Source organism: Bos indicus x Bos taurus, chromosome 8 (genome assembly GCF_003369695.1).
Source record: "Bos indicus x Bos taurus breed Angus x Brahman F1 hybrid chromosome 8, Bos_hybrid_MaternalHap_v2.0, whole genome shotgun sequence".
NCBI classification, from domain to species: Eukaryota; Metazoa; Chordata; class Mammalia; order Artiodactyla; family Bovidae; genus Bos; species Bos indicus x Bos taurus.
The window spans coordinates 67,086,492-67,230,670 of NC_040083.1; the positions used below are offsets into that span (position 1 = coordinate 67,086,492).

General features: G+C 46.7%; 1 protein-coding gene across 1 annotated transcript; it reads right to left on the reverse strand.

The window, feature by feature from the left end:
* Positions 1-4,362: 4,362 nt before the first annotated feature.
* LZTS1 (leucine zipper tumor suppressor 1) lies at positions 4,363-71,489 on the reverse strand. Its single transcript, XM_027549787.1, has 4 exons — positions 71,235-71,489; positions 13,697-14,174; positions 11,542-12,330; positions 4,363-8,141 (listed from the first exon to the last, which is right to left on the reverse strand). The coding sequence occupies exons 2-4, from the start codon at positions 14,039-14,041 to the stop codon at positions 7,488-7,490; spliced, it is 1,788 nt and encodes a 595-aa protein (XP_027405588.1). The 5' UTR covers positions 14,042-14,174; positions 71,235-71,489; the 3' UTR covers positions 4,363-7,487.
* Between the last annotated feature and the right edge of the window lie 72,690 nt (positions 71,490-144,179).

Genomic DNA, 144,179 nt, shown 5'->3' on the forward strand with positions numbered 1-144,179 from the left:
CCTGACCAGGAATCGAACCCATGTCCCCTGCGTTGGCAGGCAGATTTTCAGCCACTGGACCACCAGGGAAGTCCGAATGGGTTTTTTACTTTTCGTAAATATTGTGTCTGACAAGAAATGTCTTCATGTTTATTGAGCTTATGATGGTAGTTGTGATGTTTTAGGGCTCTGCACTTTGACCTGTGGTTAGTCAGGTTTGCTGAGATAGATGTTGGAACCATAAAAGGCAGAGACTTAAAGCCAGCTAAGGGGGCTCAGCCTTATCCTGAGGTTTGAGGGGAGCCCCTGAAGGTTCTGAGCAAGTGGGGAACCTAGTGGGAGCAGCACTGGGAGTATAAACCCGAGTGTTGTGTGTCCCTGGACTTAATGGACCAGAGTTGGGAGGGAGAAACCAGTGGGCATCTGAGAGTCATCAAGGTGACTACGCTCTGTCATTCACTAGCTGTGTGACCTTGAGAAAGCCCTCTCCCCTGTCTGGCTAGCCTCTCTTTTGCACATTTGTAAAAGTGAGGTGGTTGGAACTAGAAGACGTCTAAGATGTCTTGGGCATTCTGTGATTCTTTGGATGACCTCTGCTGGGTCAGTAGATGTTGGAAGAAAAGAGGACAGGAGGAGGGCTTTAAAGAGGGGACTCTAGAGGATGTGGGATCTAACTGGATAGACAGGATGATGGAAAAGCGGTGGTGGGGATCAGTGATGGCTCCAACCTGCAAGGATATATTGAGAGAATAGGGACATTGTGGGAAAGCAGTTTGGATTATACAATAGGCTGATAAACTTCTGCTTTCACACCCAGTAAGGCAGACCTCTCCCACCAAAACAAACAGACCAAAAAATACATAAATACATAGAGAAAGAGATGGCTAAGTTAATTGGCTAAGTTAGTTAAAATTGAACATTTCTCTATCAAGTTACATGGAAAGATGCTCTTTTAGCACTTATGTAAGGATTGTGCTATTTCACAAAATTTGGTTTTTAACTTTTACATGTGGAAGAACAGCTTTTAATGCTTCAGACTTCTCAAGGGTCTTCATGGGACGTGCTGGGCGGAGTTGTTTTTGAGTGAAAGGAAAGGGAGGTTCAAGGTTCCTCAGGACTGGGGATGTTTGGGGCCAGTTAACAAGTGGATGCTAAGGTTATGGGAGCATGGTGAGCCACCTACCAGGAAAAGGTCTGCTGAGACCCTGCGAGAAGGTGAAGTTCCCAAGGGAGAGAAATTGGGGTGAAGAGGAGTCCTTGTTAGGAAAGGACAGTGGTTGGCACAGTCTCCCCAAATGTTGAAATGAGGGGATAATTTGGTTTTCTGATCTTCTTTTCCTGAACCAATTCCCCCCACCCTTCCAGACACAGTACCACCTGGGTCCCACTGGCTCAATCACCCTATTTACTTCCTTCATCTCATTTCTCAGAAAAATCACTTGATTTTATTAGTTTAGTTTTTTATTATTAGTTTAGTTCCAGAGTGTGAACTCCATCAGGAGAAAGAACCTTGACTATATTTGTTTGCGGCTGTATAATTCTTGGCCTTTAGAACAGGGCTGGGCATAGAGTTGGAGTTTGGTCAACATGTGTTGAATAGATACATGCATGCAGGCTTTCCAGGTTGCGCTGGTGGTAAAGAACCCACCTGTCAATGTAGGAGACATAAGGTTGCGGGTTCAATCCCTGGGTCTGGAAGATCCCCTGGAGGAGGGCATGGCAACCCACTCTAGTATTCTTGCCCGGGGAATCCTGAGGACATAGGAACCTTGCGGGCTACGGTCCATGGGATCACAAAGAGCTGGACACAACTGAAGCAACTGAGCACAGCACAGCACAGCAGATACACGCACGCACACGTGAATAAACGCAATGGTGATATTTCAGGCCTTGAGAAGCCTGGGCTGGGAAGAAATTTAGGGCAGCATGACCTTCCTCATATAACTCAGAAGGCACCTGCTGCGGGGGCTGCTGGGGACTTTCGCTGGTCTGCCTCCCTCCTGATGGGCACAGCACACACAGTCTGTCTATGGCTCTGTGAGAAACTCTGAGAAGCTATATATATAGTTCCCCTTTTGTTCTATTTTTTCCTAAAATAATAAGGAGATGAGGTGTGTGTGTGGGTGCTCAAGGAAGGCTTACAGCCTTGACAGCACTCCAGAGGAAGTGGGGTGGGGAAAGTCTTCCCCCCCCCCCTCACTTGGCTGCCCCAGCTGTAGCTGAAGCGGTTTCCCATGGCCCTGTCCCTTTCCAGACACCTGGCTTTTCTGTTAGCCCTTTGGGGCTTCCCAGATGGCTCAGTGGTAAAGAATCCACCTGCAATATATATAGGAGATGCAGGAGATACAGGTTCAATCCCTGGGTTGGGAAGATCTCCTATAGGAGGGTATGGCAACTCACTCCAGTATTCTTGCCTGGAAAATCCCATGGACAGAGGAGTCTGGCAGGCTACAGTCCAAAGGGTGGCAGAGTCAGACACGACTGAGCACGCGCACAAGCCCTGTGAACGGAGAGGGGGTTGCCACGAGATGTTTCTGTGAAGTGAAAGTGTAATTTTCTCAGTTGGGTCCGACTCTTTGCGACCTCATGGACTGTAGCCCACCAGGCTCCTCTGTCCATGGGATTTCCCAGGCAAGAATACTGGAGTGGGTAGCCATGCCCTCCTCCAGGGGATCTTCCCAACCCAAGGATCGAACCTACATCTCCTGTATTGCAGGTGAATTCTTTACCATCTGAACCACTAGGGAAGCCCACCCTTTTCTGTGCCACATGGTAAATCACCCCCGGTTTACTAAGAGGCTTAAAAACAGTGCCATTCCATGTGCTGTGGTAAAGACTCTAGAAGGGCTGAATGGGGGAAGTGAACCTCTGCTTCATGAGGGTTAGCTGGGTCCTGGTCACTCGCAGGACAATAGGGCCTCTCTTGCTCCAGGGGGTCTCCCAGCAGACTTGAAGTTTTCTCACATGGCAGCTTGGGGGCCCCGAGTATATGTAAAAGTGGAAGCTGCCAAGCTAGGCCGAAACTGGTGGAGCGTCACTTCTGCTGACTTGGATTAATTTAAGTGAGTCCCAGGGTTTGCCTGGACTAGAGGGGAGAGGGCTACACAGGGTCATCAGTGCGGGCATATTCCCATGGGTGTCACCAATGCAGCGGCCTGCCAGCCTTGGGCCAGGTCCAGGAGAAGGGGAGGGGTCACCCAGGCCTGACATGACATGCCCCAATACTGGGGTTCTGGATTTAGATGTGGGCTCCTGTCCAGGCTTGGCCAGCTGCCTGACCTTCTTTGCACTTTGATAGCTCACCCCCTACAACCCCCCCCCACACACCGACCCCCTGCCCACTGGTGGGACAGGACATCACCTTTCTTACTTCAAATGCAGGAGCTCCAGGGAGCTTCCAGGACACAGCCAGGGGAAGGAGGGTAGCTTGCTTGGGAGGGTGTGACTGCCTCCCCCGCGCCGACCCCCTGCACATCCCCATCGGCCTCGTTGGCCTCATGTGCTCCTTGCTGGCCTGTCACCTATGCAGACAGGCAGGGAGACCACAGCTATGGGAAGGCCGCCCTGGGGTGCATTTCTTGTCTTCCCTCTCCTCTCCACTTCTCTAATGTTCCACTCATGCTACCAAAGCCCCCTCCACCCATCACCTTCCCGGAGACCCTGATCTTTCCCACCCAGAGGCACTTACATCTACCCAACACATGTTCCACAGGCTGCCTCGTATTTTTAATTCCCTCTTTACAAGTCCCTTCTGTCTCCTGCCACCTGAGTAGAAAAGCCCTTTGAGTTTCAAATCTGGGCCCAGAGCGGTAGGGATTGCTTGTCAGTGAACAAGGCAGGCTGGCACGGAGAAGGCTGGACAGATGGCCATTGTGGTGACTGCACCTTCCTAGCTGGGAGGCCCGGGGGTGGTGACAATAGCCACCCTGGTCTCCAGCCAATGAGGCCATATGTAATAGGCCAAGGAGCTGGCTGGCGAGGTGAGAGGCTGGAGGGAAGAGGGAGGGAGGTCTGAAGTTGGGGCTGGGGGAAGGGGGCTCTCTTTCGGAGAACCCTCTGCCTTTGCAGGGGACCACAGCCCTTGGTTTCCTTTCCACCTCCTCAGGTTCTCCCCAAGACCTGGTCACACAGATAAGGTCACAGGGTTGGTGAGGGGCAGGGACCAGCTGAAGGTCTATCTGATGCCAAGGCCCCTGCTTTCCTACCAGCCAATACAGCCACTATCAAAGCTGTCCCTACCCCTCCACCCCACCCCCAAACCCCTCCCCCAACCCGCTGCAAACCATCCCCACCACTGGTGGGAAGGGACATCACCTTTCTTACTCCAAATGCAGGAGCTCCAGGGAGCTGCCATGCCACAGCCAGGGGAAGGAGGGTAGCTTGGGAGGGCATGAGAAATGGCATTCTTTATTCATAAATAAAAACATAAAATTACCAGAAATAGTTTACATGGCCAAAAGGGGGCATCAAAAATAAATCAAAGCTGTCAAAAGCAGAGCAAACCAAACAAGACACAACCAAGAGAAAAATAACTCTGTACATAGTCTTCCAAATGCTAGTCCATCCATAGCCAGCCTGGGCCGGAGTTCCCGCTTAGCCTGCAGAGGAAGCGCAAGGGGGAGCACAGATAAATGAGGAAGGCGGAGCATGAAAGCACACAGGTGCATACACAGGTGCGTGTCCTCCTGGCAGGGACAGCTGCAGCTCTGACCACCCAGCCTGCCTGACCCCTAGGATCTCTCTCCCAAGAAGTGGCCCAGGCTAGGCCGGGAGTCGAGCAGGGGCAGAGGCTCGGTGGGTGCTTCTCAGGGGAGAGGTACCCCCCAACGCAGTCCCCATGGAACTCGGTATTCATGGGGACCGACTGTGCCCAGCAGGGGTTAATCCAAATGCAGAGACCAGAGGATAAATCCAGGGTGGGCGCCACATGAGAGTCTGGTCACTCTAAAGCCCAGAGGCAGAGCCCCCCTCGGTGTGGCTGCCTCCTTGCTCACAGCAGAGAGCTTCACCATCCTTTGGCTAGCAGAGCCGCAGCTCTGATCCAGCGAGCATGCGTCTTAGCAGCCACTCTCGGGGGAAGAGGCGGCGAGCTCCCGCTGGCCCTGGGCCAGGCCGCCTGTTCCGAGGCCTGCGTGGCCGACTTCTCCAGTCCTGCTCAGCCTCTGCTGCTCAGAGGCTCCTTCCGGAGAGAGGCTGGGTCTGGCAAGGTCCAGGAATAGCATGGAGGTTTTAGCACAGCGAAGGGAAGGGAAACCACACCGCGGCGAGGTCGCTATGTTATAGGACACTCTCATTCTGGTGCAACTGGGCCACCCTGGAGCCTTGGGCTGGTGGCAACCCAGGGAGGGCTCCATGGGTTGGCCTGGGGCAGAGATGGGGACAGGGGTGCAGGGCACTATCACACTGAGGTGGAGCTGCTGTGCCCCTGAGCGCCCTCCCCTGGGGCTTAGCACCCACCTCTTTGCAGCGAGGTCTTGAGGGCAGAGCAATGGGCTTTTGGCTGCCCTTTGGGGGGGTGGTCTCCAGCCCGAGGAGGGGGCAGCAGCCTCTTTCTATCCATCAGGACAGCCTCTGGGAGGAAAGGACTCAGACAAGGCACAGGCTGGTAGAGATGAAGCAACCAGGAGACAAGGGGTGGGAAGTCTTTGACTTGGGGAGTGGGGGTGATCTGCCTGTGTCCTGTGGAGGGGACTGGCCTCCAGGCAGAGAGGGAGCTCTGGGCCTGTGGATTCCGGGTTTAAGTCTAGCCTATGACTAAGAGTAATGGCTTGAAATTCCAGAGAGGCTCCTCTGTCACGTGAAGGCAGGACAGGCACAGCCTAGCTTGGGGAATGGAAGGCAGAGCCAGCATCCGGGAAGGCGGCCCTGCTCTCAGTCCAGGCTCAAGGAGGGACTGTGGGGGGACCCTGGCAGGATGGGAGGCTGGAGGAGAAGCAGCTCCCCACTACCACCTGGGGCCTGGAGGGGTCCACAGTCGGGGACAGAACTGGGGAGCAATGGCCTGGGGCTGCTGCATACTCAGACATTCAGTTAACCCCCCTCAGCATGCGGGCGTGAGCCCAGGAATCCAGCCGGGGCTGGCTGTCCCAGGAACAGCAGCTGCAGCTCGAGGCAAAAATAGAACATGGAACAGCCTGGCTGCCTGCGAGATCTGGCTTGTGTCTGAAAAGACAAGAAAGGAAAAAGAAGAAGAAAATTCCCTGAACCAAGCAACTGAGAAACAATCTTTTCTCCGCACATCTTTGAAAAGGAAAACCAGCCTTCTGCAGGCCAGGAGTCCTTGATTATGGGGCTCAGGTGGGGCTAATGCAAGCAGAGGGGGGTGCAGCCGGGGGCCCCAGGGCTGTTCAGAGGCTGTGTTTGAGCCTCTTACTGTCTTTGGACACTGGCACTTTGGGGCCCCTCCCTGACCTGTAAAGGCTCTGTCTGTACTTAGCCCTGGAGGTGACAAGGGACATGACCGGCAGCAGGATGGAGCTGAAGGTGAAGGGGGAAGGCCTAGCCCAGATGACCCTGTGCCATCTCAGTGGACAAAGGTTATTCTGAGTTCAAGCAAAGACTTGGTTCTTAGGAATCAAAACCAATGCTGAGCAACTTGAACAGGAGGGGAAATCCCTATCTCTGGTCTCATGATGAAAAGATCTGGGGGCTCCCCTGGGGACAGCTTGGAGTCACACACTCCCTGCATCATCTTTCTTCCTCAGCACCCATCCCAGGGCCTTGGGGCTATGGCTTTAAGAAGAGATCAAAGGCCACCAGTCATCCCGAGGCTGCTCACGTCCAGTCAGCAGGGCTAGAGGGTCTGGCTGTCACCACCTAGCTTCTCCTTCAGACACCCTCTGGTCTGGCTGAGTCTCGACATCCGCCGGGTAGCCCCAGCTCTCCCCTCCTTTCTGAGACCTACAGTGTTGGGAAGCTCTGATTGCTGTTCAGCCAAGTTCTCCACATCCCACTCCAACCCCTGTCTCTCCATGGCTGGTGGGAATAGATGAGGTATGACCAGGTCAGATTCCAAAGCTTCTGGTCATAAATGCTTGTGTTCTGTTCCCAAGGGGCAAACCCAGTGTGTTGGGAGCGGGGGTGGGAGTCAAGAAAAGTTGTAGGAAAAGAGGTGGAAGGGAGCTTCCATCAGTCACCACCCTCTCTGGGAGAGCATTTAGGGAACCCTCTAAATGCTTAGAGGGTTCAAAATCTCTAAGCATTTTGAACAAAGACCAAGTTTTAGGAAGCCAGTAACCAAATCTTGATGATCCCAGGACTCCTCTCTTGGCAAAGCTGGAGGTCTGGCCGGCTGCAGGGTTGCTAAGCGCTGGATCTTGGGAAAGGCCAGGAGAGGCCCTGTAGCAGCAACCGTTCCCCACCCCCACCCCGCAACCAATCTCCTCGCCTTGAAGTCTGTACTTCTCTCTGAGGCCTGAGCAGGGAAGCAGGGCAAGGGAGCCCCCATTGACAGACTCAGCACCCCTGCCTCCCAATGCCAGGTCCCCGGCCCTCTCCCAGGAGGCCCCTCAGATCTCGGTGGCGATGATGTCCTCGTAGGGGATGTCAGCCCCTTCAAGGTCGATCTCAAAAGGCTCCCCTGCGCCGTCCCCCCGGGCCAGCTGCTGCAGTGCCTTCTCCAGGCGCTGGTTCCGTTGGTACATGGCCAGGTAGCTCTGCTGCAGCTGCTTCTGGTACTGGATCACTTTCTCCTTCTCCTCCTTCCACACCAGCCGCTCGTGCTGGAAGCCAGAGGACATCTGGTCATGCCCCTGCCGCTCCTCCTTGAGCTCTGCGCGCAGCCTCTCCAGCTCGCGCTGAAGGGCGGGCACGTCGTCCGCGGAGGCGGGACCCAGGGCAGCCGCGTCCCTGCTCCGCTGCAGGGCGGCCTGGGCCCGCAGCTCCAGCAGCTCCTGCTCCAGCAGGTTCACCTTCTCCCGCAGGAGCTCCGCCTCGTTCTTCTTGCGCTGCAGCTCGTTTTCGCACACCTCCAGCTCCAGGCCCTTGGTGCGCAGCGCGTTCTCCAAGTCCTGCGTCTTCAGCTCCAAACTCTCCAGCCGGCCCCGCGTGTCCTTCAGCTGAGCCTTCAGGTTGAGGATCTCGCTGGCCTTGGCGTTGATCTCTGTTTGGGACTCCTTCAGCTGCTGCTTCAGGAGGGAGATCTCTCCGGACTTCTGGCACACCTGCCACGAGGCAGGGCAGGGCAGGGACAAGAGAGAGCCAAAGGGTGAGAGTCCGCACGTACGGGGCACCTGATTGCTTAAAAGCACTTAATCCTATGTGATCCAGTGATTGGGACTCGTGGTTTTCACTGCCGAGGACGCGGGTTCCATCCCTGATCGGGAAACTAAGCTCCTGAAAGCCACCCAGCCCCGCCAAAAATAAAAAGAACTAAACTAGTCCTCACACAGTGCCTGGAAAGAGCCCCCAGCATGGTGGTCTGGGCGACCCACGAAGGCCAAGCCCTGCTGTGAGGCTCCTTTCATTCTGAATCTGGCTGGGTCTGTCCACAAGCCTGCCTCACCCCCCATTCAGTCTAAATCTCAGTCCATACCCAAACTCGTGTCCCTGTTGTTTGGTCGCTAACTCCTGGTTTTGAGACCTCATGGACTGTAGCCCGCCAGGCTCCTCTGTCCATGGGATTCTCCAGGCAAGAATACTGGAGTGCCATTTCCTTTTCCAGGGGATCTTCCTGACCCAGGGATTGAATCTGTGTCTCTTATGTCTACTACTTTGGCAGGTAGATTTTTTTTTTTTTTTTTACCACTGGGGAAGTCCACCCAAACTTATAGCTATGTATATATTAAGGGCCAGTGGTTTAATCTGCTCACAGCCGGTAGCTCCACTATCTACATTAACATCGATGATGTCAATTTTGGGTCTAACTTCTATCATCTGTGTATATGCTCACACCCTCTGGCCTCACCCCTGCACATATTCTCTTCTCTTTCCTCTTGGGATAAAGACAATATTCACACAATCATGGCTGCACCCCAGCAACCTATTGGGCTCAGAGACAGTGCCCAGCTGGCATCTGCCAAATGATGAGCCGCTGTTCTCCCCAGTGCCCTCCACCATTTCTGCTTCAGTCTCCATCAAAAGTTGGCTAAGAGCAGCAAACAAAACTAATGACACTAATGAGACTGACTCAGACCCGTGTGTCTATGGAGTCCTGGCCACTGGGGGTCACGTGTCCAGGGCCAGTCTGGCTGGCTGTGTCACAAGAGCATTTTCTGCCAGCCTGCAGGAAAGATGGCCAGAATGAAGGCCAGGGTCTGGGCCTCCACAGAATAGATTCTTTGAGCAAGACTGGAAGTATTAATATTTCCTCTTTTCTTCTTGAGGCAGAACCACCCCTTTTTCTCATGCACCACCTCTGAAGTGTGCACAGCCCTACCACCATGCTTGGCTGGGACTGAAACAGCCTTCCGAGGGTGAGCCTGGATTTGCGTCATGCAGGGGGCAGCAGAGCCGTGGCTGAGGATGGGGCCTCGCTTTGAATCCTGGCTCTACCAGAGTGACCCGGCCAATTCTGCATCCATTAGCACAGTAGCATTATGAACATAAAACTCTGAACTCTGGGACCTAATTCAGGATCAGATCCTGCCTCTGATATCTGTTATGTGGTGACTTTGGCAAGTCATCTAACAAGCTCTTTGCTATTATAATTGTTCTCCATGCTTCAGTGTCTTTAACTCTAAATTGAGTTTCACAGGGCTGTTGTAAAGGTTAAATGAAAGAACCTGAGGCCTGGCATTAATAAACACTCTATGAATTATTGTTGTTATGTTTGTAATATATTTCTATGTTTTTGTGAAAATTTACTTCATTTATTGTTTTACTAATAGTCTGACTGGACAACCTGGGAATGAGGTCACAGCCATGTCCAGGTTAGTTCTGGATTAGACAAGCAAGAATGGATGCATAATGCTAGCGTTGGCTTATGTTCTGAGATGGGCCAAAGTGTTCCCAAGTCCTGGCTGAGAAACCATGGCTGGGAAAGGGTCTCCTGAACCAACACTGATGAGAAGAAAGGCACTGGTCCCATGGATGAGGTCCTTTCCTCTTTGGGAAACCTGGCAAACAGAAAGTGACACTCCCTGCCCACCTGTCTAGCGCCTCTATCCATCACTTCCTCAGAAAGGATCTTTTTTCTCTACCCTTGATAACACCTGTCACTCTAATTTCCAGAATAAGTACAGGAGATCAGTTCAGACAGATGGCTGCATGGCTGATGGTGTGTCACCCCTACCTAGGGATGATGCTGGTCTAACCAGACCCAGTGAGTCCTCAGCCCCTTCCCAGGGCAGCCCCTTCCCAGTCTTTGAGGTGACTGCCATGTACACGCCTCTTCTGGTCCTTGCACCATCTTTAGAGGCCCATCAGGTGAGAAAAGTGAGCAGGATATGGGGGTTAGGCTGTTCTCCAGTGAGACCAGGTGCAGCCACCTAATTTCCAGGTGTGCCTGAGGATGTGCATGTGTACATGAGTCCTCTTTCTTCCTGTTCTATGCTTCCATCTCAGTCCACCAAACAGAAGCTCCACTTGCTCTTCTATGAGGACTGGCCAACTCTGTCCCTGAGACCTGCACAGACGTGACCACTCCCACCAGTGGGTGAAGTCCCCTTCCTCAAATGTCACAGATGAGGGACTTCCCTGGTGGTCCACTGGTTGAGACTCCATGCTCCCAATGCAGGAAGCTTGGGTTCGATCCTTGGTCAGGGAACTAAGACCCCACATGCCGTGTTGTAGCCAAAAAGTTTAAAAAAATAAAAAATCCCACAGCTTTGGAACTGTGATGTTTTCAGAGTGCACACAGAACCTTCCATAAAGAAAACAACAACAAAAAGATGAAGAAAAAACATCGCAAATAGTGCTATGGTCTCTTGTGGCTTTGGGACCATCAGGAACCAGGGATGGTTTGCGGTCCTGCAGAGCCTCTGCGATGCACAGAGGTGGCCCTCAGACAGCCTGGCTGGGACTTGGTTCTCTTGTTCTAGTTTCTCAGCCAATGACTCAATTAGTAAATTCAATTCTGGCCATGAGGCATGGGGTTGGGGAGATGAAGAAGCCCAGGCTAAGAAAATCTTCAACATGGTTTACTGGGAAGCCCTTTCTTTGGGTCAGGGAGCCATCAGTCCAGCCCAGTTTTCCGGGGCAATTGTGTTCCCACCCCTGTTGCTCCGGTAGCTCAGCTGGTGAAGAATCTGCCTATAATGCAGGAGACCCCGGTTTGATTCTTGGGTTGGGAAGATTCCCTGGAGAAAGGATAGGCTACCCACTCCAGTATTCTTGGGTTTCCCTGATGGCTCAGATGGTAAAGAATCTGCCTGCAGTGCAGGAGACCTGGGTTCGATCCCTGGGTTGGAAGATCCCCTGGAGGAGAGCATGGCAGTCTGCTCCAGTATTCTTGCCTGGAGAAGCCTGGTGGGCTACAGTCCATGGGACTGCAAAGAGTCGGACATGACTGAGTGACTTCACACTTCTCCCTGTTGCTTAGAGCCTGGAGGAGACCTGGAGAAAGTGGTGGGGAATGCAGGCACTGAACCCCTGCCCGTCCCCTGCCCACGCCCTCATCCTCACCTCCCACTGCGTCTCCTCCAGTGCAGGGGCAAAGCTGGTCTTCTCTTTCTCGTAAGACCTGAGTTTGGTCTCCAGCAGGTCCTGCTCCTTCATGAGGCTCTCGAGTTCCTGCCGGAGCTGCCGTTTCTCCTGCTGAAGCTGGAGCACCTGGAGATGCAGGACCTGCTGAGCGCGCTGGCTCTTCTGTGCGGCCACCTTCATCTTGCCCTTGGCCTCCAGCCCCTCCAGCTCGTCCTTGCAGCGCCGCGGCCGCTCCTCGTAAGGTTGGCTGGCGGCCAGCTCCTTCTCCTCGAAGCTGCGGTGCAGCCTCTGCAGCTCGCCCTCCCTCTCCAGCAGCTGCTTCTCCAGCTCCTGGATGGTGCACTGGTCCGTGGAGATGGGGGAGCGCACAGAGCCCTTGTCTTTGCTTGCGTGGGCCAGCTTGCTGCCCCCGTCAGAGAAAGACAGGGCCTTTAGGCTCATCATGTTGCTGTCTTGGAGGACAATGCCCTGTGTGATGTTGTGGGCTGAGCCCCCAAACCGGCTGGCGGGCCCCACAGGAGTGACCAGCGGGTCCAGCTGGTAGCTGCTGCTGGTACTGTGGGTGGGCAGGCTGGACATGGAGTTCCGGCCGGAGTCGGACAGTGCCCCGGAGCACAGGCTGGGCTTCAGCTCCTGCTCCTTGGGCTTGTCCAGAGGCGCAGGATGCAGCTGGTGGCCGGCGCTCTCAGGGGATGAGTGGAGGATGGCGCCTGACCGTGGCAGCACCGGCTTGAAGGCCGTGGGTCTCACAGCACCCTTCTCAGAACCCTGGGGAGGAAAACAGCCATACTGACCCTGTGTCTCCCTGCGATGAGCCCTGAGTCAGGTATGCAGGCCAGCTACATGGCACCTTCCTGGTCAGGGGCTGCAGGTGACCTCACCTGTTACTCTGAAGGGACCAGAAGTGGTGAATCTCCCTCAAGGAGGAGGAATTCCTCCATGCCTGTCCTTAAATATCATTAGGCCCTTTGTTCTGCAAACTGCCAACCAGTTTGTCACCAGTTTCTCCGAGATGACAGCCCTTTTAGGTTCACTGGCTGAGACCCCTGTGCCAGGGTTCTGGGGCTCGGTGTGCTGCAGGTAAGGATGCTGGACACACTTTCCTCGGGGAAGTTCATCCCTGCTTCTTCCCCATTACTTCCAGTTGGCCAGCAGCTGGAACTCTGGCTGTGGCCTCCCCCAATGGTTGGGAGAACCACTTGAAATAACAGTCTTTTCCCTAAAGCCATCATTTTCTTTATTAGAGGACTTCAAAGTTTACAAGCTCTTTACTTTGAAAAGTTGAAACTCTATCCAACATGTGGGCTGTTTCCTAGCATATCAATGCATAGATTCATCCTCCCAGGTGAGGCCAGGGTGCTGAATAGGAACAATACTTCTAGCACCGACTGGCAGGACCCATGAGAACTTAAACTGGGACGTGGGCTGGATTTCTGAGCACCTGGGACTCTCTGCCCTCATCCTTGCTAGATTGGTGATGATAACAAACCCGAGGGACTTCCCTGGTGGTCCAGTGTTTAAGACTCCATGCATCTACTTCAGGGGGTGCGAGTTCCATTCCTGGTCAGGGAACTAGGATCCCACAAGTCACGCAGCATGGCAAAAAACTAACTACCAAACTCACAGCTCTTATCCCAACAAAGATGCTTTAGGGCTGGTTTGAGTGAGAGCTGCTGTCCCACCAGAGAAGCAAAGGAGGAGAAAGCCCACCTCTGTGAGTCCTCTAACAAGAGAGCCTATCAGATCTCTTCAGGTGGGCTCTCCCCCTGCTTTTCCAGATGGTAAGGGAGCCCTTCCTGCTTCCCATGCACTTGAAAACATGGCTATGGGTCCTGCCTTGGCAATCCTGAGTTATAGCCCAGCAGAGTTCAGAAAGGCTTGCATTCTCTTATTGCTCTGTGCTAAAAAGCTCACCCAGGACTTTTGCATTATGAGACTGATCAATGTGTTCATTCCTTTGTCCAATCTTGCTCTCTGGTGTGGCTAAGTACTCCTGCCCTCTCTGCATCATTCAGTAATGTAAGCGTTCTCAGTGATGTAAGCACTTAAGACCTTCCCCACCACCGCTCTCAGCCCCAGGCCTCTTCCCTGCCTTTCCAATCCAGCCACCCACACCAGAGACCCCTCCACTTACCATCTCTAGCTGATTGGAGAAGGGCATGAGCTTCGGTGGGGTGGATGGGTCAAAGTCCACTCCTGCCTGGCCCCCTAGGTCCCCACTGGACAGTGCCGTGTAATCAGGGCGGTGGGAGCCCCGGGCCTTCTGGCTGACCTTGATGTAGAAGAAGTCTTCGCTCTTGCCCATTTTGGAGCTGGACTTGCCATGTCCCGAGTCTTGGGAGAAGCCGAACCTCAGCAGCCCGTCTGAATAGCGGTTGAGCTTCTTGAGGTGGGAAGACTTGCGCAGCTTGTACTGCGAGGCCCGGCAGTGCTTGCTGTGGAAGCCGTGGCCAGAGATGAGGCTGCTGACGCTGCCCATGGCGACACGGGGGCCGAGGACAGGTGGGGCAGAGTGGGGACCTGGCGTGGCAGGGGCGGCGAGGGGCAGTCCTGGCTCCGAGAAGAGACTGCAGTCATAGCAGAAGCCTCACAGAGCCTGGGAGAGCTGAGACCTGGAAGAAGACATAAGCAGAAGTCAGCCTGGATGGGGTAGTCATGGCACGTCCCCACTGGTGACCAACCTCGAGATCTGGGCAGCAGAAAAATGCATGTTTCCCTTAACAGAGGCTCAGCCCTGTCTCTGTCTCAATGAGCCCCCCTCTCATTCTTCCTTTGTTCTCTAATTCAGCAAACATCTGCTAGAAGCCTACTATGGGATGGCTCTCTTCTTTTTTTTTTTAATTTTTATTCTTTTTTTAACACCCAAAACATTTTGTATTGGGGTACAGCTGATTAACAATGTTGTGATAGTTTCAGGTGAATAAAAAGGGACTCAGCCATACATATGCATGTATCCCTTCTCCCCTCAAACTGCCTCCCATCCAGGCTGGCACATAACACTGAGTAGAGTTCCATGTGGTATACAAAGGTTTTTGTTGGTTATTCACTTTAAATATAGCAGTGTGTACATGACCTTCCAAAAGTCCGTAACTATCCCTTCCCCCCAGCAACTGTGAGTTTGTTTTCTAAATCTGTTAGCTTTTTTCTGTTTTGTAAGTCAGCTCGTTTGTATCGTTTCTTTTTGGATTCTACATAAAAGGGATGTCATGATATTTCTCCTTCTCTGTCTGATTTACTTCACTCAGTATGATACTCTCTAGGTTTATCCATGTTGCTGCAAATGGCCTTATTTCATTCTTTTTAATGGCTGAGTAATATTCCATTGTATCTATGTACCACATGTACAATCTTCTTTGAGATGGCTCACTTCTCAGCACTGGGATGCAGGGGTGAACAGTTACAGTCCCTGCACTCATGGGGCTTGTGTGTGGTGTAGTGTGGACTGGCCATAAACAGATCAACGTATGTGACCTCAAGCGATCTGTGTGCTACAGGGGAAATAAAGCCAAGTGAATGGGATGGAATTCTGTTGTTGTACTAGTTGCTCAGTCAGACTTCTTGTGACCCCACAGACTATAGCCCGTAAGGCTTCTCTGTCCATAGACTTTTCCAGGCAAGAATACTGGAATGGGTAGCCATTCTCTTCTCCAGGGGATCTTCCCAACCCAGGAATCGAACCCAGGTCTCCCACACTGCAGGCAGACTCTTTAGAGTCTGAGCCACCAGGAAGAGGAGGTGGTTGTTTTACGCAGGAAATACAAATGAAGCCTCTCTCTGTTTGGTGTTATTTGAAGAGAAATGACACCAAGAAAATGAAGAAGAAAGCATGTGGAGACCTGTGGGGAGAAATAGGAAGCTCAGGGGTAGACCCAAATGCAAAGCCCTGAGTCCCTGAGTGCAATGTGTTGGGCATTTGTGAGATCAGTAAGGAGGCCAGTCTGGCTGGAGGGTAGTTAGCAGTGGGGGTTTGGAGGATGCAGACGTCAGAGAGATAGTAGGTGCCAGGCAACAGAGAGCCTAACTGGCCATAAAGGTTTTGGCTTTAGTCTGAGATAAGAAACCCCCAGATGGCTTTAAGCAGCTGACAGCTTGATCTGACTTGGGTTGTGGAGGGTCGTTCTGGCTGCTGTATGGAAAAGAGCCACTGGAGAGCTTGGGTGGAAGTGCTGGGCCTGTTATAGCAGGTGAGTGACTAACATGGCTAGGCTAGTGTGGTAGCTGTGGATTCCATTTTTTTTTCAATTGTATTTATTTATTCTTGACTGTGCTGGGTCTTCACTACTTTTCTCTAGTTGTGGAGAGAGGAGGCTATTCTCTAGTTGTGGTGCACGGGCTTCTCAGTGCAGTGGCTTCTCTTGTTGTAGAGCATGGGCTCTGGGTTGCACAGGCTTCAGTAGCTGTAGCACATGGGCTCAGTAGTTGGGCTCCTGGGCTCTAGAGCACAGGCTCAATATTTGTGGCACGTGGACTTAGTTGCTCTGCCGCATGTGGGTTCTTTCCAGACCCACATGGGTCCAGGAATTGAACCCATGTCTCCTGCACCACTGAGCGAGCAGGGAAGAATTAAATTTTAGATGTAATTTTAAGGTTGAGCTGATGGTACTAGTTAAAAGACTGAATGTAGGGAGGGAAAGAGTGGAATCTAGGATGACTTCAATGTTTTTTATCCAAGTATCCAGAAGAAGTAAGTTGCCATTTATTGAGATGCAAAAGACCACAGAAGGAACCAGTTTAGGATGAAGAGGGGGTGGAAATAGGACTTTGGCTTAAGATATTAAGATTGCAAAGCCCATTAGAGATCCAAGCAGTGATGTGGAGTAGGATGGGTGTGGAGCAGGGCAAGCTGCAGATTTCCCTGTGTGAGCTGTTTGTGCATAGTCTCGGAGCTAGGTCTGAGACTAGATGAAAAAGCAAGGGCAAGAAGGCAAGAGAAATGTGAGGACTGGTTCACTGAGGCCGGGAAGATGAGTGGAAATGAGGAAGAGACACTAAGGGGTCTTTGACAGACATGCAGGAGATGCGTGAAAGGTAAGGATGAAGATGGTGTCAAGTGATGCTGAACTAAGATGGCGACTAAGAATTGGTCAATGGATGTGGCTATGTGGAGGCACCAGTGACCTTGACAAGAGTGGTTTTGGTGGAATGGTGCGAACAAAGGCCTGACTGGAGAGGGCTCACAGGAAGAAGAGAGAAACAACTGTACCCCTGAACAATAAATAGTAACTTGGCTGACTTGGTTTGGATTCCTAGTTATGCTCCCTGCCAGCTATGATGTGGGAGGTAAACTCTCTTACGTCTTTACCTTCTGTGTCACAAACCAATTCTAAGATACACTTAAAGTTTTTTTTTTTTTTTTTTTTTAAGTAATGGGACTGCATCTTATAATCAATGCTGAAAACAATAACAATGGCCTTGCCGGTCACCAGACAGAGGAATGCGATAGAAGGCAATGTGGGCACCCTCGTGGATGTAGGCAAATCGCTCAAGCCTGGGTCACCTGATTGTCAGAGCTTGGAAATGCTGTGTGATTGTCATGCATTGAGAAGGAGTATTTCTTAGTCAGTCAAAAGACAGATGATTCAATTAAGAAGCGGGGGGAGGGGAGGCACACGGCAAGTTTAATAAAATAGGAAATGCAGAAGGAACCCTGCATTCTTTATTCTGCTCTAAATTACCCTGTCAACTGAAAGGGGCAGAAGACATCCCAGGTGGGTGATAAGGGGGTATTATGACTGAGGGAGCCAGAAGACTCTTCAGACTCTGAAGATGAAGGCTCAGATTCAAACATGCATTGTCATCTTGAAGAATAAAGTAGCTATGACATGAATAAATACATCCTATATTCCAATCATAAGAGCAACCACACAACAAAACAGCGTTCCATAAGTGTAATATATGCTTTTCTATGAAAAGCTTTTATTATATTGATGGTCTCTTAGAATCAGGGAAACATGATGATACCTCATGGGGCCATTACAAGCAGTTTATTGGATCTTACTGGAAGCTAATAGGTCTGATACATTTATTTGAAGCCTAGTATATAGTAGGCACTCAGTGAATAGGAGGTATTTTCACTGGCATCTATGATTTATATTATCATTATTGTTCTCTCCAGGCACACATCAGCCCTGTGTTATCTTCAATGGCCACATCTCATTTTCCAGAACTAGTTCTCTCCTCTCCAAATGCAAGTTTCCTGCATCCCATTCCCTGACAGCACTACTTAGGTGCATGAAGTTCCTCTGCTAATTTAACAGCTGACAATGACAAAATGTGTTTCTCATGCCCCAGGTCATCCATCTCTTGCTTAGTTGAGGCCCCAGGGGCCTATGAGGCAATATTTTACTGCTGTCCATATATTGGGAAGCTATTTTTGGCCAAAAGACTCTTGCGCACTCTGCATGCTCTACCAGTTGGACAACTGGTGACTTACTTTTTGCTCATCCAGTTACACATTTATGAACATCTGCATGGACAGTGTTGTAGAGATAATACCATAGGCTATGGCATCAGAGAGACTTGGATTTGAAAATTAACCTCTCTGAGATTTCTTTGCCACAAAATGGAAATAATCAGAATTTCACAGGCTCAGTATGAGGATGAAGCAAACTCACAGAAGTCAAGTGCAATGCCTCACACATGGTAGGTACTGTCCAGGGAGTCCATGATCAACTGAAAGACAGGATTAGGGTGCCTTCTAGAAGTATAATAGCTGGAACAGAACTATAATACCAGGAAGACATGTGAAATGAATCTGTTTGCAGCTCATATAATTCAATAATAAAAAATGAACAAACTTAATTGAAGAATGGGCAGAAGATCTAAATAGACATTTTTCCAAAGAAGACATACAGATGACCAACAGGCACACAAAATGATGCTCATCATTGCTAATAATCAGAGAAATGCAAATCAAAACTATAATGAGGTACCACCTCACACTGCTCAAAAGGACCATTATTAAAAAGTCTACAAATAACAAATGCTGTAGTGGATATGGAGCAAAGGGAATCTTATACTGCTGATGGGAATGTAAACTGGTGCAGCCTCTATGGAAAACAGCATGGACGTTCCTCAAAAAATGAAAAATAGAGTTGCCATATGATCCAGCAATCCTGTTACAGGATGTCTATCTGAAGAAAACCATAATTTAAAAAGATACACACACCCTGGTGTTCACTGTGGCACTATTTACAATAGCCAGGGCATGGAAGCCACCTAGATGTCCATCAACAGATAGGAATGGTTAAAAAAGAGGTGGTACATATATACAATAGAATATTACTCAGCCATGAAAAGGAATGGAATAACGTCATTTGCAGTAACATGGATGAACCTAGAGATTATCATCCTAAATGAAGTAAGCCAGACAGAGAAAGACAAATGACATATGAATAACACTTATGTGTGGAATCTAAAACATGACACAAATGAACATATCTACAAACAGAAACAGACTCTCAGACATACAGAACAGACTTGTGGTTGCCAAGGGAGGTGAGGGAAGGATAGATTGGGAGTTTGGGATTAGCAGATTCAAACTTAGTATGTATAGGATGGATAAACAACAAGTTCCTACTGTATAGCACAGGGAACTATATTCAATATCCTATAAACCATAATAGAAAAGAAAATGAAAAGAAAATAAATACAGATAACTGAATCATTTTGCTCTACAGCAGAAATTAACATTGTAAATCAACTATACTTCAATAAAGTTAAAAAAAAAAAAAAAGAATCTGTTTGCAGCTCTCCTGATGCACTGCCATCTCCTTTCACTTGGACCCTGAGACAGCCTCCAAATTTATCTTTTCCCCATCTGCTCATCCTAAGCATCTGAAGTGTCAAAGTTCTTCCGCTCACAGGTGAAAACCTTTCAAGGCTTCCCATTACTCGTAGAGTGAAGCAGGCTCCTCATGAGGTCATTGGGTTTGGCTGATTTGCCCACCACTCCAGACTCCTCACCTCAGTGACGGCCACACTGTTGCTTTTCTGCTGGTGGAACACACCAAACCTCTTCTCATCAAGGAGCTTTCATGCCTGCTGTTGCCTCTGCTGACAACTCTCTTCCCTTAGCTCTTCCTCTTCACACAAATTTCCCTTTCTCACCCTTTAGTTTTGAATTTGAATATCACCTCCATGGCTTTCCTAGTTACTCATAGAAAAATCCATTTCTCCCCTTCCTCTCTGTTAGAACCAGTCTGTTTATTTCCTTCACAACACTTGATTTAATCAGTCGATTCTAAAGAAAAATCAGCCTTGAGTATTCATTGGAAGGACTGATGCTGAAGCTGAAGCTCCAGTATTTTTGCCACCTGATGCAAAGAACTGAATCATTGGAAAAGACCCTGATGCTTGGAAAGATTGATGGCAGGAAGAGAAGGAGGTGGCAGAGGATGAGATGGTTGGATGGCATCACTGAATCAATGGACATGGGTTTGAGTAAACTCTGGGAGATGGTGAAACACAGAGGAGCCTGGCATGCTGAAATCTGTGGGGTCTCAAAGAATTGGACACTGAGCAACAACAAAATCTTTTAAAACAAAACTTTTTATTATATATTGGAGTATAATTGATTAATAATGTTGTGTTAGTTTTCAGGTGTATAGCAAAGTGATTCAGTTATACATATACATGTATTTATTCTTTTTCAAATTCTTGGCCCAATTAGGTTGTTATATAATATTAAGTAGAGTTCCCCGTGTCATACAGTAAGTCATTGCTGCTAACCTATAATAATCTGCTGCTAACTTATAATAATAACCACCAGAATTTCAGCTCTGTGAGAGCAGAGACTTTGTCTCTAGACTCCTAGGGTGAAAATGAAGCAAAACACAGAGGGGTTAGATGACTTGGCCTTTGTCATTCAACTGGCCAGTGACCAAGGTGGGATTTGAACCCAGACCCAAATTCCATGATATCCACATGTGAGCAGATTGCTGAGGACTATAGGTAGAGGCTCAGAGATAGGGTGCCTAGTTACCCAGTCGCTGACTCTTTGTGATCCCATGGACTGTAAACTGCCTGGCTCCTCTGTCCATGGGATTTTCTAGGCAAGAATACTGGAGTGGGTTGCCATTTCCTGTTCCAGAGATCTTCCCAACCAAGGGATCGAACCTGCATCTCCAGCAGCTCCTGCATTGCAGGTGGATTCTTTACCACTGTGCCACCTGGGAAGCCCCCAGAGATGTTAGGGATCCTATCCTGGAAGGCAGGTCAGTTTCAAGGGTTGACAGAAAGAAAGTCAGGAGGGGAAATTAAGCTCATGGCCTCCAGCCATAGCTTCATTTCCCAACTGGGCAGGAAACAAGGTTCTAGGTATGGGTGAGCTCCTTCACTGACCTGAACGGCAGCCTGGAAGATGTGCGAAGGGCAAGCACTGTGCTGGGTCCCAGGGGACCGAGAGGGAGAAGACAAATGATGCCAGGGAGCAAAGGCATGGAGTGGGTGAAGGATGCTGGCTCTGATCCTGAGAGCATTTCTGTCCCTTAGCCCTGGAGCCTCTGCTCTCCATTCCCCAGGTCTTAACACACAGAAGAGCTTTGAAGTTTGAGATTCTCCCCCAGATATATTTGAAGCTAACCTAATTACCTTTAAATGTCTAGACTTGTTTGGTTTTCAACTTGGAGAGAGCATCACAGAAAACCTGGCCATGATCCACCCTAGTTCCCAAATCTTGGGTCTTCCCACCCACCCCCTACAAGACTCATTGTCTCTGCCCTCAGGCAGGCAAGGGGAAGGGCACATTTTTCTTCCTGGGAAAGAAATCCTCACTGGCCCAGAGTGTGGGATACGGGATGAAAGTGAGCAACCACACAGATCTTGGAGACTGCAGGAGGGGAAAGGAAGAGGCAAGAAGGACTGGAGAGGAAAAGGTAAAGAAGCTACAGCTCCTCAGGCTGGGCTCAATTACGTGAGCTCCATGATCTCCATGGATGTTACAAAAGAAATCCAGCAAACATTAGACTTTATGAGAGGAAAGAGAAGGACAGCCAAGAATAGGTGGTGGTAAAGGAGCCCCTAGGATACACGTCTCAGAATCTGGCCCCAGGGAACTGAGGGGACTTGCCTCTAGGAGTGCCAGCGCCTCCCCACCCTGCCACGTGACCTTCCCCACCGAGGATGGCTTCCCCACCAGGAATGCAAGGACCTGGAAGCCCTGGACTTTGAGCTGCTGCTACTCCCACGGCAGCTGCTCCCTCCCCATCCATCTTGTACTCTTTTAACCAGGGCTCACACCAGGGTGACACATTCCTCCCTTTCTGGAATATGGAGCTAGAGACACAAACATGAAAAGGGGTCTGTCAGGACTCAGGAAGGTGAGTATTACTGCATCCCCCCTCATCTCACACCAAAGGGAGAAGCAGATATGGCCTTTTGTTGTTCAGTTACCATGTCGTGTGGACTCCTTGCAATCCCATGGACAACAGCACACCAGACTTCCCTGTCTTTCACTGTGTCCCAGAGCCTGCTCAAACTCATGTCCACTGAGCCAGTGATGCCATCCAACCATCTCATTCTCTGTCACCCCTTCTCCTCCGGCCTTCAATCTTTCTCAGCATCAGGGTCTTTTCCAAAGAGTCTATTCCTCACATCAGGTGGCCAAATTATTGGAGCTTCAGTCCTTCCAATAAATATTCAGGATTGATTTCCTTTAGGATTGACTAGTTTGATCTCCTTGCTATCCAAGGAACTCTCAAGTCTTCTCCAGGACCATAGTTTAGAAGCATCGATTCTTCCGCTATCAACCTTCTTTATGCTCCAACTCTCACATCCATAAATGACTCAGGAAAAACCACAGCCTTGACTATACGGATCTTTGTCCACACCAAACCCAGACTTCCTGCCTGGGGAAAGTGAGGATACACAGCTGCCCTCTTGTTTGCCCTCTTTGTCTGGAGAGATCACCTACAAGATCAGGATGCTAGCCTCCAGCCACCCTGCTCCTTCTCATGCCTCTCTCTTTCTCAGTCCAGGTCATTCCCTGACTTCTTTCCTTCCTTTATCCTCTCCCCATCACCACCCAGGCCAAGCTATCGGGCATCTCTATGTTCTCAGCACTCTCCCACCAGGTGCATCCATCTGGGGCATCCACTGGGCTGTGCTGCTGCTGATGGAGCAGGGGAAGCCCTTGCTGAACCCTGAGGAATTCTGCTCCAGCACCCATGGAGAGGGGGAGGGCGCCCACACCAGAACACACTCCATGGGGTGTTTCCTCAGTGAGCACCAAGTAATCTCACCTGTGGCCTGAGCTGACGGGGTTGCTGTGTAGGGGTTCATTGGGTCACTAATTCAACAAATATTTCTTCCTCATCTGACAAGGGCCAAGTACTATGCAAAGTGCAGGTGGAAGAGGGTGAGGAAGGAAGGAGAGGAGAAAATGCATAGAAGGAAAAAAAGAAAAGCCAGGGATAAGTGTCAGTCGTGTGCGTCTGTGTTCATGTGTGTGTGTGCATGTGTGTGTGTGTGTTCTCCACTTTAGTTGCAGCATCCAGGGAAGATCTTGGAGAAGATGGTATTTAGGAAGAGCCAGGCTGATGAAGGTTTTGGTAGAATGGCCCCTCGGCTCTGATGCAGGAATGGGCATAGGGGTTTAGAGCAGAGGGGTCTCCAGGGTGGTGACCTGGCAATATGTGAAGAAAAGACTTCTTTGACTGTCATGACCAGGGGTGCCACGGGCATCTGGTGGCCAGAGCACAGAACAACTCTCAGGACAAAGAATTATCTCACCTGAACCCTCAATAGTACCAAGGTTGAGAAACCTGGATTTAGAGGAAAGGAAAGAAAATATGAGATTTAGAGCCTCAGGTCTGCCACTCTTGCGGTGTGACTTTGAGTAAGTGGTTTAAGCTCCGTGCCTCTGTTTTCTCACTTGTAAAATGGAAGTGGCCACATTTGCCCTGCCACAGGGCTTTATCATGAAAGGAAGTGAGAGCTTAGAATATACCAGAAAAATCACCAACGCTGGTTATTGTATGATTTCTCACTGTCATCCGGGACAGTTCTCTGAGATATTCTATTATACAATATGGTTTATTTGAGAAGCACCATGGAGCTGCACCCCCAGTACAGACCCTGGCCTGGACACAGAAGTCTCATCATGATGGCTCGTCTTGCACAGCACCCATGAACTGGGGTGTAGACAGAGACTGGGCTGCAAGATGTAACAATCCTCCCCTCAGTTGGTGCAAAGCTGGGCTCAGTTTCCAACCAGAACAGGAGGGGCTGGATTCAGTTCAGCTCTTCTCTGAGATCTGAGAATTTAATCTCCTAAAATCTCGTGAGAGCTATCCACACCCTCCTCACAAAAATGTCACCTCCCACCCCGACTCCCCCGCACTCCAACATTTTGACTATCATGTCTTAAAATTCCTTGACCCCAAACACCTCTCGATGGACCTAGTTTAGAAACAGATGAATACATCCTGCTCTGGGGGATCAAACATGAGCTTTGGAGTTCCAGGTAAAGGGGCAATTGCTAAGTCATGGCCAACTCTTTGTGACCCCGTGGACTATAGCTCTCCAGGCTCTCTGTCCATGGAATTCTCCAGGCAAAAATAGTGGAGTGGGTTGCCATGCCCTTCTCCAGGGGATCTTCCTGACCCAGGGATTGAACTCAGGTCTCCGGCATTGCAGGCAGATTCTTTACCATCTGAGCCACCAGGGAAGCCAGAATGAATACTTTGCCTTGGATCATTGACTTAACTAATGACTCCCTGCTTCTCTGTAGAAGCAGGGGAGGAAGTGAACTAAAAGGATTGTGTGTCACCTCAGGGCAGCCCCCCACCTCCTACACTCAGGACCCATGACTTGGACATATCTCAGACCTACTACAAAGGGAGTCATAAGGTAAAAGGCTAGTTGTAGTGGGCAGCTACCTACCTACCTACCAGGGGATGAACAATGCTCCCCCAGGTAAGATTTTCACCAAAGCTTACCCTAGTTCCTGATGGGCCATTATTAAAACTTTCTTCTATTCAATTCTAATTTTAATTGATTTTTACAGTACTGAAATCCTATAAAAATCACCTAAGTAACTCATGCAGAACTAACAACTTTGAAAATGTTGTCATATCTGTTTCAGAAATAAAATATCTGCAAGTGGAAATCCCCGTTCCCTGCTCTTTTTCCTGCCCCATCTCTCTCTCCCCAGGGGGAATCCTTATCGTGACTTCTGTGGGTACATTTGTTTATCATTAAATGCATTCTTCACATAAGAGAATATGTCTATGTACTGCTTTGATTTTTGCTTTATAGAAATGTTATCCTGGGACCTAGCCGGTGGTCCAGTGGTTAAGAATCTGCCTTCCAATGCAGGGAGTGAGAATTCAATCCCCGGTGGCAGAACTAAGATCCCACATGTCACGGAGCGATTAAACCCGTGCGCCACGACTACTGAAGCCCAAGTGCTTGCTGCTGTTGCTGCTAAGTCACTTCAGTTGTGTCCGACTCTGTGTGACCCCGTAGACGGCAGCCCACCAGGCTCCCCTGTCCCTGGGATTCTCCAGGCAAGAATACTGGAGTGGGTTGCCATTTCCTTAGTGAAGCCAAAAGAAATCATCTCCTGTTGTGTGTGTCACTCTGAAACCGTGGTTGCTTTATTCACTGCTTTATACTCGGGATCCATTTGTATCTTTCCTTTGGGTTTCTATGTGGCTCAGATGGTAAAGAATCTGCCTGCAGTGCAGAAGACCCGGGTTCGATCTCTGGGTCAGGAAGATCCCCTGGAGAAGGGCATGGCAACCTGCTCTAACCTTGCCTGTGGGGGCAGTGATCCTCACATGTCCTTCACCAGTCTCTGCTTAGATGTTCGCATTTCATTACAAGAACCCTGTTAGGTGATTACTTCTCCACATGTGTGGGAATTTTTCTAAGGTTCATTTTTCTCTGAGTCTTGGAAGCTATTTAGTTTTTAAAGCCACTCCCCACCCCCTTAAGTTGAAATCCTGGAGGAGAGGAAGCATCTGAGACCCTTATGGGCCAAAATATCAGAGGAGGGCGCCAAGAGTGGGAGGAGCGCCTCCAAATCACACTTGGAGTGTTACCCTGGGGTGGGGGAGGGGCACACCCGCTGTTATTAACAAGAGAGTGTCACCAGCGCAGCTGAGGCGGGGGAGAGGGACCTGGAGGAGCCTTGGCCAAACAGACAGGTCCTCCGCTGCAGGTGATGAAGCTGCTCTTCCTCGCTCAGAGGCAGCCTGGATGCCAAGGGTAGCATCTTCCCTGATCAAATCCCAGACTCTGGAGCCACATGGGACATTTACCCCAATTCCTTCACCGCCCAAAGGTGACATGGAAGTCCCAGAGCAGGGAAGGGTCACGTCACAACTTCCGGACCTGAAACTAATATCCTTTCCATTCTATCCAGAGCGCAGGACCAGTTGGAATCCATTTTCCAGATGAAGGGTGGGCAGTTCCTGCTTTATGTGGGCCACGTGTGTAAGGAGGAGGTATGGAGTGAGTGTGTGTGTGTGTGTGTGTGTGTAAGGCTGCCTGATACAAATGAGATTCTGTCCTGTGGGCGGGCGGCATGCTCCATTCAGAGATGCCCAGCCCGTGGGTTCAGTGCCGGAGAAGGCAGAGCCTCAGCCGTGGGTGGCAGGGCTGGCTGGCCTCCAGGAATAGCTGGAATAGCTGGTAGCTGCTGGGCTGGGACTGGAGCTCTGCCTGCATCACCAGCCCAGGACAATTGCTAATCTTGGGAACCACACCTTTGCGTTCTTATGTTCCGTTCCATCTGTGGGACTTAGCAAACTTCACACTCACTATTATTCATCCACATGGTCCTCAGGGTACACCACGTGCAAGCATTGAGTGCTGAGAAGGAGGGGACAAGTCCTCTCACAAAGAACTTGAATGTGGTTGTGAAACCTCAGCTTCCTTTTCTTTTTTCCTTTTTTTTTTTAAGGCTGCAACATGCAGCATGCGGGATCTTAGTTCCCTAACCAGGGATCGAACCCATGCACTCTGCATTAGGAGCATGGAGTCTTCACCACTGGGAAGTCCCAACCTCAGCTTCCTTTGAAAGGAAGACTTGGTTTCCAGACCTGGCTCTTTTCTCTCTACTGTGAGAAGCCCCACTGACCACCAGAAGCCCCCCACTCTGGGCCCAGAGCTGCTACTCAGCTCACTTGGCACTCAGCCTGTAGAGCCTGCAGACAGCTCTTGCATTACTGAGTTTTTCAGAATCTTAGGGTCTTTAAACTTCCTTAAAGGCTGGGATGGCACCCCAAAGCTTCCTTGTATCTCACATGGTATGGTGAACAGTGCTGAGAACACAATACATATTTTTAATGAAATCAGCTCCCAGAGGGCTCAGGCTTTACTGGCCAAGCTCAGTGGGGAGGATAGGTGACTTCAGCTGGGGTCCCATACCTGCAGACTGGAAGCCAAGTCTATAAAACTAGAATCCAAGTCTGTTTTCAACCCAAACTTCCATCTCTTGGACTTCATTGGAGCCAACTGGTCACCTTGGGAAGAAGGAAATTTACCCTCTCATTGACCTCCCAGTCCTGTTCAAACCTAGGGCCAAAACAAAGAAATACTGGGTTGCCCAAAAAGTTCATTCAGGCTCTTCTGCAATATGAACTTTTTGGCCAACCCAAGAAAAAGCAGAGTTATCTGGTTTCAATTGTTGAGTTGAAAGATAAGACAGAGACACTTAAAGAGAATTTAAAAGGTAGCACCAGTTTAACTAAAGATGCAAGACAAACCAGCAGGAGTTTGCTGGATTAAAGCCAGCTCTCTGACTCCAGCATATGATAAATTTTAAATGTTTTCTCTTATATAGGAGTGAGATAATTGTCTGCTGTGAATGCTTGTGTGCATGCGTGCTAAGTCGCTTCAGTCATGTCCAATTCTCTGTGACCCCATGGACTGCAGCCCACCAGGCTCCTCTGTCCATGGGATTTTCCAGGCAAGAATACAGGAGTGGGTTGCCATTTCCTTCTCCAGGGGATCTTCCTGACCCAGGGATCAAACCTGGGTCTCTTACATCTCTTGCATTGGCAGGTGGGTTCTTTACCACTAAAGCCACCTGGGAAGCCCTTATGAATGTCTGTGTCCCACTAAAATTCATGTTGAAGCCAAAAGTGATGGTGTTGGGAGGTAATTAGTTTTAGATGAACATGTGGGTGGGGTCTTTAAGATGGGATTAGTACCCTTATAAGAAAAGAGAGAGTACCTGTTTTTGTCTCTTTCCCATTCCCTTGTCCCCCACCACAACCAACGTGAGGATACAGTAAAAAGTCAGCCATCTAAAGAAAAAAAAAAAAAAAAGCCATCTATAAGCTAAGCAGAGAGGTCTCACCAGAGACAGAATCTGCCAATGCCTTGATCTGGGACTTTCCGGCCTCCAGAACTATGAGAAGTAAATGTCTATTGTTTAACTCCCCCAGGCTTTGGCTACTTCATTCTAGCAGTCTAAGCTAAGATGGGCTTCCCAGGTGGCACTAGTGGTAAACAACCCACTTGCCAATGCGGGAGACATAAGAGATGTGGGTTCAATCCCTTTGTGGCAAAGATCCCCTGGAAGAGGACAAGGCAGTCCACTCCAGTAGTTTTGCCTAGAAAATCCCATAGACAGAGGAGCCTGGAGGACTATAGTCTATAGTGTCACAAAGAGTCAGACATAACTGAAATGACTTAGCATCCATGCACAAGCTAAGCTACTGTCCCTCTCCCTACCCTCCAGACACCCTGGCAGAAGGTGCTGTCTGGGCTGTCAGGTCACCCCATTTCTGGCATTGTCCTTTCCTTATATTCTTCCCTCCTGCTTCGCGGTTCACATGGTGCTGGCAGCCTCACAGCCTGCAGACATGCCATGCTCTGTGGGGAGCTCCATAATGGACAGACACTTGCTGAGAAGTTCAGGTACTCTAATCCTGGTTCTGCACTCCACACCCCTCCACCCCATCCCCAGCTCTCGGACTCCAGCAACCAGGTTACTGTCTGGCCCCATCTGCTATGACTTGCCTGCCCCTTCAGGTTGTGGGTCCACAGGAGAGAACCTCATATATGATAATATATGATAAATACACATTTATCAGATCCCATCCATGGAGCCTGTTCTACTTGCATTATTGTGTTAGGCCCTCAACAGAGAATCACAGAGTGATGGGTCTGTTTTGTCATCTGGCAGAAGAGTGAACCTTTCAGCATCTCTACTTCCTTCTGTTAGATAAGCACAGCTGATTCCCACACCTCACAGAGCAACCGTCAGGATTAAATGAAACCACATTTATGAAAATGCTTGACCACAGTAAAAACAGTACACACAGGATGAATTTAAACCAAGTGCTTGTGGAAATATAAAGCAGTATGGAAAGGTGCTAGAACTAGATTCTCTGAATCTTTAAGTTAAAAGGGCGAATCTTTAGGGAAGGACTACAGCACCCCCACCTTCCACCTCCCACCCCCACCCCCACCTCCTGCTATCTCCCTGTGGCGACAGGCTGGTGTCCTGGGGACCTGGCAGCCGCCAGACCTGCCTCTCAGCCTCCAGAAGGGCAGCTGGGGCTTGCAAGGATGTGAGAGCAGTCTCGTGGCATCTGCCAGCTGGGGCTGGGAGGTGGCGGGGGGAGGGGGCAGCGGGGTGGGGGGCGCGGTTGCAGGCTGCACCAGGCTGGTGGGAGGGCTCCCAGCCAGCTCCCCAGCAGAGGTCTCTCGGGGCTAAATGGGGCACGTGCCCAGGATTAATTGACTCCCCTTTTAAGATGCCTCTCCCCCTGGCCCCTCTGCCCCTCCCCACAGCATGTTGCCTGATTCAGCTTTCCTTATCTGGAATTCCAGTGCTAGTATTCCTGTCCTTGACCTCTCCTCCCATTTGTCACTCCTAAAGGAAGGTTGGGCAGGGGCTGGGGCCAGCGCTGGGGCAGGGGTGAGCCAGGGTGCTGGTTAATCATCTCAGCCCAATCTGTAAACCTCCCAGCACTCACTTGGTTTCTTCTTGCCTGGAGGGCTCCATGTGCAAAGCACAGTACATCTTTTTTTTTTTTTTTTTTTTGAGTGAATGGATGAATGAAAGAGAGGTGAGGATGAAGGAGGGAGGGGGTGGCGAGTGTGGGCAGTGAGACGAGAGGTTGAGGGGGAGCAGGGGCCCACGCAGCTCTCAATTAAGTGTACTTGGGTTCCGTGGAAAGGCAGAGAGTGAAAGAAAAATCGCTGGCAGGCTGAGTCACACCATCGGGGTGAACAATCGGAAGCAATTCTCCTTCCCACTGCCGGGGAGGAATCAAAAGCCATTTTGCCCCGCCGCCTTTTGTGTGCAGGCTGGGGCACTGCAGCTGAGCCTTCCTCCGTCCTCGGTGGGCAGCTTGTGTCTTAGCAGTGCTGATTGACGGTTCTCCCCAGGAACCAGATTACCCACCAATCCCAACCTGCCCTTCTCCCTTCCAAAAATAAAGCCACAGTTACATGCAAAGCTCATGCAAATTTAACCCCACAGCTGCTAGAGCAGTGGCTGCTCCCACGTGAGGGAGCAGAAGGCGAGCCTCATGCACATTCATGACTCGGGTACCACCGAGCCCCAGGGCCCTGTGAGCTGGGCAGTGCAGGGGTGAGGGGAGCCGCTTTTCCTCTTGGTCAAGGGGGTGGCATGTAAAGAACCAGATCTTAAGTAGAGGAGACATGAGACATCCAGGAGGGCTGGGAATCTGGCTAGACTCCTTCCCGTCCTCTCTGGTCAGAGATTAAAAATCCAGGACCAGTTGGGCTTTGGAGGCCTGAACGAAAGGGACAGATGGGTCCCCCTGTCTGCCAAACCCTTGCCAGCCTAGAGTACAGACTAAGTGGGTACCTCCTAGAAGAGTAAATTTGAAGGTACTAGGTCTGTGTCAGAACCAACTGGGTCTTGGACAGGCATTCAAACTTAGGTTTGACCTATTTATCATCTCCGAAGTGTTAGTCAGTTGTGTCCGACTCTTTGGAACCCCATGGACTGTAGCCTGCCAGGCTCCTCTGTCCATGGGATTCTCCAGGCATGAATATTGGAGTGAGTTGCCATGCCCTCCTCCAGAGGATGTTCCCGACTCAGGGATCGAACCTGAGTCTCTTACGTCTCCTGCATTGCAGGTAGATTCTTTACCATCTGAGCCACCAGGGAAGCCCTACCTCCCATCTTGGTGGCTGTCTAAAGGATACTGAGTCAGATTCAGGTTCAGTATGGACAGATCTGTGTTAAATCAGCCACGTGGGTCACGGGCTTGGAAAAGGGCCGTGGGGACACGCTGTTAGCTACGTGACACCCCCGGTACATGTGCCAAAGTTGGTACCTGGTTGCTGCTGTTGTTCTTTACTTGCTGACTTCTGTTCAGTGCTTTTGCAACCCCATGGATTGTAGCTTGCCAGGCTCCTTTTTCCGTGGGGCTTCCCAGGCAAGAATACTGGAGTAGGTTGCCATTTCCCTCTCCTGGGAATCTTCCCAACTCAGGGATCAAAACTGAGTCTTCTTCATTGCAGGTAGTCTCCTGCATTACAGGTGGATTCTTTACCACTGAGCCACCTGGGAAGCCCTGGAACCTGGTTAGTCTTTGGCAAATCAGGTGACCCAGCATCTTGAGTGGGAGATGTCTCGAGTTCTCTCAGGATCTCTGACACTGTGGAATGCCTTTGTGGCTCCACCTCTCCAGAATCATGACCCTTCCTTCCCCTGGCCCGGCTCCACACTGTGGTCCTCCTTCACTCTCCAGACCAGGTTCCTGGGTTCTGAGGAAATCAGCAAGGGAGTGACCTCACATTCCATTTCATCCCAGGAGCCAGGGAGAGGGAAATGCAGGGAGCCTCTCACTAGAGGTGCCATTTGAGCAGGAAAAGGGCTTCCGGGGCATCATAGATATACCTACATAATCACTCCACCTGTGCATGAGGTCTATCCTAAGACAGTGGGAGCCCCCAGGGAAATTGGTAGGACAAGAAACAAGTTGGTACCAGACCACAGAATGAAGAAAAGCTTTTAGAGACTAGAGGTGCTGCTTCAATGCTCCCCAGTAAGAGGCCAGAGAGGTGGGGTGACTTGTCCAAGGAAACACAGCAAGGCAAGTACAGAGCTGGGGCTCAAAGCCTGGCCTCCTAACTCCCCAGATGGCTTACTTCCCACTTCCAGCTTTCTCTATCAAGAGAGAAGGAAGGGCAGGAGTGAAAATATCATTCTGTACTGAGAGGTACTGATTTAAAAATACTCAGATTAGGGACTTCCCTGGTGGTCCAGTGGTTAAGAAGCCACCTTCCAATGCAAGGGATGCAGGTTCAATCCCTGGTCAGGGAACTAGAATCCCACGTGCTGCAGGGCAACTAAGCCCACCTCCCACAACTAGAGAAAGCCTGTGGTGTCACAATGAAGACCCAGCACAAAACAAAAAACAACAAACTCAGATCAAAGGATCCAACTAAAGATGAGATGAAGTTCCCCACCCCACATCCCAGCAACCGGCGATGCGTCACCATCAGCCATAAACAGGGGCTGAGGGCAGGTAATAAGTGGTATTTCTCCATGAAAAATCAATGGCAAACTGGAACTTGTAAGTTTGGCTGGTGCAGGGCTGTGACAAGGACTTCCCTGGGGGGCTCAGTGGTAAAGAGTCTGCCCTGCCAATGCAGGAAACACAGGAGATGTGAGTTCAATCCCTGGGTTGGGGAGATCCCCTGGAGGAGGAAAAGGCCATCCACTCTAGTATTCCTGCTGGGAAAATCCATAGACAGAGGAGCCTGGTGGGCTACAGTCCATGGAACTGCAAAAAAGTCAGACACAACTGATCACACACATACAGAGTAGAAAGATCTTGACCACCTACAACACCCTAGGGAGAGCTCTGCCTCAGGAATAAAAGAGGGAGATCTTACAACAAAAGGCTCTGAGTCTTCTAGAAGGTTGGTAGGTGTGAGAGAAGGATGGAGGGTCAGTGCAGGAGGAGACTGCTTGATCTAAATAAGCTCCCCTTCCCTCCTCACCTCTCCCCTCATCCCCACCACTGACTGGCTTTTATACCCATTGAGTGAATTCAGTACATGGGCTTCCCCAGGTGCCCCTAGTGTTAAAGAACCCGCTTGCCAATGAAGGAGATGTAAGAGACGCAGGTTCAATCCCTGGGTTGGGAAAATCCCCTAGAGGAGGCATGGCCACCCACTCTAGCATTCTTGCCTGGAGAATCCCATGGACAGAGGAGCCTGGTGGGTTACAATCCATCGGGTTGCAAATAGTTGGACGTGACTGAAGTGACTTAGCATACACAGCACTGAGTGTATTCAGTATGTGTGAGTTTATGCATGGGGTGGGAGTTGGGGTGGGCATCTGATAAGTTTCAGAACTCAGGAAGGAATTGGAATTGAGGAAGCCCTTGTTCTGGATGCTGGAAATGACCTAGAGGAGCTTGAATAATTTAACCTGGTCCCTTAGGGAATGTGCCCCTCAGTATTTGGAGTTGTCTGTGGGCATCTGACTGTTCTTTGTGGGCTCAAAGGAATGGCCTGTCTGTTGAGATCTCTGTGCATAGCAGGGGAACCTCCCCAAACCCTGATCATTTCTGACGAGTCTCTACAGGTCCTGAGTTAATCCTTTCTTCAGAGCATCTGATGTGTCTGGCTGGGGAGTTTTGACTTCTGCGTCAGTTCTGCCCTGATCTCTCAACCTTCTGCTTCTTCCTCCTCCAGGGCACATTCCTGGCAGTGAACTAGGAGCCAGAATAGGAGCCTCTGGTGAGCATGAAGCGCCCCCATACCTTCTTGGAGCCCCTGGCCCACACTGGCCCTGACATTGAGATAGGTAATCTCTCTTCAAAGCCCAGGGATCCCACAGGGCTGGCCCATGGCCGCCCCCTAAGTCTTCATTACTGTCCCCCCCACCACTGTGACACTGTACCTGGTAGACGTTACCACCTGACAGCCACAGGTGTGCAGAGAGGCTCCAAAGTACCACGTGGCGATGCTGAGCCTTGGGGGTCTCTTCCACTGCGCTTACGACCCTCTTTGCCCTTTGTGCCCCAGAGATGTTGCAGAGCTCCTGGTTGTCCAACTTGCCCCTTAGGGCTTTCTAGCATGCTCCTCCCTCTGCCAGGAGGACCCCCCCCCCCCCACCCAACCTTGGCTGCTTTGAGGGGAAAGATGGACAAGCACCCTTCCTTCCCCACTGCCTTCCTCAAATTGTCTGAAGGAAGCAAGGCCAGTTCTGTACCCTGCTAGGAAATCACATTCAAGGACACAAATACCCACCCCCTGCACTCTGGGAAGGAGGAGGGCTGGGTACCTGATTGCTGCTGGGGATGTCCTAGCAGATGCTGAGATCTGGGCTGGGGAAGGGATTTAGATCAGGAGTTTAAGATTATTGCCCCTGCCCCAGGACTGTCATGAAGACTTCTCAGGCTGAGCTGTCCTCTCAAAATGCAAAACTGGGGCACAGGGTTCTGAGTCCCATTTCCGCAGCCCACAGATTCCTTCCAGGGTATCCCTGAGCAGCCTGTGTATTGTAACCCACTGCACTGTACCCAGGTGGAAGAAAGCAGAGGGTATCCGGACTTCCCAGTCCCCACTGGGGCTTTGGGGCTCCTTCCCTGGGGCCTGTGGGCAGTGTCACTGAGAGACCAGGGTGACTACACCCGAGGAGACTTGTATGCAGCAAACATGCCAACCAGACTTGGTTCTCTCTGTATCCAACTAAAGCCACTGACCTGCAAACATAAGCTTTCCCAGGGACACGCAAACTTTGAACAGAGCACAGGCTCTAGAGAGGGTAGCCATATAATCTGGACACTTTCATAGTTAGTGGTTGGGAGGGAGGCTCTAGAGGGAGGGGCTATATCTATACTTATAACTGATTCATTGTTGTACATCAGAAACCAACACAACATTCTAAAGCAATCATCCTTCAATTAAAAATAAAAAAATAAATAAACAAATAAAACAGATAACAATGACAAAAAAAGTTAACGGGATCACTAGAATTAAATAGACTACAACAATGTAACTAGGATGTGTTTACCTATCAACCATATTTCTCATGAGGGCCAGACCAGGGGTAAGGATGTCAAGCAGGAAGTCTGACATCTCTTGACCTCCTGTCCCCTTGCCTTAGTCACTTGAAATTTTGTTGACTACATAAGGGACAAGGAAAGGGAAGCAGCTAGGAAGCAGAGTCCCAGCTAAATGGACCACTTACCAGGTGCTTTGCATACAGTGGTCTGTAGGGAGCTATGGCCCCTGATACTTCAAGCTGCTTTGAATTGGGTCCTGATCTCATCTGTCCTTCACGGCCCTATACAATCTCCCTTCTCTCTTTACCTCCCGTTATAGCACTTCCCAACTGGTCAGGGCACAGGGTCGTTGACACTCAGGGGTGCATCTGACATTGAGAGTGACCTCCTCGCCAGCATCCCTGATGCCCTAGAAATTTTCCTGTCTCCATGCCTTTGCTCATGGGGCTTCTTCCTATCTGAGGTTCAGATACACACACACACACACTCTCTCTCTCTTGGGTCCAGTCCTCCCTGGTTTCTCCTGTTCAGTAGACTTTGTACTTTTGGGCAGTACTTTTGTCAACCAGATAGTAAATGCCTTTTGAGCCCAGATTCTCAGAGACACACCAAAGAATCAAGATCTCCTAGCAAGCCTGGACTGTGACTACTGCCTTTTGAGCTTCTCAAGTTACATCTATTAAAGCTTCTCTACTCCAAGCCCTGTACGCACTTCTGCATCTTACTACCTGCAGGCAGCTTCATCTCTACAAGCACTGGGAGGAAACTCCATCAAGTTCTTCAACTCCTAAACTTACATGCGATTGACATGATTCTTGCCTGTCTGTGTCTGTCACAGTGAACTTACATCAGGCTAATCTTTCCAGCCCTACTATGATTCCACCAACTCCAACCATCTCAGAGGTCCGCCTCTAAGAATCATGTCCTTTTCTTCTATTTCTTCACATTCTTGCTTTCTGTTATTCTTAACAAAGAGCACTCAAATATGCAGAAGTCTGCCAACTCCAAAGCAACATCTGAACTCCATTTTCCCTCCCCAAATCATCATCTTTCCTCCTGTGCACAGCCAGCTTCTGCTACTTCTTTTGTGAAAACATTTATTTCTTTGGTAGCACCAGGTCTTATTTGTAGCACAGAGCATCTTCCATCTTCGATGCAACATGTAAGATCTTTTAGCTGTGGCATGTGGATTCTTTAGCTGCAGCACGCGGGATCTAGTTCCCTGACCAGGGATTGAACCCAGGCCCCTTGCATTGGGAGTGCTGAGTCTTAGCCACTGGACCACCAAAGAGGTCCCCAGCCAAGCTTCTTGAGAAAGAAGGTTATTCTCTCTTTTTCCACTTGTTCCTTCCCACTTGGCTTTAGTCCACAAAAGCTTGGCTTCTGTCCCTCCCAATCCACTAGAATTTCTCTTCAGAGATGTTGCTCATCCAGCTGATACTTTTCAATAGTTATCAAACTTGACCTCCCAGTCACTCCATATTATTTTTTAACTCCATCCTTTTGGGAACACTCTTTCCTTTACTTGCTGTGCTCAGTCACTCACATGATATTGTATCCCTTGACTTGTCTCCTATCACCTTCGGCTACTCCCTCTGTCGGTCACTTTTATTTCTTTCATCCTGAAAAGCTGGTGGCTCTTAAGGGGTCCACAGTGGACCCTGTTCTCTGCTCCTGGTTGGCCTGTCTTTTACATGGTTTCAGCTGCCCCCACACCATGATTTCTGGATTCAGGTCTGCAGCCCAAACATCTCTCCCAAGCTTCTGACTTGGAACATCCAACTGCTCACCTTCACTGGGATGGGCCAATGCATCTGAAACTAACGTGTCCACAGTGGAACTCGCCACTCTCTCCTCCCTGCTGCTACCCACCTCCCCACAACAAATAGGTCGCTCCTTCTGAGTTGCTAGGCTTGAAGAATGGTACAACCCACCCAGACCTCTAATTCTGAGAAATCTGACCAAGACGGGAACCCTTGATCCCTTCTTCTCCTTTCATCTTGTATCTGAGCAGTCACTATGTCTTATTTAATTTTTTTAAAACTTAAAAAAATTCATTGCACATCCAGGTGGGATCTTTAGTTGTGGCATGTTGGATCTAGCTCCCTGACCAGGGATTGAACCTGGGCCCCCTGCATTGGGAGCTCAGGGTCTTAGCCATTGGACCACCAGGGAAGTCCCAATCCCATTTTTATTATTGATTTTCCTCAAAACCATCATTTCCCTCCAAATCCACAGCATTGTCTTAGTCTGTTTCCATTATATTTCCCTTGGGATATTGGTAGGCCTGTATTTTGCGCTTTTCCAAGCTTTCCCAAGGATTCCCTATTGCCCAAAGTTTAAATAAAGTCCAAAGTAGCAGAGAAGCCCTTTGTGATCAGAACTATCTATCTTGTATCTTCATATTATATAGCACCATGCCCTTCCTTCCCTCACCTCCATCCACTTTCTATGGATTTGTTTTGGAAACGTATAGTATTGTCCAATGACCTTCATCCAAGTTTTCCCACACTGATCCCTCTACCCAAGTACCCAGGACTTTGCTGAGCTAGGACTTCCAGTCTGAGGCCTTCCTGCATATCCTCAATGTGTCCATATTCCTATCACGGCTTCAATCACCCCACAATGCAGGTCCTCTTCATTCATGTCTCTTTCTCAACAGACTTTTAAGACTATGTTTCATTCAATGCTGTATTCTTAACTCCTAGCATTGTGCCTGATCCAGAGCTTTATAAACATTTTCTGAATGGAGAAGCACATGTTTGAAAATCAAATTCTAGGGACTTCTCTGGTGGTCCAATGGCTAAGACTCTGTGCTCCCAAAGCAGGGGGCCAGGGTACAGTCCCTGGTCATGGAACTGGATCCTGCATGCCTCAGCTAGGAGCCTTCACGCCACACTAAGACGTGGTGCAGACAAATACACAAATAAAATAAAAACCATATTCGATTTCAGTGCATGGATTCTGTGAGCTGCAACACCACAGAACATTTCACAGTGATGTTTATAAACATTTTCATCCTAAGCCCGACCCTGGGGGGCTCCCTGGAACACACTAGAGCAGTCTGGAACACAGCTGTGACCATCCCCGCTTGGCCACACTCCAGAGAAGGCTCCTTTGGATGGCACTAGTGTCTCAGAGGCACCACGTCTTGAGTGTCTGGTGGGTACATTGGAGTGTCTTGACCTGCTAGGCCTAAGTGTGTGCACCATATTCAGTGCCCCTATTGGCATCAGGTTTTTCTAAGTCATCTGCACTCTGAACTCCATTTGTGAAGACTGTGGGATTCACAGAGTGACCACCCATCCTGTTGTGCTTGGAACTTCCCTGGGAGGTGAGACTGCAGCACTAAAACCCGGAAAGTCCCAGTAAAACTGAGATAAGTTGGTGGTCTCATCTAGTCTGGAGGGTGGGATTAGTACAAGAGAAGACTGAATTAGTCCTGGCGACACCCTGAGTTTCCGCTTGGCCTCTCACTGAGTGGCTGCTGTCTGGGGTGATGTGACAGGAAACCAAGGAAGGACAGCTGCCTCAGTACCTCTCAGGGCTGCGATCTTGGGCTCCTGGAGGGAAGTGTCTATAGGGAGGGCTGAGTCATGAATTGGGGTGGGGATTGGCAAAGAAGAATGTACGTGGATGGGATGGGTGATTCATTACGTTGGAGGGAGAAAGAAAGGGGAGAATTGAGCATATGGGTTAGCCCTCATGCCCAACATTCCAACAGACCTCGGAGAGACAGGGAAGCGGCAAGTGGAGGAAGGACCTGAGAGGGGAAGAAAGGGTGATGAGGAGGAGGTCCAAGAGGATCTGAGATGGGGAGGGTCCAAAAGGCTGAGGGGGACTCTCGAAAGGGGAAAGAGCATGGAAAGGAGACGATGGAGAGGGCGGGAGTAAGACGGGAGTGCCAGTTGGTCCAGTGTGCAGCAGCAGAAGGAAGGACCAGACAAAGCTGCTGGGTGAGGGTGGGGCCTCATTGTGATGTAAATGCAGCGATGGGGAGGGGGAGGCAGCTGCGGAAGGAAGGGGGAGGGTCCACTGCAGAAACAGCAGTGGAGATGAATGCAGAGATTATATCAGAGCTGCTGCTTATGGAGATCTAATTTCTTTTGTGCAGCTGTCACAGGCCGGGTGAGCTGTTATTAACTAAAAGAAGTCAGGGCTTAGCAGAAAGGAGGTGTGTGGTTGAGTGTATCTTAGTATGGCAGGAGAAATCATGTAGCCTGCAGAAACGAAGCTTTCAGGGACAGAGGCACATTTTAATAGCAAGAGACTTCTGAAAAGCTAGTAGCTACTACTCTCTCCCCCACTGCCAAAACCCAAAACATTTAAGAGTAAAAAATAAAGAATAAAGTCAAAATGAATCTTCAAAATCCCCTAAATTAAAACAATTTTTAAATTAAAAGATAAAATAAATTATAGAACCCTTGAAGATACTTGTTTTATTTGGTTTAAACCACAAAATGACTTAGACTTCCTTGGTAGTCCAGTGGTTAAGACTTCATGCTTCCAATGCAGGGGGTGCAGGTTTGATCCTTGGTCAGGGAAGCAAGATCCCACATGCCTCAAGTGGTGTGACCAAAAAGAAAAAAAAAAAATACAATGACCTGATAAGTAGATAACTATTAAAGGTATTTCCAATACTGGACATCAGAAATGAAGGTAAGTATACAAAAGTGGTGTTTTAACAGGACAAAACCAAGAAAAGAATGGTTTAAGAACAAGGCTTTTACCTGGGGGTTTTCATTCTTGAAAGTCGTTGGGTCAAAGAGAAGAGGGAAGAGCACTAGAAAAACCCCAGGAGCCTTGGAATGGCAAACTACTAAAAGCACCATTTTCCTCTTGGGCTTCCCTGGTGGCTCAGAGGATAAAGAATCTGCCTACAATGCAGGAGACCTGGGTTCGATCCCTGGGCTGGGAAGATCCCCTGGAGAAGGCAATGGCAACCCACTCCAGTACTCTTGCCTGGAAAATCCCATGGTCTGTGAAGCCTGGTAGGCTACAGTCCATGGGGTCGCAAAGAGTTGGACACGACTGAGAGACTTCACTTCACTTCACTTCTCCCCACTGAAGAGCCAAGAATCTCACGCAAGCTCCCAAGCCACAGGATGTGTCAGGGCCATCTGTGTCTACTGCTAATCCTGGTTTAGCACAGAGTTTGGGGATGCTGGGGCTGGAGGGAAGAGAGCAGTAAGAGGTTATGTGTGAGAGCCCCTCCGTAAACCAGGCGGGTTCTGGTGCCTTAGCAAAGAAGGGTAGGAATAGCCCCACTGACTGTGAGTCCCTTGGAATGTGTCACCACTGTGTCATTGAGCATAGTCCCTGGCACACAGTTGGAGCTCAATAAATGTTCAATGAATATATACATAAAACAGATAACCAACAAATACCTACTGTATAGCACAGGGAACTATACTCAGTGTTTTGTAATAACCTATAAGGGAAAAGAGTCTGAAAAAAGAATATATATACATATGACATGACTGAATCACTTTACTGTATACCTGAAACTGACACAAGCTTATAAATCAAATATACTTCAATAAATTAAAAAATAAGTTTAAAATAACATGTTTTCAAAAAGTTCAATGAATGAATGAACTTCCTACCTTAGAACTCTCCTAGTGCAAATGGATCTTCCCCATTCTAGCAGCTTAAGTTTCATTTCTAAAACACAGACCTGATTGCTTCAGGTTGAGATTCTTTACAGCCTCTCCCCCTTGGCAACAACTGTCCTAATTTCCTTCCTCGGAGACTTGCACTCCCAGGGCACTCACGATTCCACACGACCTACTCCCAGCCCCGCTTTCCAGCTCTGTTTTGCACTTCACCCTCCACTGACTGCTCACCATTTCCTCCAGACACCTCTCAGTACATCCTACACCCAGGGCTTTGCTCAGGCTGTTGGCTCAACCTAGAATCTCTTTCACCACTTGCCCCTGTCTCCCCAGCCTTCAGCCTGTGAGAACCGCCTCTTCAAGGTCCCACTCAAATATCACCTCCTCAGGAAGTGCTCCTGTGTCTCCCTTGCTACTTTGTCTGTCATTTCACAACGGGGGTGCCTGGAGGAAGATGAAGCCCTGCACTGGTTTCCTTCTTTCTCTTTAAGTCCTTTATTCTTTACTTACATTCTGCCCTAATCTTTGGGCTTCTTGAAGACTAACACTGTTGTCTTTGTCTCCATAGACTCAGCTATATGACTCTTAAGAAAGGAGGGAAAGAGAAAGTGTCAGTCGCTCAGCCATGTCTGACTATTTGTTACCCCATAGACTGTAGCCCACCAGGCTTCTCTGTCCATGGAATTCTCCCAGCAAGAATACTGGAGTTGAGTTGCCATTCCCTTCTCCAAGGAATCTTCCAGACCCAGGGATCAAACCTGGGTCTCCTGCATTGTAGGCAGATTCTTTACCATCTGAGCCAACAGGGAAGGAGGGAGGGAGCCAAAGAGGCTCAAAGAGGTTGGAAGAAGAAATGTTAATGGGTTGGTGTATAAAATGGCAGATTTCCCAGACTTCTCTGATAGTCCAGAGAACAATAAGACTCTGCATTCCCAATGCAGGGCCCCGGGTTTGATCCTTGGTCAGGCAACTAGATCCCACATGCCGCAACTAAAGATTCCGCATGCCATAACAAAAATCAAAGATGCCACATGCCACCAAGACCTCGTGCAGCCAAATAAGGAAATAAATATTTTGTTTTAGGGACTTCCCAGGTGGTCCAGTAGCTAAGACTCTGCCTTTCCAATGCAGGGGGCTGGATTTTGATCCCTGGCTAGGGAACTAGATACCACATGCAGCAACTAAGAGTTGACATGCCACACCTAAAGATCCTGCATGCTGCAAAAAAATAAAACAAAAATAAACCTCAGGTACTTATTCACCTCTAAAATATATAAATATTTAAAAAATGACTAACTCCCTAGCTTTTTGCCGCAGAAATTGCTGTCATCGGCACTGAACTTCCTTCTCCTGACACAACTTCCATCCCAAGAGGTACAATTACTACTGAGGGGAGCCGGAGGAGGCATGGACCACCCTCCTATCAGGGCAAGAGTGAAGATGCTCTCATTGCCTTAGGCACCCACCTCCATTCTGAGTTTCATCAGAGAAAAGATGAGGGTGGATTTCCCTCCTTTTCTCAGTTCTTTCTTTGGAAGAATTGGCTGTGATCTTCTTAGAGCATCCTACAGCTGGCCTGTGCCCTTCTTCTTGCTTTAATCTAGCCAGTAATAGCACTAATTGGCAGGACTTGGGCTCTTTCTCCAGTCTTGTTTTGTCAGGCGTAAAAGTCCTCTCTAATTTTCTGGTCGTGGACACTGTTCCCGCTGGCACTCTTCCTTGGGAGCTCCATTGTCACTTGGGCCTCATGAAAGGCCCCTTGCAGCTCGCTCATTTACTGTACCTCATTGTCCACATCCATTCATTGACATTCTTCAGGATAATTCCTTCTCCCTGCTGCCACAGGCAGGGCGGCACGTGCACATGTGTTCAGATCCCTGGTCCCATTAGAGCAGGGACACTTGAAGCAAAGGACAGTGCTGCCTGAATGGGGAACGGCCCTCCCCCTCTAATAGCTGAGGAGTCCTCTGTGCTTGTGTGATTTCAAGAAGTATCGGGAGGATTGGTATCCTCTGCAGAGCAGGCTGGGAGGAAGGGGCAGGGGGGCTCCTAATCTCAAACACTGTCAGCTACATCAGTCTAGACAGATAGCTTTACCCTCCCATTCCTCCCAGAACCAGCTAGTTCTGTTAGGGGAAACATTGAAACTGTCCACCCTGGCCAGGCACCATAGTAACTTCTCGCCCGAGTTATCTTACAACAGGAGGTTCAGGTAAAGAACACGGAACTAAAAGCTACCACCAACTAGAAGAATTCGGCAAAAAAGAGAGGAGATGCCAGTCCCTATGTCCTACCAAACTCCCAGAATCCTCCTCGCTGGAGTCTATCTTGCCTGAGAGATGCACACACCACCAGGAAGGACCCTGAGTCAGAGTGGTTGACCAAAGATGACCTGGAAACTAACCCCATCACTATAAAACCTGAGACTGTGAGCCATGTGGCAGAGCAGTTCTGGGTTCACTTACTCTGCTGCTCTCTGCCCAGGCCCCCTTTCCCAATAAAATCTCTTGCTTTGTCAGCACGTGTCTCCCTGGATAATTCATTTCTTAGTGTTAGACAAGAGCCCACTCTTGGGCCTTGGAAGGAGTCCCCCTTCCTGCAACAGTTCCAGAGACTCAATCTTCACCTCCCTCTTGGCTGTCAGCCTGGCATTCAAGGCTCCAGAAGACAGCTCTCAAGTGCCTTCCAGGCTTTTCCTCTGTTTCTTCCCTACACTGAATTCCATTCCAACCCAGTCAAGTCTGCTTCTAGGATCTGTGGCTCATACTTGGCTTATGCATTCTCTCCAATCACTGCTTAGGGACCGGGTGGTTGTGATGGCAGAATGGCTGTTCTATCTCAGTAACTCAGCAAAAACAGTCTTTCAACAGTTTTTAAGGTAATGGGTAACAAGATGGTTATTAGGACTGTGGAGAAAGTCATTAGAGGAAGCAGAGCAAAAGTAAGTCTCTTATATAGGAAATAAAAGAGAAAATAATCAGTGGACCGGAAGGGCTTTCATTATGACCTAACTCTGTCACCTCCCCAGCAAACTATAGGCCCAGCCCCTCCTGACCTGAACCCGGAATCAGGCTTGTTTCTCCCTAATTAGGACAGCAATACTCCCCTGAGTACTGAAATCCCACCACCAGGCCTTCCAGGACCTACTCTAGGCCTGCCGTTTCATGAAAGAACACACTGTTCTGTTCCCCACCAGGGCCTGCAGTCCTTCTGGTGACTGTGGGCTTCATGGCAGTGCCCTCACGCAGCACTCAGAAGGGTCCTGCTTGTGCTAACTGAGTAGGACCCTATGGGGCCTGCCCCAGACAGACCTTCCCGCTTATCCTCGGCTTTAGCTCGTCTGGGAAATACCTAGATAATAGTATTTGATGCACATTTCCTGAGTTGTTTTACTTATTCGAAGCCTCTGTTATTTTACTGCATAATAAACTTGTGAATTAGTTGGAGAAGGCAATGGCCCCCCACTCCAGTACTCTTGCCTGGAAAATCCTATGGACGGAGGAGCCTGGTGGGCTGCAGTCCATGGGGTCACTAGGAGTCAGACACGACTGAGCGACTTCACTTTACAGATGTGACCTGCTCCCCTCCCCCCAAATGGAGGAACTGCTTGATGACCATGAGCACATAGCCCCAGGCGTCCTGGAGCCCAAGGACAGAAAATGCTAAGCCCCATGACATCACCCTCGCCATCAGCCAATCAGAAAACTGTGCACAAGCTGATCAAGCAGCCTGTGACTCCCCACCCCACCTCCACCTGGCTTTTAAAAATGCTTTGCTGAAACCTTTTGGAAGCTCAAGGCTTTTTAGGGCATGAGCCATTCGTCTCCTTGCATGCATGCATGAGAGTATATCCAAATGCTTCAGTCGTGTCCAACTCCTTGCCTCCCCATGGACTGTAGCCCACCAAGCCCAGAGGTCCATGGGTTTCTCCAGGCAAGATTACTGGAGTGGGTTGCCATTTCCTTCTACAGGGGATCTTCCCAATTCAGGAATCAAACCCGTATCTCCTGCATTGCACTCAGATTCTTTAATACTGAGCCACCAGGGAAGCCTGTCTCCTTGCATGGCCTTGCAATAAACCTTTCTCTGCTCCAGACTCAACATTTCAGGTTGTTTGGCTTCTCTGTGTGTCGGGTACATGAACTTGTGTTAACACATGTGCACACATAGCTATTCAGATGACAGCCCTGATGTCTGGAGGGAAGAAGCAGGGGCTCATAGCTCTGTGATTCCCTAGAGAACCCTGTGGGAAAAGTCTGCACCACAGCAGCTGCTCCCAGCCTCCCTGGCTGGCGGCGCAGATCCGTGTTTGCTTGCCTAGAGAAATGATGACGTTTGTTCTGCTGGAGATAGGACCTGGTGGGTCACTGCTTTTGCATAGGGGCATTTTGTAGTCAAAAGATCACAGGCTTTCAGATCACACTGATGTGGACTGTACTGTCCCTGGCCATGGACTACTAGCTGTAAGGCCTTGGGGAAGCTCCTTAACTGCTTTGAACCCCCAGTCTTTCTGTTTTTGAAAATTGCAGTTGAATTTCTTGGGCTAAAGAATTCTTTATTATAAGCTGCAGTCCCATGTATTGCAGGAAGTTTAGCAACATCCCTGGCCTCTATTTACTAGATGCCAGTTGTACTGGCTCTCTGCCCCACCTCCCCTGCCCAGGCATGACAATGAAAAATGTCTTAGGGACTTTCCTGATGATCCAGTGGTTGAGAATCCACCTTCCAATACAGGGGAGTAGGGTTCGACCCCTGATTGGGGAACTAAGATTCCACAAGCTTGGGGGTAACTAAACCTGCATGCTGCAGCTAGAGAAGACTGTGTGCCACAACAAAGACCCTAGCACAGGAGGAAAAAAAAAAGGCTTAGATAGTGCTAAATATTTCCCATGGGAGGAAAATGGATCCCAGTAGAAAAGCACTGATATATACAGCCTAGGGTTGTTCTGAAGTTTGTGCTTAACTGCTCAGTTGTGCCCAGCTCTTTTCGACCCTATGGACTGTAGCCCACCAGGCTGCTCTCTCAGTGGGATTCTCCAGGCAAGAATACTGAAGTGGGCTGTCACTCCCTTCCCTAGGGCATCTTCCTGGTTCTGAAGATTAGATGGTGTGATAGTGAATGTAAAATAAAGTATCTGCATAGAATAGGTGCTCAAAAAACTTTAGTTCCATTTGCCATTGTAAGTAGAATTTGGCATTTCCCTTCCATCCTTTGGGGCTTCAGAAGTGGGTGGAGTGGGGATGGCTCAGCTAGGTGGAGGATGTTTGAGCCCAGGGACCTCCCCCAGAAGCTTCCTAGGTCTCAGAGGAGACCTTTCATGCATGCTCAGGTGTGTCTGGAAGTATCTGATGGGAAAGGGGCGGTAGACCCGGAGGTCCAGAGATGGATGTGGGTTCAACAGTTTTCTCTAGAAGACTTTTCCAAGGAGACAGCCTGTTTCGGCTTCAATTTCTCCTCCCCACCTGGTTGTTCTGGGGAGACACATGGTCAATTCTAGACAAAGGACCACAGCACACAAAGAGAAGCAGTTCATAGCAGGAAGGACTGTGGAAGTACTGCTGAGATGCTACATTGGGTGGGGCACAGGAAGGCAGGACTCGGAGCCTCCTGGCTGTACTGCAGACCCCAGAGGACAGACTGCCAGCCTGCCTTGGCCTCAGCACATCTGGCCAGTGCAGCTACCAAGTCCTGCCTGCCCAGCTCCAGGCCTTTCCATGGAGGCAGGAAGACAGAGGAAGGAGAGAACTCTCTAGAGGCTTCACTTCCTTCTGGGCCAGAATCCATGGAAATCTTTCAAGTTCACAGTTGGGTTCCCATGGCAGGCAACACTGACCCAATATAGGGAATTTCAGAGTTGCTCATTATACATACCCCTACCACCCGCCTCCCCCCAACTCCTGTGAGAGTTTTTTGGATCTTTTGTTGATGTTGTTGTTTAATGGTGGAGTAGTAAATATTCATCAGAAGGAGTGAAGCTGAAGCTCCAATACTTTGGCTATTTGATGCAAAGAGTGACTCACTGAAAAAGACCCTGATGCTGGGAAAGATTGAGGGCAGGAGGAACAGGGGGTGACACAGGATAAAATGGTTGGATGGCATCACTGACTCAATGGAGATGAGTTTGAGCAAATTCCTGGAGATGGTGAAGTCAGGGAAGCCTGGCGTGCTACAGTCCATGGGGTTGCAAAGAGTCAGACAGGACTTAGCAACTGGACGACAACAACAGCAAGTAATGACAATGGCCTAGAGGCTTAAACTTGCTCCCCTGGGCTGTTGACTAGTGAGGTCTTGCGCGTGGTTCTGAGTGAGTAATTCTCTCCGAGGCTCCTCTCCATCCTCTGCTCTTGGGCATCGAGGTCAATAGTCTCTCTGATACAGACACTTTAAGAGAATCTGATGAGATCAGAAACCAAAGAGGCTTTCAGTGGAAAGACTGGACTGTTGGTGTATACCCACTGCCAAGTTCAGCCTCATGCTGAGAGCAACAGCCTGCAGCAGAGCCATTTAAAGAGAGTCCTGGGATGAAAGAACCAAGTTAAAAGAGTGAGCACAGACCACAGCTGGCCATCTCTGAGAGACCAGAGCAGACTGTCCTTGAAAGATTAACGAGGTCAGTGTGCTCAGAGGTGGGAGCCCACAGCCTTCTGCTGGGAAAGGGGTCCAGCAGAGCAATGGGCAAGGTGGGGAGAATTTATTGTGTTTGGATTGGCTTTAATCATGAGAAGGGCTTTCCAGGTGGTGCAGTGGTAAAAAATCTGTCTGCCAGTGCAGGAGATACATGAGATGTGGGTTTGATCCCTGGGTCAGGAAGATCCCTTGGAGGAGAAAATGAGAACCCACTGCAGTATTCTTGCCTGGAGAATCCCATGGACAGAGGATTCTGGTGGGCTACAGTCCATGAGGCCACAAAGAGTCAGACATGACAGCACAAAACACAGCAACAACAAGAGAAAGGGTAAAAGAAAGGGACATTACACAGGTTTTTTTAAAAATGGGACACTGAGCTTCAGAAGCCCCAAAGATACTTTCTACAAGTGGATCTGTCCTACGCAGAGGGAGCTGTGGATCTGACTGGGTGGGTAACTGACGCATCCTCACTCTGTACCCACTCTGCCCTCCTTGAGCATCTGCATCGTCTCTCCCTGGCACGTGGCATGACCTTTAAGAGGGCCTGCTCAGGGACTTTCCTGGGGGTCCAGCAGTTAAGATCTCATGCTTCTAGTCAACGGGCTCAGGTTTGATCTCTGGTTGAGGAACTAAGATTCCACATGCCACATGGAAAGGCCAAAAAATAATAATAATAACAATTGTTAAAAGGACTTCCCTGGTGGCACAGTAGTTAAGACTCCACACTTCCACTGCAGAAGGTTTTGGTTCAACTCCTGGTTGGGCATGTTCTGTATGCCATGTGGTGTGGTTGGGGGTGGGGGGAGGGGAGAAAGAGGACCTGTGTCTCTTTCAATTAACCCATCTGAACAAAGGTCTTCTAAACACAGATTTCAACACTCACATCTTATCTTCCTGATAACCTTTTCCTACTCCAAAGGCTTATCTCATCAAGACCCACAGCACCATCTGATAGTATCAGCAAACTTCTGCCTTAAGAGGGGAAATCAAGACTTGTGCTTGATGCCTATCTTCCCACTGACTTCCTCATGGACAGAGCTTGGCCAAGAGTCTTAACTCTCTGAGCCCCTTTCTTATCTTTGAGAAGGACAGAAAGATCTTAGTCAGTCTAGTTCAGTCCCTCAGTCATGTCCGACTCTTTGTGGCCCCATGAATCACAGCACGCCAGGCCTCTGTCCATCACCAACTCCCAGAGTTTACCCAAACTCATGTCCATCGAGTCAGCGATGGATCCAGCCATCTCATCCTCTGTCGTCCCCTTCTCCTCCTGCCCCCAATCCCTCCCAGCATCAGAGTCTTTTCCAATGAGTCAACTCTTTGCATGAGGTGGCCAAAGTACTGGAGTTTCAGCTTTAGCATCATTCCTTCCAAAGAACACCCAGGACCTGTCTCCTTTAGAATGAACTGGTTGGATCTCCTTGCAGTCCAAGGGACTCTCAAGAGTCTTCTCCAACACCACAGTTCAAAACCATCAATTCTTCAGGGCTCAGATTTCTTCATAGTCCAACTCTCACATCCATATATGACCACTGGAAAAACCATAGCCTTGACTAAATGGATCTTTGTTGGCAAAGTAATGTCTCTGCTTTTCAATATGCTATCTAGGTTGGTCATAACTTTCCTTCCAAGGAGTAAGCATCTTTTAATTTCATGGTTGCAGTCACCATCTGCAGTGATTTTGGAGCCCCCAAAAACAAAGTCTGACACTGTTTCCACTGTTTCCCCATCTATTTGCAATGAAGTGATGGGACCAGATGCCATGATCTTCGTTTTCTGAATGTTGAGCTTTAAGCCAACTTTTTCACTCTCCTCTTTCACTTTCATCAAGAGGCTTTTTAGTTCCTTTTCACTTTCTGCCATAGGGTGGTGTCATCTGCATATCTGAGGTTATTGATATTTCTCCCGGCAATCTTGATTCCAGCTTGTGCTTCTTCCAGCCCAGCGTTTCTCATGATGTACTCTGCATAGAAGTTAAATAAGCAGGGTGACAGTATACAGCCTTGACGTACTCCTTTTCCTATTTGGAACCAGTCTGTTGTTCCATGTCCAGTTCTAACTGTTGCTTCCTGACCTGCATGTAGGTTTCTCAAGAGGTAGGTCAGGTGGTCTGGTATTCCCATCTCTTTCAGAATTTTCCACAGTTTATTGTGATCCACACAGTCAAAGGCTTTGGCATAGTCAACAAAGCAGAAATAGATGTTTTTCTGAAACTCTCTTGCTTTTTCGATGATCCAGCGGATGTTGGCAATTTGATCTCTGGTTCCTCTGCTTTTTCTAAATCCAGCTTGAACATCTGGAAGTTCATGGTTCACATATTGCTGAAGCCTGGCTTGGAGAATTTTACTAGCGTGTGAGATGAGTGCAATTGTGTGGTAGTTTGAGCATTCTTTGGCATTGCCTTTCTTTGGGATTGGAATGAAAACTGAACTTTTCCAGTCCTGCGGCCACTGCTGAGTTTTCCAAATTTGCTGGCATATTGAGTGCAGCACTTTCACAGCATCATCTTTCAAGATTTGAAAGAGCTCAACTGGAATTCCATCACCTCCACTAGCTTTGTTCATAGTGATGCTTTCTAAGGCCCACTTGACTTCACATTCCAGGATTTCTGGCTCTAGGTCAGTGATCACACCATCATGATTATCCGGGTTGTGAAGATCTTTTTCGTACAATTCTTCTGTGTATTCTTGCCATCTCTTCTTAATATCTTCTGCTTCTGTTAGGTCCATACCATTTCTGTCCTTTATCGAGCCCATCTTTGCATGAAATGTTCCCTTGGTATCTGTACTTTTCTTGAAGAGATCTCTAGTCTTTCCCATTCTGTTATTTTCCTCTATTTCTTTGCATTGGTCGCTGAGGAAGGCTTTCTTATCTCTCCTTGCTATTCTTTGGAACTCTGCATTCAGATGTTTATATCTTTCCTTTTCTCTTTTGCTTTTCACTTCTCTTCTTTTCACAGCTATTTGTAAGGCCTCCCCAGACAGCCATTTTGCTTTTTTGCATTTCTTTTCCATGGGGATGGTCTTGATCCCTGTCTCCTGTACAATGTCACGAACCTCCGTCCATAGTTCATCAGGCACTCTATCAGATCTTACATCCATGAAATTAAAAAGATCTTACATCCATGAAATTAAAAGACACTTGCTCCTTGGAAGAAAAGCTTTGACAAACCTCGACAGCATATTAAAAAGCAGAGACATCAGTTTGCCGACAGAGGTCCGCATAATCAAATCTCTAGTTTTTCCCGTAGTCACATATGGATGTGACAGTTGGACCATAAAGAAGTTTGAGCATCATAGAATTGATGCTTTGGAGCTGTGGTGTTGAAGAAGACTCTTGAGAGTCCCTTGGACTGCAAGCAGATCAAGCCAGTCAATCCTAAAGGAAATCAATCTTGAATATTCATTGGAAGGACTGGTGCTGAAGCTGAAGCTCCAATACTTTGGCTATCTGATCAGAAGAGCTGTCTCATTGGAAAAGACCCTGATGCTGGGAAAGAGTGAAGGCAGGAGGAGAAGGGGGTGACAAAGGATGAAATGGTTGGATGGCATCACTGACTCAATGGACATGAGTTTGAGGAAACTCCAGGAGACTGTGAAGGACCAGGAAGTCTAGCATGTTGCAGTCTGTGGGGTCACAAAGAGTTGGACACAACTTAGCAACTGAACAACAACGACATAGCTATGCAGTGAGGATCAGTTACTCAGTGGATAAAAACTGTAAAGTGCAGTACCAACATTACATCCTGTTCAGGCCTCTGGGACCTTTCTCAAGGTTGATTCAAGGTGGTGTTCTGGACTCTTCTTGTGTCCCAGTGGCAGTGAATCCACCTAACAATGCAGGGGACTCAGTTTTGATCCCTGATCCGGGAAGATCCCACATGCTGCAGAGCAACTAAGCCCATGCACCACAACTACCTCTAGAGACTGGGAGCCTCAGCTACTGAACCCACATGCCACAACTACTGAAGCCCGAACGCCTTAAAACCTGTACTCTGCAACAAGAGAAGCCGTCAAATGAGAGGCCTGAGCACCTCTACTAGAGAACAGCCTCAGTTCACCACAACTAGAGAAAAGCTTGCCTGCAGTAACGAAGACCCAGCATAGCCAATAAATAAATAAATAAAATTAGAAGGTAGTTTTCTTATGGTTCTTGTGTTATTTCTCTCCATATGGATTCACCTTCCTTCAGTTGGCCCAGCAAATCCTGCCCTCGAGAGCTCACTGACTTTCCCAACCTGATGGCCTCATCCCCTTACTAAACGTACCCTTAGTAGCGAGTCCCTCACCCGCCTCATCTTTGGCACACAGATAGGAGTTGGCTAGCTCCGACAATGTGCTGGCGGTTTACCCATTATCTCATTTAACCCTTGCAATAAATTTAGAAAAGTCTCTGGATACAAAGCCAGTATGTAAAAAACCATTGACTTCTGTATACTAACAATAAATAAAGAAAGAAAAATTTTAAACATTTTAAAAAATGTGTATGCCTGGAAACAACAGAAGGTATACATGACCTCCACACCACAAACTGTAAAGTATTATTGTGATAAATTAAAGAAAGTCTGAATGAATGCAGACATATGTCAAATTCATGGATTAGAAGAGTCAGTATCGCAAAGATCCGAATTCTTTCAAAACTGACTGATACGATCCCAGTCTAAACTCAGCAGTTATATATATCAGAATGCAAAAGACCAAAAATAACCAAGACTACCCTGAAAAAGAACAAAGCTGGAGGGTGCATGCAGCCAGATTTCAAGATTTACAAAATAACAGTAATTAAGACAATGTAATTGACATAAAGGCAGGTAAATCAACAAATAGAATAGAGTGGAAATATTCTTGCACATGTACAATTACGTGATTTATGACAAACAGGACAATGCAGAGCAATTGAAAAATAAAGATCATTTTTAAAATTGCTGCTGGATCAGCTTGTATCCATCTATTTAAAAAGTGAATCTTGATTCCTACCTCATACTGCACACAAATAATTTCAGATGAACTGTAGATATAAACGCAAAACATCACACACTAAAGCATCTAGAAGGAAGCAGAAGAATAACTTCTTGGCTTTGGATAGGCAAACATTTCTTTACCAGGACAGAAAAAACAGTAACCATAAAGAAAAATTACTGAAAAATGAAGAATCCATCTTCATCCAAGGTCTCCACTGACAGTGAAATGGCCAACCAGAGAGTGGAAGAAGGTATTTATAATACACTTAACTGACAAAGAACTGCTATCAAAACACAGAAAAAAACTCGTACAAATCTCTAATAAAAAGACAGAAGCCAGGGGCTTCCCTGGTGGTCCAGTGGTTAAGACTATGCCTTCCAATGCAGGGGACACAGGTTCAATCCCTGGTCAGGGAGTAAGAACCCACATGGTGTGGAGAAACAAAGCCCACGCACTGCAACTACTGAGCCCACGCACGATAGAGCCCGCACACCACAACTGGAGAGAAGCCTGGTGCCGCAAACCAGGAGCCCACACTGCAGTGAAGACCCAGCCCAGCCAGAAAAATAAAAAAACAGCAACCAAATTAAAAATTAACACCAGATTTGAATTAGGCACTTGATAAAATAAGATATGGAAATGGCCAAAATGTATACACAGGTGCCCACCATGACTGGTTCAGGAAAATGCAAATTAAAACCATAATTGCGTGTGTTTAGTCACTCAGTTGTGTCTGACTCTTTGTGACCCTTAAGACTGTAGCCCACAAGGCTTTTCTGTCCATGGAAATCTCCAGGCAAGAATACTGGAATGGGTTGCCATTTCCTCCTCCAGGGGAACTTCCCAATCCAGGGAATGACACCTCTCCTGGTGTCTTCTGCATTGCAGATGGATTCTTTACCCATGCACTATAAGTGAAGTGAAGTCGCTCAGTTGTGTCTGACTCTTTGCAACCCCATGGACTATAGCCCACCAGGCTCCTCCATTCATGGAATTTTCCAGGCAAGGGTACTGGAGTGGGTTGACATTTCCTTCTCCAGGGGATCTTCCTGACCCAGGGATCGAACCTGGGTCTCCCACATTGCAGGCAGACGCTTTACCATCTGAGCCACCAGGGGAGCCTATAAAGGCAAATGAAAAAGTCCTCCTGACAACATCAAGCATTAGTGATGATGTAAAGCAAGTGACATCTCCTATACCATTGGTAAAAGTGCAGATACGTTTAGCCACACTTGAAAAATACTTGGCAAGGTCTATTTAAGTTGGACATATGCACACCTAATGACCCAGAAATCTCACTTCTAGATGCACACCCAGTAGACGCAATCACATGTGTTTCCTAAAAAGTCCTAGCAGCACTGTAAGAGTCCCAAACTGGAAATACCTGGAAACCTACATTCTATCCAAAGTAGAATAAATGAGCCATGACCTATTCTTACAGTAGAATGTTATGGAGCAATAAGAATGATGGAATTACTGCTATATGGACCTGTCCCTCAGAAATGAGTGCATACTATTTGATTCTATTAATAAGAAGTTTAAAAAGAGGTACCAATTATGGTGCCATGGTGAGTGACTGGTAGGGGGACCAGAGGTGTTTCTAGAATACTTCTAATGCTCTATATTTTAACTTGAGTTATATTTGTATGAAGTTTTTGAAGTTCACCTAGTTGTTCATTCATGATTTGTGTACACTTCTGTATATAAATTATACTTCAATAAAATTTTCACTTAAAATTATTCTCATAATAACTTCTCCAAGATGGTTCTTTCTTTCTAACTCACCAATGAGGAAATGAAACTTGGAGAAAACAAAGAACTGGTCCAGTGTCACATGGGGATGAGAGGCAGATGAGGATTCAAATCCACCCTGTGTGCATTCCTGATTTTACATGCAGTGCTGTTCTCTTCCAAGTGTTCCTCACTGGGGCTTTGTCCCCTCAGAGGCAGGAACCCTCATTTCTACTGGTCTTGTGCTCCAAAGGCTGGACACTACAGCCCAACATACGCTCAGTGCTATGGACTGAATATTTCTGTCCCCTAAATTCATGCATCAAAGCCATAACCTCACATGCGATGGTATTTGGAGGTGGGCCTTCGGAGGTGATCAGATTTAGATGAGCTCATGAGGGTGGGGCCCCCATGATGGGATTAGTGCCCTAATAAAGAATAGAAAGATATTAGAGCTTCTCCTTCTACCACTCAAGGACACAGCAAGAAGGTAACCATCGGCAAAGCAGGAAGTGAGCCCTCACCAGACACCAGATCTATAGGCAACTTGATCTTTGACTTCCTGGCCCCCAGAACTACGAGAAATGAATGGTCAATTTTTAAGCCATCTACACTATGGTATTTTGTTATAGCAGCCCCAGCTGACTGAGGCACCCAGTGAGAAAGAGAGGAAGGCCAGAAGCTAAATCTATAAACCTGGCCACCTACTCTTTTTCTCTCCCTCCCTTCTACTCTCCTTTACTTCCTGGTTCCCCAAAGTGCTCCCGAGCTTGCCTGGTTCTTGACTTGGCCTCCCTACTTGGCAGAGCGATGTCATCTTTAGGACATGGGAGGCAGGGTGACCTCAGCAGAGCTCCACAGTTGGAGTGGTGGGGGAGAAGGGGGAGGAAGAATGCTGTCCTGGCTGCCTGCCTCTCCCTCAGGCCACCTGCACCTCCCACCACCAGGCAGGATAGGGTCTTTTCCACTCAGCTGCTCCCGGGCGAGGTCCTCAGGGTGAGGGGAGGGGCTGGACTGACCTGCTCAGCTCCCCTTTCTGGGCCTCCAGCGCGTGGCCCTGCCTCTTCCACCTCCAAGTCAGCTTTTCTCTTCTGCCCACAGAGAAGAGGGAGTGAAGCTGCTGTCTGTGATGGCAGATTACCAGAGCAGGGATTCCTTCCCTCCAGCTCCCTCCCTCCCCTGCACAGTTTGGGGGTGTTTGAGTTTCTGCCTCGCTGAAGAATCAGGACCTGGATATAGTCAGGAGCCTCCTCTGAACAGACTGATCACCAGCCTCCCACAGCTTAGGAAGGGAGTCGCTGCCAGGAAAGGCTGGGGGTGGGGGACAGCCGGCTTCTCCTTCCATTTCCTCTGGCCAGAGGAGAGCGCTCAGCTGACATGCAGAGTCTGAGGATGTCCAGCAGGAGGACTGGTTTCCTCCCAAGCTCCCACTGCTGTCTCCTCAGGTCTTGGACTAAGCACTATACATACATGATGGGCTGCAAGCTGCACCCCAAGGTGCCCTGAGAGGGCACCATTATTATCCCCATCTGACAGAGACAGAAAATGAGGCCTTGGGTTTGAAACCTAGCAAGTGGCCATGCCTGACTTTAAACCTGGCTGAGGCCAACAGAGCACTAGTTCTTTACCTCCAACGGCGTCAGGGTCGAGCATGCAGGGCCTGGCTCAGGGCAGACCTCACCGCCAGTCAGGGAAGCCAGCTCCCACCCAGGCTTGCAGGCTCCTCTAGACCTCACCTTAACTATGTTTGCTCTTTCACCAACCCCTGTACCCCGGGTTGGTCTATAATCTCCTTTAACCCCTTTCATCCCTAGTCTTGGGACCTTGCTCTAAGCTTCTTCCTTGCTTGTAAACTGAGGCTGACCTTAGTACCTACTCCATAAGGTTTCTGTATGTACTGACTGACTTTTTTTTTTAAAGATCAAATGAGAGTTTGTTACAATGCAATTGACAAGAAAATTTAGTTACTTCTGTGTCACACAACATTATAGGATAATAAGAATTACAGTAACATTATACCAGGACATATCATATGTTCTTAAATTTCATGTAATTTCTAAAATACTTACATTAATAATGTTCATCCATACAATATAACCTAAGACTTTTTCCAGGTAATATAAAGTACCAGATAAACCTAATTAACGTAATATGTCTCTTTCTCTCTCTTGTGATGTTTTATTTGCAAATTAGTCAGGATATAATTAAAAGCTTAGTAAATGGCAGCTAGTTTTTGTTTTTGTTTATTCAACATTCAGGATTTGGTAAATCAAGATACTTTGGGGGGTCTAACCCTAGGCTCAAACTCTTGATATATTTTTCTCCAACTTTCCCTGGGCTCTATTTCTTTTCCTTCATTATCTAAGGAACTGGAGACACTTCCATTTTGGACCTTTGGAGACTGTGTGTGCTGTGTTCAGTTGTGTCTGACTCTTTGCAACCCTGTAGACTGTGGCCCACCAGACTCCTTTGTCCATGGGATTCTTTAGTAAGAGTACTGGAGTGAGTTGCCATTTCCTCCTCCAGGGGATATTCCTGACCTAGCAATCCAACCCACAAATCCTGTGTCTTCTGCATTGCAGGCAGATACTTTACCTCTGAGCCATTAGTTTTTTTTTTTTTTTTTTTAAGGTGAGTAATCAGTATCCGTTGTTAGTCAATATTGTTCTTAAAGTGCTTAGAAATCACGGATCTGACCAATAGATAGTAAACTCCCGAGGACACTGATATCCCTGGGGACTTAGAGTCTGCCAGGCAGGAAGAACTCAGCATATTCAAGGAGAGGAGGAGAGTCAAAACATGGTTCAGTATGTCCAGCATCTTGTTAGGGTGATACAGAAGGCCAGAGGTTAGGGTGCAGCTGGAGCCACCTCCTTGTGCCCCCTGTAAGCCCCCTGAGTCCCAGCCAGGAACACCTGCTCAGGCCCAGGGATGGATGAGATGAGACTTCTCTGCCTCCCCTGGAGGCATTTCTGGGGTCTCTGGCTTTGATGCTCCTTTGGGCCACCCCTTATCTTTTGCCTCCATGTTCAGCTCAGGTTGTTTTCATCACCACCTCCTTGTTGTTTAGCACGAAGTTGTGTCTGACTCTTTGCAACCCCATGGACTGCAGCACAGCAGGCTTCCCTGTCCTTCACCACCTCCTGCAGCTTGCTCAAACTCATGTCCATTGAGTCAGTGATACCATCCAACTATCTCATCCTTTATCTCCCCTTCTCCTTTTGCCCTCAATGTTTCCCAGCATCAGGGTCTTTTCTAATGAGCTGGCTCTTGGCATCAGGTAGCCAAAGTATTGGAGCTTCAGTTTCAGCATCAGTCCTTCCAATAAATATTCAGGGTTGATTTCCTTTAGGATTGACTGGTTTGATCTCCTTGCTAACGAGAACCCTTGTGGGTTTCCTTTTCACCTGAGTCCAGGGAGGGGAGAGGGGAGGACAGAGCTGAGGAATCCAGGGTACCACCCCCACTTAGCAGCTGAGGGCACGGAGAGTGACATGGAGCAGTGCCAAGGCTGCACCCAGCAGCAATGCTCAGTTTCCCAAGGGATCTGGTACATGCTGAACACCCTGAGATGAGATTTTCTGGCCAAAGAAACCTTTACAGTTACCTCTCTTAGAAACCAGACTCTCCCTCATGGTGGCAACATATTTGTCGCAAAGATTGAGATCTTAAAAGGCCTTTCTGGTCCTCAGAAGCGGCTGATCACTGGAGTCCCTTTGCTCCTGTGGCCTCAAAAACGCTGAGCAGCCTGGACAGGCCTGTGCAAGGCAGGGAGACAGTGCTGTTGCTCCCAGAAACCGCCATGGCCTCCTTGTCCCTATCATTCAGCCATTCCTGGGCCAGGCAATAGAGCACGGTCCTTGTTGCTGGTGGAAAGGATGGCAGGGAAGAAAGTGAGGGAAGAAGGGTTCTGGGCTAGTGTTGTCATCTCTTCATCTTAACTTCCTGTCTTAGGACACATTTCCCTGTGGCCCTGCTGGGTGGAGAATCTTAACATACACCACTATATCCAACTCTTGGCAGACTTCCCTAAAATCACATCATGCCAATGAGACAAGACCTAATTTTGGGTTGCCTCATGTGGCTTTCACAAGCTCTACATCTCAGCTTCTGAATCCAAGAAGCAAGGTCAAGTGGGAGTTTAATAGCTGCCGGCCGGGATGGTGCAGAGGGCAATCCTTTGAACTACGTCTCCAAGGTTCAAGGGAGGTTCCCACCATCCCTTAATTTAAAGGAGGAGACAGAGATAGCCTGGAGGCAAGTCCCATGGTTTCCTTTGTTCTAGGCAGCTCACTGAGGTCTCTTCACGTTCTCTAAGTCTTAGCACTTGCTGGCCCCTCAGCTGAGTTAGCATCCCCTCTCCCAAAAGCTCCTAAAAACCAGGTGCTCTGTCCTCAACAGATCCCAACATGCTAGAATGGAGAAATTGCTGGACTCTGAAGATAAGACCTAATGTCAGATCAGGTACAGGAAGTCACCTCAATTTTCTGGGTCATGCCATTACCACGGGAAAGCTTTCTTCACTAAACACACACACAGGGACTTTCCTGGTGGTCCAGTGGTTAAGAATCTGCCTTTCAATGCAGGGGACCAGGGTTTGATCCCTGGTTGGGGAACTAAGATCCTACAAGCCTCAGAGCTACTAAGCCTGCACCATAACTAGAGAGCCCAGGCACTACAAGGAAAGATCCACAGGACACAGAAAAATCTTCATGACAAAACTAAGACCTAATGCAGCTAAAAAAATGAATATTTACACACAAACACACACACACAACCACAGAGGAGGAGGATAAAGAAGGCAATATTGAGCTCTCCTGGAAGGAGCATGAAACACCAGTTTGCTTGTTTCACTAGAGAGGACTCAGGTATGGGATCCTGAAACTGACTCTGTCCCAAAAAGGAGCCATTTTTCCTGGGTCCCCCCAGGCTGCCTGCTCCCATCTTAGGTGCCATTTGCGTGCGTGCATGTTCAGTCACTTTAGTCATGTCCGACTCTTTGCAACTGCATGGACTGTAGCCCACCAGGCTTCTCTATCCATGAATTCTCCAGGTAAGAATATTGAAGTGGGTTGCCATGCCCTTCTCCAGGGGATCTTCTCGACCCAGGGATTGAAACTGCATTTCCTGCACTGGCAGGCAGTTTCTTTAACCTCTGAGCCACCTGGGAAGACCTAAGTGCCACTGCTGCTGCTGCTGCTGCTAAGTCACTTCAGTCGTGTCCGACTCCGTGGGACCCCAGAGACAGCAGCCCACCAGCTTCCGCCGTCCCCGGGATTCTCCAGGCAAGAACACTGGAGTGGGTTGCCATTTCAATAAATGTCCCTCAGATTCTCCAATGTGGAATTCAACCCCCTCAGCCTTTTGCATCCTCTTATGGGAGTCTCTGCCAGACCTGGACCGTCTTGCAGCTGTGCATCTCCCACGGACAGAGTGCAGAGACAGAAGTTTCATTTTATTTGTTTTTCTTTCTTCCCCCTTTCCTGACCATACGTGCTATCTAATCCAGAAAACATCCAGATCGTAAAAACATTGCCTTTGAAGCCAGAGGCAGGAGAAAGAAAGGGATGCAACCTAAACTGCTTCTCTCCAGCCATTCACCCTGGGGAGAAATCTTCCTCTCCTAAACTCTGCCCCACACACGTGCACAAGATGGCTTTGTGGGGTCTTCCTGAGGCAGCAGAAAATCCCAAGGTTTCTGAGTACCCCCCTCGCCGCTCATCCTCCTCTGCACACACATTTGGTACACGCCAATGTGAGCATCAGGGCTTACCTGGTGGCTCACAAGGAGAAGAATCTGCTTGCAATGCAGAAGAACCGGGTTTGATCCCTGGGTGGGGAAGATCCCCTGGAGAAGGGCATGGCAACTCACTCCAGTATTCTTGCTTGGGAAATTCCATGGACAGAGGTGCCTGAGGGCTATAGTCCATGGGGTCTCCAAGAGCCAGACACTATTAAAGCGATTTAGCACAATGTGAACAAGAGATTTACTTTCAGTGCTGAGCCTTGATGTCGGAGCAGTCAAAGATGTCCTGTTCATCTGTTCTACATAATTTTATAAGTCAATTTTAATGTAGTCAATTTGACAACGGCGGTGGAGATCCAGAGTGACAGAGGTGGTAGGGATTCCCTCCCATCTGTTTTCGGTTACAATTACCCCCTTTCACCAGAGTGAGCAGACAAGAGGGAAGCTGTCATAGGCATCATTGCCTGACCCCTTGGCCATGTACCTGGGCCAACGGTTCACGACGCTTCTGCATGGACAACTCAGCCTCCTGCTGGGTTTCTGCCGTTGGAGCTGATGGAAAGGGGATGAGACTGACATAAATTGAGCTCCTACTATGTTTCACATGCTTTGACTTATACTCACTCTTGTAATTTTCATAAAAATTCTATGTGGGACACAAAAAATCTTACAGATGAGACAACTGAGGCTCAGAGAGGCTAAGTGACTTGCCCAGTATCACACACAACTCTTATGTAGCAGAGGTGAGATGTGAACGCTGGTCTGATTCCCAAATATACATTCTTTCTGCTGTCCCCTCCCAGACTCATCCATAGTACTGGCAAGCATGAAAAAAATCTATGCTTTACCTCTATTAGGATTTACCTACTCTCTCTACTAGAGCTGAAGGTTGCCATCCAGGTGAGAAAGAACTGCTTTGGGAGCCTAAGAGCAGGTGGCATAGGCTGGAGTGTTTTGGGAGAAAGAATCTGTGTCCAGGTGACACCTCACTGGAGACGTCACAGGACACTGCCACAACCTTGCCCCTCCCTTGGCTAGCCAGGTTTTAGCAGGTAAGAGGTAGCTAGCTCTTGGGTAGATATCTTGCTTGAGGAACCTTCCAGAGGAAGATGGGGAATGGTGTTCCAAGAGCTTCAGAGATAAGGGCAGGGGACCCCTGGCATCCTGTCCTTCTGAAACTGAAGGAGGTCCCTGATTGATGAGACCGGCCTCTCCAGGCCCTGGAATGCACACCTGCCTCCTGTCCAGGAGTCTCTCCTGATGTGGCATCAAACATGCTGGGTGGCTACAGTGACTGGTGGCACCTGCAATCTTCCCATTTAAATGTCCCAAGCTGAAACTGAGCTCCAATCCTTTGGACACCTAATTCGAAGAGCTGACTCATTGGAAAAGACCCTGATGCTGGGAAAGACTGAAGGCAAAAGGAGAAGGAGGCAACAGAGAATGAGATGGTTGGATGGCATCACCAACTCAATGCACATGAATCTGAGGAAACTCTGGGAGATAGTAAAGGACAGAGGAGCCTGGCGTGCTGCAGTCCATGGGTTGCAGAGTCAGACACGACTTAGCAACTGAATAGCAACAACAAATCTTCTCATTTAAACTGAGCACATGTGAGACAGAGGCAGAGACCTCATTTCTCATTTTTGAAAGACGGCAACTGGTAACTACAGCCAATGGCCTCGTAAACCTTACTCTCATGTTAGCCAGGAGCCCCTCAGAACTTTTAAGACAAAGGAACCATCAGAGGAAGAGAAGGAAATAAAGCATCTGAAGCACTCAGAGAAACAAGACAAGAGAGAAAAATGGAGACTGTGGGTATCAGCTGTCTCTGGCATACAAGGAGAAAGCCTCAAAGACTGAGAGCATCCCACTACTGATAAGCTCTCAGACGTGCCCTTGGGCAAACCTTCCTGACGCCCCAGGTTGGAGGACCTGATGCATCCTACTAGCCCCCAGTCCTTGTCTACAATTAGCAGTGGGTGAATGAAAGGAGTCTGAAGTGGGAGCACCAGTCCTGGTTCTACACAAACTAGCTGTGGGACCCTGAGCAAGTAAGTCCCTTTCCTGCCTAAGTCTCTGTCTCCATCCATTAAAAAACAACAACAACAAAAAGCCCTGGGCTTCCCTGGTGGTCCTATGGTTAAGAATTCATCTTGCAATGCAAGGGACACCGGTTCGATTCCTGGTCTGGGAAGATACCACATACTGCGGAGCAACCAAGCCTAAGGGTCGCAACTACTGAAGCCTATGCACAGAGCCTGTGCACTGAAAGAAGAGAAGCCACTGCAATGAGAAGTTCGCACACTGCAAAGAGCAGTCCCTACTCGTGCAACGAGAGAAAGCCCTCATGTAGCAATGAAGACCCATCACAGCCAAAAGATCCCTCCCCCTCCCCCACCCACTCCCTCATCCTCCTTGATTTCTTCCAGGTCCAAAGCTATGAGGTGTTGCCTGTATCTTCTGTCATAAATAAGGCCTAGACCCTGCACACTGACCTCTGACCTTTGAACCTGGACTAGGAACTCCTCTTTCCTTGAAGCCTCGGCCACACTATGTTTCCAGATCTCTGGGAATGTGTTCCATCAACTGGGACATGGGAGGAGACTAGAAAAGCATTCTAATAAATGTTATTTCTAGAAAGAAGCCTCTCTACCTCAAATCCATCCTACACTCCATTGCTAGATGAACTTCTCAAAACCAAGGTCTGTTCAATGTCACTCTTCTCCCTAGGACTTCAGTGGCTCCACGCTGCCTGCCGAACTCTGAGCCAGGCACACAAGACCATTCTTGATCTAACTCAACTTGCTTTTGTCTCCCTGCTATTGCGGGTCCCTATCTGTGCCACCCACTCCCCCATCTCTTTGAATCACACCCAACCCACAGGGTCCTTCTCAAATCTTCCAAGATGATTTTAGACCAGCTGGGCTTTGTACTGTGGTTTTGTAAAATGTGTCTGTCTCCTGTCCCAATACAGGATGCTCCAGGATTCAGCAGAGTATTTGACACGAACCTAGCATTCTGTGACTTTAAAAGAATGAAACTAAAAGAGAATGAATTGTGTTCCTGGATTCTGATACAGCAGCTCTTAGGGGTAAGTAGAAAAAAGACTTGAGGAAGGTTTTGTTGCAGATAGATTGGGATTTAAGGAGATTCCCTAGCGGTCCATTGGTTAGAACTCTGTGCTTTCACTGCCAAGGGCACAGGTTTGATCCCTGGTCAGGGAACTAAGATCCCTGTAAGCCCTGTGGTGTGGTAAAAAAAAAAAAAAGATATTTAAGGGTCCTTTCCACCCAGAGACTTTGTGTTTTATGCAGAGTAGGTTGCACTTCTTCAAAGAAGGCTCTTTAATTTCCTAATAAATCTTGGAATGCTGGCCTTGATGGTCCTGTGACAGCTCTACCTAGAAGTGAGTCTATCATCTAGAGAAGGTTCTAAGTCAGCAGATGGCTGAGGCAAGGCTAGGAGGCCTGGGGACACTGACAGCCCTGCACTCCTGGTTATCCTTGTAGATGAGACATCGGCTCGGGAAAAGCCAAGCACCCTGTCCTTGCCTGACTGCAGCTGGCCCGGAGCCTTTGAGCAGGGCAGCTGCAGGCCCTCTGAGGGGAGGGGCGCCGGCAGCTGGGGTGCCTTCCTGGGTCCCTAGGCTGGGGCCCTCCCTTCTCTGTGCAGGTGGAGGGCTGGGGACTCTGCCCACTGGCTCTTGTTTTCCCCACCTGCCTGCAGTGCGGTTTGCCTGCCGGCGCCGACAAGGCGTAGGGGCTGGGGGAATTTGATCAGCAAGGAGGGGGAGGTTGTCTCCCTGAGATATGAGCACAGTCTAATCCCTCCCTCCCTCCTCCAGGGCAGGCAGGCTTGCTGCTGAGATGCTGGGCAGGCAGGGGAGCAGACAGGAGCTGAGGCTGAATTAGCTGAAGGTTACCATGGGTCAAGAGGTGCCCTGGTTGCCTAACTGTCCTTCTGAACCTGTGCTGCCCTGACCTCTTGACTGCTAAGGTGCTGAGGCAGATGTGGCCCAGGCATCCTCCAGGCGCTGTCTCTGAGCGATTGGTGGAAGGTCAAGGGCAGGTTCAGGGCTCCTTCACCCAGACTTATGCCCTTTGATATTCTCAGCATGGTTCCCTGGTGTCCCTACCTCCCTAGCTGTGCAGAGGCTTCTGTTCACAGGGTTTCCCCATTATCTTTCTTGAGAAAAGGGTGGGAGGGAAAGGAGGCCGGGTCATGGGCCCACCAGGTTTTAAGCCAGCTGGGGTTGGCACTGAGTTCTTCCAACCTCTCCCAAGAGACCAAACAAATGTTATCAGTGACTCAGAGAGCCTCCTGTCAAGGTCACTCTGTTCTGCCTGATGCTGTCTCTGCTGTTTGACGAGAACTGACTCTGCTGTCCACCTCCCACCAGCTCCAGTGCACTGCCCAGGCACTGGGTGACCTCTCTCCATGACAGTCTTGACCCCTGGCTGGAGATCACGGGGCCTTCCATGCCAGGGCAGAGGGCCTCCAGGTTTCTGCTTCCTTCGCTGTTCTGTTCTTTTGTGGTATTAACCCTTTCCCTCCCTGAAACTTCCTCACCCAGATAGGAGACCAAGCCCTGAAAGCTCCCTTGGGATTCCTCCTCTTCTCATGTGCCTGAGATCCCAGACCCTATGGTCCTAGGGCAGCAGGTAAGGAAGTGTTAGTCTCTCAGTAGCCCCCCATACTCCTCTGTTCATGGAATTCTTCAGGTAAGAATACCTGAGTGGGTAGTCATTCCCTTCTCCAGGGGATCTTCTCCACCAAGGGATCAAATCTGGATCTCCTGAATTGCAGGTGGATTCTTTACTGTCTGAGCCACCAGGGAGGGAGACCTGAAATGGCTGGCTAGGAAGGACCACCATAGCCCTCACTACCCTCAATCTCGACTATGTGGGGCTCAGCCCCGAGTATGTCCAGGGCCTGGTGCTAGGCACAGGGGGCATGACACACTTTCCTTTTCAAGAAGTTTATCTCTGAGAATTCCTGGGCAGTTCAGTGGTTAGGACTCCAGGCTTTCACTGCTGAGGGTCTGGGTTCAATCCCTGGGTGGGGAACTAAGATCCCACCCTTGCAATATTGCTAAAAATAAAATTTTAAAAGTTTATCAACTAGGCAGGGAGGAAGGATATATAAGTTACATTTTAATTCATGGGAACAGATGTTCAAGGGAGAAATAAAGGACCAGACTGGGCAGGGCAGCCCCAGTAGTGAGCATACCCCTCTTACCCTGGAAGGCCTGGGTCTCCTAATAGTCCAGCACCCACTCACCTATGGCCCATTGCCCCACCACCCAGGGTGGCTGGGGTCACAGGGACAGGTGCTGGCAAGCCTGAGCTTTGTTCTCCTGCCTCCCTTGCTTTCTCTTACCTCCTTCCCTCTCCCCTTTCCTTGCATGCCTATGCTCAATTCTCTCTCTCTTCAGCAGGAATATAATGTTCGGCTGCTTTCCACCCACTCTCTGAATGCTGCCAGCGAATAATGACTAAGGTGGTGGGTGGAAGTACAGCAAGTTGAGACCAATTTAGCAGTCCGGGGTGCCAGGAGGAGGGTGATTTAGCAGCAAATAGCTTTGCAAACAGCAAGGAGAGTGAAGATGCCCCCAAAGCCAACAGACCAGTGAGCCAGGTGCACAGCCCTGCCCAGGTGCCTAGGGCAGGGACTGCCTCAGCTGCCTGGCAGCCTGTGCAGGGAGGTTAGGTCATGTGAGGGGCAGGACTTGTCCTGAAATGCCAATTCATTTTCAGAGTCATGCCCACCCCCGATCTCAGCTCTATTTTGGACGTCTTTGAGGGGTCCACGTTCCTGTACACCCCTGGGGCTGGCAGTTTCACTAGTTAGGTCCTTCTTCTAATGGATGCTGGGGCCTCAGAGGATCTACAGCCCTGAGGGGCTGATGGGAACTGGAAAGACTGCTCTGGGCATGGAAGAAACAGAGGTCCTGTGGTTTTGGGGGAGGGGGCTGCCCCCAGCATGCTGTGGACCATGCCCCAGAGAGAGGCCAACCCAGGTGGACACTGGTGTGGGGCTTGCAGGGCAGGCCAGCTGGGAGTCTTGAGGACTGGTATTATGGGATATGACTGCAAGTGTGGTGGGTATCAGAGGAGAGCTTACCTGAGATGAAGAGATGATGAGAATGCATGGGATGTGTGTGTGTCTGTGTGCGTGTGCGCGCGCGCGTGCATGTGTGCACATGTCTGCCCACAGTCATCTTAAAGGCAGTTCTCTTCTTCCACAGTGATTAGCTGACATGGAAGCAAATCTGTGGGTGATCTGGGGAGGGCGGCTCTTTCCTGCCTTTGTTCCAGACGCTGGACGAAACCCACATCACATCTGTTCAGACACCAATTTGGCCTGTCACTTATGAAGAAAAATCACCTCTCTGCTGGACTGATTAGGACAATTAGTTTTAGCTGTTAGGGTACGTATGCACCCGCACATAAACATACACACTCACTCTCTCCTCTGTCTCTTTCACCCTCTCCCCATTCCCTGCCCCGCCCCGCCCCCCCCCCCCCCCCCCCCGACTCCCTTGCCTCCCCTACTTGGAGCCCCACTGCACTCTCTTGCCACCAACCCTCCATCCAATTCTGTCATCTGGGAGGCAGCCTCCGTATGTGACCACCCCTGAAGTCTGGTTTCCACACGCTGCTCACACTACCAACGAAGAGACCGCTAATCCCATTTTAGTTTAGGACTTTGTTGCATATGGATAAGGTGGGAACACTGAATTAGATTATAGATGAAAACTCGGTATTCCAATGAAATGTCATTAATTCAGACTCTGTGAAGACAAAATCTGCATAATTTCAACACGGCATGTACTAAACCTTATGAGTTGACTAGCTATAAAGAGAAAGAACCGACATAAAATACATTTCATTCCTTAAAGTGCATCTCAAGTAGAGATGCCATTATGCCAGATACTTGTTTCTTGTTTATTGAGCTTAAGCTATATGCATAACAAGTGCTTGGGGATAAGAAGGGGGCGAACAGAAAAAGGGGAGAAAAGTCTAAGACTTTCATCAAGCTTGAATTATAATAAATATGGAAGTAAACAAGTTCTTATAATTTTAAAAATCTTTCTTCTTTCCGTACGTTAAACACTTGACAACAATTCACTGAACCTAAATCTATTTACTTAATTCGGCTGCGTGGTTACTGCTCGGATTGGGAGTCAAGATAGAGCAGTTCAACCCTGAGCATTCCACTTAAAGTCTTGGGTAAAACTCCTTTACTTCTCATCTAATTTTCTCATCTGTCAAATTGCAGAAGAAATCTCAGAGTTGTAAATAATAATAATAATCCTTTTGAAGTTAAAAAGTGCTATTAAAATCATTACAATAGGAAACCCAGGGATGGTCAGGCTGTCTGGTGGGAGCCTATCATCTGGCAGGAAGTAAGAAAGAGAAGTAGGATGAAGATTGCAGGTACACAGGCAACTATGCAAAGCAGCAGCAGCTAGAAGCCCAACTCACCCCACCTGACTCTGGATGACAGTCAGCAGGCCGACTTTTCCGCACCCCTGGAAGAGCCCATCCGTGGCTAAGCTATACACTCACTCTGCTGGAGGCAGTTGTAAAGAGCAGAGTTACCTCCCACCCGGCATTGCCCAGTTTTGTCTGGTCTGCATGGCTGGTCAAGCCAGTTAAAAGGAGGTAACAGGCTCCCTCCAGGGGCTCCCCTTGGAGAGAGAGACTCATCTCCTGGACTGTGAACTTGCATCTGGGAGCTATGACCTTGTTGCTGCTATGCTTCCTCTCTATAGGAAAGGTATAAATTCCTTCCTTAGGTTCAACTTCAAGGTCTCATTCACAGCCACCTCCACCCTAGAGTTTTCTAGCTTACCTCCCTCCTGGGGAACAGCTGCCATATTCAAAGTTGTCCCGATCTAGTTTTCAACGTACTTGTCACTGACTCATGGGGGCTGGCTCCTCCTCAATCCTCATCACAAGTTTTATTTAGCAAGACCATTATTTAGTCATTTTGTTTATCCCCCATCACCTTGGCACCTTGCATGGATAAGACTTTTAATAATGAAGCAACTTAGGACGCATGCACCTCCATATAAGGTGCCAGGGAGATGAGGGATAAACTGGGCTTCCCTGTTGGCACAGTGGTAAACAATCTGCCTGGTAATACAGGAGATGCGAGTTTGATTCCTGAGTTGGGAAGATCCCCTGGAAAAGAAAATGGCAATCTATTACAGTATTCTTGCCTGGAAAATTCCATGGACAGAGGAGCCTGGTGGGTTATAATCCATGGGGTCATAAAATAGGCAGACATGACTGAGCACAAGAATGAAAGAACGCGACACATGAGATTTTCAAACTTGGGTGATGATCTTTGAAAGGAAAATGAAAATCATCAAGGATCCCTGAGAAATCATGTGAAATACTGACATGAGGAATAACGGGGTGGTGCAAAGAGCATGGGAAAGGAGTCACCAGACTCTGAACCGTGTGACCTTGGGCAAATCACAGCCTGATGACCTCCCCAAGCATGGGAGCAACTCATACTCCCAGCAGAACTGTGAGAGTGTCCATTCCAGAACAGTGTTTTTTAAACTGCAGCAGCACAAAAATCTATTCAAAAGCCAGATCAGTGACCCACCATGTAAATCGTCTAAAGATGTCCCAGGCAGTTGGAAAGATTTCCCAGGTTTGTTGGCCAGACCCCAGAAACACCTCATCACTGCCCTGGAACCACTGCCCCCTGGGGGTTCCAACTGCAGGATTTTGAAACCTCAAATCTAGATCACACCTATCACCTCCTACTTGTATAATTATACTTCTCGGTCGAAGGACCTGGAGATATAGTGCGTAGGCTGGCAGGGTGGGTGGAGGCTGGGTTTTCTTTAGGCTCCCAAACTACTGGAGGCAGGAATCAGGATGGAGGAGCTCCAGTTAGACAGAAGCCCTGAAACAGCTGGCCCAGTAATACAGACAGGAAAATCAGAGGTCATGCCAGTCAAGTGTCCTTCAGCAGAAACCTGATGCTGGGAAAAGTGCTCCCACCAAGTCTCTGATACCTCTTTTATGTCCAGTTATTTTATTAAACACGCATTTCCTAAGGACTTCCTCCTAGAAGCCAAACACTACTCTGAACTGGGAATTGATGACACAATCTCTGCCTGTAGGAACTTTGGAGGCTCTTCAGGAGCCTGTGGGTAAATGCCAGGAGAGCAAGGAATGACGGGAAGGCAGGTGACCCAGACTTAAAGAGAGAAGGGACAAATTGTTGGAGGAGTTGCTCCTGTATGGTTAAAACCTGAAGTACAAACGGGGGCTAGTTGGGTGGAGGTAGAGGAAGAGGGCAAGAATATTTTGCACAGAAGAAACATGTTCAAAAGTAACAGAAGAATGTGCAAAGAGCCAGGGTCAGCGCTAAGCTGAGCTGAGACCCTTGCTTCTCCATTTCCTATCCTAGCAATGGGATTGACGTCGCCTCCTCTAATAATCATACATACCCTGTGGGGCTGTGCTGAGAATTAAAGGAGATAATGAGCCAAAAGTACTGGGCACACAGGGTACTTAGTGAAGGGTATTAAATGTTGCTAAATATTTCCCACTACACTAGTCTGTAAGCTGTGTAACCACTGGCTTGCCATCACAGGTTTATTCATCCTTGTAGACTCACTTTCAGGCCCAGGGCCTTGCCTTTTGTAGACACCGAATGAATATTTTTAAAATGAATGTTGAAAAAGTGCAAAGGAGTATATCTATGTTTTGGGGATCAAAAAGCCATTTTTCCATAGCTAGAGCCCATCTATCTCTGTGGCCATATAGGCAGATGCATGGTTTCTCGAAATAGCTCAGCAAATTTTCCCCTCACATGGTCCCAATGCACTGGCTCTCCCCAAGCCACACTACCTAGCCGCCCCCCTTCAACGGCAACTATCCTGACACATATCCACAGGGACACATGGGCAGACAAGGGGCTCTTCCTATAGACAGACAGGAGCAGAAGCCGAACTATTAAAACAGGTTCTACCTTGTGAAGCACAGAGGCTGCCATCAACATTCAAAAACCCCACCATCTCAAATGTCCCATCCTCCCTCTTGCTCACATGCTGGAACCTTCAAAGAGACACCCTTCTTTTCCAACCTGAGTTTCTTCTCATCACCAACAGATGAGTGTCCCCGGCTCACATCCACCCAGCCCTGATCCCTTCTGCTTGGACTCCTATTTGTTATGCCTGACTTTGCTCCCATGAACTGTGGACCTCAGGAAAGTCCTGCCGCTCTGTGGCCTCACTTTTTTCACTGTCAGAACACAGAGAGTCAGCGATGCTCCATGCTCACCTGGTAGTTATGTCTCAAGGGTAAGGGAGATAACAAATGAGATAACGTCTATGATGCACAGAAAACACCTCAAGAAGAAAGGCTCTGGATAAATACAAGGTGTAAACGCCACACCTGATTAGCGTGTATGCCTCTGTCCACAGACTTCAACCATAGATTCCTCTCTCCTCCATCCCTGAACATAAACACCCTTCCTGCCTGTAATCACTGTCTCTGCTACACATCTTCACGTGCGTACATATACCCACAGACTTTCAGCACCTATATTTCCCCCAACATGCCCAGGGAAAATTTTTTTTTTTTAACTCAGAGGAAGCTCAGTTTACAAACGCTCCCTTGCCCCTACACACAGGCTCTTTTTCAGGACGCAGGAAGAAGTGCCAAGCAGACAGCTTATCTCTCAAGCAGGGCATTTCAGCTCCCACCATGTGGCTTCAGGAGATCCTTACCTGGCACAGCTCCTGCCAAGGGCTTTCCAGGACGAGGTAACTCCTTACTAGTTTGCCAGTACCCAAGACCAGAACAGAGCAGCTGATGGCAGCGAGAGGATGTGGCTGGAAGGCCAGAGCAAGGACCCAGACACTTTAGATGCTCAGCGCCCTAAGTACTGCTCATTCCTGGGAAATTAGGGCCCCGAAATCAACGAATCAGGAGCACTTTCCTAGGCACGACACAATCGTGAGCAAGCAGACCGCTCAGGTCCTCCCAGTTTAGTCCTTTCCACGTGGAGCATCAACCGGAAAGCCTGTAGTGGTTGGTGCCTGTTGCTGCTGAGTTCTGTGCTCTAAAGGCTGGAGTTAAGCGTGTGGAAGGGTGAGTGTGTGTGTGTAGGGGAGTGGGGAGAGAGTGAGGGGCTGGCTGCCTGTGGTGGGTGAGGGAAAGAAATGAATGTGATATGTGTGTAGGTGGGAGACTGTGTGTGTGTGTTGCTTTGGCTGAATGAGTCCAGGCAGTGCTAATTTGCTTCACTCGTGTCCGACTCTGTGAGACCTTGTGGACTGTAGTCCTCCAGGCTCCTCTGTCCATAGGATTCTCCAGGCAAGGATACTGGAGTGGGTTGCCATGCCTTCCTCCAGAGGATCTTCCTAAGCCAGGGACCGAACCGGTGTCTCTTACCTCTAACCTGCATTGGCAGGGAGGTTCTTTACCACCAGCGCCACCTGGGTAGCCCCAAGCAGGCAGGGGGCCACTTAAATACCCAGGTTCATCACCCACCTTCTCTATCGATCTCAGCCCCTGTGACCTATTCCTTCAGTGGAACATTCTAAACCTCCAGCTGCACCCGTGTCCCCGCCACCAGTGCAGACACACACAGCCCGTCTCCAAAGTTCCAGACAGCAAAGTTCAGTGGCCCGGCCGCGGCTGTCAGACCCTGCCTGCACATCTCCCGCTTCCTCATTTCTGGACTTCAGTGTCACCCAACAACTCTGCCCTCGTAGATCAGACTCGGGACGGGGAGTAGATAAACCCGGTCTGTAGGAGACAAAGCCGGAAGGACGGGCGCACCCTCCTTTCTTCCAGGCGGGGACCAGACTCGCCGCACGAGCCCGGGCAGAGGGGAGACCCTGACAGTTACATGCGGAGACAAAGACACCTGGACAGACGCCGGCACAGACAGACAAAGACCCACTGACGCGCTGGCACGCCGCGGGGAGCGCAGTTTCCCGGGAGCCCGGCTCCCTCCTTGGGAACTGAGCGAGACCCCTGTCCACCTCACCTTATCTGTCCCTGCTCCTGGGGCTGACTTCAGGTTTTTTTCTTTTCTTTTCTTTTCCAGTGTGTTTGGCGATGTGCTCCCGTCTCTCTTCTCGCGCTGGCCGGGCGGGTCCCGAGATTGCTCTCGGCTCCGGCTCGCTAGATGAGGCGAGCAGAGAAACTTTCTACCTCGCCTCCCGCCCGGCGCCGCCCGGCCGCCTGCCCGCTCGCTGGCTCCCTGAGCGCCGGCCCCAGCGCGGGTCCGGGAGCCTCGGGCAGGCGGGAGGGCAGGGCGGGGCGGGCGGACCGGGGCGGGGTTGGGGCCGCTCATTGGCCGGGGCGGGGCGGGGCGGGGCGGGGCGGGGCCGGCGCCGGCGCCGCTCGTTGGCTAGGGCTGCCGGCGGCTCTTCCCAGCGGCTCGGCGGCCTTTGTTCCCAACTGACAGCTGGGGTTGCCCTCCACCTCCCGCTCGCCTGCATCCGCCTACCGCGCGGGGTCCCGACTCCCCCAACTCTTCGATCTCACTTTCAGCAGATCCCTCCGGGTAGCCCCGTCTGCTCGATCTTTTTCTCCCCCCTCTTTTTCTTCCCCCATTCCTTTTTTGTCTTTTTCTTATTTCCCCCTTCTTTTCACAGCCTTCTTCTTACAATGTTTCATTTTCCCCAGCACCATCTCCCCACTTCAGTCCCCTGGATTTCTAGGTTCAAAGAAGGCACCAGCAGCCTGGTAAGAGGCATTGGCTCGCCAGGATTGCAGGTTGGAGCCTAGACCACTGGCACTCCCACTCCGAAAAGTTTCAGGTGAAAGTTGAGGACTGTTTATAGCTAGTAATCTTACCCAGTACCTTTCTAACACTATCATTTTCTCCACCACCCACTTCCAACTTCTAGCATTTGAGGTAGGAGAGGACCCAAGTTTACAAGATTTGGTTGGACAAAGGGCCAGTTTATTGGGTTTCCAAGGGTTGGATGAGGCTGGGGTCCTGAAGATGCGTGGAATCTAATTCATTAAAACCAGGCATGACCCTGCCCAGGGAGTGTCGAGGGCGGGAGCGGGGGTGGGGGTGGGGAGATTGAAGTGCCTGGCTTCTGATTATAAGTAGAATGATGAGGGAAGATGGCCTGAAGGGAACCACACCATATTGTTTCTGCCATTTCTCCACCTGAAACCCTGTAGAGGATCCTCACTGTCTCCAGTTCTTGATCCTAAAGACTCCATCTTTCAATCCTTGGCTTCCTGGGAGACAGCGAGGCATGAGGTTTAAGGGGTCAGTCAGACAAGCTCTGCTACTTATCAACTCTATGACCCTGAGTCACTGCCTTAAATTCTTTATATCCCAGTTCCTTCCTTTATAAAATTGGGATAACAATTCCCAGAATGTAAACTCCCTGAGAGCAGGGACTTTCTTTTTTATTCATGAATGAACAACTTGATTCCTTTTGTTCACATATATCCCCAACACTCAGAACTTGATACATAGTAGGCACTCAGTAAATAATTGTTGAATGAATGAATGACTTCTTTATGGATTTGTTGTGAGGATTTAATAAAAATCCCAGTATGTGGTAGGTATGGGCTTCCCAGGTGGTACTAGTGGTAAAGAATACACCTGCCAATGCAGGAGACATAAGAAACGTGGGTTTGATCCCTGGGTTCAGAAGATCCCCTGAGGAGGAAATGGCAACCCGCCCCAGTATTCTTTTCATACTGTCATGAGGTTCTCAAGGCAAGAATACTGAAGTGGTTTGCCATTGTCTTCTCCAGTGGACCACATTTTGTCAGAACTCTCCATTTTGATCCGTCCGTCTTGGGTGGCCCTACACAGCATGGCTCATAGTTTCATTGAGTTAGACAAGGCTGTGGTCCATGTGCTCAGTTTGATTAGTTTTCGTGATTGTGGTTTTCATTCTGTCTGCCCTCTGATAAGGATAAAAGGCTCATGGAAACTTCCTGATGAGAGTCACTTAGCACACATGCAAACGCGTGGAAAGCACATATGTGTGCATGCTAAGTCGCTTCAGTCGTGTCTGACTCTTTGCAACCCTATGGACTGTAGCCTACCAGGCTCCTCTGTCCATGGAATTCTCCAGGCAAGAATACTTGAACAGGTTGCCATTCTCTTCTTCAGGGGATCTTCCTGACTCAGGGATTGAACCCACATCTCTTATGTCTCCTGCATTGGCAAGGGGGTTCTTTACCACTAGCGCCATCTGGGAAGCCCTGAAAGTGCATATACATGGCAGCAATTATAAATCTTGGGGTTGACACAGAGAAATTGTAGCATTGTTTATAATAGCTGCCATGAAAGTACATATACAGAACAGCTATTATAAGTAATACTGCAATTTCTTTGTGTCAACCCCAAGACGGGTTACTCAGCTTTCTCAGACAATACTTCCTACCCACCTTTGTATGTACTCATCCCTCATTGGAAAAGTCATTCTCTATTTGTCAAAATTTAAGACCTAAAATGCATTCTAGGGTTTGATGTACAGCCCACTTAGAAGGACTGAGTTAGGCAAAGGGTCTGGGCAGAGCAGTGATGTGTGTGAGAGGTGAAAGCCAGAAACAGTATGGAAGAATAGAAACACCCTGTGCAGGGAAGCTTCAGAGATAAAGTGGGGTGTATGGAGAAAGGGGGCAGAGTAAGGATGAAGGATGAGAGAGGAGAGCCATGATGGTACAGTGTGTGTGCATGTGTGTGGTCAAAAAAGCCTCAGGAATGTGGTCTCCTGAAGTTCGAGGCCATAATTAGCTTCCTGATTCAGCTGTTGGGTATGGAAATGCAATGCCTGGGTGTGTCTGCCTCCGAGACCTCTGGTGGGAGTCTCACTGTGGCTCCTCTCCTGTTGTCTAGTGACGGCGTGTCATCCTTCTAGGTCCTGGCTATCCCCCTGCCTCTCTCAGGCTCTCCCTTGCTTGAGGTGAGTCTAGAAAACTGGGTCACGAACTATGCTCTTATAAAATATTCCCTGCCATCCTCATCAACTCATTATCTGAGGCTCAAATGGCTTACTGTTCTAGCTTATTCTGTTACTTATTCTGTTACTCAGCTCTAGGACCTCAGACTGGCCACGGAGGACCAAGCCCATGGCCCAGTAACCCGACAGCTGGTCTGAGCTAGAAGCACCTCTGCTTTTTTCAATGTACTTTCTCCTATCACAATTTAAATAACCGCCTGACTTCTTGTTTGTCTTCAACTCTCCTGTGAGTTTCTTATTCAAAGCCCAACATCTTTCTTATTTGACATTGAATCCCCAGCATATTGTTAGTATGTAGCAAGCACTCAAAGAGTACTTAAATAAATTATATGGTGGAAGGCAGGATGATGTTGCAGAGAGAGGAATGAACTCGTATACAAAAGATTCACATCTATTCCCACTTTTTCAAACTTGTAACCTTGTAGTCACCGTATTGAGACTCAGTTTGCTCATCAGTAAAATGGGCCTAGTAATATTTGCCCTGTCTGTGGCACTGATGCAAATATGAAAACCAAAATATGAAAATATGAAATCAAAGTGGTAAGAAAAGTAAAAAATGTTAAATAACAGTTTAACGTTATTTTGAGTCTAAAAATTCAGGGCTTTGTGTTGGGAGGTAAGAAAGGATGACTGTATTTAACTGAGGCTGGGTAATCTCTGAAAGCAGGTGAGAAAATATTATTATGCTAGAGCATGTGGCGCTAGTGGTAAAGAACTCACCTGTCAGTGCAGGAGACATAAGAGACATGGGTTCGATCTCTGGGTTGGGAAGATCCCCTAGAGAAGGGCATAGCAACCCACTCCAGTATTCTTGCCTGGAGAATTCCATGGACAGAGGAGCCTGGCAGGCTACAGTCCATGAGGTTGCAAAGAGTTGGATAAGACTGAAGTGAGTTAGCATGCAGCAGAGCATTGAGAAAAGCTTTAACGGATCAACAGGCTTCCACTACTCCATCTATCTTCCAGCTAGCCTAGGGAAGTGGGGGTAGGTTGATTTTCCTTCAGGCAAAGCCAATGCCTCCTGATCTTAGAAGATGCCCAACCAATGTCCTGTCTCCCTCCAGGATGTGAAGCTCTTAGAACCAGAATTTACATTTCTTGTACATCTCTGGGCACCTTACATCTCTTATCTCTGGATATCACTAAACTCCTGTGCTTTGAGAGGGCCATCTCTTCCCTTGACTTCTCTACCTGTTAAGAAAACAAGTTAGATAAAATGCAAATAGTCTTTCTCCTCTCCTAGAAAGTACTACACAACTTCCAGAAGTTGTTTAGCATTATTGTTATCACCACCATTATCATCGGTGACATTATTATCTGACATTATTATATTATTACTCTGAATTCTTAACCTATATTCCCATTCAGGAGACCAGGGAAGTTGTGGAGGGAACAAACACACCTCCAGGCCCTGGGGAGAACGTGCTGACCTCAGAATTCCTATCCTGGGATGACTCATCTCCAGTAAGATGTTCAAGTCACCTTAGGAAATATGTCCACCCCATTCTTTCATCTAAAGGAAAACTGAGTCAAAGAGCAAGATAAGAAATTGGCCCAGTTTCACTGGGACGCCAGGGTCTAAGGCATGGCTCCTGTGCCTACCTCAGCAACCGTGTGACTGATCCAGTGCCTGATGTGCTTTGGTTTGGGCAGTGGAGACCACAGGTAGGCAGCCTTCCCCTGAGCAGAGAATAGTAAAGCAGTCACCTTAGCTAAAGCAAAGGGTTCAAATGGTGATCATGCATTTTAAGTTGCTTCAGTTGTGTCCAACTTTTTGTTACCCTATGACTGTAGCCTGCAAGTCTCCTCTGTCCACAGGATTCTCCAAGAAAGAATACTGGAGTGGGTTGCCATGCCCTCCTACAGGGGATCTTACTGACCCAGGGTTCAAATCCACAGCTCTAACATTGCAGGATTCTTTACCGCGGAGCCACCGGCAAAGCTTGCTCAAATGGCACTAACTAGCTTTAGTGTGAAGAGGTTTTTTCCAGCCACCAGCCACCAAAACTCACAAGATAACTGTTTAGCAAAAGCTTCAATGTAAATGCAAGGTTAAACTAGATTATGGAAAAACTGAGAAGAAAATATTCTGACTTGATTCCTCGTATCCCAACACCATTTTCAATAGGAGGTGGTTGGTTATTTCTCATTCAGCATCCTTGCTTTGAAAGGTTCTGGGCTATATCACTTGTTAGGGAATCTGTCTCTTCCAGGGTTTGGACTAGTTTATCTAAAAGTCTGAAGCAGGCAGATGTTTCCATTTTGTTTCTATTTATAGTATTAGGAAAGCTTGAATCAAACTGGGTTAAACAAAAGGAAGAAAACCACTCATGAATGAATAAGTGAAGAGATCAGCTCCCAGGTTAGTGCATACTGTGGATTCACAATATCATCAGAGAACAGGTCTCCATTTCCTGGTTTGGTATCTTCAGAGTAAGTGCTTTGCCCTCACAATGATTGTTTAGGACTATAGGCTGGATCTTTCTGTCCCATTGGTACACCCAAAATCCAGCAATGGTCTGAGGATTAAAGTACTTTTGTTTCTGAATCTCTTTCCTAGGATCAAGAAAACCTTTCCTGAAAGGTGAGAAAAATCTTTCCTGCTGACACTGAACAAGCTTAGCCACATCAGCAAGCAGGCATTGGCAAATCCAGTGAGATTATTTTGATTGGCTTTTACCAAGGGATTGGAAGTGGAATAGATATTGGGACATACCTGTATCTCTTGTCTTCAAGTGAGAAGGGGGAACCTGTGGCGAGAATTGACAATCATTGCTTGTCTATTTCATCCCTCTACTTTGCTGGGCATTTTATCTACATTATCTTACTTAGTTATAGAAATCATTATTATTTCTATTTTCCAAGTGAAGAAACTGCAGCTAAGTAATTTGCCCCAAAGTGTAAGTGAAAGTGAAGGTGTTAGTCACTCAGTAGTGTCCAACTCTTTGCCACCTCTTGGACTGTAGCCTGCCAGGCTCCTCTGTCCATGGGATCTTCCAAGCAAGAGTCCTGGAGTGGGTAGCCATTTCCTTCTCCAGGGGATCTTCCCAACCCAGGGATTGAATCTGGGTCTCCTGCATTGCAGGTGGATTATGTACCACAGAGCCACCAAGGAAGCCCTCCACCATCAGGATTAAACTTCTTTCTTAGCATCTCTGCCGTATGCCTCTTTCTCACCTATGCATTCCTTTTCCTCCCTCCTCCCGATATGTCTTTTTACTTCCACACAACTTCCCCACCTCCATCAAGGCCACCACCATGCCCTTGCCTTCCTTCAGGGCAGAATGGAAGGAAGTATCTTTCAAGGCCCTCCCCAAGCCCTGACCCCGCCCTCCTGTATCCCCTACTCCCACTCCATGATTGGAAGTCCTAGCAAATGTGTCATGTCCGTGTCCTGCTCTTCTTTCCTTCTTGCACACTTTGTGACTTGCGCTTTCTTGTTTTAGGTGAATGCACCTTATTTTCCTACTAGATTTTTCAGTGGCCAGCTCCATGCTTGGTCCATGAGAGGGCCTTCCACAAATAGTTAATGACTAACCGAGGTCAGCGACCACCTCTTACTTCTCTATCTCTCTCGTAACCCTCAGTCTGCTGCTGCCCATGGATGGTGACTAATGGACTAATTGGCTTTGGGCTGATTCCTCCCCAGGGCTGAGGAACGACAGGCAGACAAAGAAGCTGGCATGACCTTTGTCAGTACTGAGAGAGGCCTTGGGTAAATGGGCCCCATCAAGCCCACATTTGCTTGTAGCCCTCAACTCATTTAAGCAAATAGAGCATATGAGACCGTGACTTCTGGGTAATCATTTAGTTCCCCTATGGAGCATGTTGGCAGGCTCATTTCCCGTGCCCAGGGGGGAGGAAAAAAAAAAATAGCAGAGAGGCTTTTGAGACCCTTTGTGCTGAAACAGAATTTACACATTTACTCAGCTCTTTCTGAAGAAGCAGTTCAGGGAGCCCTAGACTGAAAGGCTGATGCTGTCCCCTAAGAGTTGGTGACATCAAGACTGGTCGCCTGGGACCTGCCCTGGACTTGAGCTCCCGCTGGCCTGCCTGGCTTTCTTTTTTTTTTCAGAGGGGGGGATGTATGTACTGGATCTTCATTTACTGTTGTGTGTGGGTTTTTCATTGTGGCATGTGGGCTTCTCTAGTTGTGGCACTTAGCTGCCCTGTGGCATGTGGGATCTTAGTTCCTCAACCAGGGATCAAACCCAGGCCCCTGCATTGGAAGATGGAGTTTTAGCCACTGGACCACCAGGGAAGCCCCCTGCCTGGGTTTCTAACTGAATCCTCCAGGTCACTCCACTCCTCAAGTAGCATTGCCATTCTTCCCTCCCATCTTCTGGGACTAACTTCACTGACTTTACTTTGTGTATCGAATTCTCTAGGTGTTCACCCTGTATTTTGCCTTTATTCCCTGACTCACTGTATTTGCTCCATGCTGACCATTTCTTTTGCTTTCATTCCCAGAATGATTGAGAAGGCCTCCATCTCACCAGCTCCAAAAATAGAGGGCAGAAAAGGGGCAGAGAAGGGAAGGTGGTGGGTGGCTGTACCAGGTGATCTCTGAGGTTGCTCCTGGCATTTTCTGACTCTTTTACCTAAGGTGGCTGCTGCTGCTGCTAAGTCGCTTCAGTCACTGGGAGCAGCAAAAAAGGACAGCTGCAGGTGCCACTTGAGCACTTTGGCAAGAAGAGGCTCTTGGTGATCTTGAACTAACTTTTCCTGTGAGAGAGCCTCAGTTTGCTTGAAGTTCCCTATTACACCTGCCTTGCAGAGTCGCCTTGAGTGTTTAATGCATCAACACTTGTGACAAGCTGAGCCCAGCATCCAACCTATAGGAAAACCCTTCAGCTGCTCTTGTTCTCTGTGCAACCTCTCCTCCCCCCATCAGAAACCCAGGGCCTTTTCTGCCCTATTTCTTCCAATTAAAAAATCCTCACGATTTGGCCCAAAACCCATTCAGCATGGTGAAGTGGAAAAGAGAACATTTTTAAAAATTCATTATTTATTTATTGTTTTTGGCTGTGCTGGATCTTTGTTGCTGCATGCTGGCTTTCTCTAATTGTAGAGACCCAGGGCTATTCTTCATGGTGGACGTGGGCTTCTCATTGCAGTGGTTTCTCTTGTTGCAGAGCACAGGCTCCAGGGTAAGCGGGCTTCAGTAGTTCTGGTGCACAGGCTTAGCTGCTCTGAGGCATTTGGGATCTTCCTGGTTGAGGGATTGAACCTGTGTCCCCTTCATTGGCCGGTGCTTTCTTATCCACTGCACCATCAGGGAAGTTCTGAGAACAGCATTTTGAGTCTATCGATTGCAGCTGCAGCCTTGAGTTTGAATCAGACTCTGCCCTCAGTCCCTATGTGATCTCAGCCAAATCTCTTGCTCCCATATCCTCTGCTTCTGGCACTTTTGAGTGATTTTAACACTATAATCTCACAGAGAGGGATGCAAGAAAAAATTACAGGTGATTAAAATAATATCTACAGAACTTCCCTGGTGGGCCAGTGATTAAGATCTGCTTTGGGGTGGGGTGGATTCGATGCTTGGTCAGGGAAGTTCCACACACCTCAAGGTGCGGCCAAAACAAACAGCTACAATTCTGTGGGTACTGTGATTGTTATTTTTTTTTTAATTTTTATTTTTTTGGTCTTAGTTGCAGCACACAAGGGGCTTCCCAGCTTGGCACTAGTGGTAAAGAACCCATCTGCCAATGCAGAAAATGTAAGAGGGGAGGGTTTGGTCCCTGTGTCAGGAAGATCCTCTGGAGGAGAGCATAGCAACACACTCCAGTATTCCTGCCTGGAGAATCCCATGGACAGAGGAGACTGGCGGGCTACAGTCCATGTGGGTCATAAAGACTTGGACAAGACTGAAGTGACTGAGCACACAGCACACAAGATCTTCCCCATGTCATGTAGAATCTTTCCTTGTGGCACATGGCCTTTCTAGTTGCCAAATCTGAGCTCCAGAGCCTGCAGGCTCACTTCTGCTTCATGTGGGATCTTAGCTCCCCAACCAGGGATGAAACCCCTATCCCCTGCATTGCAAGGTGGATTCTCAACCACTGGACCACCAGGGAAGTCCCCCATGATATGAAAGAGCCCTTCACACCAGAGTGAATATGATTCGTCCTCCACAGATTAGGGCTGCTCCTTTTCTGTTCCACTTCGTGCCCACCCACTGCCCTAAGGTCTGAATTTTATCACAGAAGATAATCAGTCTCAGTGAATACAGCAGAGGGCACTTCCTGGCAGTGGGTGGACGACACTCATCTGTCCTTGAGCTCCTAGCGAGGTTCTGAGCAGAGAGCTGTAACGCCCAGTGGGAAAGAAGTAGCTGGAAGTCAGGAGGGCAGCCTGGGGAATGAGTCCAAAATGGCAGCTTGAGAGGAAGTAGCCGGCTGCTGGTTCTGGAACCTCGCAGAGCAGTGTTTAGAATGTTCTCTCTCATTAATCCTATTTAAAGCCTGGCTGCTGAGAGGGGAGGGGGGAATCCTGTTTCAACTAGCAGTGCTGAGGTTCCCCGCCACCCCCGCACCACCGCCCCGCAGTGGGAGGGGAAAGGGGTTCAATGGGGCCACCCTGCCGGCTCTCACAGCCTCTCAGAAGAGCGTCTCCAGCTTCCCCTCCCCCGAGACCTGCATTTATTGGCCTGCCCCTGGACCTAATCTGTGTGGAAGGAGCAGCTGCTTGCTAAGAAGGCGGGAGGTGTGGACTGGCAGGCTGCCCTGCTGGTGATGAAGGGGTGAAGGGGTGCTGGAGAAGGTAAGGAACCCTGCACTGAGGTGCAGAGGGAGGGATAAAAAGTGGGGGCTCTTGTACAAGAGGGATTTCTGGGAAAGTCCCGCTCCCTCTGGCATGGGGAAGTCTCTCACTGGTTTAAAAGCTAAGAACAAACATTCCCAGCTTGTCTCTTCGAGATTCTCATGGAAAAGCCAGGTCTAGGGAAAGGGGCCCTCCCTGGCCTTGAAAGGAAAAGTGTGAGTGAACCTACCGTTTATAATGCAGGATCAGTGGCAGCCTGGATGGGAGGGGAATTTGGGGGAGAATAGATACAGGTATGCTGTCCTGTGCTCAGTCACTCAGTCTGTCTGACTCTTTAAGACCCCATGGACTATAGTCCACCAGGCTCCTCTGTCCACGGAATTCTCCAGGCAAGAATACTGGAGTGAGTAGCCATTCCCTTCTTCAGGGGATCTTCCCAACCCAGGGATCAAACCCAGATCTCCTATACTGCAAGTACGTGCTTTACTATCTGAGCCACCAGGGAAGCCCCAGATACATGTATATGTATGACTAATACATAATAGGACTAATACTAATACATAGAACATATGTTGCTCCTGCCCAGTCACAACACTGTTAATCAGCTATCCTCCAATATAAAACATAAAGTTAAAAAAAAAAAAAATAGTGCAGAGTCAGCCTTTTGCAGAGAGAGAGAATAACGGACAGTGTTTCCCTCTGTGGTATTATTCCTGGGAGACCAAAAAGAGCCTTTCCAAATAAATCCCTGTAAATGTGAGTCAATCCTTGAGATTTATTTGTGAACAAAACAGCATCTTCTAGTGTTGTTTTCCAAAGGCCAGAGTTCATGAGTATCTCTATCTAGCTGCATGACCACTAATATCATTTAACCTCAGATGATTAGCTGTAAAGTGGAGAGATTCCCCCTCCTCCTGGTCAGCCCTGCCCCTCACCCCCATCTGACACACATCTCACTGAGTTATTACCAAGACCAAATCAGGTGACAGTGTGAAAGTGCTTTTGAGTTGAAAGTCACTGTCTACACTTGAAGGGCGCATCTTTTTAACTCAGAGTTTCCTCCTGTCTCAGGCAGACTTTAAGCCCCTCGCTGGTGCTTGTTGCCCAGTATTCTGATCAGCTATAAGAACCAACACTGAAATTTCACAGAAGAGACAAGTCTGCTCTCCTGGTTACTTTCTCTTGTTCTGAGACACTTTCTTTGCTTGGGCCTCTCTTGGGTTGTCTGAGAAGGTGCCATGAAAAAGGTCAGAGCCTTTCCTAGCAAGACTGGTCAGGATTGAAAAGTCTGCATGCCATGATCCTAAGAGTGGATTGGAAGTACAGTCAACCGATGGGAAAGGCAGAGTCATCGAAATGTGTCTGAAGATATAGGAATAAGAGTACTGGGCCAATAGGAAGCCAGATTTGTAGGTTTAGGTCCAGCCTTGCTAGGATCAAGGTACTGTATTATTGTTTAGTCTCTAAGTCAGGTTCAACTCTTTTGCAACTCCATGGGCCGTAGCCCACCAGGCTCCTCTGTCCATGGTATTCTCCAGGCCAAAAGACTGGAGTGGGTTGCCATTTCCTTCTCCAGGGGATCTTCTCGGTCCAGGGACCAAACCTGGGTCTCCTTCATTACAGGTGGATTCTTTACCACTGAGCCACCAGGGAAGCCCAAGGCACTTTACAAAGGCATTTAATTGTTTTGTACCTTAGTTTTCCCTCTCAATTTAATAGGAATAATAAAACCTATCTTGTGCATGAAGATTACAGGGAATTGTGAATGAAAGGCTGCAAATGTATGGTTATTTGGGATTGTCAGGCTGCCCTTGATAAATGCCCATTTGGCGGTGCTGTTGCTATCTTGAAGAACAGTCAACTTCACTACAATCTGTTAAATTCCCACCATGGCAGGCACTATTCTCATTGCCTTGAAAGCAGTAAAGCGGTGGGGTAGAATATGCTATTTTTAGCACTTAAAACTGAAAAGCAAAAAAAAGAAAAAATCAATGTGTGCATAAAGGGATAATTTAACAGGATTGTGCTCATGAGGGAAGGGAAGACATTATGTATTAACTTCTACCCAAGTGGAACTTGACATTTATGTAGCAAGTGAAATCACCACAACTAAAAAAACAAATTAACAGCCCTGTTATCACCAGGCAGGGAGACAGAGAGAAGTGCAAACTATCTCTGAGATGTCTAGGGGGATTTGAGGAAAAACACCCTTGTTTTAGATTGACAGAATCTTGGCCCAGGCGTCAGATGTGGGACTTTAAGATTTCCTTTTTCTCAACAGAGCAGAGACTTAATCTATTTGTAGAGCACTTCATACTTTTGAACTTCAAACATTCTCTTGTTTGATCTTTGCCAACCTTGTAATGTAGGAAGGGTAGGTATTATTTTTTAAAAACATATTGAGGTGGAGTTGACTTACAGTCTCATGTTAATTTCTGCTGCTGCTGTTGTTGCTCAGTCACCCAGTTGTGTCCAACTCTTTTTGACCCTATGGGCTGCAGCACGCCAGGCTTCCCTTTTCCCTCACCATCACCCAAAGTTTGCCCAAGTTCATGTCTGTTGTATTGGTGATGCTACCCAACCATCTCATCCTCTTGATGCCCCTTTCTCCTTCCGCCCTCAATCAGGGACTTTTCCCAGCAGCAGGGACTTTTTCCAGTGAGTCAGTTGTTCGCATCAGGTGACCAAAATACTGGCGTTTCAACTTCAGCATCACTCCTTCTGCTATACAGCATAGTAATTCATTTGTACATATATACATATATATATATATACATATATATATATTCTTTTCATATTCTCTTCCGTTCATATTATTTTCCATTATGGTTTATCACAGGATATCAAATATAGTTTCCTGTGCTATATAGTAAAACTTTGTTGTTTATCCATCTTATATATATGAGTTTGTATATGCTAATCTCAACTCTCAGTCCATCCCTCTCCCACCTCCACCCTCCTTGGCAACCATAAGTCTGTTCTCTATGTGTGTGAATCTGTTTCTGTTTCCTAGTATGTTCATTTCTGTTGTATTTTAGATCCCACATATAAGTAATATCATATAATATTTGTCTTTCTCTTTCTGACTTACTTCACTTAGTATGATAATCTCTGCATCCATCCATGTTGCTTCACATGGCATTATTTCATTGTTTTTTATGTCAAGTCAGTCATTTCAACAAGGATCCCTGAATCCTTTTATTGGAGAGTGGTAAACCAGCATTTGCTCTAATCTGCTCATTGTTTTGAAATTGGAATGTCATTGCCTTTAGGCCCTGTCAGTGCTAGAAAGTAAAAAAGAAAAAAAAAAATTAAGTCATTCAGTTGTGTCCAGCTCTTTGCCACCCCATGGACTGTAGCCCACCAGGCTCCTCTGTCCATGGAATTCTCCAGGCAAGAAAACAGGAGTGGGTAACCATTCCCTTCTCTAGGTGATCTTCTCTACCCAGGGATCGGATCCAGGTCTCCTACATTGCAGGCAGATTCTTTACTGTCTGAGCTAGAGAGTAAAGGTATGTATTAATATGTTAAACTGTGTATCCATACAAGTCTATGTTATTGCTACTATTACTCACCAGTTCCTAAGTTAAGCTAAATAAGAATTTCCACTGATGTCACAGACTGTAGTTCAGAACTACATGGTTCATTTTAGTCTTTGCCCCTTATCTGTAACCTCCTACTCCAACTATGAGAAATGTAGCTTCTACCATTCTCTATCCTTTTATTTATTTTTTCAATCCCAGTGTTCAGAACTCAGGGTTCTGACTACTAGTCCAGTACTCTAGTCCCTACCATGCTCATTCTGCTCATTGAGCAACCCAGGTAAACAAATTCCCTTTTCCACTTGAAAATCTTGCAGATTTTTAAAAATCAGAATCTGGTCCATTTTGAACTACTCATTTCCAAATTTAACGTTCCCATTTTTTCCCCCACCATTTTACTCATGTAATATGATTTTCTTATTTATTCAACAAATATTTCAAGAGAACCAGTCATGCTTTTCACTGTGCTGGGAACAGGGCAGTGAACAAGACAGATACGTCCTTGTCTTCATGAAACTTACAGTTTTGGTAGGGAATATGGTCATTGAGTAAGTAAAAGAGGGTGCAGTAAATGTGATGCTGTAGGAGGTACAGGGAATCCAGGAACTATGTTGAGGAGGCTGCCTAATCTATGCCATCACTAATCTTCCTTATATCTGTGTGTCACACCTATCTAATTAGGGTCACCATGAAGTGTGAGGCCCTGAAGAGGTCACATTAATTCAAATATTTTTTATTGGAGTATAATTGCTCTACAATGTTGTGCTAGTTTCTGCTATACAACGAAGTGAATCAGCTGTATGCACACATATATGCCCTCCCTCTTGGATCTCCCTCCCACCCTCTTCCCATCCCACCCATCTAGGTCATTGCAGAGCCCTGAGCTGAGCTCCCTGTGCTATACAGTAGGTTCTCATACATATGGCAGGACACATACATCAATCCCAATTTTCCAATTTCCCCCCCATCTCCGTGACCACATATCTGTTCTATATGTCTGTGACTCTATTCCTGCCCTGCAAATAGGTTCATTGGTGCCATTTTTCTACGTTACACATATATGTGTTAATATACGGTATTTGTTTTACTCTTTCTGAATTACTTTACTGTGTAAATACTCTACTGTGACAGACTCTAGGTCCATTCATGTCTCTACAAATGACCCAATATTGCTCCTTTTAATCACCGAGTAATAATCCATTTTGTATATGTAGCACATCTTCTTTATCCATTCATCTGTTGATGGACACTTAGGTTGCTTCCATATTTTGGTAATTGTAAGTAATGCTGCTGTGAACATTCTGGTGCATATTAGTGTTTTTGTATTTTGTTTTATTTTTTCAGATATATACCCAGGAATGAAATTGCTGGGTTTTATGGTAGTTCGAGTTTTAGTTTTTTGAGAAACCTCCATACTGTTTTCCACAGTGGTTGTACCAATTTACATTTCCACCAACAGTGTACAAGTGTTCCCTTTTCTCCACATCCTTGCCAACACTTCTTACTTATGTTTTTTTTTGATGATAGCCATTCTGACAGGTGTGAAATGATACCTTACTGTGGTTTTGATTTGCATTTTCCTGATGATTAGTGATGTTGAGCATCTTTTCATGTACTTATTAGCTATCTGCATTCTCTCTTTGAAAAAATGTCCATTCAGTTTTCCTGCCCATTTTTAAATTGGGTCTTTTTTTGATTGTTGAATTATATGAGCTGTTTGTATGTGATAGATATTAACCACTTATCAGAACTGATATATTTTTATTTTTTATTTTATTTACCTATTTTTTCAGTTGCAGCATGTGGGATCAGGTCCTTGACCAAGGATCAAACCCTGGCCCCTTGCGTTGGGAGCACAGAGTCTTAGCCACTGGACCAACAGGGAAGTCCCCAGACTTGATTAATTTTTAAATGGAAATTAAACCATTTACAGTTTTCCCACATATTTTTGGTTTGGGCCCAAGATTCTAGTCTGTAACAATTTCTTCTTGACTCTGTTTCTGTTAACAAAGATATCTTTGAAAAAACTAGAAACCTGCTCAGGTTATGTCAACTTATGGGAGCTTACTGTAAAGACAAGAAAAGCTTCTCCAGACCTCAGTCAGGGTTCTCGGAGGAGGAGAGGGAGGGGCCACAGCAGCTGCATAAGGTGAACAACCCTGGGGCCCGCCGGCCACTTATGCATCCTCACTCCTCCACCTCTTCTTCCTTCTCTACTTCCTATTCTTTTCCTATATCTGCCTGTAGTTTCTTTTCATTCTTGTTTGTTTTTTTCTTGTTGCCTTTTCTCTGTGCCTTTCTACTTCTACACTGTTCTGTCAGCTGCACTGGCTGCCTTTGAACATCCAGAAGATAAATCAGCCCCATCTCTCCAGAATCAAGTGCCCACATGGGCCTGGCTATTTGGATCAGGCAGTCCTCCTGATCTAATCAGCTATGGGCAGGACTGTGGCCTTCTGTGGGAGCAAGTACACTTGCCTGCACATAAGGAATATCTCAGAAGAGGTGTGTGGATGCTCCAGCTCCAGAGCACAGATTCTTAAAGACCCTAAAAGTGACTGAGTGCTTCATAATTGTCTCCTCACCTGCATAAGGATTCCTGTTTTTTGAGCTTCATCAACTCGTGTCTCAGTTTCAGACCTGGTACCTCTTTACAAAATGAATACTTTCAGGGACTTCCCTGGTGGTCTAGTGGCTAAGATTCTGAGTTTGCATTGCAAGGGGCCTGGGTTCAATCCTTGGTCAGGGAACTAGATCCCACATGCTGCAACTAAGAGTTCACGTGCTGCAGCTATGATCAAAGATCCTGTGTGTGGCAACTAAGATCTGGCATAGCCAAATAAAAAAATACAAATAAAATATATCCCAACCATTTGTCAATTGAACAAGAGATTTTTTTTTTTCTTCTAAATGATGCCTGTTATAACAGAAATGTCTTGAAGTGAAAGTGAAGTCCCTCAGTCGTGTCTGACCCTCCGTGACCACGTGGACCGCAGCCCACCAGGCTCCCCCGTCCATGTGATTCTCCAGGCAAGAGTACTGGAGTGGGGTGCCACTGCTTTCTCCAAATGCTTATCTCAGTTATGTTCAAATATTCATGAAAAATAGTCATAGTAAAATATGCTATGCTAAGCTAAGTCACTTCAGTCGTGTCTGACTCTGTGCGACCCCATAAATGGCAGCCCACCAGGCTCCCCCGTCCCTGGGATTCTCCAGGCAAGAACACTGGAATGGGTTGCCATTTCCTTCTCCAGTGCATGAAAGTGAAAAGTGAAAGGGAAGTCGCTCAGTCGTGTCCGACTTCCAGCGACCCCAAGGACTGCAGCCCACCAGGCTCCTCCGTCCATGGGATTCTCCAGGCAAGAGTACTGGAGTGGGGTGCCATTGGCATCAACAAAGATATTATCCAAATCTGCGGTGGAATTGGCAGCCATTCCATTTCTCTTCTTGTCATTACATCCAGCCTTTGAAGGCCAACAGGGAAATGAGACTCAGAGGCTGATTTTCTGAAGGGATGAATGCATCTGTGGCCTAACACTGTCTGTAGAACTTGAAGCTGCCATTCAAAATGATACCTGGCCAAGTATTCATTGGCTGTTGCCTACCTCAAACATGGGATATGATTCCTCCTTCAGTTGAATGAAGGTGAAGTATACCAGTGGCGGCTGCTGCTGCTGCTGCTAAGTCGCTTCAGTCGTGTCCAACTCTGTGCGACCCCATAGACGGCAGCCCACCAGGCTCCCCCATCCCTGGGATTTTCCAGGCAAGAGTACTGGAGTGGGTTGCCATTGCCTTCTCCAATAAGACTTTATAATATATGTTAAAGATTGATAAGGTGAGAGAGGTCCTTAAAGTATGAAATCAAAGTGTTATCCAAGGATAGATGTATCTGTGGGATCAATATGCTCATCTTTTGTCCTGTCATTTTCTAAGTGTGGGACCTCATTCAAGATGCAGATTATTAGGCACCACCCTCTTCTATTGGATCAGAAACTCTGGGGGTGGAGGCCACTAATTTGTGTTTAACAAGTGGTTTTGATTCACATTCAAGTATGAGAACCACTGCTTTCAGTCTGAGAACTGGAGTCATTTTTACTTTTGCAAATAATACTAACCAAGGTAAGAATCAAAATAGATGGACATTCTAAACATTTATAATGGTGAATAATGAAGCTGTATGTGTGTGTGTGTATATTATAGTGTATATATATATTTAAAATATGTTACATATTATATTTATATGTATCATATGTTGGAGAAGGAAATGTCAATCTACGCCAGTATTCTTGCATGGGAAATCTCATGGACAGCCTAGCGAGCTGCACTCCATGGGGTCCCAAAGAATCGAGCACGACTTAGCAGCTGAGTACATCATATGTATTTCTTATGTATGTTTCCTGTATGCCAATATTTACTTTCACATTTTATGAAATTATTTTGCATAATGTATGGAACCATATGGAAAAATATAAAATATATTTTATTGATAATATTTATAAAATTCATATTGTATAGTACACACATGTGTGTGTGTGAATACAAATATGAAATAAGCCTTGTAAACTGCTATGCAATTTGAAGATGATGTTCTTTTGGGGATTTGAAAAGCATCATTCTTTTTTACTTCACACTTACAACCAGTTAATGGGACAAAAAGAAAGTGAATGTGGTTGAGAAATCGACGTACTACCTTTATGCCTAACAAATAATAGATTGGAAAATGATGATTGAGTCAGTGGGCAAAGAACCTCTTAATATACCAGGAAACATTCCTATGTAGAGATAGAACACTTCACGTTTAAGGAAGTATCAAGAATGGGGACAAATAGGGAAGGATCAACTGTTGAGACTGGGATTACATATGCATACTACTAGGCTGCGGCCAGCACAGCAGGTAGGGATCGAAAGTGGTCGACACACAGTTTGGGAAAAAGAAACTAGAGACAGAATTAAAGTTTTAAAGATGGGACCAGGGGACTCAAGACCTCTTGGGTCAAGAACCTTGTTCCTCGGAGTCCCATCATTTTATTTAGTGTTTTGGCAAGCAGAAAGTATCTGTTGTGTTATGATGAAGTCAGCCTCCTGTGTCCCTGGTCACATCTCCCATTTTATTGATTACTTTAAACTATCTTTCTTATTTTCTTGCACAAGGGCTATCACCTAGCTGGAGATCATAGACCTGCATATGCTTTGGGAAAACATCTTAGTGTGTGCACAAGCAGTGTTCTGCACTGGCACTTACCTGGTGTCCACACTATGTTTTTCCTTAGCTTAGCAGGGCATGACAACCCCAACTGAGAAACCTGATGTACTTTTATTTGGGTTATGCTGTATTGCTATATTTTGTTTTTATTCTTTTCTCATGGTGATTTTCTCATGGCTTAGCCAGAGCAAGTGGCTGACTATTAACCCCTGCACTACTATATATACAATAGAGAACTAATAAGGACCTAGGAATCAGCGAACTGAAATGGACTGGAATGGGTGACTTTAACTCAGATGACCATTATATCTACTACTGTGGGCAGGAATCCCTCAGAAGAAATGGAGTAGCCATCATGGTCAACAAAAGAGTCCGAAATGCAGTACTTGGATGCAGTCTTAAAAACGACAGAACCATCTCTGTTCGTTTCCAAGGCAAACCATTCAATATCACAGTAATCCAAGTCTATGTCCCAACCAGTAATGCTGAAGAAGCTGAAGTTGAATGGTTCTATGAAGACCTACAAGACCTTTTAGAACTAACACCCAAAAAAGATGTCCTTTTCATTATAGGGGACTGGAATGCAAAAGTAGGAAGTCAAGAAACACCTGGAGTAACAGGCAAATTTGGCCTTGGAATACGGAATGAAGCAGGGCAAAGACTAATAGAGTTTTGCCAAGAAAATGCATTGGTCATAACAAACACCCTCTTCCAACAACACAAGAGAAGACTCTCTACATGGACGTCACCAGATGGTCAACACCGAAATCAGATTGATTATATTCTTTGCAGCCAAAGATGGAGAAGCTCTATACAGTCAGCAAAAACAAGACCAGGAGCTGACTGTGGCTCAGACCATGAACTCCTTATTGCCAAATTCAGATGTAAATTGAAGAAAGTAGGGAAAACCACTCGACGATTCAGGTATGACCTAAATCAAATCCCTTATGATTATACAGTAGAAGTGAGAAATAGATTTAAGGGCCTAGATATGATAGATAGAGTGCCTGATGAACTATGGAATGAGGTTTGTGACATTGTACAGGAGACAGGGATCAAGACCATCCCCATGGAAAGGAAATGCAAAAAAGCAAAATGGCTGTCTGGGGAGGCCTTACAAATAGCTGTGAAAAGAAGAGAAGCGAAAAGCAAAGGAGAAAAGGAAAGATATAAACATCTGAATGCAGAGTTCCAAGGAACAGCAAGAAGAGATAAGAAAGCCTTCTTCAGTGATCGATGCAAAGAAATAGAGGAAAACAACAGAATGGGAAAGACTAGAGATCTCTTCAAGAAAATCAGAGATACCAAGGGAACATTTCATGCAAAGATGGGCTCGATAAAGGACAGAAATGGTAGGGACCTAACAGAAGCAGAAGATATTAAGAAGAGATGGCAAGAATACACAGAAGAACTGTACAAAAAAGATCTTCACCACCCAGATAATCACAATGGTGTGTTCACTGACCTGGAGCCAGACATCCTGGAATGTGAAGTCAAGTGGGCCTTAGAAAGCATCACTATGAACAAAGCTAGTGGAGGTGATGGAATTCCAGTTGAGCTATTCCAAATCCTGAAAGATGATGCTGTGAAAGTGCTTCACTCAATATGCCAGCATATTTGGAAAACTCAGCAGTGGCCACAGGACTGGAAAAGGTCAGTTTGCATTCCAATCCCAAAGAAAGGCAATGCCAAAGAATGCTCAAACTACCGCACAATTGCAGTCATCTCACACGCTAATAAAATAATGCTCAAAATTCTCCAAGCCAGGCTTCAGCAGTATGTGAACCGTGAACTTCCTGATGTTCAAGCTGGTTTTAGAAAAGGCAGAGGAACCAGAGATCAAATTGCCAACATCTGCTGGATCATGGAAAAAGCAAGAGAGTTCCAGAAAAACATCTATTTCTGCTTTATTGACTATGGCAAAGCCTTTGACTGTGTGGATCACAATAAACTGTGGAAAATTCTGAAAGAGATGGGAATACCAACCACCTGATCTGCCTCTTGAGAAACTTGTATGCAGGTCAGGAAGCAACAGTTCGAACTGGACATGGAACAACAGACTGGTTCCAAATAGGAAAAGGAGTACGTCAAGGCTGTATATTGTCACAGTGTTTATTTAACTTCTATGCAGAGTACATCATGAGAAACGCTGGGCTGGAAGAAGCACAAGCTGGAATCAAGATTGCCGGGAGAAATATCAATAACCTCAGATATGCAGATGACACCAACCTTATGGCAGAAAGTGAAGAGGAACTAAAAAGCCTCTTGATGAAAGTGAAAGTGGAGAGTGAAAAAGTTGGCTTAAAGTTCAACATTCAGAAAATGAAGATCATGGCATCTGGTGACATCACTTCATGGGAAATAGATGGGGAAACAGTGGAAACAGTGTCAGATTTTATTTTTCTGGGCTCCAAAATCACTGCAGATGGTGACTGCAACCATGAAATTAAAAGACGCTTACTCCTTGGAAGGAAAGTTATGACCAACCTAGGTAGCATATTCAAAAGCAGAGACATTACTTTGCCAACAGAGGTTCGTCTAGTCAAGGCTATGGTTTTTCCTGTGGTCATGTATGGATGTGAGAGTTGGACTGTGAAGAAGGCTGAGCGCCGAAGAATTGATGCTTTTGAACTGTGGTGTTGGAGAAGACTCTTGAGAGTCTCTTGGACTGCAAGGAGATCCAACCAGCCCATTCTGAATGAGATCAGCCCTGGGATTTCTTTGGAAGGAATGATGCTAAAGCTGAAACTCCAGTACTTTGGCCACCTCATGCGAAGAGTTGACTCATTGGAAAAGACTCTGATACTGCGAGGGATTGGGGGCAGGAGGAGAAGGGGATGACAGAGGATGAGATGGCTGGATGGCATCAACGACTCGGACGTGAGTCTCAGTGAACTCTGGGAGTTGGTGATGGACAGGGAGGCCTGGCATGCTGTGATTCATGGGGTTGCAAAGAGTCGAACATGACTGAGCGACTGATCTGATCTGATCTGATTTGAAGGACCTTCTGTATAGCACAGGAAACTCTATTCAATACTCTGTAATAACCCATATGGGAAAATAATCTAAAAAAGAGTAGGTGTGTGTGTGTGTGTGTGTGTGTGTGTGTATACATACACATAACAACTTATTCACTTTGCTATATAGCAGAAACTAACAAAACATTGTAAATAAACAATTTGTTGTTTGTTTATTGTTTAGTCACTCTGTCTCTTTGCAACTGCATTGACTGTAGCTTGCCAGACTCTTCTGTCCATGGAATTCTCTAGGCGAGAATCCTGGAGTGGGTTGCCATTTCCTTCTCTACGGGATATTCCCCACCCAGGGATCAAATCTGTGCCTCCTGCATTGGCAGGTGAATTCTTAACCACTGAGCCAATTATCAGTTCAGTTCAGTTCAGTTGCTCTATCATGTCTGACTCTTTTCGACCCCTGGACTATAGCACGCCAGGCCTCCATGTCCATCTCCAACTCCCTGAGTTGGAATCAAACTCATGTCCATCAAGTTGGTTATGCCATCTAACCATCCTCTGTCATCGCATTCTCCTCCTGCCTTCAGTCTTTCCCAGCTTCAGGGTCTTTTCCAATGAGTCACTTCTTTGCATCAGGTGGCCAGACATTGGAGTTTTAGCTTCAGCATCAGTCCTTCCAATGACTATTCAGGACTGATTTCCTTTAGGATGGACTGGTTGGATCTCCTTGCAGTCCAAGGGACTCTCAAGAGTCTTCTCCAACACTACAGTTCAAAAGCATCAATTCTTCAGTGTTCAGCTTTCTTTATAGTCCAACTCTCATATCCATACATGAGTACTGGAAAAATCATAACTTTGATTGGACAGATCTTTGTTGGCAATGTCTCTGCTTTTGAATATGCTATCTAGGTTGGTCATACCTTTTCTTCCAAGGAGCAAGTGTCTTTTAATTTCATGGCTGCAGTCACCATCTGCAGTGATTTTGGAGGCCCCCAAAATAAAGTCTGTCACTGTTTCCACTGTTTCTCTATCTTTTTGCCACGAAGTGATGGGACCGGATGCTATGATCTTAGTTTTCTGAATGTTGAGCTTTAAGCCAACTTTTTCACTATCCTCTTTCACTTTCATCAGAGGCTTTTTAGTTCTTCTTCACTTTCTGCCATAAGGGTGGTGTCATCTGCATATCTAAGGTTATTGATATTTCTCCCGGCAATCTTGATTCCAGCTTGTGCTTCATCCAACCCTGTGTTTCTCATGATGTACTCTGCATGTAAGTTAAATAAGCAAGGTGACAATATACAGCCTCCTTTCCCTATTTGGAACCGGTCTGTTGTTCCATGTCCACTTCTAACTGTTGCTTCCTGACCTGCATACAGATTTCTCAAGAGGCAGATCAGGTGGTCTGGTATTCTCATCTCTTTAAGAATTTTCCACAGTTTGTTGTGGTCCACACAGTCAAAGGCTTTGGCATAGTCAATAAAGCAGATGTTTTTCTGGAACTTTCTTGCTTTTTCAATGATCCAGCAGATGTTGGCAATTTGATCTCTGGTTCCTCTGCCTTTTCTAAATCCAGCTTGAACATCTGGAAGTTCACAATTCACATACTGTTGAATCCTGGCTTGGAGAATTTTGAGCATTACTTTACTAGCGTGTAAGATGAGTGCAATTGTGTGGTAGTTTGAGCATTCTTTGGCATTGCTTTTCTTAGGGATTGAAATGAGAACTGACCTTTTTGAGTCCTGTGGCCACTGCTGAGTTTTCCAAATTTGCTGGCATATTGGGTGTATCACTTTCACAGCATCATCTTTTGGGATTTGAAATAACTCAACTGGAATTCCATCACCTCCACTAGCTTTGTTCATGGTGAATCTTCCTAAGGCCCACTTGACTTTGCACTCCAGGATGTCTGGGTCTAGGTGAGTGATCACACCATCATGGTTATCTGGGTCATGAAGATCTTTTTTGTATACTTCTTCTGTGTATTCTTACTACCTCTTCTTAATATCTTCTGCTTCTATTAGGTTCACACCATTTCTGTCCTTTATCGAGCCCATCTTTGCATGAAATGTTCCCTGGGTATCTCTAATTTTCTTGAAGAGTTCTTTAGTCTTTCCTATTCTATTGTTTTCCTCTATTTCTTTGCACTGATCACTGAGGAAGGCTTTCTTATCTCTCCTTGCTATTCTTTGGAACTCTGCATTCAAATAGGTATGTCTTTCCTTTTCCCCTTTGCCTTTAACTTCTCTTCTTGTCCCAGCTATTTGTAAGGCCTCCTCAGACAACCATTTTGCCTTTTTGCCTTTTTTTTTCCTTGGGGATGGTCTTGATCCCTGTCTCTTGTACAGGTCATGAACCTCCATCCATAGTTCTTCAGGCACTCTGTCTGTCAGATCTAATCCCTTGAATCTATTTGTCACTTCCACTGTATAATTGTAAGGGATTTGATTTAGGTCATACCTGAATGGTCTAGTGGTTTTCCCTACTTTCTTCAATTTAAGTCTGAATTTGGCCATAAGGAGTTCATCTACTCCAGTAAAAAGAAAATAAAATGAAGAACCCTATATTGCAATAAAAAGAATCGGGAAAAGTATTTCCCTCCAGTAACCCTAGATATTTAACCATGGTGCTTAACCATTAAACCAAGAGTCAACCAAGAATATGGTCCTACCCACCAAGGCTGGGAATCAGCACTAAATTAGGTCAGTGGTGCTTCCTCGCTTCAGTCTCTACTTCCCAGGGACCAGCTATGGCTTCTTTGAGAACCTTGCTGGAACTTCTGGGCAGTTTAAAATTTATCCTCAAAAGCTCTGAAATGGATCAGAACAATCCCCTTGTTGTATAAGCACAAGACTCCTCTGTACCTCTGGTTGACAGACAACTCCCTTTCCCATCCCAAATTATGTCTGACCATATTTTCTAACAAAGCATATCAGAGGTTCTTTAATAAAATTACATGACCCACTAAGACCTTCCAATTATAAGTTATGTAAAGACAATTCAATAACAAAATGTCAACAATTTAGGAATGCCTCAGATTTGAATATAAATGTCCTTCTTTATCGAATTCCCAGGGAGAATTTAAAGTTCAAAAACTAAATTTCCTCGCCAAGTCAAAGTTCAAAGAAGCTGATCTCCATAATCAAATTCTCTTGCTTTTATAAGTTACAGTTCACAGAAATTAGACTCATCCTCTTCTAGCTCTTGCTCTGCCTAGACTCAGCCAGAGGATGGTTGTGTAAATGAGGATTCCTTCAGCGGCTGCACCCTGGACTCTCCCTGGATGGTGGATTTCCTTCAGAGCCTCAGGAGTTTTATTAATCCAATGCCAAGCCACAACAATCTCACTTTTAAAAAGCTTGTTTGCTTAATAAAGCACATAGGTTGTCACAGTGGAAGCTCCATGTATCCCACACCACTGACAAAGGTTGTCTCCTGTTTTTTTTTTTTTTTTTTTTGATTGTTTACTTATTTGACTGCCTCGGGTCTTAGCTGTGGCACGTGGGACCTTTGTTGTGTCATCACCAATAGGTTTCAGCAGTTACTGCATGCAGGCTTAGATGCTATGAGGCATGTGGGATGTTTGTTCCCTAACCAGGGATCAAACCAGCGTTCCCTACATCACAAGACAGATTCTTAACCATTGGACCACCAGGGAAATCCTCAAAGATTCACTTCTTGACCAGACTTTAATCAGTTTCCTCTGAGCTCTTTCTCAACTAATCCTGTCCTTGGCCATGTTCTCAAGAGCCCAATTTTAGCATGAATCTTTCTGAGTCAGTTTAGCCGGAATCCCCCATCCTTAATATATGATCACCCTAGCCAGCCTTCAGCAAGAATCCTCTTAGAATAATTTAATGAAAATCTCCCCTTCCTCCTGACGTTTCCTTTTAGTAATTTTCCATTCACTGACACCCTGACCCTCTATCCCTAGTCCTGCTCTTTGGCTATAAATTACCACTTTTTCTTCTTGTATTCAGAGTTGAGCCCGGTCTCTCCCTTACTGCAGTAATTCCTATAACCTATTGTGAAAGTTCCTCCAAACAAAGTCTGTCTTACCATTCTTTAACAACCAATCTGAATATTTTTGTCTTTCAGATCAGATCAGATCAGATCAGTCGCTCAGTCATGTCCGACTCTTTGCGACCCCATGAATCACAGCATGCCAGGCCTCCCTGTCCATCACCAACTCCCAGAGTTCACTGAGACTCACATCCATTGAGTCAGTGATGCCATCCAGCAATCTCATCCTCTGTCGTCCCCTTCTCCTCTTGCCCCCAATCCCTCGCAGTATCAGAGTCTTTTCCAATGAGTCAACTCTTCGCATGAGGTGGCCAAAGAACTGGAGTTTCAGCCTCAGCATCATTCCTTCCAAAGAAATCCCAGGGCTGATCTCCTTCAGAATGGACTGGTTGGATCTCCTTGCAGTGCAAGGGACTCTCAAGAGTCTTCTCCAACACCACAGTTCACAAGCATCAATTCTTTGGCACTCAGCCTTCTTCACAGTTCAACTCTCACATCCATACATGACCACAGGAAAAACCATAGCCTTGACTAGACAGACCTTTGTTGGCAAAGTAATGTCTCTGCTTATATCTCCAATTAAGAAAACCAGTCAAGGGACTTCCCCGGCAGTCCAGTAGTTAAGACTCTGTGCTTCACTGCAGAAGAGTTTGATCCCTGGTTAGGGAAATATGATTTCATATGTCTCCTACATTGCAGGCCAATTGTTTACCCATTGAGCCACCTGGGAGTGAATCTCAATAAAGCTGTTAAAGTGCAAACTTGTGTGCTTCAAGAAAGCAGAGGCTCATGCTTCTTTGTACAGTGAGTATGAACGAAGGAGTGGGCGTCCTTGATTTTGCTTTTGGTTGCACTCCCACCTGACAAGGCTTGATAGCGTTGAAAACAGTGAAAAGATTCCATTTCTTTTTTCTTTTTTTTGCTTGGCCTTGCTCAATTGCTTCAGTCATGTCTGACCCTTTGTGACCCCATGGACTGAAGCCTGCCTGGCTCCTCTGTCCATGGGATTTTCCAGGGAAGAATACTGGAGTGGGTTGTCATTTCCTCCTCCAGGGGATCTTCCAAACCCAGGGATTGAGCTCCAGTCTTCTGCATCTCCTGCATTGCAGGTAATACACCTGCAATATTCTGCCTTACCATTCAGCATATAGGATATTAGTTCCCTGACCAGGGATCAAACCCATGTTCCCTGCACTTGAAGCAGGGAGTCTTAACCACTGGACTGCCAGAGAAGTCCCCCAAAAGGTTTCATTTCTTAATGACAGTTCTGAAGACTGCTTATCGAAGTGGAGTTCCCTACCCAGCCTCATCTTTCTTTTGCAGATTTTTTAATAAATATTTTTTTTGATGTGGATCATTTTTAAAGTCTATTGAATTTGTTACAATATTGCTTCTGTTGTTTCTGTTCTGGATTTTTGATCCCAAGTCATTTGGAATCTTAGCTTCTAGGCCAGGGATCGAACCTGCATCCTCCAGAATTGGAAGGCGAAGTCCTAACTACTGGACCACCAGGGAAATCTCCTCTTAGGAGTTTCATTAAGGAGTTTGAGGGAGGCTGGGTCCAGAAATACCAGGAACAAGCACTGGAAGGCCGGCCCCCTCCTGTGTGTGCCATGGCTCTTGCACAGTCCATTGCAGTTGAATTGGACCTAGCCCTGACCCTGTTGGTCACTATCATTCACAGTACTGGGGTGCATGATCAGTGCCTCAATTCTGTCTAGACAAGTGAGGGACCCTCCATGCAGCCCTGAAGCGTGAGCTCTCACAGGGTCTGCTGGTGACCCTCCATTCCTGGAGAACCTCTGCCCTCAGACTCATCCACAGACATTCCCCTATCTCCTTGTACTGAGCACTGACCCTAATACCACCTCCAGAAAACCAAGCCCGAGGCTCTTACCATGTTGAACCCAGAGCATCAGTTCCTTCTTCTGGCTGCTTCCACCATCATCATCTTCCCTTCTCCACCCTCTTCCTAGAGTTTCCAGCTTCTTTTTTGCCAAGTGGAATCAGGTATGACTTCACAGAATTTGAAGTCAGAGAAACCCTAATCAGCACCTACCCTCCTCCTGTTATCTGTGTAAACTCAGTGAAGTTACTTAACCACTCTGAGCCTTTATTTTAATTATTCTTAAGTAGTGATAATTACAACTTCCTGGGGTAGGGGGACTGAGTGATGATGGTGCGATGATTAAGTAAGATCATGTAACTAAGGCATTTAGCATAGTGTCTGGCCCCTGGGAGGCGGTCCAAAATTGGTAGCAGCTGTTATTATTTGTGCCTTGGACTTGGGCCGGAAACTCACTCCAGACAGTGGGTGTGGAGGCACCCTAGGGTGCTCAGCCCCACGAACCTCTTTGTCTGTGTTGTTCCCAGGGGACTGGGCTTGGAGGATCTTCCTTCCCTTTCTTTTTCTTTTAATACTTATTTATTTGGCTGAGGCATACAGGATCTTTAGTTGCAGCATGCGAATTCTTAGTTGTGGCATGTGGGATCTTGGTCCCTGACCAGGGATCAAACCCAGACCTCCTGTGTTGGGAGTCTGGAATCTTAACCACTGGACCACCAGGGAAATCCCTTCCTTCCCTTTCTTTATGAATTAGCACCCCCCAAGTGCTTTGAGAAGGAGAGGCAGTTTGCCCAACCCCCACATACAAAACAATGCTTTCCCAAGTTTGGCATTTCTAGGTTATTCCTGGGGTGAGAGCTGGAACAGAGCAGAAAGGGCTCACAGCTGTCACCCCATATTTCCACTGCCCTGCCTCAGGACACTCATCTATACCCTTCAAATCATTCAAAGTTGGAGAAAAGCCAGCTGTTCTTAGGACATGTTTGCATATGCAGGGACTTCTCTGGTGGCCCAGGGCTAAGACTATGCTCCCAAAGGAGGGGGCCTGAGTTCAATCCTTGGTCAGGGAACTAGATCCCATTCCACAACTAAGACTTTGCACGCCACAACTAAAGATCTTGCGTGCTGCAGTGAAGATTGGAGATCCTGAGTGTGGCAACTAAGACCCGGCACAATCAAATAAATAAATATTTTCAGAAAATGCATTTATGCACTGAGACCCTTTGGTCCTAGGCACTTTCAAGCAACTTCCCATCCCAAGCCTCTCTCCAGCCCCACACCCTCCAATTTGGCCAAAAGTGTTCTTTCCCAGGGCTAATGGGGTCCTTGCAAAGTCCCCAAGCAGCTCTGAAGCCCTGGACTTGAGATATTCCTTCTTGTTTCCTCCTACTACACAGTCCTTGGGCTGTGCTCAGTAAATATTTCTGGACTGATTAGTTAGCGTGGGCTACTTTCCTTCCCTTTCCTCCCCTTTCCTCCTCTGAGAGCCCAGCTGAGTATGGAATGAAAGGGAAATGAAATAAACATCTCAGGCCCTGCAGCCCACTGGGGTCAGGATATTCACAGTGCTGCTGTGAGTCAGAGCTGACCCTTCTTTTTCATCTACTGAGTCACCAGAACTGAGAGCATAAACAGAGGCAGAAGAGGAGGAGGGTTTCAGAACAGGGGGATTCATCCCTGGGTAACGCTCTATCAAAACCCACAGCTTTCAACAATAAACTTCTAGGAGAAATGCTTTTTAGGCCAGACCAGTTGGCCAGTGAGCTTTTGAACACAGCATCCCATGAAATCTTCATAATGCCTTTGCAAGGGGCAGTTTTTGACAGTAATTCAGTCAGAGCCATGATTGTGTTTTGTGCTAAGTTGCTTCAGCTTTGTCTGACTCTTTGTGACCCTATGGACTGTAGCCTGCCAGGCTCCTATGTCCATGGGATTCTCCATGCAAAAATACTGGAGTGGGTTCTTCTCCAGGGGATCTTCATGACCCAGGGATCGAACCTATGTCTCTTTCATCTCCTGTGATGCCTGGCAAGTTCTTTAACACTAGCACCACCTGGGAAGCCCAGGACCTATGATCAAGTCCTTCAGATGACTTTCTCCTTTACCTTATTTTCAAAGAATTTCACTGCATTAGAGAGGGAGTTATGCACTCTGTCTAGTCAGGTATGTGGCCAGGACCTGGGAAAGGGGAACAGATGCTTCACCATTAATTGTTCCTCATTGTCTGGGGGTTCATGATTCAAAGTTAGGCTTTCAGTTTTGTCCACAGGCATTTAATGGAGGCATTTTAGGGCCATTTCCTTGGGGACTTGTAATAAATGTTGAACTGAAAGCTTTTCTTGAATTGAAACCTTTTCTTACACTTTTTGGTTTACAGATGCCTGTCAGCTAGAGTTAGAAGCATTTAAGTGACTTGCTCAAAACACTACAATAAGTTGTGATGTGATGAAGTGCTAAGTTGCTTCCATCATGCCCAACTCTTTGTGACACTATGGACCATAGCCTGCCAGGCTCCTCTGTCCATGGGATTTTCCAGGCAAGAATACTGGAGTGGGTTGCCATTTCCTTCTCCAGGGCATCTTCCTAACCCAGGGATGAACCCACGTCTCTTACATCTCCTGCACTTGCAGGCAAGTTTTTTTTTTTTTTTTTTAAACCACTAGTGCCAACAGAGAATTACAATAAATTAGTGTCAGTAGTAAGACCAGAACCAAAATTTTCTGGTTCCCAGTTCATGACTCTTTTCAACTTATCAAGCTGGTTGCTCCAGAAGTCTGTGCCTTATTTCGCCTTCAAAGACTGTGAGCAGAGACTTGGAATGCTTGCTGGCCTCTCCTTCAAACCTTAGACTCAACTAACTGGGTTTAAGGGGGTGGATGAACAGAAAAGAGAAGAGTTTAAATCTCCTGCCAAGGTCAGTTTTGAAGAACACAGATTGTGGCAAATGGCTCAGAAATGCAGGGTTCTGTCGAGCTGGCTACTGCCAAGTTTCTATAACAAATAATCCCATGCAATAAGCGATTCTCTTGGCCCATGTCTATGTAGTCTTACAGTGAAATAACATATACGTGAACACTTGCATCTGATGAGAGATATGTTTGTAGTTAGTCACTGACCTGGTATGGTTAATATCACCTATAGATGATATTTCCTGATTAGATCATAACTTTCTTAACAGTGAGGACTATTCCTTACGTTCCTTTGTAATTTCACAATATCTAGCAATGCTGAATGTTATGATCATCATATTGTTAAGTGCTAGAGTATGTTGCAGGCTTCCCAGGTGGCATAAGTGAGTGGTAAGAAACCCACCTGCCAATGCAGGAGACGTAAGAGATGTGGGTTTGATCCCTGGGCCGGGAAGATCCCTTGGAGGAGGGCATGGCAACCCATTCCAGCATTCTTGCCTGGAGAACTACATGGAGAATCCCAGGCTCAGAGGAGCCTGGCAAACTACAGTCCATAGTGTTGCAGAGTCTGAGTGACTGAGCACACATGCAGAGTGTGTTGTAGAGTGGATGCTGAACAAACATGAATTAAATGGGAGTATAAACAGAGCTGGGATGAGCTCTCCTGGGTCCACTATCAATTTGTGCCAGTGCTTCTGCTTGCTTAATCTCTCACCTCTTCAAACATTGCAGACAGTAGACTGGCCACTTACAGATCAATTTTAGAAACCATGAGCTAGGTTGGAGGAGAAAAAAGAAAGTTCTTGACTGCATATGGAGATTTAATAACTGATAAGATGTTAAAGGTATGAAGACACCACAGGGATGAACTAGCTAGAAGCTTCTCATTATTTTTCTTCTGAAGCCAAAGCAGAATAAACATCTCCCCAAGAATGGTACATATACATTTCTTTGAATTGATGTGCTTTTTATTTTAAAAATCATGTATCTATGCCTGCTGACTTTCTGCACCCTCTGGGCTATAAGGCCTGCCTCCAAGCAAAGTGAGAGAAAGTCACTTAGTCATGTCTGACTCTTTTGAGTCCCCATAGACTATACAGTCTATCGAATTCTCCAGGCCAGAATGCCGGAGTGGGCAGCCTTTCCCTTCTCCAGGAGATCTTCCCAACCCAGAGAAGATGAACCCAGGTCTCTCGCATTGCAGGCGGATTCTTTACCAGCTGAACCTCAAGGGAAGCTCAAGAATACTGGAGTGCGTAGCCTATCCCTTTGCAAGCAAATCTTGCCAACCCAGGAATCAAATCGGGGTCTCCTGCACTGCAGGCAGATTCTTTACCTACTGAGCCATCAGGGAAGCCTCTAAGCAAATTTTTCACTTAACTAATGCATTGGCAGACCCCTTGTCCAGGCCAGGGTATTCAGATTCAGTCTATTGGGGAATTTAGAATTTAACCCAAGACAGACTAGGAGTCTAGAAGGACTTCTGCAGCTGAGGTTTTCATATTTGCCCTGGCTCCTACCCTTACCAATGCCACAGTGTTCAGACAATGAGATTCTCCAATATCCTATCAATACTTCCCTTTTGTTCTTAAGCTAGTTTGATTTGAGTGGACATCTGTTCACTTGCAAGTACAAGCTCTTTAACAAATATATGTCTGTTTTATACTCAGTACTGTTCTCCCAAACAATTATTTCTGACATTTTAATTTAATTAATGAAATCTTTTCCCCCTGATTTAGATAATCTACGATTTTTACTAGTGTAACACACTTTGCTAAATAGCAGTTCACAAATAAATGGAGGAGAAAGTGTATTGGACTGAATCATATTAAATTGCTGATATGTGACTATTTTTGAATCTCTAGCAATTCCAGATAGTTACAACTAATATATCTTAAATTAACTGGAAAGAATAACACGGGATGTATGAAAGCACCCAGTCATTCATCCTCTCAATAAACATTCACTGAGCATCCTTCTATGCAGTTCAGTCCATTAGAAGCTTAAGGATCACAAAAAGGAATGATATATGGACTCTACGCTCTAAAGGTTTATAGAAGGTAGACAGTGATGTATATGATAAGTGAGGTTTAGATTAAGTACTTGAGAGAGGAGAGGAGGATTTTTTGAAGAATACTGAAGTTTTCATGAATGTGATTGTGTCAGAATTGGGCTTTTAAAGATAGGTAATACTTCTGAAAGTGAAAGTGTTAGTTGCTCAGTTGTGTCTGATTTTTTGTGACCCCACAGACTGCAGCCCGCCACCAGGCTTGCCTGGGATTCTCCAGGCAAGAATACTGGAGTGGGTTGCTATTCTCTTCTCCAGGGGATCTTCCCAACACAGGGATCATACCCGGGTCTCCTGCATTCCAAGCAGATTCTTTATCATCTGAGCCACTAGGGAAGCCCAGGTAATAATTTTACATTTAAATATTTTGGATAAGAAAAGTATTCCAGAGACAGGAAAGAAAGTATGAGCTGGGAGAGAAAGAAGAAAACTGTGAAATTATAGTTTGTACCCAAGAGCCAGAAATAAATGTCTTGGATAGAACACAGGAAAGGAAAATCATGGTGCAAAACATCATAAGAGAAGATTGTAGCCAAATCATGGAGAACTTTGTAGCAATGAGGAATTATAAAGGTTTTTCAATGACAGCATGCTGTAATTAAAGTTGAATTACAGTAAGTTCCCTACATACAGCAAATTTCTTTCTGAGAGTACATTAATTTGTAAGTCCAAGTTAAGTCCAACAAAGTTAGCCTAACTAACTGGCCCAACTAACATTATCAGCTATGGAGTACTCTACTGTAATAGGTTTATAATACTTTCCACACAAATAATACATGTGAAACAAACGCAAAAGATAAAACATTTTTAATTTTACACTACAGTACGTTGAAAAGTACAGTAGTGCGGTACAACAGCTAGCATGTAGGGGCTGGCCTCAGGTGAACAGGGAAGAGTTACTGACGGGAGGAGGGAGAGGACGTGGGCGGTGGTGGTGCGAAGGATCGTCAGCAATAGGGGATGGAGGGCAAGCTGCAATTTCACTCACACCTGACACTGATGGAACACATGTTTGCATTTTGAAAGTTCACAACTTGAAGATTCATATATGGGGACTTACTTTATAGGAAATAGTACCAGAAAGCATGAGGAGGTTGAATTGGAGTGGAGATGACCCATGGCAATAGTCCAGGAGCATGACGATAGGAAAGAGCTAAGGCCACAGCTCTAAGATAGACTCTTGAGACTTTGCCTGGTGTCACTAGACCAAAGGGACCATGCACAGTGTTGATTCTCTTTGATGCTTCAGAAATGAAGATCAGTCATATGGCCTCCAATCTACGAGATTCTTAGAGAAGGGACTTGCCTCCAACAGGCTTCTTGCATTAACCTGAAGTCAGCTGACAGTCAAAAGGACTTGTGTTAAACAAGAAAAAAATACCAATTTGGAACTCATTTATTATAACTTTAACTACATATTTAAATATGCATATATATATTTTTATATCTAGAAAAATAAAAGTTAGAACTCACAGGGTGTGTGTGAGCTCAGTTGTTGCAGTTGTGGCCGATGCTTTTCGACCCCATGCCCTGTAGCCTGTCAGTCTCCTCAGTCCACGGGATTCTGCAGGCAAGAATACTGGAGTGGGTTGCTATTTCCTTCTCTAGGGGTGAACTCACTAGTGAGGCCTCAATTCACTTCTTTTATTTGCTCTTAGGCGATTGCAATCCAGTGTTTCTCAGACCTATGAAAACCAATGTACAAAGAATTCTGAAGTTATAGCCAAGAAAAGCTCTCCAGGTGAAATAGGGTGACAATAAAAATAGCTCTGAATGTTCCTCCTGTATTTAATCTTCTTGGAGGTCTCCCACATGTAGCCCTGTTGGCAGAGCCACACTGGGTGTTTGGATACTGTTCTGGAGCTCTCTGTTGCTCAAACCAAGGAAGTTTTGGTGGCTATAGACAATTAGAAAACTAGAAAAAAAGAATCTGAGACCATAGTTTTTTTACATTGCACAATAGATAGTACAGGACTGCGGTCCAAGAGAAAGAAAAAAAAAAAAATGGTGAGCTCTAAGATTGTTCTAGCTTCCTGACTAAAGGCACTTTCTGGATGTCATCACAGGGAAATCATTCCAAATGGAACACAGTAGCCTTTCTGAGTGGAGCAAATAGAGAACACAATTTGGGAAAGCTAAGTAAGTCAGAATTTCTGGAACTATGTGCCAGAAATGAGTAAGCTGCTTGGCAAAAGAGACCCAGAAGTCTGTATACTAGTCCCCTTAAATCTATATCTTAGTATTAGACTACACATGCATAGGTTGAAACAAAGACAGGCTAGTCAAAGGATAATTCAGGAAATCGCTGACCTTAACACAGTCTGGAGGTGTTAGAGTTTGACCATGTGGAGAGGAGAGTCCTCACTGAGCACTCAGGGCTTCCTGTGGAAACTCCAGAGATGTCCTGCCTTAATAGTGAGGCTAAACTAATGATAATGTAAGGGTTTTTCTAAACCTGCTCTAATAAAGTTTAAAAACAAGCTTTGAAAGAATCAAACTGACCCACAGTGAACTGCCAGAATAAAGTCCAATACTCCCAATACCTTTAAAAATCCAACACATAAAATATAAAACATGATTTCTAGCATCCAGTTAGAGATTACTAGATATGTGAAGACGCAGAAATATGTAACCCATAATCAGGAAAAGAATCAACCAATAGAAATAGACACAGGAATGATGGAAAAATTGGGGTTAGCTGACAAGGACTTTTCAAACAACTAACACAAATATGTTCAGGAATTCAAAGGAGTACATAAGTAAAAGAAAGAAATCTATCAGAAAGGAAACAAAAGGAATTTCTAGGAATAAAAAACAAAAACACGACTGTAAAGATCCACTCAATGGAATGGACAGAAGTTTAGATTCTCAGGGACAGGGAAGTCTGGCATGTTGCAGTCCATGGCGTCACCAAGAGTCAGACATGACGTGGTAACTGAACACCAACCAAACAGAGATTGCAAAAGAAAAGATCAGTGAACCTGAAGATATGACAATAGCAACTTAGTCAAATAAGCTGGACTTCTACTTAAAAAATATGGGGGGGTGGGAAATGAGCAAATCAAACCTAAACTAAGTACCTAGAAGGGAAAACAAAGAACAGAAAGAAGTGAAATACGTAATCAGCAAAAATAAGGGAGATTTTTTAAAAAGCACAGAACAAAAGCTTATTCTTTAAAAAGACAAATAAAATGTATTAATCTCTATTTAGACTTATCTCAAATAAAAAGAAGACATCAGTTAATATCAGGAGCAAAAAAGAATACGTCCCTACAGACACTGACAGTACGGGCATATTTCTTTGATGTGTGGGCAAGACAATATCTGCCCTCATGAAGAAGCAGATTGAGAGGAGAAAGAGGGGACAACAGTGAGAAAGCATTAGCTATATTTTGGATAACCCTTGCAGAAATCTTAACTTAGTCTAGTCATGGAGCTATGTTACATTTAAAGAGTAACAAGGAGGACATCAGCTTCTTACTGGTATCTCCCACAGTTGTTCAGAGGAGTGTAAGTACAGTCTGTTTCGCTTAGTCACTAAGTTGTGTCTGACTCTTTGTTACCCCATGGACTGTAGCCTCTGCCAGACTCCTCTGTCCATGGGATTCTCCAGGCAAGAATACTGGAGTGGGTTGCCATTTCCTTCTCCAGGGGGTCTTCCTGACCTAGGGATAGAACCTGCATCTCCTGCATTACAGGTAGATTCTTTACCGCTGAGCCACCAGGGAAGCCCACAGTCTGTAGAGTCTCCTATTATGTAACATCCTCTGTCCTCACCTATTCTCTAGCATTTAGAAATTCTGGGAAGCCTCTAATTCACCTATCCTAGAAAATAATCTTACTCTCCAGGCTTTCTTGTCTTTACAATATTGCTTTCTTCAACCATCTTTCTTGATCTGTCCAAGTTCTACAGAAATATGTGCTTCAAATACTTGATCCCTCTATCCTGCTATGTAAAACTCCCTAGGGAGTGTGTTTCATCTTCTTTTTGACTACTTTTTATTTTTGGAATGAAAATTCTTTGGATTTTGTCCATGTCTTGCTCTTAAAATAGAGGAAAAGATGAAGCCGGTGGTATTGATGCTGATAGTGGGATAAATTTTTGAATTCCCACACAAACATTTTTAATTGACATACTTGTAAAGCTTGGTTACTTAGTTCAGTGTTATTTTAGGCATTTATTTTCCCTTTTTATTCTTAAACTTTCAGAAATACTTTGTTGGAAGTTTTATCCTTTGTGCTATTAGAAAGAAATAAAATTTGTAGATAAAAATTAGCATAGTGTATCCCAAACCTTAAGAATATGCTTTTCTAAGAAAAAAACTTAATGAAATCATTATGAAGTTGTGCAAGTAAAATATCTACAAGAATATTTCTATAATAATGTTTATAAAAAGTAATGTATTAGAAAAAACCCTGGGACTTCCCTGGTAGTCCAGTGGTTAAGAATCTGCGTTCCACCTCTAGTTGGGGAAATAAGATCTCACATACCTCAGTGCAAAACTAAGCCCTTGTGCAGCAACTACTGAGCTCATGGGCTCCAGAGCTTGTGCTCTGCCACAAGAAGGGCCCATGTGTCCCAAACGAAGACCCAGCACAACCCCAAAAAAAGTCTAAAAAGAAAGAAACTGATGTGAAAAATAGTGGAAACCAAGTGGAAAAGGTTAATAAAATAAGTTATGATAGGCATCATCTAAAATTATGCTATGGAGTACTTCTTGATGGCAAGGTTTTAAAATGATCATAGAACATATTATTAAATAACCATGGAAAACAATAAAACATCTCACTCTTTAATTGAAGAATGTAGTTTATCTTTATTCAGAAAAAAATTGTCATGTGCAACAAAACATCATAGTAGTTGGGTAACAGATGATTTTTCACCTTTGTGCTTTTCTCTGTCTTTGACAATGTACATGTATGTATATCAGTTAGGAATATTCTTGGATTCCTATAAATTATAGACACCTGACTTTAATGGCCTACTTAAGTAGATTCTCCTTTCTTTTATTAGAAGGCTGAAATGGATGGCTGCCCGTCCAGGTTCTTGACAGCTGGAGAGGACAATCTTTGAGATTCTTGTGACCTTTTCTTCACATTTGCCACCTGAACCACAAAATGGCTGCTGAAGCTCCAGTGGTCACTCCTGCATTCCAGCTAGAAAGAAAGAAAAAGGGGAACGTGACTACACAATAGATCATCACTTCAGATTAATTGGCCAGAATTTGAACGTGTGTCCTCTGCTCCTCCTCAGCTCTGCTTTAAAGTGAAAGTTGCTCAGTTGTGTCTGACTCTTTGCCACCCCATGGATTGTAGCCCGCCAGGCTCCTCTGTGCATGGAATTCTTTAGGCCAGAATACTGGAGTGGGTAGCCGTTCCCTTCTCCAGGAGATCTTCCCAACCCAGGGATCAAACCCAGGTCTCCTGCACTGTAGGAATCTGTAGGCAGATTCCAATTGCAGGCAGTTTCTTTACTGTCTGAGCTACCAGGGTAGCACTCAGCATCAAGGGATGCTGGCAAATTGAGTGTTTTAGCTTCTCCAACCTCATAACTACAGACAAGAGGCAATTGTTCAAGAATGTCTGGTTAAGCCAACTTCTGGTGTTTGTACTATTTTTCATGTGATATGTAAGTCTGTTAGTATGTATTACTTTGATAAAGAGATTAACTTTTAAAGAGTATACTAAAAATCAAATGGTCATTTTAAATGGAGACGAATAAATAATGTAGAATACAGAATGTGATATCTTTGAATGAGTTGTTTTGTTTATAACATTTGTTATATACACAGCATTGTGCAAAATGGTGTGAAGGAAAAGGACACAGTGGGAAATTGAAGACTTATAATCTAGCCTAGGAGATATGTCCTACACTCAGAAAATAATCTAGTATAGATATAACAGAAAAAAATGTGTCAAGCTGATGGTAAAAGCAAGTACCTGAACCTGAATTGTCAGCAAAAAAATGTTAGGTATGACCACTGGAGGAGAGACCACCTGAGCTGGGTTTTAAAGCATGTGAGAATTCAGAAATGTGGGTATAAAGAAGCAGTCCTTTTTTAAAAAAACTATGACCTGACTTCTAGGGATTAAGCAGGTATATTTTAATAAATGTTTTTATTTATTTGACTTAGCACCAGATCTTGGTTGTGGCAGGCAGGATCTTTGATCTGTGTTGAGGCATGTGAATCTTAGGTGCGGCATGTGGGATCTAGTTCCCCGACCAGGGATAGAACCGGGGCTCCTTGCATCGGTAGCTCAGACTCTTAGTCACTGGACCACCAGGGAAGTCCTAGGAAGACTTCAAGCAGCCCCGAGGAAGACTGGAGATGTCAATGGAAATGCCACATATGAGTCTGCATGGGAGTTGGGTGAATTTGAAGAGTAATGGGTGCTATGAGGGACTTGAAAAAGTTTTCAAATGCATATTAGAATATTTTCATTCCAAGGTGATGGGAAGGCCAGTTTGTGCTCCAGGGAGCCCTGACTGCATTCCTGGGACATCTGTCTTGCTGACTCAGCATCTCTGCAGGTCTTTTCCTGTTGTTTCCAAGGGGCTTGGATGCCAAGAGCTAACACCTGCCATCAGGCACCTGCCCGCTCTTTCTGTCTCCCCAGGGATGGCCCAGCTTTGGCCTATGGCTCCTGGCCTCATGCACCTGCTTTGCCAACTCTGCCAACTCTGGTTTTCTACCATCCACCAGGAAGAGACCAGGCCAAGACTTTGTGAGGCTGCTTCAAGTGCCAGCATCTGGGGTTTGTGCTTTATGCTGTGTCACTGGGATCCTTGACAAGATGCTTGAAGAAGGTGATTTTATGCCCCATTGGAAATAAGAGATGAATGATAAGTGTAGTATTGACCACAGAAGTATTAGTGGACCTGTGTGCTCAGTCGCTCTGTTGTGTCCAACTCTTTGTGACCCTATGGACTGTAGCCTGCCAGGCTCCTCTGTCCATGGAATTTTCCAGGCAAGAATACTGGAGTGGGATGCCATTTCCTATTCCAGGGTATCTTCCCAATTCAGGGATCGAACTCGCATCTCTTGTTTCTCCTGCATTGGCAGGTGGATTCTTTACCACTGAGCTACCTGGGAAGCCCTCTATTGGTTGTAGTGGTGGTGGGATTGTAATAAATCTACAATGAAAAGTGAAAATTGCTAAGTTGTCTCTGACTCTTTGTGACCCCATGGACTATACAGTCCATGGAATTCTCCAGGCCAGAATACTGGAGTAGGTAGCGTGTCCCTTCTCCAGGGGATCTTCCCAACCCAGGAATCAAATCCAGGTCTCCTGCATTTCAGGCGGATTCTTTACCAGCTGAGCCACCAGGGAAGCCCAAGAATACTGGAGTGGGTAGCCTATCCCTTCTCCAGGGGATCTTCCCGACCGAGGAATTGAGCTGGGGTCTCATGCATTGCAGGCTAAGACTCTGAGCTCCTGCTGCAGGGGGTCCAGATTCGATCCCTGGTCAGGGAATAGATCCCACAAGCCACAACTAAGAGTTCACGTGCTGCAACTAAAAGAACCTGCTTGTCGCAACAAAGATGGGAGATTGCTCATGCCACAACTTAGACTGAGTGTGGCAGTCTTAGTATTATAAATAAAAATAAATACTAAAAAAAACACTGCACCTCAAGTTGCTTCCAACCTGAGGAGGCAGACACATACGTTAATACTGAAACATAGTGAGGTTTCAGAGGGTTAAGTCAGAGAACTGAGAGCTCAGTGATTCGGGAGAGGTTCCATAGCAGAGAAGATGTCTGAGCTTAGCCTATTGTGAGGAGTAAGTGTTGAAAAATAGAGCGGTGATCAAATGTAAGAGACAGTTATTACCTAATAAAGCTGCCAGGGACACAGATCATTGACCATTAGCTCCTGGAGACTGGCTCTACTCTGCTTCTGTTTTACTAGTTGCTTCTTTCACACATAGGTAAGCAGGAAGAATATGAGACATGGAATTCTCAGCTACTAGTAAGTGATGGTGTGACCTGGGCATGTGCTCCATCTGTCTGCATCACAGTTGCCTCTGCTGTGAAACGGGGCTGGGGGGGCGGGGGGCAGGGGGGTTGATGGATGTTGCCACTGAATTTCTTCCTTGGTTGGGAAATCCCCCACCCAAAGACTCTTGGTCAGAATGGAAGCCCACATCTCACTAAAGACAGTAAAAATGTACTTGTTTCCTGTCCTCCTCTGCAGCCAGGGTGGAGACTGGTGACCCAGGCTCTCCTGGTCAGATGTGCACTGGTCAGAGTCTGATCCAAAGGAATAGAGGACAGAGGAGGATCCTCCTGGCAGCAGTAGTTTCGCAAACAGGACTGCTTCACCTGGCAGCAGCGGCCACAGTGAAAGCTGAGAAGTTCTGGGCCCAGGGAGTGGTCGAGGTTTTCTCATCCGATCCGGATGTTGGGCTTTGCTCCAGGCCTGGGTCTCCAGCTCTCCCAGTCTCTGTCTTTTTTGTCTTGTTTTTAGTATTTATTTATTAGGCTGTACCAGGTCTTAGCTGCAGCACTCAGGGTCTTTTAGTTGCAGTGTGCAGGGTCTTTGGGTCTTCCCAGGTGGCGCTAGTGGTAAAGAAATTGCCTGCCAGTGCAGGAGATGAGAGAGAACGTGGGTTCAATCCCTGGGTCAGGAAGATCCCCTGGAGGAGGGTACGGCAACCCACTCCAGTATTCTTGCCTGGAAAAATCCCATAGACATGGGAGCCTGGTGGACTACAGTCCATAGGGTTAGTCGCAGCCTGTGGGATCTAGTTCTCTGACCTGGGATTGAACCATGGGCCTTTGCATTGGGAGCTCAGAGTCTTAGCCACTGAACCATTAGGGAAGTTTCTACCCATTTTTTGATAGGTAAGAAGTAGATTTATTACTATCCTTCTCAAAGAGGTTGCAAAAAAATCAGTCAGTTCAGTCTCTCAGTCGTGTCCGACTCTTTGCAACCCTATAGACTGTAGTATGCCAGGCTTCCCTGTCCATCACCAGCTCCAGGAAATTGCTCAAACTCATGTCCATTGAGTCGGTGATGCCATCCAATCATCTCATCCTCTGTCATCCCACTCTCCTCCTGCCCCCAGTCCCTTCCAGCATCAGGGTCTTTTCCAGTGAGTCAGTTCTTTGCATCAGGTGGCCAAAGTATTGGAGTTTCAGCTTCAGGATCAGTCCTTCCAAAGAATATTCAGGACTGATTTTCTTTAGGACTGACTGGTTTGATCTCCTTGCAGTCCAGGGTATTCTCAAGAGTCTTCTCCAACACCACAGTTCAAAAGCATCAATTCTTCAGCACTCAACTTTCTTTAGAGTACAATTCTCACATCCGTACAGAAGATGTTGATGTTCCAGGTCTTGGGCGAGTTCCTGAGATGAGCCACCAAGTGAAAGGTCCTTGGCTTGGAGCAGGAAAAAATTCAAGAGCAAGCCATAGTAAAGTGAAAGCTGGTTTATTGAGAGAGATACACATTCCATAGGCAGAATGCAGTCTGTCTCAAAAACTGAGTGCAGACCTGGGAGATACATATTACTTAGACAGACTGTCTCCGTATTGTCCTTTTTTCAAAGGATTTTTTTCTTTTTTTGATGTGGACCATTTTTAAAGTCTTTATTGAATCTGTTACAATATTGCTTCTGTTTTATGGTTTGTTTTGTTTTGGCTGTAAAGCATGTAGAACCTTAGATCACCTGGGTTTGGATCAAGTTCTCTCCAAGGTTCCTTCCAGCTCAGTGTTCTGTGATGCTAGAATTTGTCTTCAGTCCAGCAGATGTAGTGCTGGACCCTTAGTGAATGCGTATTGAACAAGGGACCAAATGGGCACAGGATCTCAGCCATCGACTTTCCCTTCCTCATGCTTTCACTATCTCACTCAGTGATCTAAATGATACCCACATGCAGGCAGCAGGAGTCACATCAGCAAGAAAGAGAAATGCTGAACCGCAAAGCCCTGTAATATTAAAAAAATTTTTTCTTTTTTTTTTGGCAAATCAGTCAACACAGAAACACTGTCTCCTTGCATGGTGCTCATCCCAGGAGGATGCAGAAGAGGTGGGAGACATGTGGTCTGTCCCCAAAGAGCTAATAATTAGAGAGATGTGTGCATGCTCAATCAGTCATGTCTGACCCTTTCTTACCCTGCGGACTGTAGCCCACCAGGCTCCTTTGTCCATGGGATTCTCCAGGCAAGAATACTGGAGTGGGTTGCCATACCCTCCTCCAGGGTCTCTTCTCTACTCAGGGATTGAATCCATGTCCCCTGCTTCACAGGTGGATTCTTCACTGCTGAGCCACCCGGGAAGCCCATTAGGGAGATGAAACTAGCACATTTTAAACTTTTGGTGCTGGACAATGTGAAAGAGACATAAAGACTCAGAGTGGAGAAATCAGTGAATGGATAGAGGCAGGGAGGAAAGGTCAGAGTAGAGAATGTGAAAGTTTGAGTAGTATTTAGATCAGCAGAATGGAGATTGTGTTTGGTGAGGAGTGCAGCACCAGCTGGGGTGGGTGACCCCCAGAGGCAAGAATGAGTCAGAAAACTATGCAGTTTGCATAATTGTGGGGCAGAGGGTTCACAATGCAAGGTGGCAGGGATAGAGGTGAAGTCTCCGGTATTCTTGCTTGGGAAATTCCATGGATGGAGGAGCCTGGTTTGCTACAGTCCATGGGGACACAAACAGTCAGACACAACTGAATGCTGTACTGCGCTTTCAAGTGCCTTGATCGCGCAATGATTTGGGGGAAAAAACACAGTTTACATATTTTCCTTCCTTCCTTCCTTTATTCTCCTTCTTTCTCTCTTTTTCTTTCTTTTTTTCCTCCCTCCCTCTTTCCCTCCCCCCTTTCTTTTTAAATTGAAGTATAGTTGACTTACAATATTATGTTAGTTTCAGGTGTACAGCAAACTGATTCAGTTATACATATACATCTGTATTTCAGATATTTTCCATTATAGGTTATTTCAAAATATTGAATATTGTTCCCCATGTTTTACAGTAAATCCTTGTAGTTTATTTTATATGTCTTGATGTGTCTGTTAATCTCATACTCCTAATTTATCCCCTCTCTCTTTCTGCTTTGTTAACCATAAGTTTATTTTCTATATCTGTGGGTCCATTTCTGTTTTGTAAATAAGTTCATCTGTATTATTTTTAGGATTCCACATATAAGTGATAGCATATAATATTTGTCTTTCTCCATCTGACTTCACACAGCGTGATAATCTCTCGGTCCATCCATGAAAATGGCACTGAAAATGGCAATACGTCATTTTTTTTAAGGCTTAAAAAATTGTGTATGTGTATGTACATATATATACATACACACAGATATATATCACACCTTGTTTGTCCATTCATCTATTGATGGACACTTAGGTTGCTTCCGTGTCTTAGTTATTCCAAATAGTGCTGCTATGAACACTGGGGTACAGGTTTCTTTTCAAATTTGAGTTTTCAGCTTTCCTAGGTACATGCTCACATACTGGATTGCTGGGTTATATGGTAATTCAATTTTTAGTTTTTTAAGGAAACTTCATACTGTTTTACATAGTGGCTGCACCAGTTGAGATTCCCACCAATAGTGAGGAGTATTCCCTCTACTTTGGCCACCTGATGCGAAGAACTGACTCATTGGAAAAGACCATGCTGTTGGGAAAGATTGAAGGCAGAAGGAGAATGGGGCGACAGAGGAAGAGATGGTTGGATGGCATCACCAACTCAATAGACAAGAGTTTGAGTAAGCTCTGGGAGTTGGTGATGGACAGGGAAGCCTGGCGTGTTGCCTTCCATGGGGTCACAAAGGATCAAACACAACTGAGCGACTAAACTGAACTGACTAACTGATTCCTTTTCTCCACATTCTCTCCAGCATTTATTATTTATAGATTTTAATGATGGTCATTCTGACCAGTGTGAGGTGATACTTCATTTTGGCTCTGATTTGCATTTCTCTAATAATTAGCAATGTTGAGTACCTTTTCATGGAGCACATTTTATTTATGGGTTCAGAAAGCAAATAAATAAAAACATCAACAACAAAAAAGAAATCACTAGACCTAGTTCAGAAGAAAGTTATTCAGAGACTAAGGAGGAGAATTTACTTCAATTCTATAAGTATTTTGCTTATACTGACCCTACTATGGGTCAGATACTGTTCCAAGCACAGGGGTACAGCCACAAACAAAATGAGTCTATTTTGGGGGAGCTTGTGTTCTATCAGGATCAGATAGATTTCTCTCTCACATACACACACATACTAGGAAGCCATGAGTGTCTGAAGAAATTAAAGCCATTCTAAGGGTATACTGAGTGCCACTGTGAGAAGAAGGTGACTTGTATATGGATTATTTGGATAACTTGTCTATTCTAGACAGTGGAAACAGGTGCAAAGGCCCTGAGGCAGGAGAATGCTTGTGTGTTCAAGGAACAGGTAGGAGGCTGGTGGGGCTGAAGCAAAATGAGCCAGGGCTGAGTGCCGGGAGAAAGGCAGAGAAGTAGTGGGGTGGTGGTTGGTGGGGGGAGGGGTTGATCCTAATGGACCGTAGGAAAGCACACTTGAGGAAAATAGCCCAGGCGATGCACCAGGGTGACCCTATCTGCATTTTGGTGATTCCCATCATTGTGTGAGGTCTTCCTCAGAACGTCCCACTTCTTTTGCTCTTTCACACCATCAGCAAATCTCAAACCATCAGGCAGGAAGCTGACCTGAGCTTATGCTATCTCTGGGCCTCTCCTTGTCTTTGACAACAGGAGATGGGAGCTGATTTTCTGCAGGTAACTACAGAACCAACAACTGGTGAAGGTTTCCTCAGGAGTTATGCTTTGGGAATCCATTTAGGGAGTGTCAGCAGTCTCTACCTGGCTGGGGCCCCATATTTGGTCCACTTCATGCTTCACTGCTCAGCCATAACCGATAGCAGTGACTTCACTCTGCATCAGGGCACAACCCCAGCTGCACTTTCGACAGACCTCTGAGTTTCTCTCCACCTCCCGCTCTCTTTCTAACATACTTGTTTTTATTTGACTGCACTGAGTCTTAGTTGCAGCACACAGGATCTTCATTCCATCATGTGGGATTTTTCACTGCAGCCTGTAGACTGTCTAGCTGTGGCACGCAGGCTCCAGAGCACGGGCACTCAGTAGTTAAGGTTGCATGGGTTTAGTTGCTCCAGGGCATGTGAAATCTTAGTTCCCCAACCAGGGATCAAACTTGCATCCCCTGCATTGGAAGGCAGATTCCTAACCACTTCCCTGGAGGCTTCCCTGGTGGCTCAGATGGTAAAGAATCTGCTTGCAATGGAGGATACCCAGGTTCAATCCCTTGGTAGGGAAGATCCCCTGGAGAAAGAAATGGTACCCCATTCTAATATTCTTGCCTGGAAAATTCCATGGACAGAGGAGGCTGGTGGGTGGGTCAGTCCAAGGGGTTGCAAAGAGTTGGACACGAATGAGCAACTAACACTTTGACTTTCTTTCCTAACCACTGGACCACCAGGGAAGTCCCTCCTCCCCCTCTTGAAGGGGACCCACCAGGGTCTTGGTTCCCTACGAGGGGTGGTGGTTCTTTTCCTGCAACCCCAGTCTCCTCAACAATTAATGCTAAGAGGGTCCACCCTTTCCTAGCACCTTCTGAAGATCTCCCCTATCCTCACTAGACTCCCCCCTTTTCTTTTCCACCACTTACTCACAGGACAGAGGAGACAGATTGTGTGGTTGTCACCAGGTGATTTGAAGGTTAGGAGGGAGGTGGCTTTGGGAATTTAATAGCAACAGAGCAGGGTGGAATTGCACAGAAACTTAAAGTGGGGAGAGTCGGGGTTGGAGCTGTTAGGGTTTTCTGTTTTGGGAGCCTGGCTAATCTCAGGTAGGCAGGAAAACCAGACTGCCTCTCAGAAGTTCAATATCAGCTGACTCTGAGAGCTCGAAGGAGGGGGTCGGGATGTCCTTATAAGGAGAGGGATCCCAGAAGTGGGAGTGGTGGCTCTGATTGAAGTGCCTGGCACTCTTCAACCACTCCCCCTCACCTGGGCTCTGCAGTCTCTCAGTGACGTCATGCCCTTTCCTCAGTCCTTCCACCCTCAGGTACCCTGTGACTCTGACCTGAGATGCAGTACAGAGAGTAGAATGCTTAAACACACAGATGGCCTGGCTTCTGACTCTGTAGCTTACTAACCTGAGACCTTGGGGAACGACTTACCTCTATGCCTCAGTTTTATTATCTACAAAGTGGGCATAATGACAGCCCCTGCTTCAAAAGACAGTTCATGTTGGTAAATACAGGCAAAACTCAGAATCACTGACACATGGAAAGAATCCAGTACTTATTATTGTTGTTGTTCATTGTTGCTCAGTCGCCAAGTCATGTCTGACTCTTTGTGACTCCATGAACTGCAATATGTCAGGCTTGCCTGTCCTTCACTATCTCCAGTTTGCTCAAACTCATGTCCATTGAGTCAGTGATGCCATCCAACTATGTTATCCTCTTATCCTCTATCTTCCAGCATCAAAAGGGTCTTTTCCAATGAGTCGGCTCTTCCCATCAGGTGGCCAAAGTATTGGAGCTTCAGCATCAGTCCTTCCAATGAATATTCAAGGTTAATTTCCTTTAGGATTGACTGGTTTGATGTCCTTGCTGTCCAAGGGACTCTCAGGAGTCTTCTCCAGCACCATAATTTGAAAGCATCAATTTATTAGCACTGAGCCTTCTTTTACTGATATAAATCACTCCACAGCACTTGTTGGTTCCATCTCAAGGTCTGGGGGGACCAGGGTTGTGCTCATCTCTGGCCAGAGCTCCCCCATCAGGAACTATGCTCACAGATACAAGTACTCAGCTCTCCTTAATGAACAAAAAGATAAAGAACATGGAAAGCCTCAGATCTCCAAGCAAATGGATAAGTTCTCCTTGGAGCTACAGGTTCATTTTGCCTTTAACAGGAGAATCAGGGTGAGGGAGAGTTCAGGAAAGTGGTCTTGTGCAAAATGAGACCCTTCAGTTTTTATACTTGGCATTGGACTAGGCCACCATAGAGAAGATTTAAAAACAAACCAGGGGCATCCCTGGTGGTGAAGTGGTAAAGAATCACCTGCCAATGCAGGAGACATGGGTTCGATCCCTGCTGGGAAGATCTCACACGCCATGGAGCAACTAAGCTCATATGTCGCAACTGCTGAGCCTGTGCTCTAGAGCCTGGAAACCACAAATATTGAGCCCACATGCTCTAGAGCCTGTGCTCCAAAACAAGAGAAGCCACAGCAATGAAAAGCCCACACGCTGCAATGAAGAGTAGCCACTGCTTGCTGCAACTAGAGAAAAGCCTGTGCAGCAACAATAATCTAGCACGGCCATAAATAAATAAAATTATAAAAAATGAAAACAAACAGATAGGATTTCTGCCCTCTAAGAACTTACAGTCTTATTAAAGGATAAGATGAAAGAAAATTAGCTATTGAATCACAGGGAGACTTAGAGATGAATATCTATGAGGATTAGAGTCATCTGGGAGAGGATCCTCATGGCCAACATGGAAACATCAGGGATGAGGATCGAGACATTTGAACAGATAGAAGAGAGATCATTTCAGGGGTAGAGCACACACTAAGTCAAGAATGAACATATATTTATTCATGAAGAGAACCAGGAAAGCAATTTTACCTTCCAAGGATGGTGCCAAACTATAGGCATATACATCATTTACATTCCTCTCCAGGCTGTCCTCTTAGTTTGGGGTAGACCAGAAGTTTGGATTCTCACAGAGACCTTTTAACATCCTCAGATTATAAACATAGTCTGAAGAATAAATTCAACTCATAGCTGTCGGGGCAGTCTTTTAAAGTTGACATCTGTAATACTCTTTCACAGTGACGCTGAAGTTGATTTTTCTGTATATGTGTATTTTACAGGTGGCATCAGGAGACAAAGGTATACATCCAGCCTGCAGAGCTGGTGAATGGCAGAACTGAGGTTTGAACCCAGGACTCTGCTGATGTGTTCTTCCTACAGCACCTCACTGCCTTAAATACCCAAGGCCTCTGACTTGTTGCAAAGTAAGGTGAGCAGACCTTTATGGTTGCTCTCTCTCCCCCAAATGGTGAGTCCACAGACAGTCATCTCTGGACCACCTCCCACACTTCCCTGATCCTCTTAGCTGCCTTTCTCCTCTTTGCAGCAGAATGTTTCATGCTCCCAGAACCTGGGGCCGGGAACTACAGGGGTAATGAACTCAGGGTGAACAAGTTTGGCAGTGAATGTCAGCAGAAAATGAGAGAGGGGAACTTCCCTGGTGGTCCAGTGGCCAAGACTCTGCACTCCCAAAGTAGGGGACCCAGGTTCAATTCCTGATCAGGGAACTAGATCCCACATGTCTCTCATCCTGCAACTAAAGATCCTGCATGCTGCAATTAAGACCCAGTGTAGCCAAATAAATAAATATTTGTTTAAAAAAAAAAGAAAAAAAAAATGAGGAAGGAAAGCACAGGCCTGGGAATCAGGATGGTTGCTTGTTCTGGATCTGCTGTGAGTTGATGAGGTTCGGTTTTTTTACCTTTAAAATAAAAGGTTTGGACCAATGGAGCATGTGACTTATTACTATTATTATTTTTTGCTCTAGAATTTTAAGGCTGGTGAAGCTGTGTGGATGAAATTGCAGGATTCCTCTTTGCTTTATGCTCTCACTATGGGCTGGTAACACTTTCATTCAAGTTGGGGACTGGAGGCTTCCTCTTGGTTTCTGTTCCTTGTCCTTTTTGCCAGCTCTCTTATCAGCAGCCTGGGGGCTTCCCGGGTGGTGTTAGTGGTAAACAAAGCGGGTCCCATCCCTTGGCCCGAATGATACCGTGGAGGAGGGCACAGCAACCCACTCCAGTATTCTTGCCTGGAGAAGCCCACGGACAGAGGAGCCTGGTAGGCTACAGTCCATGAGGTTGCACAGAGTCAGGCATGACTGAAGTGACTTAGCATCAGCAGCCTGAACTGTCTGAATCCCCCAGGAGCTGTAGAATCAGGAGCCAAAGATGCCTTTCTTATCCTAGTGCAGATGCATTTCCCTGGGGTGAGGTGCAGGAAATCAGATTGGCTTGACACTGGCTCTCTGGTTCAGGCAGGTGGGGGAAGGCAGAGAATTGCTGGTTATATTCAGTGTCAGGGGATTTAGGGAGGGGGGACCCGGGGGCCTGGCAGAATTTCCTCACAGCTTGGAGGCCCCTGGGACTGGGGGCACTGCCTGCTCAATTCCTAGCACTCAGGCACAGATGGCTGCTGTCAGCCCTTGAATGGGGGCTGGTTCTCACTCTGGTGAGTCTAGGGGGAGGGGTCTCCAGAGGCCTCTGGCCAGCTGGCTATCTCCTGCCTGAAACTGTTTAGTGTAGAAGGAGGAGGGAGCAGGACCAGATGGGCCAAAGGCTTTGGGCCTCAAGGTGCAAACTCTATCCCAATCTCCATCCTATTGAGGAGGGAAGGGCAAACACCTCATTGTTAGGCAGCTGTTTGTTTGGCAATTAACCTGGGGGTTTGGAGAGCACTCAGGATTAACACCAGAGTGTAGCAGCTAGCTCTGTCGTTCAGATCTTAGTGGGGTGAGGTAGGGGTAAAGAAGAGTCCTTACAAGCTGGCTGGCCCATGCTGGGTGCCTGGACACCGCCCAGTGAGATTTCTGTTGCAGGTGGGAGGGCCATTTGGAGGGGATGCTTTGGGGAGGAAGACAGTGCTCAGGGAGAATGAGGAAGCACTTTTCCAGACTCTGTTCTGGCTCAAGGTTTCAGGGGAGCTATTCCTCCAAAGCAAATGGTCCAAGAGAAATTTCTTGGGCTTGTTAGTTGCTCAGTCATGTTCAACTTTTTGAGACCCCATGGACTGTAGCCCACCAGGCTCTTCTGTGTATGGAATTCTCCAGGCAACAATACTGGAGTGGGTTGCCATTCCCTTCTCCAGGGGATTTTCCCAACCAAGGGAAGGAACAAAGGTGTCCTGTATTGCAGGCAGATTTTCTACTGTCTGAGCCACCACGGAAGCCCAAAATAAGTTGTGAGCCTTAGTTTAGGGCTGAGATTAAAGCCCTGGAGGTGCTGGGAGTTGAACTTTGGGCTTAGTTGGTTAGAAAGCCCTTGACAGTCATTTTCCTCCAAGATTGCTGCTGTGATGTTTTGCTGCCTAAAGCCATTATTTTTTCTGCACAGAGGCTGATCCTCTGTCTCCTGAAGGCTCTTGGGACAGAACTGTCCCTACCACCAAGAGGGTTGTCCTTTCATGCTGGCATGGGGCCTTAGAAACCAGAGGGCTGGAGAGAGTCTGTGCCACCAAACCTGGGCACCTGCTTTGAGCTGTCCAGGAATTCCCCATTGCCATGGCTGTAAGGGAGGTGATGGACACGGGTGGGGGTGCACTCTGGGGAGCTAATGAGGCACATCTAGGGTTTTGCGTCTTTCTTTCCCACCTGGTGTGCAGTGGTAAAGAATTCGCCAGTCAATGCAGGAGATGCAAGAGACCTGGGTTCAATCCATTTCCCCCTGGAGGAGGAAATGGCAACCCACTCCACTATTCTTCTCTGGAGATCCCAGGGACAGAGGAGCCTGGCAGGCTACAGTCTGGAGATAAGGGGTCAAAAAGAGTCGGACATGATTGAACATGCATATACACACAGAGCTAAGGAAACCTGAGCAAGTTGCTTAAATCTCTCTGAGCCTCAGTTTTTTGAGAAAAAAATGACAGTAATAATATTCAGTGGGTAGATCTGAGGATGAAATGAGTCAATACAGATATATATGCTGTATAGACTGTCAGATACTAGAAAAATGTTGTTTTTTAGTGTTGTATCATTTTTTACTAAGTAAAGAAGAGATGGTGAGAATAACTTTGGGTGTGAGGACCAGGAGAAGGTTGGGCAGTGCTGACTATGCTGGGGGTGCAATTCTAGCTTGTAGTAAACAAGAAAAGAAGAAAAGCAAAATATACCTTGCAAGTGCCGATTGCTCTGCTGGTTCAGCAGGTTAAGAGAGATTATGGGATGGAGATCAGGGTCCTTAGCTAGTCCAAACCCCTGAGGACTTCAAGGTAAATTATTTCAAGGGGTTTTCTAATTCAGAGGCACAGGGAATATTTTAGTCAGTGTGAATAAATAATGTTTCCCTGTAAAACTGTTTTTCCAAAGTGCGTAGCTACTGTTGTGATGATTAAAATATAGATTCATTTAAAAGCATCATGGAACTCATGGTGGCTTTTGGTTTGATGAATGCTCTTAAGTAAGAGAGAGCCTATTTGGTGGGGATAATGGAAGATTTGGTAACTCTAAAGGATGGCTGGGAAAAGACAAACAAAAAGGGTGGATGGGGACCACTGTTGCAGGTGTCCTCATGGAGATAAGAGAAGATGCATCTGGGGCTTCCCTGGGCGCTCAGTGGTAAAGAATCCACCTGCCAAAGCAGGAGACATGGGTTCAGTCCCTGTTCTGGGAAGATCCCACATGCTGTGGAGCAACTAAGTCCATGAGTCACAACTATTAAGCCTGTGCTCCAGAGCCCAGAAGCGGCAGTTACTGAGCCCACATATTGCAACTACTGCTGGTTTCGAGCCCTAAAATCTGTGCTCAGCAGCAGGAGAAGCAGTGCACAGCAAGTAGAGAGTAGACCCCACTCTCTGCAACTAGAGAAAAGCCCAAGGAGCAGTGAAGACCCAGCACATCCATAAATAAATAAAATTATAAAAAGAGAGAGAGAAGATGCACCTAAAGAGAGAGGAGCTAAGGACCCAGGGTCTGGATGAGGGGTGAGGGTGGAGGCTGGGTGATAGATAACAGACTTATGCAGTCACACCCTGGGAAAAGTCTGAGCCCAGAGGCTCAACCAGGACTGGCTTCAAATCCCAATTCTGCCCCTCCCCCACCCTCATATTGGCCTTGGGTAACCCACTCCAGTACTCTTGCCTGGAAAATCCCATGGATGGAGGAGCCTGGTAGGCTGCAGTCCATGGGGTCGCTAGGAGTCGGACACGACTTAGCGACTTCATTTTCACTTTTCACTTTCATGCATTGGAGAAGGAAATGGCAACCCACTCCAGTGTTCTTGCCTGGAGAATCCCAGGGACGGGGGAGCCTGGTGGGCTGCCGTCTATGGGGTCGCACAGAGTCGGATACGACTGAAGTGACTTAGCAGAGTAAACAAACATATGCTGTAATCTTCAGCCTTCATAGAATTTATAAGGATCAAATGGAAGACTATTTTAAAAACATACTAAAGCCTTGAAAGTGTGAGTTGAATAACAAAAAGATGGCATTCTCTCTTTGACAGAATACTTCTCTTATATTTTCTCTAGTTCTCTGTTCCCTAGATTAGGAGCTCAAAGCAGCAGCTCTAAACTTAGAGAGTTTAATTAAGAAGAAAAACAACCTACGGTGTTTATTTTCTCTCTAAGAAGCAAGGAAGGGGAGGAAGTACATTATTTAGCCCTTGTTTCCTTGAAGGAAGGAGCTGCACAATTTTCAGTGGGTTTTCTGGCTGCATCTCAGTCGTCTGGTCAACAATGCTGGTTGTAGGGGTTCAAGGCCTGGATTAAACATCCTCCCTACCATCAGGGGAGCTTTCCTGGTGGCTCAGCAATAACAAATCCACCTGCAAAGCAGGAGCCGCCGGAGAAGTGGGTTGGATCCCTGGGAGGGGAAGATCCCCTGGAGGAGGACATGGCGACCCACTTCAGTACTCTTGTCTGGAAAATCCCAAGGACAGAGCAGCCTTGTTGGCTATGGGGTCACAAAGAGTCGGACACGACTGAAGGGACTTGACACGCACACATGCACCACCATCAGGAGCCCATGAGGCTGCCAGTGATAAGTGACAACCTGAGCGCCCCTGACCTGAGGTCTGGGACTGTCACTCACCTCCAGCTCAGAGTAGACGCTCGTACCCGGGCTGATGGATGAACAAATGAATGAAGGACTGAATGGTCAGCCCATGCCTTGTCTTGCCTGGGAGGCTGCTAGAGTTTTCCAAGTGGTCCCCTCTTCTTTCTCCTGCCCAAATTGTCACCCAGGCCCGTGTCAGAGTCTAGTTTGGGATCAGGGGTTGTTCTGAATTTCCTTCTCCCAAATGAGTGTGTGCTCAGTTGCTCAGTCATGTCCAGCTGTTTTTGACATTGTGGACTGTAGCCCGCCAGGCTCCTCTGTCCGTGGGATTCTCCAGGCAAGAATACTGGAGTGGTTTGCCAGTTCCTCCTCCAGGGGATCCTCTCGACCCAGGGATCCCACCTGTGTCTATTCTGTCTCCTGCACTGCAGGTGGATTCTTTACCTCTGAACCACCGGAGAAGCCCTTCGCCAATTCGCCAAGGTGGTCAGACCCCCAGATGCAGGCTGTGTAGGAGCAGCACTCTCACTGGGCTGTCAGGCCCTAGGATTTGAGTCTCAACTTTGTTCCATGATGGCAGGAGAGGAAACAGATGCCTTTTTGTTTTTTTTTGTTGTTGTTGTTGTTTTTTCCTGAGGCAAACTATAGTAGGAGGGGGGGCTGCCAAAATCACAAAGTTTGCCCCTCCCCTGCCCCCTCCTGTACCCCTGACCAACCAGAGTGCAATTAAAGATGCCAGACCAATTCACATCCCTAGTATTAAGGTGCTAACAACTTGGATTGAGATCTCTTGGGGGGACATTTGCATTTGAATGTTTAGGGCTGGGCTTGGAAGTTTGTGAACTAGGAGTCTGGAGGTTTGAATTAGGTCTCCAGGGTACAATAGACAGACAGCCCTTCAACCTGTGGGTGAGTGATCTCTCTCTTTCAGTTCCTCTCTGAATCTTCCTCTCTCTCAGTCTGTAAATTTGAAATAGTTGAACTAGATATAACACCCAATATAACAGAGTTAGAATTAAGTGGTGCATTTTTTGTAACAATTTTATGAAAAGGGCACTATTAATGGTACCATTTTACAGATGAGAAAACTGAGGTCCAGGGAAGCGCCTTGCTTGAAGTAGGTGGCAGTTTAGGAGCAGAACCAGGATGCAAACCCAGGCCATATTCTGCCAGCGTCCACCTATCACCTCACTCCCTTCACCTTCTCACTCCCTCACCTACTCACCTCACTCCTCACCTTCACTCCCTCTCACATTCAAAAAACAAATAAATGTGTGTTGTCGCAACAAGGAGGAAATCACCGTGGGTGAGCGCTGAGGGAAAGTTTGCTTAGAGTCTGTCAGGTGTCTCCCCTCCTCCTCCCTTCCCGCCCCAGGGAAGTTGGAGTTGGCTGGAGTTGGGTAGTTTGATGGATGTATGGTGTTTACAGTTTCATGAAAGGCGGTCCCAGGCCTTTTAACCAGCTCCATGGCCCGGCCCCTCTTTCACGTATCAGGTAAAATCTTGCACAAAGTCAGATCTTTGTTAGCACCGGTTTCATTTTCTTTCCTTTTTTTTTTTTTAACAAGGAAAGATTTGCTTTATTTTTCATACACGTAACAAACCCCAAAGCATTTTGCCCTTAACATCAGATTATTACATTTAGAATGAATAAACAACAAGGTCTTACTGTATAGCATAGGGAACTGCATTCCATATCCTGTGATAAGCCATATGGAAAAAATTGCGAAAAAAGAATGTCTATATGTGCATAACTGAGTCACTTTGCTGTACTGCAGGGATTGGTGCGTTATAAATCAACTATACTTCAATAAAAAAAAACGCAAACAGTGTCTAATGATGATACTGGGTTTCATGAAAACAAAGATTCACCCCCCTCACCACCACATCCTGTGTGTGAAAACATCATAACCAACTATCAGAAATGACAAATGGAAGCAATCAAAATAGAATTCGATTATTGAATATGCTAATGATGGGGTATGGGATGAAGGGTTGAAGCTGAGAAGTATGTCCAGCAGGGATGTCCTCCTTCCCCACAGGAGCCTCGGGACCCAGGACCCCAGGACATAGTGGTGGGAGGTGTGGGTGGGAACAGAGAGGTGCCCACACCTTGGCCTGGGATTAGGGGAAGGGGAGCGAGGTGGCGGGGTGAGAAAGTCGAGTTTCCTGGAAGACCTGTGCCAGCTCCTTGGGAAGCTGTTTCGATGGAGTTCAGGAGGCTGTGAGCATAGATTTAAACTCAGAAGCCAGAGGCCACCTGGGGGACAGACACTGTCTAAAAGCCTAAAAGAGAACATGCAGTTAAACCAGAGTGAAGAGGGAAAGAAGCATAAAGACATCTCATGTAAACCTCCCTGGAATAAGACGGAAGTGCTGACAGTGTGGATCCTTCGAGGAGCAGCCAGGGCTCTAAGCAGTCACCACCGGCCCTGCCCTGTGGCTCCCCACTGTTATCCCTGCTTTAGACGGGGCTCCAGAGCACACAGGCCAAGACACTTACTCTTGGTCAAGGCTGGAACCTGCACTTGAACTAAGGCTGACTTAGAGCCATGCTCCTGCCCTCTCTTCTGTACCTAGAACAGCAGGTTGACAACTAGGCAGAGGAAATGACAGTGGATGTTAGAGGGGAGGGCAAGAGGAGGTCAGAATCCTAGGCAGGGAGGAGCCCCACCCTCTGTAAAGGCAGTGAGAGATGCTCTATTCACAAAATGGGGCCCCTCAATTAGGCTTCACTGGGGTCCTTCATTGGCCTCCTTTTGTCAAACTTCTTAAAGGTGAAGAAATTCTGATGGGCTACACAGATGGACAATCTAATTTTGTCAGCTTTAAAAGATCATTCTCATTTCTTCTTAAATTAGGATACCTGAATCTGGACTCCCTAGGGGACCTCAGTGCGGGTCATCTTGTCCTGAGTTCAGTCTTGGAGGAGCAGGTACTACTGTGGATGGAATGGGGTAGGGACCTGGGGATCCAGGCAGTCTGTGTACGGACTTTGATCCACCTCCCCTCTTAACCTTGCTTTCTGGATTTCTGGAACCTCTCAGGAATCTACAGGCAAATTGTCTCATTTTCTTGGTATTTCTCTCTGCAGGGTTTAAGTTATAAACATATATAACTTGGTATATAAATTGGTTAATCTTTCTCCAGCCACTCCTTTTCAACAGCTACATGCTGTGCTGTGCTTAGTCGCTCAGTTGGGTCTGACTCTTTGTGACCCCATGGACTGTAGCTCACCAGGCTCCTCTGTCCATGGGGATTCTCCAGGCAAGAATACTGGAGTGGTTATACTGAGATGTAATTGACATAGAATAAATCACACGTTTCAAATGTACTCCTTGAAAGATGTATATCACACACACACACAGACACACAGGGGAATACTACTCAGCCATAAAAAAGAATAAAATAATGCCATTTGCAGCAACTTGGATGGACCTAGAGATACTAAGCGAAGTACGTCAGACAGAGAAAGACAAATATTGCGTAGTATCACTTATATGTGGAATTGAAAAAAAATGATACAAATGAACTTATTTACAAACAGAAACAGACTCACTGACAGAAAACAAAACAAAACAAAAAAACTATGGCTATCAAAGGGGAAAGAGGGGAATGGATAAATTTGGAATTTGAGATTAAAAGATACACTGCTGCTGCTGCTGCTAAGTCGCTTCAATCGTGTCCGACTCTGTGCGACCCCTACACGGCAGCCCACCAGGCTCCCCCATCCCTGGGATTCTCCAGGCAAGAACACTGGAGTGGGTTGCCATTGCCTTCTCCAATGCATGAAAGTGAAAAGTGAAAATGAAGTCGATCAGTCATGTCCGACTCCTAGCGACCCCATGGACTGCAGCCTACCAGGCTCCTCCATCCATGGGATTTTCCAGGCAAGAGTGCTGGAGTGGGGTGCCATTACACTACTATATATAAAAGAGACAATCAACAAGGACCTACTATACAGTACAGGGAACTATATTCAATATCTTGTAATAACCTATAATGGAAATGAATCTGAAAAACAATATATGCATTATATATATAACTGAATCACGTTGCTGTACACATGAAAGATTGTAATCGACTGTACCTGATAAAAATTGTGCTCCTTGATAAGTTATGGCAAATGCACACACCTGTGAAACCATCACCACAATCAAGATGTCCATCACCTCCAAAGTCTCCTCATACCTCTTTAATCCACCATCCCATCTCTCCCTAAACACACCTGCCCAGACTCCATTATCAGCTTTCTTTCACTTTCAATGTGGTGACCTTTTCTAGACTTTATGTAAATGGATTCATATACTACGGACTTTTTTGTCAGCTTCTCTAAGTATATTACTAATTCAAATATGTTAGTTTTAGAAAACAAGTTCCTATTTAAAATAAAAAGGAAACAATGTGTCCATTCAGTTGCTAAGAAATTTTGCATCTCCAGTACCCATGTGCCTGCCTCCAGAACAGTCCTTAGTCCTTGCCTTGGTTGCTCCAGGTTGAGAACAGCATATTGCTTTGAGATTCATCCAGCAGTTATTTTCCATAGCTCATATCCTTCAGTCACTGAGTAGTATCCACTGCATGGTGGGACTGCCTATTCAAGGCATCCAGGCCCTAGTCTAACCACATCCTACATCTAGAGGCAGATTCTAGTGCTCTGACATACTCATTTTTGCTTCCCTGGTGGCTTGGTGGTAAAGAATCCACCTGCCGATGCAGGAGATGCAAGTTTGAACCCTGGGTTGGGAAGATCCCCCGGAAAGGAAATAGCAACCCACTCCAATATTCTTCTCTAGGAAATCTCATGGACAGAAAGGAACCTGGTAGGCTACAATCCATGGGGTCACAAGAGTCAAACATGACTTAACAACAACAGCATCCTCATCTTAAAAAATTCAGCATAATTGGTTTTTTTTTTAATTTATTTTTGACTATGTTGGGTCTTAGATTGAAGAAAGTAGGGAAAACCACTAGACCATTCAGGTATGACCTAAATCAAATCCCTTATGATTATACAGTGGAAGTGAGAAATAGATTTAAGGGACTAGATCTGATCTGATAGATAGAGTGCCTGAAGAACCATGGACGGAGGTTCATGACATTGTACAGGAGACAGGGATCAAGACCATCCCCATGGAAAATAAATGCAAAAAAGCAAAATGGCTGTCTGGGGAGGCCTTACAAATAGCTGTGAAAAGAAGAGAAACAAAAAGCAATGGAGAAAAGGAAAGATACAGGCATCTGAATGCAGAGTTCCAAAGAATAGCAAGGAGAGATAAGAAAGCCTTCCTCAGTGATCAATGCAAAGAAATAGAGGAAAATAACAGAATGGGAAAGACTAGAGATCTCTTCAAGAAAATTAGAGATACCAAGGGAACATTTCATGCAAAGATGGGCTCAATAAAGGACAGAAAAGATATGGACCTAACAGAAGCAGAAGATATTAAGAAGAGGTGGCAAGAATACACAGAAGAACTATACAAAAAAGATCTTCATGACCCAGATAATCACGATGGTGTGATCACTGACCTAGAGCCAGACATCCTGGAATGTGAAGTCAAGTGGGCTTTAGAAAGCATCACCATGAACAAAGCTAGTGGAGGTGATGGTATTCCAGCTGAGTTATTTCAAATCCTGAAAGATGATGCTGTGAAAGTGCTGCACTCAATATGCCAGCAAATTTGGAAAACTCAGCAGTGACCACAGGACTGGAAAAGGTCAGTTTTCATTCCAATCCCAAGCAAAGGCAATGCCAAAGAATGCTCAAACTACCGCACAATTACACTCATCTCACACGCTAGTAAAGCAATGCTAAAAATTCTCCAAGCCAGGCTTCAGCAATACGTAAACTGTGAACTTCCTGATGTTCAAGCTGGTTTTAGAAAAGGCAGAGGAACCAGAGATCAAATTGCCAACATCCTCTGGATCATGGAAAAAGCAAGAGAGTTCCAGAAAAAACATCTATTTCTGCTTTATTGACTATGCCAAAGCCTTTGACTGTGTGGATCACAATAAACTGTGGAAAATTCTGAAAGAGATGGGAATATGAGACCACCTGACCTGCCTCTTGAGAAACCTATATGCAGGTCAGGGAAGCAACAGTTATAACTGGACATGAAACAACAGACTGGTTCCAAATAGGAAAAGGAGTACGTCAAGGCTGTATACTGTCACCCTGCTTATTTAACTTCTATGCAGAGTACATCATGAGAAACGCTGGGCTGGAAGAAGCACAAGCTGGAATCAAGATTGCCGGGAGAAATATCAATAACCTCAGATATGCAGATGACACCACCCTTATGGCAGAAAGTGAAGAGGAACTAAAAAGCCTCTTGATGAAAGTGAAAGAGGAGAGTGAAAAAGTTGGCTTAAAGCTCAACATTCAGAAAACGAAGATCATGGCATCTGGTCCCATCACTTCATGGCAAATAAATGGGGAAACAGTGGAAACAGTGTCAGACTTTATTTCTGGGGGCTCCAAAATCACTGCAAATGGTGATTGCAGCCATGAAATTAAAAGATGCTTACTCCTTGGAAGGAAAGTTATGACCAACCTAGATAGCATTTTCAAAAGCAAAGACATTACTTTGCCAACAAAGGTCCGTCTAGTCAAGGCTATGGTTTTTCCTGTGGTCATGTATGGATGTGAGAGTTGGACTGTGAAGAAGGCTGAGCGCCAAAGAATTGATGCTTTTGAACTGTGGTGTTGGAGAAGACTCTTGAGAGTCCCTTGGACTGCAAGGAGATCCAACCAGTTCATTCTAAAGGAGATCAGTCCTGGGTGTTCTTCGGAAGGAATGATGCTAAAGCTGAAACTCCAGTACTTTGGCCACCTCATGCGAAGAGTTGACTCATTGGAAAAGACTCTGATGCTGGGAGGGATTGGGGGCAAGAGGAGAAGGGGACGACAGAGGATGAGATGGCTGGATGGCATCACTGACTCAATGGACGTGAGTTTGAGTGATCTCCGGGAGTTGGTGATGGACAGGGAGGCCTGGTGTGCTGCAATTCATGGGGTCACAAAGAGTCAGACACGACTGAGTGACTGAACTGAACTGAACTGATGTTGGGTCTTAGTTGGGGCACATGGGATCTTTTGTTGGAGCAGTGGGCTTAGTTGCCCCATGGCATGTGGGATGTTCCCAGACCAGGGATTGAACTCCAATCCCCTGCATTGCAAGGTGGATTCTTAACATCTGGACCATGAGGGAAGTCCCAGCACAATTGTATTTGGCAGATGATAAGCTCCCAAAGACACTGTTTTAGATGGTTTTTAAATTTTTTCAAATATTTTAAATGGCGGTGTAATAATAAGCTGTACTGATTGATTCTTCTGTCTGTATTTTCAAAGTTGGTTGATACCAGGCCATTTCTTTCTGAGAAAAAGTGTAGCTGGACTGCTAATCCTTTTCCCCCACCATTTTACCTATCTCCAGGATAATTATATGAACAACAAGATGTTTTGTTTTTATTATCATTATCATTGTTATAGGACTTTATTTTTCTAGATCAGTTTTAGCCTCACAGCAAAATTGAAAGGAAAGATCAGTTTACATACCCCCCCTGCCCACCTCACCACAGGCATAGCCTCTTAGATTAATCAGTATCCCCCATTAGAATGGTGTTTGTTACAACTGGTGAACATTCACGGATGCATCATACAAAGTCCGTGGTTTACATTAGGGTTCACTCTTACATTAGGGCGTTGTACTTCCTATGTGCTGTGCTGTGCTGAGTCATTCAGTCACATCCAACTCTTTTCAATCCCACGGGCTGTAAGTCCACCAGGCTCCTCTGTTCATGGGGATTCCCCAGGAAAGAATACTAGAGTGGGGTGTCATGCCGTCTTCCAGGGGAACTTACCAACCTAGGGATCGAACCCAGGTCTCCCGCATTGCAGGCAGACTCTTTACCACAGAGCCACCAGGAAAAGCCCCAAAATACTGGAGTGGGTGGCCTATCCCTTAGCTAGGGGATCGGCCTGACGATCCTCTAGGAATCTAACTGGGGTCTCCTGCATTGCAAGTGGATTCTTTACCAGCTGAGCTACCAGGGAAGTCCTGTACCTCCTACTGGCTTAGACAAATGTATAATGATCCATCATTGTATACCCATCATTATGGTATCATACCAAGTTTTTTCACAGCCTTAAAAAATCCTCCATGCCCCACACATTCATTCCTTACTGCCTCCAACCCCTAGCAACCCTTCAGCTTTTTATTCTCTTCATAGTTTTATTATTTCCAGAATGTGATATAGTTGGAATCATACAATATGCAGCCATTTCATACTGGTTTCTTTCACTTAGAAATACGCTTTTAAGTTCCTTCCATATTTTTTCAGGGTTTGATAGCTAATTTCTTTTTTAGCACTGAGTAATATTCCATTATCTGTTCACTCAGTCATGTCTGACTCTTTATGACTCCATGGACTGTAAGTCTATCAGACTCCTCTGTCCACGGAATTCTCTAGGCAAGAATACTGGGGTGGGAAGCCATTCCCTTCTCCATGAGATCTTCCCAACCCGGGGATTAAACCTGGGTCTCCTGAATTGCAGGAAGGTTTTTTACCATCTGAGCCATGAGGGAAGCCCCTGGATATACCACAATTTGTTCATTCATCACCGACAGGACATGTTGGCTGCTTCCAAGTGATGACAGTTATGAATGAAGCTGCTATAAGTATATCCACATCAGGGTTTTGTGTGGACATAAGTTTTCAGCTCCTTCTGATAACAAGGAAAGGGGTTGCTAGATTGTATGGTAAGAGTATTAGTTTTGTGAGAAACCATCAAACTGTCCTCCAAAGTGGCTGGGCTGTTTTGTACTCTCACCATCAGTGAATTAGAGTTCTTACTGCCCCACATCCCCACCAGCATTCGGAGTTGTCAAGTTTCCAGATTTTGGCCGTTTTAGTAGGTGTGTACTGGTATCTTATTGCTTTAATTTGCATTCTCTTGATGACATATGATTTGAATATATTTTCATATGCTTTTTGGCCATCTGTTAATCTCCTTTGATAATGTATCTGTTAAGGACTTTGACCTTTTTAAAAATTGGGTTCTCTGTTCTCTCATTGTTGAATTTAACATGCTAATTTTTACCAAGAACTGTTTGTTAGAGGGATAAATGCTTAGCTAAAGTTCCTGATTCACTACCAGAGATATCAAATGTCAAAGCTGGAATGACTCTACAGACCAAAAGTTCCTGATTTGAACTGATTTATATCCTCCCTAAATTTCTATGTTGAAGACCTAACCTTTAGTAGTACTTCAGAGCATGGTTGTATTTGGAGATTGGAACTTAACTAAGTTAAAGTGTTAGTTGCTCAGTCATGTCCAACTCTTTGCTACTCCATGGACTATAGCCCACCAGGCTCTGTCCATGGGATAGACAAGAATAGAATAGAATGGAATGGGTTGCCATTTGCTTCTCCAGGGGACCTATCTGACCCAGAGATTGAACCTGGGTCTCCTGAAGGCAGATTCTTTACCATCTGAGTCACCAGGGAAGCCTGGTAAATGGTAAATAAGTTAAGATTGCTGCTGCTAAGTCACTTCAGTCATGTCCGACTCTCTGTGACCCCATAAATGGTGGCCCACCAGGCTCCTCCATCCCTGGGATTCTCCAGGCAAGAACACTGGAGTGGGTTGCCATTTCCTTCTCCAATGCATGAAAGTGAAAAGTGAAAGTGAAGTCACTCAGTCGTGTCCAACTCTTAGGGACCCCACGGACTACAGCCTACCAGGCTCCTCTGTCCATGGGATTTTCCAGGCAAGAGTACTGGAGTGGGGTGCCATTGCCTTCTCTGTGAAATAAGATTAGGGTCTACCTAATTCAACTGGACTATAAAGAAAGCTGAGCACTGAAGAATTGATGCTTTTGAACTGTGGTGTTGGAGAAGACTCTTGAGAGTCCCTTGGACTGCAAGGAGATCCAACCAGTCAATCCTAAAGGAAATCAGTCCTGAATATTCATTGGAAGGACTGATGCTGAAGCTGAAACTCCAATACTTTGGCCACCTGATGCGAAGAACTGACTCATTGGATAAGACCCTGATGCTGGGAAAGTTTGAAGGCAGGAGGAGAAGGGGATGACAGTGGATAAGATGGTTGGATGGCGTCACTGATTCATGGACATTCATTCATGGACATGAATTTGAGTAAGCTCCGGAGTTGATGATGGATAAGGAAGCCTGGTGTGCTGCAGTCCATGGGCTCACAAAGAGTCGGACACGACTGAGCGACTGAACTAACTAAACTAATTCCATTAGCTGGTGTCCTTATAAAAAGAAGAGATTAAGACACAGAGAAAAGACCATATGATGACACAAGAAGAAATAAGCCATCTACAAGCCAAGGAGACTTCAGAAGAAACCAACCCTTGCTGACACTTTGATCTTAGTCTTCCAGCCTCCGTGATTGTGAGAAAATAGACGACTGTTATTTAGGGAACCCATCTTCAGTACTTTGTTATGGCAGCCATAGCAAACCAGTTCTGTCTCTTAGTTCATCCAGCGGTGATCAAATGCTTAGCACATGACAGGCTGGGTAGGGGGTGTATTAGGAGGGCAAAGATCAGGTTCCCATCCTTAGGAACCTATGACCTAGTTGTGTCACTTTGCATTTGAAGAAACGTAGGCTCAGATAGGTGAACTGACTTGCTTGAGTTAATAGCACAAACCTTCTCTACTTCCTCTTTTCAAAATTTTTTAATTTATTTGACTGTGCTGGGTCTTAACTGTGGCACACGGGATCTTTGTTACTGCCTGTGGGACCTTTGCTGGGGCACGTGAAATCTTTCAGCTGTAGCATGAGGCCTCTTGGTTGTGACATTCTGGCTCTCAGTTTCAACATTCAGGATCTAGTCCTCTGACCAGGGATTGAACTGGAGCCTCTTGGATTGAGAGCACAGAACCTTAACCACTGAACCACCAGAGAAGTCCCTCTACTTCCTCTTAATCCCTTTGGTCCCCTCCCCTGACATCACAGGTTGATCCCATTTGTGGGCTTGGAGGACTCATTGATGTAGTGGAAAAGTGCCCTGAAGAAGGAGTCCTTACTAGCTGTGTGGGCTCTAGTTTCAAACACACCTCTGTGAAATGGGCATGATAATCCCCACCCAGCCTTCTCCCCAGGTGGCCCTGTGGACCAGAGGAGATAATATAGGTGAAGCACCAAATGGAAAGCATAATTATTGGGACTGTGGAGGCCTGAGGGGCAGCCTCTTGGATCCCACTTAAGATGCAGGGCCCCAAGTCTGCACTTGCCCCCAGAGGAGGTGTTTACTACCTGGCTTCTGGAAGAGCTGCTGCTCCAAATGTGCTAATAACACAGGCCTGGACATCCCTCTGCAATTACCTCCTGCAAACCTAGACTCAGGAGCTCCAGCTCCAGAGACAGCATCAGTCTTTGTGGCATTTTAAGTATATGGTGTGTGTCTGAAGAAGTGTGCCTGGGGTGTGCACATGGGGACCGGTACAGCGCTTACCTCCAGTCCCTCTGTGATGGCTAACTCTAGAAGTCAATAGGTGTCAACCTGGTTGAGGCCACAGTACCTAGCATGTGTGTGTGTGTTCAGTTGTGTCTGACTCTTTGTAACCCCATGGACTGTAATCTGACAGGCTCCTTTGTCCATGAGCTTTCCCAGGCAAGAATACTGGAGTGGGTTGCTGTTTCCTTTTCCAGGGGATCTTCCTGGACCAGGGATCGAACCCTTGTCTCTTGAGTCTCCTGCATTGGCAGGCAGATTCTTTACCACTGCGCCACCTGGGAAGCCTATAGTACCTAGAGAGATGATCAAACATCAGTCTACATGCTGCCTTGTAAGTAGTTTTCAGATGAAATTAACATTTAAATCAGTGGACTTTGTGTAAAGCAGATTAGCCTTCTTGGGGAGGGAGTGCCTCATCCAATCAGTCAAAGGCCTTAAGAGAAAACAGACCAAGGTCCCTGAGGAAGAGAGAATTCTGCCTCCAGTCTGCTTTTGAACTAGAGCTGCTACATCAAATCTTCCCGAGGTCTCTAGCTTGCCAGCCTGCCCTGCAGAATTCAGACTCGCCAGCCCAAACAATCACATGAGCCAATTTCTTAATACACACACAAGACACGTCATATTGGTTCTATTTCTTTGGAGAACTCTGACTAATAGGTCCTGTGTTTTAGTCAGCTTGGGCTGCTGTCACAAAATGCCATAGACCGGGATGGGTTAAAGCACAAGCTTTAATTTCTCACAGTTCTGGAAGTGGGAAGTCCAAGATCAAGATGCCAGCAGATTCTGTTCCCAGGGAGGCTCTTCTTGGCTTGTAGATGGCTGCCTTCTCACTCTGTCCTCACACATTGGAGAGACAGAGAGCTCTGGTCTGTCTTCTGCCCGAGGACACTAGTTTCCTCTTATGGGCTCCACCCTCATGACTCATCTAAACTTAATTGTCGCCCCAAAGCCCACCTCCAAATCTCCCAATCTTCATCACCTTGAGGGTTAGGGCTTTAGCATACAAATTTTAGGGGGCCACAAACATTCCGTCCCTAGCACCTTTTTATCCCCATCCTCAAATAACTTGCATTTATTGAGCTTTTATTGTCTTCTCAGGTAGCTCAAATGGTAAAAAATCTGCCTACAATGCAGGAAACAGGGATTTGATCCTTAGGGTGGGAAGATCCTCTGGAGGAGGGAATGACAATCCACTCCAGTAGTCTTGCCTGGAGAATCCCATGGACAGAGGAGCCTGGCAGGCTACAGTCCATAGGAGTGCAAAGAGTCAGACACGACTGAGCAATTTACACTTTCATTTTTATTGAGTATTTACTACACTTATTAGACATTGTTCTGAGTACTTCGTGTGTATTAACCCATTTAATTTTCATAGCAACCATATGAAGTAAGGATTAAAAAATTTTGATTTATTTTTTGGATGTGCTGGGGCTTTGTTGCTTCACTGCTTTTGTGAAAACCTTGTGTGAGCTTTTCTTTGGTTGTGGCAAGTGGGGGCTGCTGTCTAGCTGTGGTGCTCAGGACTCTCATTGCGCTGGCTTCTCTTGTTATTGCTCTAGGGCATGCAGGCTTCAGTAGTTGCAGCACATGGGCTCAGTTGCAGTTTCCAGGCTCTAGAGCATAGGCTCAAGAGTGGTGGCACCCGGGCTTAGTTGCTCCACAGCACGTGGGATCTTCCTGGACCAGGAATCGAACCTCTGTCTCCTGCACTGGCAGGTGGATTATTTACCAGTGAACCATCAGGGAAACCAGGCAGTAAGGATTAAATCATCCTTATTTCACAGTTGATGATGCTAAGGCACAGAAAGGTTAAGAAATGCATTCAGTGTCACACAACTAGCGAGTACCTCTGGGGTCTGCTCTCTAGACCTTTGTGCTGTGCTGCCTCTTGGGTGTAAGCCCACATCCTGGACATGGAATGGGTGCTCACACCTGCCCAAACAGCAGAGACTGCATCGTCCCACAGGTGAACTCATCGGTCATCTCAGCCACAGGGGACATGCACAGTGCTCCATGGTCACACTGCATCATCCCCCATGGTGTTGAGACATTCCTGCCCAGGGTGCATTATCTGAGACCGGCTGTGGCTGACCTGCTCCTGCTCCTACCTTGGCTCACAAAGGCCAGATGGAGCCTTGCATGGATGCTGGCACTCAGGGGCTGCTGATGGGCAACTGGATGGATGGCCTGACATGACACTGCAAAAGTACACCGGGGTGGTGTCTCGCATCTGATCTTCCGGGGGTGGAACATGGGGTGGTTGACATAATCTAAAAAAAAGTGAGGTGCTTCTGGCTCTAAACTGAGTTCACATGCTTGCCTCCCCTGCCTCCCAAATCCCACTGAAATGACAGCAAAGATATAAAAAGGAAATCAATCCATGACTGTGCTGAGAACAGCAGGGATGGCTCTCTGTGCCCAGAGATTTTGACGAATTTCTGAAAGACAGGAAGGAGACGGTGGCATATGGAAGGGTAAGCTAGAGAAGAACTAGCTGAAGCTTAGAACATACTTAGCAAAGTGCTGTATTAATACTCAGCCCTCAAGTACTGCCTGAAATGGAGTTAGATCCTGTGCAGTATTACTTTGATGATGATCCACTAAATATCAGAAAAAAATTTATTTCCTAATTTTCAATCTGTTGCGAATGGTCCCCAGTGACAATGAGATGCTCTTTCTCAAGGTATTTTAACAGATCTGGGCTGCAGGAATTGTATGCCTGCTACTGGGTGCATGCTTTCAATCTAGGGGTCTAGGGACTTGCCTGAGGCCAATAGATAGGCCTAGAGAGGTCAGGAAGCTTCTGATGAAGCTGGAGGGAAGGGGCAGGGCACAATCTTTAAAAGAATGACATGGCCATTTTTTGTTGTTCAGTTGCTCAGTTGTGTCTGACTCTTTGTGACTCCGTGGACTGCAGCACACCAACCTTCCCTGTCCCTCACCACCTCCCAGAGTTTGCTCAAACTCACGTCCATTGAGTCGATGATGCCATCCAACCATCTCGTCCTCTGTTGCCCCCTTCTCCTCCTGCCCTCAATCTTTCCCAGCATCAGGATATTTTACAGTGAGTCTATTCTTCGCATCAGGTGGCCAAAGTATTGGAGATTCAGCTTCAGCATCAGTCCTTCCAATGAATATTCATTGCCATAGGACATGACAGAAACTGATGACACGACAAACCTAGAACCAACTAGGTACAAGATGCAGATGAGTCAACTTCCAGTAGACCCTGGGCATCATCATAAGCTCACTGTAATGCATTAGCGTAAACTAAATGGCACCATGACAGTTCTGAGGCTAACCAAAAAAGGCCAAAAAGTGGGTGCTGGTCCAGTTCCTAGAAACCCACCTCCCCATTCCCTGAAATAATTGGAACAATTCTCCCACTCATTAGCCTATGAAATTACCCAGCCTAGGGACTTCCCTGGTGGCAGAGTGGATAAGAATCTGCCTGCCAATGCAGGGAATGTGGGTTCAGTCTCTGATCTGGGAGGATTCTACATGCTGTGGAGCAACTAAGCCCAGGGGCCGAAACTACTGAGCCCAGGTGCTGCAGCTACTGAAGTCCACATGCCTAGAGCCCATGTCCACAGCAAGAGAAGCTACTGCAATGAGGTGCGCATGTGCCACAATGAAGAGTCGATCTGTTTGCTGCAACTAGAGAAAGGCTGCACACAGCAACGAAGGCTCAAGACAACCAAAAATAAACAAATAATTTACAGAAAAGAGAAATTATCCAGCCCACTAAAACTAACCACATCATATTTCAGGGCTCTCTCACCTTCTGAGATGGCCCACACTCTGTCTGGGGAGTGTGTTTCTCTCTAAACAAATTCAGTTCTTACCTGTAACTTTGTCTCTCAGTGAATTCTTTCTGCAATAAGACATTAAGAATCTCAGAGTCACTGGCAACAGAGGTCGTGTGCAAACATTGTTGTCTCCTTGGGCATTTTTTCTGGGATCTTAAGTCCATTGCTTTGGTTAGATTTGCAAAAGCTCTGCGACCCAAGGCTGTGGTGTACTATTAGAGTTTTATGATGACTTCCCCAACTTCCCACAGCTGGTTAGCTATGGCTGAGCAGCTCCTTTGGGCTCCTAGTCATCAGTACATTTTGTCCCCACTATGACAAAGGTTTGTAGAGTCAAAGCTATGTTTTTTCCAGTAGTCATGTGTGGATGTGAGAGTTGGACCATAAAGAAGGCTGAGTGCTGAAGAAGTGATGCTTTTAAATTATGGTGCTGGAGAAGACTCTCAAGAGTCCCTTGGACAGCAAGGAGATCAAACCAGTCAATCCTCAAGGAAATCAACCCTGAATATTCATTGAAAGGACTGATGCTGAAGTGGAAGCTTCAATACTTTGGCCATCTGATGCAAAGAACTGACTCATTGGAAAAGACCCTGATGCTGGGAAAGATTGAAGGCAGGAGGAGAACAGGATGACAGAGGATGAGATGGTTGGATGGCGTCACTGACTCAATGAACATGAGTCTGAGCCAATTCTGGCAGACAGTGAAGGACAGGGAAGCTAGCGTGCTGCAGTCCATGGGGTTGCAAAGAGTCAGACGTATCTGAGTGGCTGAACAACAACAACTAAAATTGGACTTTTCAAAATGCTTTTGTGTTTACTGTCCTATTTGACTCTCACAATAGCCCACAGAAAAGGATCAAACAGGCACTGTTACCATCACTTGAGAAATGAGGAATCTCACACACAGGGAGGTTAAAGGGTTCTCCAAAGTCACGCGACAAGATGGTGGTGAAGCTGTTGTGGGCTCCAGGTCAGGTGTCAGGACTCCAGGCCAGTGCTCTTGGCTGCTTTTTTAGTTTCCTTACAGATGAGAGGAGCACCTCTGTTCTCTTAATGAGCCAAGTAGAAACCAGTAGCCATGTGTTCAGACTCCTCCAAAAACCTGGTAAAGCAACCTAGGGTGTGACCTCAAAATGAATCTTCTCCAGAGCTTGAATCTTTCACAAATGCCTTTCTTCAAATAAGAACTATCATTACAAAAGGAGTGGCAGAGGCAAAGGAAACACCAGCTCCTTTTTTATCCTCTGTTGTTGTTTTTGTTCACTCGTTCAGTCATGTGCGACTCTTCTTGACCCCATGGATTGCAGCATGCAAGGCCTGCCTGTCCCTCACCATCTCCCAGCGATTGCCCAAGTTCATGTGCATTGCATTGATGATGCTGTCCAGCCGTCTCATCCTCTGACTCCCTCTTCTCTGCTCAGTCCTATCTGACTCTTTGCCACCCCATGGACTCCTCTGTCCATGGAATTTTCCAGGCAAGAATACTGAGGCAGGTTGCCATTCCTTTCTCCAGGGGATCGTCCCAACCCAGGGACTGAACCCAGGCCTCCTGCATTGCAGGCAGATTCTTTACAGTCTGAGCTACCAGGGAAGCCCCCTTTTATTCTCTATGGCATCCCAAAGCACTTCCTAGCTCCAAACGCCCTGGAGGGGAAGGCCATAGCCTCCTTCTGCACTCCCTCTCCAAGAGTCAGTGCATCCCACTGAGCTCTTTTCTTTAATTGATGCTATTGGGTAATAGTTAATTACTACCCATGGTCCCCAGCATGTAATGAGTGGCGAACCACTGGGATCTAATAAGTGGTCCTTAATATCTGAGCTGCTCTCCTCCTCTCTGCTCCTCCTCATCTCAAAGCTGCATCAGGCTAGAGAAATTAGTCCCACATCTATACCTTGACCAGCAGGGGCTGCTGATGAACGTCTGTTGGCTCTCCTGGCCAGAAGCCATAGCAGTCAGCCAGAACGGGCTTAATTGACTGCTCCTTGTCTCAATCTGTAGGCGCATCCGAAGATTTGGCTTTGGAAGGTTCCCAGCTAAGGCGGGCAGCTGGCCTTTGGATAGACAACTGTCCTATGTGGTTACCTCATTCCCAGCCTAGGAATTTTCAAATTCCAACTGAGTTCTCAACAGCTCACTGACATTTGGTGGGGATGGGGAGGCATCGTCCAGAGTGCCTTGTTTGGACTTCCCTGATGGTCCAATGGTTAAGACTCCAAGCTGCCAATGCAGGGAGCACAGGTTTGATCCCTGGTCCGGGAACTAAGATCCAACATGCCAAGTGGTCAGGAAAGAAAAAAAAAAAATTAAAGCGCCATGTTCACTCCAAGTTCTCATTGAAGGCAACTTGGTGCTGGAGGAAGGGCGTGGGCTTCGGATTCAGACAGACTTGAGCTTGTGGGAGGATTAAATAAGTTAATGCACATTAATACACATTTCAGTGCTAAGAATAGTGATTGGCCCACTGTAAGCTCTCTGAGTGTGTTAACCATTGTCATAGAGATTAGAGCTCATGCCTCCAAAGCCCAGTACACAGTGGCTATTATTATTTTAAGCCTAGTTCATAATTTAGGGAGCCTCCCAAAACAAAAGCATCCTTTCTCTCCATTCTGAGCTTGGAGCCAAGTTGTTGCTCATTAGAGAAATATTATGGGTTTCCCAGGTGGTGCTAGTGGTAAAGAACCTGCCTGCTAATGCTGGAGACATAAGAGACACGGGTTCCATCCCTGGATCAGGAAGATCCCTTGGAGGAGGGCATGGCAACCCACTCCAGTATTCTTGCCTTGAGAATCCCATAGACAGAGGAGCCTGGAGAGCTACAGTCTATGGGGTTGTAAGAGTCAAACATGACTAAGTATGTGACAGTTGGAGAGACATATTGGTGCCTTAGAAATCAGTCTGGGTATGGAAGCAAAAAGCCAGAACTTCTTAGCTCTGTCATTAACTCGGGCTATAATCTAGACCAATTCACTTCAGTCTCTAGCATTATTCTCTTTTGGTGGATTGGACACTGAGGACCTTACATTGGATTGAATAGTGTCCCCCACCCCCACCAAAAAAAAAAATTAATTCTCATCCAGACCTCAGAATGTGACCTTATTTGGAAATAGGGTCTTTGTAGACAAAATTAAGTTAAAAGGAGTTCATAGTGGATTAGGATAAAGCCTAATCCAATATGATTGGTGTCCTTAAAAGAAAGGACACAGAGACTTGGGGACAGAAGGATGCACAGGGAGAATGCCATGTGATAGTGGAGGCAGGGATTAGAGTGGTAAGTCTACAGATGAGGATGCCAAAGTTTGCCAGCGATCATCAGAAGTGGGCTTCCCTCGTGGCTCAGTGGTAAAGAATCTGCCTGCAGTGCAGGAGACACAGGTTGGATCCCTGGGTCAAGATCTCTTGGAGTAGGAAATGGCAACCCACTCCAGTATTTTTGCCAGGAGAATCCCATGGACAGAGGAGCCTAGCGGGCTTCAGTCCATGGGGTAGAAAAGAGTTGGATATGACTGCTGCTGCTGCTGCTAAGTCGCTTCAGTCGTGTCCGACTCTGTGTGACCACATAGACGGCAGCCCACCAGGCTCCCCCGTCCCTGGGATTCTCCAGGCAAGAACATTGGAGTGTGTTGCCATTTCCTTCTCCAATGTATGAGAGTGAAAAGTGAAAGTGAAGTTGCTCAGTCGTGTCCGACCCTCAGCGACCCCATGGACTGCAGCCTACCAGGCTCCTCCATCCATGGGATTTTCCAGGCAAGAGTGCTGGAGTGGGGTGCCATTGCCTTCTCTGCAGATATGACTGAACCACTGAGAATTGATGCACCAGAAGTTGAAAGAGGTGAGGGAGAAGTCTCCCTTGAGTTGTCAGAGAGAACACAGCCCTGCTGACACCTTGAGTTCAGACTTCTGACTCCAGAAGTGTCACGAAACTTCCTGTTGTTTTCAGCCATCTGGTTTTTGGTACTTTGTGATGGCAGCCCTCAGGAAACGAATTCAAACCCTAAACAGCCATCCTGTTCTAATAGACTTAATTTATTGAGACACACAAAGCCCTGTCCCCTTATTTGATGTCATCCACCTGTTCTCATCAGCCTGATCTTTGGAGGTGCCTGAGACCTGGGCTGTCCTTAAAAAGGAAGGAGGGAAAAGAATGAAAGGAAGCAGGGTTGAAGATGGAGTGCGGATGGTGGGCAGCAGAGCCAGAGGTGTCCCTGTAGAGGAAATGGAAGGGAAATGGAAGGAAAGAGCCCTGTGGTGGTGGGGGAAAGTCCTGCTACATTTGTGGGGTCAGTCCCAGAGGCAACGGGTCACTAGGGAACGATGCCTTAAGTGGATAGAGATCTAGGAGCCTCATGGTTTGGGGAGGATTTAAGCATTGCCATTGAATCAGTTCTGGATACACAGACCTTTATATAGGGCTTTCCTGGTGACTCAGTGGTAAAGAATCTGTCTGCAATACAGGAGACACAGATTCAGTCCCTGGATCGGGAAGATCCCGTGGAGAAGGAAATGGGAACTCACTCCGGGTAAAAACAATTTTTCCTGAAAATTCCATG

What these genes read in the sequence shown, in the direction of transcription:
- LZTS1 (XM_027549787.1), bottom strand. Translation starts at nt 14,041, where the DNA reads ATGGGCAGCGTCAGCAGCCTCATCTCTGGCCACGGCTTCCACAGCAAG. An exon ending in TCTCCAATCAGCTAGAGATG is followed by an intron (nt 12,331 to 13,696) that starts GTAAGTGGAGGG and finishes TTTCCTCCCCAG; the next exon opens with GGTTCTGAGAAGGGTGCTGT. An exon ending in TGGAGGAGACGCAGTGGGAG is followed by an intron (nt 8,142 to 11,541) that starts GTGAGGATGAGG and finishes GCCTCGTGGCAG; the next exon opens with GTGTGCCAGAAGTCCGGAGA.